General features: G+C 48.5%; 2 protein-coding genes and 1 long non-coding RNA gene across 8 annotated transcripts; 2 read left to right on the forward strand and 1 right to left on the reverse strand.

Moving 5' to 3' along the window:
* The first annotated feature begins 54,097 nt into the window (after positions 1 to 54,097).
* DHX8 (DEAH-box helicase 8) lies at positions 54,098 to 84,520 on the forward strand. Of its 2 annotated transcripts, XM_036071306.2 has the most exons (24): positions 54,191 to 54,320; positions 57,305 to 57,365; positions 58,561 to 58,646; positions 59,377 to 59,449; positions 59,846 to 59,931; positions 60,799 to 60,908; positions 61,298 to 61,669; positions 62,147 to 62,291; positions 62,388 to 62,591; positions 63,234 to 63,321; positions 65,187 to 65,284; positions 66,178 to 66,325; positions 67,340 to 67,521; positions 69,342 to 69,536; positions 69,844 to 70,029; positions 70,148 to 70,358; positions 70,746 to 70,927; positions 73,275 to 73,415; positions 76,406 to 76,561; positions 79,036 to 79,173; positions 79,662 to 79,790; positions 79,972 to 80,168; positions 80,613 to 80,792; positions 81,783 to 84,520. In XM_036071306.2, exons 4-24 carry the CDS (start codon positions 59,416 to 59,418, stop codon positions 82,000 to 82,002), a joined length of 3,402 nt encoding a protein of 1,133 aa, XP_035927199.1. In that variant the 5' UTR covers positions 54,191 to 54,320; positions 57,305 to 57,365; positions 58,561 to 58,646; positions 59,377 to 59,415; the 3' UTR covers positions 82,003 to 84,520. The 2 variants fall into 2 exon arrangements, with proteins under 2 accessions (XP_035927198.1, XP_035927199.1); XM_036071305.2 differs by lacking the exon at positions 57,305 to 57,365 and having other exon boundaries at positions 54,098 to 54,320.
* A 952-nt stretch (positions 84,521 to 85,472) lies between these two features.
* Positions 85,473 to 100,368, reverse strand: ETV4 (ETS variant transcription factor 4). 5 transcript variants are annotated; one of them, XM_036071308.2, is made up of 13 exons: positions 100,171 to 100,368; positions 99,549 to 99,659; positions 99,273 to 99,366; positions 98,999 to 99,046; positions 92,022 to 92,075; positions 90,691 to 90,817; positions 90,087 to 90,248; positions 89,588 to 89,856; positions 87,636 to 87,710; positions 87,413 to 87,481; positions 87,077 to 87,249; positions 86,701 to 86,802; positions 85,475 to 86,345 (listed from the first exon to the last, which is right to left on the reverse strand). In XM_036071308.2, exons 2-13 carry the CDS (start codon positions 99,606 to 99,608, stop codon positions 86,121 to 86,123), a joined length of 1,458 nt encoding a protein of 485 aa, XP_035927201.1. In that variant the 5' UTR covers positions 99,609 to 99,659; positions 100,171 to 100,368; the 3' UTR covers positions 85,475 to 86,120. The 5 variants fall into 5 exon arrangements, with proteins under 5 accessions (XP_077921925.1, XP_035927201.1, XP_035927203.1 ...); XM_036071310.2 differs by lacking the exon at positions 100,171 to 100,368 and adding an exon at positions 99,787 to 99,930 and having other exon boundaries at positions 90,087 to 90,230; XM_036071307.2 differs by lacking the exon at positions 100,171 to 100,368 and adding an exon at positions 99,787 to 99,930.
* On the forward strand, positions 90,797 to 94,189 carry LOC144380864 (uncharacterized). The gene is made up of 2 exons (XR_013445119.1): positions 90,797 to 92,094; positions 92,904 to 94,189. It is a non-coding gene; the product is annotated as an uncharacterized LOC144380864 (long non-coding RNA).
* Positions 100,369 to 130,003: the final 29,635 nt, after the last annotated feature.

Genomic DNA, 130,003 nt, shown 5'->3' on the forward strand with positions numbered 1-130,003 from the left:
GAGACCCTGGACTTCCCCCAGGGTGATCCCCACTCTTCTAGCAAGGTCCCCCCACCAGCTGCTCTCGAGCATGGACTCCTGGAACAGGAAGCAGAAGCCCAAAGTATTAGATACCTCGGCCACTCTGGGCTGTGTGGGGTACCACTTCTCTGTTCATTCTGGGCCCTGGGCTAATCTTGGGTCCGTGCCCCTGCAGAATGGGGTGGGGAAGGCGGGAGGGCTTATCTCTTGAGCACCTCCCACCCCCTCCTATGAAATCTGGTGAGCAGTTTGGTGGAGTTGTGCAGGGATGACAGCTGGGTTTTAAAGATTGCTGAGAGTGAGGTTTTGTGCTTTTGATTGTGTTTGTTTTTGCAAGATTATCCATTGCTTTCCATTCCAGAGGCTGACTCTTATCCTTAGGGAGTGAGACGGCAGAACTGCTTACTCACTCTCTGGAACTCTCCCAGGCCGACGTGGGGAGGGACAGAGCCACCCGTCTGACCAGGCAGCACCTCAGAAAGGACCCCACAGTTGGCCTCAGTTTACACATCTGTAAAGTGAGGGGGTTGAGTAGACAATATTGGATCTTTTCTGGTTCACTTTCTATGGTTCTCAGTACAAGGTGGGCATGGGGAACTCCTTCATGATCTTTCTGCCTTCATTTTATCGCCCTCTGAAATTACCTTGTTTGTTTTGTTTTTAAGTTTGTTTGCTGTCTGCCTTCATCTCTAGGCTACCCATTCTAGGAGGACAGCCCTCATTCATTTTGTTCACCATGTATCCCTAGGACAGTAGTGGGCACACAGTAGGAGCTCATCTCATACCTGTGGAATGTGGGGTGTCCACTCAAGGGTTGGAGGGCTGGGTATCACCTCAGTGAAGAAGTGGTTTCCGTCTGTAAATAGTGACAGCAACCAGGAAAGAAGCTATCAAGCAAGGTTGGAGAGTTTATCTGGGAAGGCCTCTTGGAGGAAGTGAAGCAGATTTGGAACCCAAGTTAAATATTCTGATTAACAAGGGACTTGGAGGATCATGGGCTTCAGAGCATTTTCTTGCCTCTACCTACTGCTCAGGAGAAAAGATCTGAATCTGAGGTTTAATAAACATAGTTTCGTTCCTCCCTTCCCAGTAATTAATTACCTGACCTAGGACGCTCCCTAGAGTCTGTTTACCACTCCCCTACCCCTGCTCCTCCCAAGCTCACCCCAGGATAGTCAAGTTAGATTGCCATTCTTCCACCCCAGAGGAACTGAGTGTAGGCTGGTGTCAGGGAAGGGACCCCCAGGGAACTCTAGACCCGTGCTGTCCAATATGGCAGCCACCAGACACATGTGGCGACCAAGCATAGGAAATGTGGCTGAACTGAACTCAGATATGCCCTGAGTGTGAAATACAACAGATTTCGAAGACTTAGTAAGAGAAAAGAATGTAAAATATCTCATTAATACTTTTTAAAATTATTTTTTAATTTTTAATTTTATTTTTAAAAAGTTTTTATTTATTTGAGAGAGCCAACGAGCACGAACAAGGGGAGGAGCAGAGGGAGAAGAGAAGCAGGCTCCCCGCTGAGCACAGAGACCAAACTACATGGGGCTCAATCCCAGGACCCTGGGATCATGACCTGAGCTGAAGGCAGACACTTAACAGACTGAGCCACCCAGGCGCCCTCACATTCTACTTCTATTGACAAGGCAGGTCCAGATATTTGGGGGAAGGAGCATCATGGGGAAAAGAATGGGAGATCCATAGTTCTTCCTTTCTTCTGAAATCAGAAGAGAAACAGACCAAACTGCAGCAGTCTGGCAGGAGGGTAGATTCTAGGAAGGCCTTCTTGATGGGGAGAACTGAAAAACCTGAAAAGTCTGTGTACTCTCCTTCCTGGAAAGCTTTCAGGATAGGTAAAGACTTTGTGTATCTTGAATTATCTTAAAATATCTTATCAAATTATATGATTCTCAATGATCCCAACCTGGTTGTCTAGCAGGCGATGTTCCTAGCTTCATTCAGGGTATTTTCACTCCTCTATAAGACAGCTCTTTAAATGTCTCTTTCATGTGGAGCCCAGATACCTGGAATCCACACAAAAATCCTAAGGTGATTTTATCCAGTGGTTTCTGATCTTTCACCGGATGGCTGTGAGAGTAACAGCAGCGCTGACTGACTGAGTTTGCATCATCATCTTGCCCTCCCCTGCTGCCTTCCTCTGCCCAACCCTACCAGCTCCCTCAACCTCCCCTCCCCCCAGCACAAAGGTCCTAGAACAGGCAGGTGATGGGAAGATGCCAGCCAGCTGGGGGTCTGGATAATCCACAAACTGGATTATCTGCCCCTGCGTTTGCACACATACATAAGCTGGTGGCCTAGATGCAGACGGGATGTACTGGGATGAGCCAAGGGGATAAGGTTAACACCTTATGTGTGACTGTGTGTGTGTGTGTGTGTGTGTGTGTGTGTAAGTGGGGGAGGGGGCAGTCCTACAATAAAAACCCCACCCACTTATCTCCCATCCTGAGCATTAAGCCAATCAATCACTCCTTTCAATCAACCACATATAATATTTAGCATTATTGTGCATGGCCATATTGTCCTAGGCACTGGAACTAAGAGGTGCGATTTGTACAGAGAGAAGGTGTCCTGGTTTCCTGGATGCAGAGCCTGAGACAGGGATTCAGGGGGTGCATGGTTTATTGAGGGCACATTTTCAGGAGAAAGGGAGGGAGGGAAGTGGGAGGGGGCAGGGCAGGGGCTAAACAAGGACGTGCTCTCACAGTTGGAGTCTAATGTTGGCTTGGTCCTGTGGGGAAGCTCTGGTTAGAGAATTGCACCTCAGAAAAGATCCCCCAGAGGCAGAGAGCCTGGTCTTTTATACCGTTCAGTCAGCGAATTGGCCGCTGTTTGCTCAAGTCTCCAGGGAATGAACAGCCAGGAGCCATTGGAGTCAACATTCACAGTCAGCGGAGGGCATCTGGGTGCCGTGTCAGGGGCATCCCCTCAGGGTGGAGCCCGAGAAGAGAAGAGCAAGCTGCCCTGGGCAGGCCCTGAGTCCTGACAGCTGTCCTTGTTTGGCAATCCAGTCCTCTTTCTACTCTCACTCTCGGCCTCGGCCTCAGCCTTTATCTGCCCTTGTCCCGCCTTGTCCCCAGCTCCCGACACCCGCCCTTGGTTTCTGCCTGGGATGCTGCCCTCTCTCTTCTGGAGATGTATCTGAAACTCAAGATGGAATGCTGAGTTTCTTCAAGAGCCTACAGGAAGCTGGGGCTACTGAGTCATCCCTGTGGACCTCTTCCCTTGCCAATGGGTCAGCGGAGCCCCACTGCTTCCCTGGGCAGAAAGCTTTGGTGTGCCAGGGGATATTGAAACACACCCCTTCTCCTGGGCCCTCCCTTTCCTGGATGTGCCCATCCTCATCTCTCCTACAGAAAGGACAGTTCAGGAGAATTCATTCTCCAGGCTTGACTCCTGCTTAAACATCACAGGATATGTCCTCTGGAAGGGAAGGGTGGGATCTGGGTTGGCTTCCTTAGAAACTTCAGAACAGAAAAGAAGTCTCCTTTCTCTGCCCCCTCCCAAAGTCAAACAGGGGCTGTCAGAGAGGAAGAGATGATTGTGTCTGTCCAAATGCTGGGTGATTGATGGTCTGATCTCTGAAACTTTTTTTTTCTCCGGCACAACCTGGTTTGTAGAGGTACCAGAATTCTGAGGCAAAAAGCAAGAGAGAGAAAAAGAACATTCTTTGAGGGCATTTGGTTGCAATTTTACACACAAAATGACAAAGAGAGGGTCTAGTGTTAGGTCCTCCCATCTTCCTGTGGTATGTCACACCACACACACACACACACACACACACACACACACACCCTCACATTGTTGACACCAGAGTGCTGGCTCCAGGGAGGGGAGTGAGGGAACAGCTGTGGACAGGTGTGGGTGGCCACATACTTCTCTTTTGGGAGGTAACACTTCCAGTACACCTCCACAGGTTTCATCTGAACCTCACCCTAGCCTTGGCTCTGTGTGGTCAGGGTGGGCACGAGGGACAGAGGAAGAGAGCTGGCCAAATACCAACAAGGAGTGCATCCTTAACAGGCTCCTCAAATGCCACCAGATCAGTTCTCCCAAGAACCAAATCTGGAGGAAACTGAGCTTAAAGAACAGCAACAGGAACCGGGCCTAGATCGCTGGGTGAACTTCAGTGGTTCTGGAGAAGTCTGGGGAAGCACCCATCCTCTAGTATTTGTCTGAAGGCAGGGTGTGGGGCCAGGATAAAGTTTGGGGTCTGGACTGGGGCATCTCGGAATCAGGGCAAGGGACTGGACTGCCTGGCTGGACGTGTCACCCCCATTAGGCTGGGGCTGAGGCTGTAATTGCTGTAATTCGTTGATGAATGCAATTTGCAGCTGGCTTCTCTCCCCGTGACAGGCCTCAATTAGAGCTGCCAGAAGGATCTGGGATGGGAGGGGGAGCTGGGTGGTTTCCAATGGCTTCTCCTGGTCCCCTTTCAGCTCTCTGCTTTGCCCTAAAACAAAAGGGGGTCTTTAGGCTGATATATTATCACCGTCCCCTTACTCCTGAATTTGCCCCCAGAGATATAATTTCAGAATAAGTGGCATGGAAGTTGAGAGGGAGAAAGGCGTAAAATGAAGGATGCCTTCCTGCAGGTTGGTCTGGGAAGCTATGGGTTTAAAAACTCAACCATGTTTAATTAAGTTTAGTATTTTCTCATTTATTTTAGAGCTTCTAAAAGTCCTAAAAGAAGGAAGTCTTTTGAGCCATAATACTTATTTCTATCTTGTAGTCCCCCCTCCATCTCACCAGACAAAGGAAAAAACCCAAGTCAGAAGGATAGAAAGGAGAGAGAGTAAAAAAAAAAAAAAAATCAGGTCGACACAAATATATAATTTTAATTTTAAAGGACTACAGGGACATTAGAGATCATTTAGTCCAGTGGTTTTCAGACTTCTTTTTTTTTTTAAGCAATGAGTAAACAAAATCGAACACAGAAGCTCAGTATGTAGGATATGTCACGGCTGATCCAATTAAAGTGTACATGGGGGTTCTGAGCCCCCTGGACTGTCCTTCTCCCCGAGACCTGCCCCCCACTTCCTGCCTCCATGGCCTCCTTGTGATATCTGACTTTAGAAAGTTCTGCGTCCCAAGAAATTACTCAGACGTGGGCAAACTGGGACAGTCGGTTGCCCATATTTGGGCAATGGAGCATAGTCAAAAAACCATTGATATAATCCTTTTGATCTATTGAAGACACAGCCCAGGAGAGGTGATGTGGTTTGAAGTCTGGGTCATGGGTAGATTCCCCATGCCCAAGAGTAGCCTATAACCTTGGGAGGTAAATCCTGCCTCTCTGCCCTGTGCCCCTTGTGAGAGTTAAGATTGCCCACCTTCAAATTTCTCTTCTCTTTCAAGACCCTTTCTTTTTTTTTTATTTAAAGATTTTATTTATTTATTTGAGAGAGAGAGAGAGAGCACATGAGAGGGGGGAGGGTCAAAGGGAGAAGCAGACGCCCTGCTGAGCAGGGAGCACGATGTGGGACTCGATCCCGGGACTCCAGGATCATGACCTGAGCCGAAGGCAGTCGCTCAACCAACTGAGCCACCCAGGCGCCCTCAAGACCCTTTCTTATGAAACCTTCTCTGATTCCCCTGGAAAGAGTTATGTCCACTCTTCTGAGTCTTCTTTTAAAGTACTTACAGGGTAGTCATTTTTACTTTGGGTCTTTCTTCTCATTTGGACTTGAAGATTCTTGATTCCATGTCTTATTTATTTCATATCTCTCAGTGACTAGTAGAGTGTAGTACATAGTAGGCATTCAAAAGACGTTTTTAGATAGATAGATAGATAGATAGATAGATAGATAGATAGATAGATGATAGATAGATGATAGATGTTTTGAGGGATAGATGGATGAATGGATTAATTAGAAGATGGATAGATGGAACGAATGAGTGGATAGAAAGATGGATGGATAGAAGCCTGCGTGTTGCGTTGAAGTCCTAAGGATGGGACAATTAGGCAGTTTCTAGGCAGGTTCCTCTTGCATCAATTCCCCTGAGATGACCATTTTGCTTGAATTTGATTTTTGGAATATCTAACATACCTATATTCAGATGCAAGGACCAAAGTAGTTTCTCAATTAGAAGTCATTTAAATTGATCATTTTTGGATTTCTTGTACCATTGCTTTCCTCTACAGAAAGTTACGGTTTAAGAACACAAATACAATATCTGATGAAAATACCTCAAATAGGCAGCTGATGGCAGTGACGAATACTGTCTGAAAATAAAACAGTTTAAAAATATCAGACAAGGGAGAGTGTAGGAGGCAGGGAGAGAGGGTGAGCAGTTGGTGAATACAGTGAGCAAGACAATCAGGACTCAGGATTGCAAAGGCTGGAAGGTTGATAGGAGGGATTCGAGGTAGGTGTTCAAAGGACTTCCCAATTATCAGGAACAAGAGACAATAGGATAGAAAGTTTTGAAAGAAAGAGGGGAATGTTGCTGATCATGTGTGTGGGAGCAAAACATTAGGCTAAATAATTATCCACGACTTTTCCTGGACCTACTATTCATTCAAGTACAATTTAATTAGCATCCATTCTGACCCACGTGTCAGACATGTTATCTCAGCCCATTGTGGCTGTGGGCAGGAAGATGGCGTCTATACATTCTCAGACATGCGGATTCTCCTTGGGCGATCTCATCCATACCCATGGTTTTAACCACAGCAGCTACACTGACTCCCAAGTGTTCATCGCTAGTCCAGACCCCTTTTTGAGTCCCATACCTTACCTCCACTGTCGAATCTCTCTCCCTGGATGTCTGCAGGTGCCTTCAACTTGAGAGACCCCATGCTGAACTCATCTGCTTCCTCTCTAAACTTGCTCTTCTGCCCAGATTCCCCATCCCCATTCATCTGACCCACTCAACACCCAAGTCAGAACCTGAGCATCATCCTCTTCTCCCTATCCCCCACTCTGCCCCTCCATGCAGGTCACCCTGTTCAGTAACTCTACTCCCCACATACTTCACAGATTTGTGTCTTCCTCTTCTTCCCACGGGAATGGCCCTAAGTTCAAGTCACCATTTGTACCTGGGTTACCACCCTCCCCTCCTCAGTGGTCTCCCACTCCCCCATCTTGTATTCTGGGGATCCATTCCCCACTTGGTTGCCAGACTCATTTTTCCAAAATTCAAATCTGATCAATCACCTCTTCCTAAAGCCTTATGATGAAAGCTCAACTGTCTCTAACTTTTTTTTTTAAGTTTTATTTATTTAAGTAATCTCTACCCCCAACATGGGGCTGGAACTCACGATCCCGAGATGAAGAGTCGCATGCTCTTCCAACTGAGCCACCCGGGCGCCCCTAAAGCCCAACTGTCTTTAAAATAACATCCCAACTCCTTCACATGTGTGACCTCCTGTAGTTTCTCCTCCAAAGCTCTCATCCTCTGACCACTCCTCTTCTACACCCTTAACTAAATCATGGCGCCTATTCTTGCTGCCTCAGAATGCCTCTTCTCCTGTTTTCACTGATCTCATTCCACTTTCTCTTCACACAACTCAGCGTGTTGAATGTCACCTTCTCCAGGCAGACTCTCTGCTGACCCTTCGCTCTGGAATCTGGGTGAAGTGCCCCTCCTCTGACCTCTTCCCTGTGTCCAGGGCTCCTCTCTCCCTTACCCATGCTCGCACTACAGCTGCCCGTTGACACGCCTGTGGCCCTCACTCCAACGTGAGATCTCCCGGGAGCAGGTACGCTGTCTTTCACATCTGCCTTCCTTGTGCTGTGTGTGTTGCTCAGCACGTAGTGTGCCCAGGAAATGTTTGTGGCATGAATGTGTGACCTCCTGTAGTTCTCGGTCATCTCTAGGCTTTTGATCTTGTCCTCCCTCTTGGGGAGGCCAATTCAGTACACTTGGAGATAAGACTTTAAGATAGGACTCAGGATGTGCCGTAGCCATCAGTGCATTTTCTTTCTCTCCCTCCCATCTCTCTCAGATTTTGCTGGTGGCCACACCCTTGGCGCGGACACAAGCAGCTCAGTCTGCCCAACGTCAGCTGGCAGCAAACAGCCCCTCCCTTCCTCCCCGGCTCTGTCTTCGCTCAGCACAACCGTTTTTCCTTTTTGGGTGTTCAGAGCTCTGATAGCAGAGGGCTGGGTGGGAGGGTGGCAGCATCGGCTGTCTGCAGGGAGGCAGAAAAGGGGGTGTGGGAGAGCCAAGACGTGGGTGGAAGCATGCTATTGGGCCCTTTCGAGGGAGAAAGAAAATTTAGCTCTTTGGGGCTGTCCTGGTTGGAGCAGCTTGTCCCCTTTTGCTCCCTGGGAGCTGAAATTGCCCTGTTGATATTTAGCCTTCTAAATATTGGTGGGGGGGCGCCTGGGTGGCTCAGTTGGTTAAGCAACTGCCTTCGGCTCAGGTCATGATCCTGGAGTCCCAGGATCGAGTCCCGCATCGGGCTCCCTGCTCAGCAGGGAGTCTGCTTCTCCCTCTGACCCTCCTCCCTCTCATGCTCTCTATCATTCTCTCTCTCTCTCAATAAATAAATTTAAAAATCCTTTAAAAAATAAATAAATATTGGTGGGCTTTCTTTTTTTTTTTTTAATATTTATTTATTTGACAGAGAGAGACACAGCGAGAGAGGGAACACAAGCAGGGGGAGCGGGAGAGGGAGAAGCAGGCTTCCCAACAAGCAGGGAGCCCGACGCGGGGCTCGATCCCAGGACCCCGGGACCATGACCTGAGCAGAAGGCAGACGCTTAATGGCTGAGCCACCCAGGCGCCCCTAAATATTGGTGGGCTTTCTACGGGAGAGAGGGAGGGGGAGAAAGAGAGAGAGAGAGGGAGGGAAATAGATTATGGATTTCCAGAACTGGCCCCATACATTCCCTTACCACCAAAGCACCGGACAGAATCTTGGGTGTCAGGCTACAGCTGTTTCCTTGTTTTGAAGAACATAGGAAAAGAAGATCTGCCACACACCTCATCCATTTTTTCACTCATTTCCTGGTTGATGCCAGATGCTGGGGCACAGGGGTGAATAAGGCTCAGGGCTCCTGGAGCTCACAGGTGGAGGGGGATGGGCCGGTAAGTAGGATTGTTACAACCCAGCAGCCTGGTGCGGTCGGGGAGGGCTGTGAGAGCAAGGGCTTGGTGGGATTGGAGGACAGGTCACTGTCCACAGAAAGGCATCGGCCGAGAAGGTGACATCAGGAGACATTTTTGTACAGTCTTGTTCTCACAACGCCTCCAACTTCAACTCCTCAGAGGAGACTGTTGAACTCTGGCTGAGGACAGAAGTATCACATACGGTAGAAACAGTGCCAGATTCAGAGAAGACAACACATCCTTCAGGTCCTGGCTTACTGACTCCTTCATTCATTCATTCACTCACTCATTCATTCAGTAAATGCCCTTGATCAGCTGTGAGACCTTGAAAAATTGACAGGCATTCTCTGAGCTTCAGTTTTCTCATAATATAATGGATACTGTGACACCCACCTCGTCATTCTTTCTGGAGGCTTCCGTGTGCTGATGTGACAATGCTTTGTCATCTGTAATGTGCTTTGCAAATGTGATCTGTTATTTATCCTTCCACTTAGGCACTCATTCCATCAGCCGGGAACTATGGAGTGCCCTCTTGTGAGGTCTGACTAGCCCCTGTCTGAGGCAGGAGACTGTTCTGCGCACGCGAGGGTGTGTGTGAGGCTCGGTGAGGGACTACAGCGTGCCTTCATCAAGCAACAACCGTGTGTGTTGTCTGCACGGGAGTCCTAGCCTCCCCACCCCCCAGCCCTCATCCCCCCCCCCACCCCGGGGTGCAGGCGGGCAGGGACACGTTCTCCCGCCTCTCCCTGGGCCATGGATGCTGGTGCCCGGAGGAGGCCAGCCCCGGGCGTGTGACTCACCCGCTTTAGTCACGTTGCCTATGGGACTTCCCTTCCTACAAGATGAGGACCCCAAATACAAGTGGCTGAAGAGTGAGGTAGCATTCCAGGCTGTGTCTCCTGCGGCGCATCTGAGCCTCCAGGAAGGCAGCCGGATTCACCATTTGCTTGTTCCCCAGCTTCCCCACCACTCACAGCAGGGACAACCCCAGGGCTGAAGGGTGGCAGAGGAAGAGGCGCTGGCCTGGGGGTGCCTGGGTGGGAGACTGGAGGTCACTTTCCCACCATCTGTCGTGGTCTCAGCAGATCTTGGCCAGCCACGTCCTCAGCTCCAATGTTTATAAAGCGATTTCACACACTTTCTCTCATCGGAGTCCCGCAAGAGGCTGTTAGCGGAGAGACCAGAATAGCACAGAGGTATAGTGTGTGGCCTCTGGAGCCCAACTGCCTCTCTGAATCCAGTTCTGCTGCTTTTTCAGCTGTGACGCTGAGCAAACCCCTAACCTCTCTATGCCTCAGATTCCTCATTTATTTTTTATTTTTTTTATTTTTTTATTTTTTAAAGATTTTATTTATTTATTTGACAGGAAGAGACACAGCGAGAGAGGGAACACAAGCAGGGGGAGTGGGAGAGGGAGAAGCAGGCTTCCCGCTGAGCAAGGAGCCCGATGTGGGGCTCGATCCCAGGACCCTGAGATCATGACCTGAGCCGAAGGCAGACGGTTAACGACTGAGCCACCCAGGTGCCCCCCTCATTTTTTTTTAAAGATGTATTTATTTATTTTAGAGAGAGAGAGCGTGCGTGAGAGAGCAGCTGCAGGTGCAGAGGGTGAGGGAGAATCCTTAAGCAGGCTCCCCACTGAAGGCAGAGCCCCTCATGGGGCTCAATCCGATGACTGTGAGATCATAACCTGAGCTGAAACCAAGAGTCAGATGCTCAGCTGACTGAGCCACCCAGGCACCCTTCAGATTCCTTATTTTATTTTATTTTAATTAATTAATTAATTAATTTTTAAAAAATTCTTTTTTTTTTTTTTTTAAGATTTTGTTTATTTATTTGACAGAGAGAGACACAGCGAGAGAGGGAACACAAGCAGGGAGAGTGGGAGAGGGAGAAGCAGGCTTCCCGCTGGGCAGGGAGCCTGATGCGGGGCTCGATCCCAGGACCCTGGGATCATGACTTGAGCCAAAGGCAGACGCTTAACCGACTGAGCCACCCAGGCACCCCTATTTTAATGTATTTTTAACTAGGCTCCATGCCCTGTGTGGAGCTCAATGTGGGGCTTGAACTGATGCCCCTGAGATCAAGACCTGAGCGCAGGCTGAGTGGGATGCTCAACTGACTGAGCCACCCAGGCGCCCCCAGATTCCTCATTTTAAAAACGGGGATCACTGGGGCACCTGGCTGGCTCAGTCAGTAAAGCATGGGACTCTTGATCTTGGGGTTGTAAGTTCGAGCCCTATGTTGGGTATAGAGATTACTTAAAAATAAAATTTTTAAAAATTAAAAATAAAAAAATTAAAATGGAGATCATAAGGGGCACCTGGCTGGCTCAGTCAGTGGAGTATGAGACTCTTGCTCTCAGGGTTGTGAGTTCGAACTGTGAGTTGAGTGTAAAGATTACTTTAAAAAAATTAAAAATGAGGATCATGCTAGCACTTACTCTATATGGTTTATTTTATTTTTTTAAAGATTTTATTTATTTATTTGACAGAGAGAGAGACAGTGAGAGCAGGAACACAAGCAGGGGGAGTGGGAGAAGGAGAAGCAGGCTTCCCACTGAGCAGGGAGCCCGAGGCGGGGCTCAATCCCAGGACCCTGGGATCACAACTTGAGCAGAAGGCAGACGCTTAACGGCTAAGCCACCCAGACCCCCCTTACTCTATACGGTTTTTGTAAAGATTAACAATTTACTTGTTTATTGTCCCTGTCTCTCCAAATTAGACCACAAATTTTAAAGATTTTATTTATTTGAGAGAGAGAGAGAGGAAGAGAGAGCACAAGTGGGGAGGAGAGGGAGAAGCAGGCTCCCAGAGAGCAGGGAGCTGGATGCACGGCTCGATCCCAGGACCCCATGATCATGACCTGAGCCAAAGGTAGATGCTTAACTAACTGAGCCACCCAGGTGCCCCTAGACCACAAATTTTAGAAAGAAGCGATCTTTGTTTTGTTTGCTGTCTGGAGTGTTTAGGACAGTGCTGGACACAGAGGTTTTTTGTTTGCTTGTTTCTTTTTTTTTTTTTTAAGATTTTGTTTATTTATTTGAGAGAGAGAGAGCGAGCACAGAGGGAGAGGGAGAAGCAGACTCCCGGCTGAGCAGAGAGCCTGACATGCGGCTCAATCCCAGGACCCTGAGATAATGACTTGAGCCCAAGGCAGTCGCTTAACCGACTGAGCCACCCAGGCGCCCCTGGACACAGAGAGGCTTGCAAGATACTTACAGAATGAATGAACAAGCCAGGTGCATAGTATGTCCTATATGTTAGCTATTGCAGTCAGTTTGGAATGCCGTAACAAAAATACCATAGACTGGGTGGCTTAAACACAGAAATTTATCCTTCACAGTTCTGAAGGCTGGCAAGTCCAAGATCAAGGTGCCGACTGATTCAGTTCCTGGTGAGATCCTTCTTTCTAGTTTGCAGAGGGGTGCCTTCTTGGTGTATGCTCAGGTGGCAAAGAAAGAGCTCTTGTGTTTTCCTTTTCATAAGGTCCTTAATCCCATCATGGGGGGCTCTACCATCATGACCTCATCCAACCCTAATTACCTCCAAATACCCTCCCATTGGGGATTAGGTTTGGACATGTGCATTTGGCCTGGGGGACACGAACATTCAGTCCATAGCAGTTATTATAGGATCTTCCCTATTTGGAGGCTGTAGAAACTGATGTTTAGAGCATGGAGATTTAGACTCACACAATGTTGGAGCTGGAAGGAATCTTAGGGAGAATAGTCTAATCTTTTTATTTTATATGTGAAAAAATAAAAACCTAGGATCATTCCACTTGCCCAAGAATATAATACTTGCTTAAAACAAATTTCCTCGGGGCGCCTGGGTGGCTCAGTCATTAAGCGTCTGCCTTCGGCTCAGGTCATGATCCCAAGGTCCTAGGATAGAGCCCAGCATCGGGCTCCCTGCTCCGCGGGAGGCTTGCTTCTCCCTCTCCTACTCCCCCTGCTTGTGTTCCCTCTCTCGCTGTCTCTCTCTCTGTCAAATAAATAAAATCTTTAAAAAATAAAAAATAAAACAAAACAAATTTCCTCGAGGGGCACCTGCGTGGCTCGGTTGGTTAAGCGGCTGCCTTGGGCTCAGGTCATGATCCCAGGGTCCTGGGATCGAGCCCTGCGTTGGGCTCCCTGCTCAGCGGGGAGTCTGCTTCTCCCTCTCCCTCTGCTGCTCCCCCTGCTTGTGCTCTCTCTCTCTCTCTCTCTGTCTAATAAATAAATAAAATCTTTAAAAGAAATAAAAAACATCTCCCCGAGGGGCACCTGGGTGGCTCAGTCAGTTGAGTGTCGGAGTCTTGATTTCGGCTCAGGTCATGATCTCAGGGTCATGATCTCAGGGTCCTGAGATCCAGCCCCGTGTGGGGCTCCATGCTTAGTGGGGAGTCTGCTTGTCCCTCTCCCTCTGCTCCTTCCCCTCCCCATCCCCCCACCGAATGCTCTCTCTCTCCCTCTATCTCTAAAATAAATAAATAAAATCTTAGGAGAAAAAAATCTCCCCTAGAGGAAATGCGGTGAAGCTTTACAGGGACTCTTTTTACTGTTACAACTTTACAACTCTTTCGTAAACCTAAAATTATTTCAAATAAAAACAACAACAGCAAAAAAAAAAAAAAAAAAAAAAAGCCGTGATCATAAGGCATGGAGGGGATGAGGGTGGGTAGGGATTGTAAGGAGAGGTGGGGAGGTATTTAAGAATATTCTTCTCCAGTTGCCTTATTCCTCCCCCAAAGAGACAGTGATTGTATTTCAGTGCACTTATCCCATCTCTGTTGTAGCCCATCTGTTAAACCCATCTACCGCTTTCTTATTTTCAGTGTCAATTTGATCTTTTTCTTTTCTTTTTTTTTAATATTTTATTTTTAATTATTTGACAGAGAGAGAGAGAGCACAAGCAGGGGGAGCGGCAGGCAGAGGGAGAAGCAGGCTCCCAACTGAGCAAGGAGCCCGATGTGGGGCTCCATCCCAGGACCCTGGGACCTGAGTCGAAGGCAGTTGCTTAACCAACTGAGCCACCCAGGCGCCCCTTGATTTTTTTTTCTTATGAAATAACTGATTTTTTGTTCTTATTCTCTGTTGAAATTCTCCATTTTCATCCAGTTTGTACATCTTTTCCTCTACTTTTTGAATATATATATATGTATCTCCAGGAAAAAAAAATATATAAAATATATATATTTTTTAGAGAGAGAGGCAGGGAGGGGCAGAGGGAGAGAGAGAATCTTAAGCAGGTTCCACGCCCAGTGAGGAGTTCAACTCAGGCTCGATCTCACAACCCTGAGATCATGACCTGAGCCAAATTCAAGTCAGATGTTTAACCGACTAAGCCACCTAGGTGCCCCTATTTTCTGAGCATAGTAATAATAATTAATAATAATTATTTTAAAGTCCTTATCTTAGGGGCACCTGGCTGGCTCAGTCAGAAGAGCATGAGACTCATGATCTTGGGGTCATGAGTTTGAGCCCGTGATGGGTGTAGAGATTACCTAAATAAATAAAACTTAAAAAAACAAAAAGAAAATCTTTAGGAGGATCATTTGCAAGGAAATGCCAGCCTAAATCATTTTTAAGGATGACCAGTGTCTTGCTTTCCATGACATTTCCCCTGAAGCACCAACACGTTTTCTGGTGATACCCAAGAAACATATATCCCAGATTTCTGTAGCAGAAGATGATGATGAAAGTCTTCTTGGACATTTAATGATTTTGGCAAGAAACGTGCTGTTGGGATGCCTGGGTGCCTTCAGCTCAGGTCATGATCCCAGGGTGTTGGGATCGAGTCCCACATCAGGCTCCTTGCTCAGCAGGGAGCCTGCTTTTCCCTCTGCCTCTGCCTGCCACTCCCCCTGCTTGTGCTTTCCTTCTCCCTCTCTCTCTGACAAATAAATGAATAAAATATTTAAAAAAAGAGAAAAAAACATGCTGCTGATCTGGGCCTGAAGGAGGGGTATCAAATGATAGTGAATGAAGATTCAGACTGTCTATCATGTTCATCTTCATGTTCTTGGAGGGTGGCAGATGAATTGGCTTCCTGACTAAGCATGTTTTAGGGATAATTTTTCTCTTCTGTAGACAATGATCAATATTTGAAGTTCCAGGTGTCTGGGTGGCTCAGTCGGTTAAGGGTCTGCCTTTAGCTCTGCCTTGCATTGCGCTCCCTGCTCATCAGGGAGCCTGCTTCTCCCTCTCCCTCTGCTGCTCCCTCTGCTTGTACTCTCTCAGTCTCTCTGTCAAATAAATAAATAAAATCTTAAAAAAATTTTTTTGAGGTTCCAATACGTTAAACATATACTTATTTTTGTCTATGTATGGAGAGATTGAGGAAATAATTTAAAAAACCCATGCATAATAAAAGGCAATGTTGCATGGTTAAAAAAGTAAGTAAATAAATAGATACAATAAGTCCTTGTCTTTTAATTCCAATGTCTATATCATCTGTGGACCTATTTCTAGTGTATATTTTTTTCATTGGATTAATAGTCATACATTCCTGTCTCTCCACATACTTAGTAATTTAAAAAAATTTTTTTTTTTAATTTATTCATTTGAGAGAGAGAGAGCGCAAGAGCATGAGCATGGGGAGGGTCAGAGGGAGAGTGAGAAGCAGATCTCTTGCTGAACAGGGACCCCAACATGGGGCTCAATCCCAGGACCCCGGGATCATGACCTGAGCAGAAGGCAGACACTTAACCGACTGAGCCACCCAGGCGACCCCCTCCCCCCTTTTTTTAAGGTAAGCTCTACGCCCAACATGGGGCTTGAACTCACAACCTTGAGATCAAGAGGTTCATGCTGCACCAACTGAGCCGGCCAGGCGCCCCCATACTTACTAATTTTTTATTGAATGTTAGAAATTATATATAAAAGCACTGTAGAGGCTCCACAAGATGGCTATTTCCTACCAGAGACAGTTCATGCTGCCTTCCCAAAGACAGTGTGGCTGATCCCCTTAATCCAATCAAGATCTCAGCTGGGTCCAGGTTGTATCACAGATTTGGTAAGCCTCAGTACATAAGAAACTTCTCAGATAGAGTCTTTGCTGAAAGACTCATGGACTGAATGGCATTAAATAAGGATTACAGTTCTCTTTTTCTTTTAAAGATTTTATTTTTTAAGTAATCTCTTCCCACAGTCATCTCTACCCTGAAATCAAGAGTTGCATACTCTACCAACTGAGTCAGCCAGGTGCCTTGGGATTACAGTTTTCAGAGTTTATTTTGCTTACAGTTATAGAAGCTAATTCAGCAAACAATTCTACAAAGACTAGATTGAGGATAAAATAACTATCATTTTGCCTTATATTATCATTTAAATTTTCATAAATGTTTCATGACTCAGAAAGGCTATATTCTTTTCTGTCAAGTTTTTTAGCTCAGTGTTACTCAGTGTGGGTCCCTCAGACCAACAGGATCATTATCACCTTGGAGCTTGTAAGAAAGGCCAATTCTTGGGCCAGCCCAGAGACCTTTCAAATAAGAATGTTAAGGGGCGCCTGGGTAGCTCAGTCGTTGAGTGTCTGCTTTCAGCTCAGGTCATGATCCCAGGGTCCTCGGATCAAGTCCCACATCGGACTCCCTGCTTGGCAGGAAGCCTGCTTCTCCCCCTCTCTCTGCCTGCCACTCCCCTTGCTTGTGCTCTCTCTCTGACAAAAAAAAAAAAGAACATTAGAAGATAAGCCTCCTAGAATCTGTATTTTAATTAGCTTTCTAGGTGATTCTGATTGTCCCTAAGTTTAAGAAGCACTGATATAGGGGTGCCTGGCTGGCTCAGATGGTGGAGAATGTGACTCTTGATCTTGGGTTCATGAGTTTGAGCCCCACATTGGTTGTAGAGGTTACTTAAAAATAAAATCTTAAAAAAAAAAGCACTTATCTAGCCAACACACTGTCCTTATATTTACATAATTGTCTATTTATTTCTTTAGACCACCATTTCAAAGTTCTACACTGTTTTTATATAGAGAACTGCCAGTTTTCACATTGTTAAAGCATTTTTATCTTGAGCTCTTCCCCCAAGTGGCCTGAGGTGACCTCTGAAAATGGTTCACTATTCGCTTGACCCAGAAAACCCTACGAAATCATGTAAATCAAGAGGTTCAAATCTCCGTGTTCACTTTAAGAACCCACGTGAAACTGCCAAGGCCATCAAGGGTCTGCAGATCCGAAAAGCCACCAAGTATCTGAAAGACGTCACTTTACAGAAGCAGTGTGTGCCATTCCGTCGCTACAATGGTGGAGTTGGTAGATGTGCCCAGGCCAAACAGTGGGGCTGGACACAGGGTCGGTGGCCCAAGAAGAGTGCTGAATTTTTACTGCACATGCTTAAAAATGCAGAGAGTAATGATGCACTTAAGGGTTTAGATGTTGATTCTCTGGTCATTGAGCACATCCAGGTGAACAAAGCCCCCAAAATATGGCGTAGAATGTACAGGGCTCTTGGTCAGATTAACCCATACATGGGCTCTCCTTGCCACATCGAGATGATCCTTACTGAAAAAGAGCAGATTGTTCCTAAACCAGAAGAGGAGTTTGCACAGAAGAAAAAGATATCCCAGAAGAAACGGAAGAAACAAAAACTTACGGCCCGGGAGTAAATTCTGCACAGAATAAATGCCAAAAAAAAAAAAAAAAAAGCATTTTTACCTTGAGACAGTAATTTCAACACATGGGGCGCCTGGCTGGCTCAGTTAGAAGAGCATACAACTCTTGATTTGAGGTCTTGAGTTTGAGCCTCACGTTGGGTGTAGAAATTACTTAAATAAAATCTTTAGGGGGTGCCTGGGTAGCTCAGTTGGTTAAGCCTCTGACTTCGGCTCACGTCAGTGGTTCGGGGTCCTGGGATGGAGCCCTGTGTGCCTGGCTCCCCACTGAGTAGGGAGTCTGCTTCTCCCTCCTCCTCTGCCCCTCCCCCTGCTCGTGCTCTCTCACTCTCAAATAAATAAAATCTTAAAAAAAATCCTTAGGGGCACCTAGGTAGTTCAGTTGGTTAAGCGACCGACTCTTTTTTTTTTTTTTTAATTTATTAATTTGACAGAGAGATAGCACAAGTAGGCAGAGCAGCAGGCAGAGAGAAAGGGAGAAGCAGGCTCTCTGCTGAACAGGGAGCCCGACGTGGGGCTCGATCCCAGGACCCTGGGATTATGACCTGAGCCGAAGGCAGACGCTTAACCGACTGAGCCACCCAGGTGCCCCAAGCGACCGACTCTTGATCTCAGCTCGGGTCTTGATCTCAGGGTTGTGAGTTCAAGCCCTGCATTGGGCTCCACACTGGGCATGGAGCCTACTTAAAACAAAACAAAACTTAAAAAAAGTAATCTCAACACATAGAGCACACAAGGAGATTTTCACTCCAAGTTACGTTGGGAATGCTTGCCTGCATAGAAATGGAATATTCACATGTATCAGTACATTGGAATGACATGCCCTGCTTGTATTACTGATGTTGTTATACGGGGAGATTTGAAGGCAAAATATGTGGCTACATGATCACCAATCATATACAAGATCAGAAATGCCGTTGAAGGAGACAGAAGCAGGGTGTGCTTCCGTCTTCCAAAGGCCAAGGATGAAGCTGAGGCAGAACAGCACGTTTTGGTCCTATATTGAGATCAAAGCAGAACTTTGAGGCATCCCTGGTAGCTATTATTAACTATCAAGGTGACATTGTGCTATTCAGGGGCCTTGAGGGGTTTCAGTCTTCTCAGCATACCCCACCCCCTACCCCGCCAACCCCAACTCCCAGGGAGCTCAGAGCTTTTCATCTCCAAGAGACATTTCCATCTATTTAGGTGCCCAAGCCAGAAACTTCTAATTTGACACCAAATTCTATGAACTGCATGTCTTAACTTTCTTTCGGCTGCATCCATCTCTGTCCCTGAGCCCAGCCCTGGTTATTTCTTACAGCTTTCATTCTTCCCACCCTATAATCTACTTTTCACACAGCAGCCAAAACCAAAGTCTATATATAAACCAGGTCCTGTTATTGCCCTGCTTAAAACTCTCCATTGGCTTCCCATACTTTGATTATGAACTTCCATCTACGTACTCTAGCTTATCAGGCTCTCCTAGCTCCTGCCTACTATGTCCACCTCCTTTGGGACCACCCTCCCTCTGAATCGCAGGCCAAACAGGACTCTTCTGTTCTGTGAACACTTCCAAGCACTTTCCTGCACTGAGACTATGCTCCCCCTACTTGAAGGCTCCTCGCTGCTACTCTTCTCCTTGCTGACTCCTTGCCGACAGGATGGGCCAACATGACATCCTTTTCATCTTTCAATTCTTTGTTAAACATCACTCCCTTAGAGAGGTCTTTTCCTTTTCCGATCACGCAATGTAATGTAGATCCTTCCTCCTCTCCCCTGTTTGTCCCGTAGGGCCCTTAACAAATGTGTATTTATATATTGATGGGTTCATTTGTTTCACATCTGTCTCCCCACTACGCAATAAGTGCCCTGAAGAAAGAAACCATGTCTGTGTTGTACTTTAGTGTGTCTCCTGTGCCCAGCCCACAGCAGACCTCAATAAATACTTGCTGAATGTTGGAGGAACTCCTGTCTCCAGCTTGGGCCCTGGGGCATTGTGGGTGGTACCAGGCTCTCTGCGGAGACAGCACCCAGCCAGTCTTCTTTGGATTTTGGAGCAACATCCCATGCTGTTTCAGCTCAGATGCCCCTTCCTCTGAGAGGCCTTCCCTGATCTCCCCAGCTACTTATCCCCTTCCCTCAGTATTCTCTGTGATAGTCCCTGTTTCTTGAAAGCCTTTACCATAATCTGAAATTATCCTATTCCTTTATTTATCTATTTGCTGTCTTTCTTCCCTGACTGGAAGGAAAAGTTTGGCTCAACTTTGCACCCCAAGCATCTAAAATATAGTAGGTACACATAAATACCTGGTTGTTTCTACATCATCTGACCTTCCCAGGTTCTTCTAGGTATATGTAGGCTTAGGGGGAATTGCTTTGATTATAATAAAAGTCAACAAAGCTGTTCCACTTGGCAAAAGAAGAAGGATACAAAATTGTACATAATAACACACTGTCAACATGTAACAAACGCACATACACACAAAAAGACAGGAAGGAAATATGCTAAAATGTTAATAGGGGTTTTCTCTTGGGGGGTAGGTTATGGGTGATTGCTGCCTTTTTTTTTTTTTTAATTATTTCCTGTGTTTATCCAAATGGTTAAGGGTTATTTTATTTTATTTTTATTATTTATTTATTTATTTTTTTAAGATTTTATTTATTTATTTGACGGAGAGATAGAGAGAGAGAGAACAAGTAGGCGGAGAGGCAGGCAGAGGGAGAGGGAGAAGCAGGCTCCCCGCCGAGCAGGGAGCCCGATGCGGGGCTCGGTCCCAGGACCCTGGGATCATGACCTGAGCTGAAGGCAGCCGCTTAACAGACTGAGCCACCCAGGCGCCCCAAGGGTTATTTTATAAGAAAAAATCTGAAAAAAAAATTGAAGTGGATAAATAAAATTAAAAAGAAAAGTGGACCCACCAACAAGTGCGGAGACTTCTCCAGAGGACCGGTTACTCCTGCAGGTATCTCTGCCCTGAGAGGCTTGGGTCTTAAGAGTCTATTGCACCAGCATTTCAGTGGTGCTTGGGTTGACTCTAATGCCCCAAGCTGGAGTGTCTCCCGGGAGGATGGGCCAACATGACATTGGGAAGCTTGAAGCCAGATACAGGCTCTATTCGGAATGCCTGGCCAGTTGGGACTGGGAATACTCCAGGCTGGGAATAAAGAAACCGAGGCAAAGCATTTGGTTGGCCCGAGGATAGGTTCAAGCTCTCTATCCAATTCCTCTTTAGAATGTGTAGTGTTTTCAGAGGAGAAGATGGCTTTGCTAATTGGAAATAAGGCAAGAAGGGAGGCAGGGGATGTGCAAAGAGGCAAGGGAGTAAAGTGGAAAGAGGGTTGGGCTTGGCTCAGGTTCCAGCCCTGGCTTTTTTATTTACTTGTTGGGCAAACACAAGTAGGCACTTTGTTCCTTTGAGTTGGTTTTTGTTTGTTTTTTTTTGCTTTTTAAATCTGTAAAATAGGAAATGTAATCCCTCTTGTAGGATTAATTCATCACAAATGGGAAGGGGATTCTCTGCCCTGATTGTATCCCTGACAGAGGTAAGAAGTTTCTTACTGAATCTGTTTAGGATTTCATTTGGTTTATTTCCTCTTCTTTCCCAACCTGTCAAGGTGATTGGGGATATTGCATGTGATGATACCAGGTGTGAAGGTACTTTGTAATTCAAAGGGGACCGGAGAGGGGCCCAACCAGATACCTTCCTATCAGAAGGTATGATCCCAGTGACACACTGTCCCCCGATGCTCGCCCCACGCCGACCTTGCCCCATGGACACATGGTGGTTCCTGAAGAAATGCCCTTTGAGGAGTGTTTTGTGGTCAGAATATATTCTCTACACCCTCTCATTCTTTCATTCATTTGTTTGTTTGCTCACATGGACAACACCTCTTGAGTATAACTCTATGTTAGTCCCTATTCAGGGCACTGGGCCGACAGTAGTGTGAAAAAGGCAGATCCGCTCCTTGCCCTCAGGCAGCAAACAGTCTAAGGGACAGAGAGAGTCCCAGAGGATTCCAATGCTATGTGATTGGTGCCAGGATAGAGGGACACATTGGGGCTCTAGGATCACAGAGTCCTCATCTGCCCAGCATGGCCTCCCCCAGACAACCCAAGATATCCCTTCGCTCTAGGTCATGGGTCCGGGGTGAACAGCAGTTGGGGGAGCTCTAGGAAGGCCCCATAGGAGGAATCGAGGTTGGGCACATGCCTGCTCTAACCCTCCTGCCCAGACGCCTGTGTTTCCCCCAAGATGTCAGAGAGCAGAGCCGGTCACACCTTTTTTGCCTTCTGCAATTAAGCATCACGAAGCCCGGGAGACTTGGAGTGCAGCCTGGCCAAGGGGTTATTTATTCCATCGCTTGAATCACAATACATCTCCAAATTTCCCTTGATTTGGCTAATTCAAGAGATTAAGGCCCAGATGTGATGGGGGCAGGGTTGCCACTAAGTGTCACAAACCCTTCATTTTGTACCAGCTGATGGGAGACCATAATTGCCCAGATGGTGGGAGAGCATGATTTAGTCCTTCTTTTGTGCCAAGCCCCAAGGGAAATGGGAATTAATCGTGGAGCTGGGGTAGAAGAGGCTCTCCTATCTTGCTCTCCCTCTCAAGCTGGCAAGGAGGCCCCTGATGAATATGCAGGAGAGGAAGCTGGTCAAGTCTTCCTGCTTAGCTCCAGTCAGGTCTGGCTATAGCTCAGGATTCTAGCGACTCTGTGCTCAATATAGCTTTTCGCTCCAAGGTTTTTCCCTCTGGCTGCATATTTTCTTTCTTCCATTTGCCTGCACACTTCACTTTTTTTTTTACCTCCCACTCACCCCTTTCAATATGTTTTTATGTTCTTGGCAAGACTCTTAGCAAGGTCAAGAGTGACCTCCTACTCACCAAGACTAACGGCCTCCAGGACTGTCCTCATCTATTTGACCTCCCTACTAATGTTTGAAGCTGTTGGCCACTTCCTCCTTCTGGGAATTCTCGTTTCTTGTCGCCTAGAACTCCCTCCTCCTGCTTTTCTGGTCTTTTCTCCTCCATCTCTACCTCCCTCCCTCCCCCCCCCCACCATCCCCAAAATGTTGACAAGTTCCCAGTTCTGTCTTTGGCCTTTGTCCATTCTCTCGGCTCCTTCAGGGAGTGGAGGGTACTGTTGGAGGCCCATTCCACATTGTCTTTTCTTCTTGTTCAGGGAGGAAGACCCCTCCTCTCTGCCCGGGGATGAATCATGATTGGTCCAAAAAAAATCACAGTAAAAAATGTGTCTTTATACTTGGGGCGCCTGGGTGGCTCAGTGGTTAAGCGTCTGCCTTCGGCTCAGGTCCTGATCCCAGGGTTCTGGGATCGAGCCCCACATCGGGTTCCTTGCTTGGCTCGGCGGGAGGCCTGCTTCTTCCTCTCCCTCTACTGTTCCCCCGCTTATGCTCTCTCTGTCAAATAAATAAATAAAATCTTTTTTTTTAAAAAAAGTGTCTTTGCACGTGATTTAAGGGTGGGCACACGACATAGCCCTGGCCAACGGCCCATGAATAGAAATTAAGGTGGGAGGGATTTCAGGAGACCAATGTGTGAGGAGAAGCAGCCCTTCCTGCCTTTAATCAAGAGATGGGGAAAGGGGCACCTGGTTGGCTCACTTGGTGGAACATGCAGCTCTTGATCTCAGGATTGTGAGTTTGGGCCCCAGGTTGGGTGTACAGATTACTTAAAAAAAAAATCTAAAAAAAAAAAAAAAAAGATACGAGGATATAGTGCCAGAAGCCGTAGCATCCATCTTGTGAGCTTGGGGAGAAGAAGCCACAGGCTCGTTCACAGCCATGCTGCCCTGGAGCTGTGATCTAGTTAAGGCGATGAATGCAGCAGTCCTGTGCTGGCCCTGCAATTCTCATTTTTAAGCTGCCAAAAGCATCCCTGACTGATATACTGAGAGATGCTAACGTCTCCCATGACTTCAACTGCTGGCTTTCCACAGATACCTCCCAGGTTTATATGTTTAATTCAGACCTCTTGCCCACAGCATCACGCACATCTTCGTGTGGATGTCCCTCGAAGCTAATGTCTAAAACGAAACACCATCTATAGATCCTCTTGTGCTCAGACCAAGTCACTTTGCCTTCTGCCATCCTGCAGTACTTTATTCTTACTTCTGCTAGAGCACTTTTCCCATGGGTCTATTTGTTTTAACCGTCTTTCCCTCTAGAATTTAAGCTCCCAGAGGGCTGGAAACTCATCCATCTTTAAATCCTTGGTATCAAGTAGGAGCTCATTAGGTTCTTGTTGAACAAATCAATTTGCAAATGTTTAGAATGTTCAGATGCATTCAGCTGTAAGTGATACATTACCTAAAGAACAGTAACTCCAATTGTAAAGGCATTTCATTATTTCACAAAACATAAGGTCTGGGGTAAGTGGTTCCAGGATTAGTTAAGCCACTCAGCAAGGTCAGGGCACTGAGTCAGAATCTCAGGGGTTCTCTTGACTCAGGATCTCTGAGAATCTGAGATTCTTCATGGTTTTAAGATAGCTGTCACAGTTCCAACACATCCTCCCGCAAGCTGCCTCCAAACAGGACACAACAATGTGGATGGTCAGGTCTTGGTGGCAGGAAAAGGGATTCCGCTTCACATACTTCTCCTTTTGGGCAAGGCAAATCCTTTTATTTTATTTTTTATTTTTTTATTTTTTAAAGATTTTATTTATTTGACAGAGAGACACAGTGAGAGAGGGACCACAAGCAGGGGGAGTGGGAGAGGGAGAAGCAGGCTTCCCGCGGAGCAGGGAGCCCGATGCAGGGCTCAATCCCAGGACCCCGGGATCATGACCTGAGCTGAAGGCAGATGCTTAACGACTGAGCCACCCAGGCGCCCCTAGGCAAATCCTTTTATTGTTGATAGCTCCAACCATTTATATGCTCCCTTGGACCGATTAGCAGGAATGGCTTAGACCAATCCCAAGTCATCCTTGGTGCTGGGCACAAGGATGGGAAAAGCAGGGTTCTGAATCAAGGCAGAAGAGGGAGTATCTGCTGGACGGGTGATCAACGATACTTGCCACTGTTGTGTTCTGTCCCGGTCCAAGTTCTTCCGGAACCCTCACTGCTTTCTTGGGCACTTCCAAGATACTTGTAGCTCTGCGATGAACCTGTCCCTATATGCTCCATGTTTAGTGACCATAGTGGAGGCTGATGATGGGCAGTCCCGCAACTCCCCCAGTATCAGAGCTGCTGCAGATAATTGTGAGGGTTGGTTGTTGCACAGAGGGGTTAGAGTCAAGGGGAGCAAGCCAGGGTTGAAAATCCATGCTCACCGAGCCATGCTCTGTGGCATGGGGTTGTGTCTACTTGGAGGGAGGGGCATCTTGCTCCAATTCTCACAAAGGTACCCTAAGGGCTAGGGCTGCCCTGCCTTCTGGAAAAGCTGTGCTAATTTATACACCCACCAGCAGTATGTGAGAATGTGGGTCTCTCTGCACGCCCTCCACTACTAGATCTTATCATTCTAGAAAATCTTTAATAGGGGCACCTGGGTGGCTCAGTCGTTAAGCGTCTGCCTTCGGCTCAGGTCATGATCCCAGGATCCTGGGATTGAGCCCCACATCGGGCTCCCTGCTCCGCGGGAAGCCTGCTTCTCCCTCTCCCACTCCCCCTGCTTGTGTTCCCTCTCTCGCTGTGTCTCTCTCTGTCAAATAAATAAATAAAATCTTAAAAAAAAAAAAGAAAATCTTTAATAATCTCTTATGTGGTCCTGCGGACTTCTCTATAAATTTGCTATCTACCCTCAGATTTATCTTCCCCCAAATCTTAAATCAGTCACCTCCTTGCTCAAGATCTTCTCGACTATCTCTTAGGTTTAAGCTAAACCCCTTGTTTGGTATTCTGGGCCCCTCGAGATCAGGCCCCACCCGGCGCTCCCGGCCTTATTTCTCATGACGGATCTTTTGCCTAAGCCAAATGTGTCCTTATGGCATTCTCCACCCTCAAATTCCTTTCCTCTTTTCTGCTCCTTCTTGAAGCCATGGCTCAGATCCCATCTCCTGCAGAAACATTCTTGGGCCACTCTGCCCTGTCCTCTTATCACCTCTGAATTCCTTCAGTTCAGTGGTTTTCAACCTTGGCTGCACGTTGGGGTAACCCAGGGAGCTATAGAACGTACTGACGCTTGGATCCACCCACAGACATTCTGATTTAATTGTTCTGGGTGCCAGACTGGACACTGGGATCTTTAGACTCTCCAGGTGATTCTAATGTACAGCCAAGTTCCAGAACCACCTCTCTCTCTCTCTTTTTTTTAAGATTTTATTTATTTGACAGGGAGAGAGAGAGACACAGTGAGAGAGGGAACACAAGCAGGGGGAGTGGGAGAGGGAGAAGCAGGCCTCCCGCGGAGCAGGGAGCCCGATGCGGGGCTCGATCCCAGGACCCTGGGATCATGACCTGAGCCGAAGGCAGACACTTAACCACTGAGCCACCCAGGCGCCCTAGAACCACCTCTTGAAATCACATGGACTTTTGCCTGCATACGGGAGAGCTCTCTGGGGAGCTTTCGAAATCAAATTCCTGGCGGGCACCCCACACAGGTTCTGATATCTCTCATCTGTTTAAAGCTCCCCAGGTGATCCTGATGTGCAGCTTGATTGAGGGCCACTGTGCTGCCATGCTTATAGACATATTTGTTTATACTTCTCAGGTACGGAGCCTGGTACGGAGGAGGTGCTTGATAACATCAAAGTGTTTCTACATCGACTAGGGAGAAATAGAACGACATAAATGTGTAAAGGAGAGTTGACCACTGTAATGGGCTGTGCAGGTATAATAAAAGTTTCTTCTTTTTTCTTTAAAGATTATTTATTTCTTTATTTGATAGAGAGAGACACAGCGAGAGAGGGAACACAAGCAGGGGAAGCGGGAAAGGGAGAAGCAGGCTTCCCGCGGAGCAGGGAGCCCGATGTGGGGCTCGATCCCAGGACCCTGGGATCATGACCTGAGCCGAAGGCAGACGCTTAACTGACTGAGCCACCCAGGCGCCCCCTTATGACGTTATTTTTAAAGAGCTCACTAAGACCCCTTTGTATGTTTACTCCACAGTTTTTATTCTTCTGTCCTTGAACATTTTAAAAATATTACAAATGTCACTGCAAGGAGTATCTGTGCACCTTTGATTTTTTTCCTCCTGCTCGGAATAAATTCCTAGAAGTGTGATTTCAGTGGCATGGGATTTGCCTGATTTTTAGGGCCTGTGACACAAACTGCCCATTTGCCCTCCAGGAAGGAGAGCAGAAGAGCGGGCTGCCCACTTCTTGCGTCCTTGCCAACACTGGGTATTAGAATTCCTTTTCATCTTGGTCAATTTGAGAGATTTTTTTTAAAAGATTTTTTTGACGGCAACTGTAATGCCATTGTGGTTTTTCCCACCTCAAAACCAATGTTTGCAGGTCATGATGTAGAGATACACGGTGGCTTTCCCAGTCCTTTGTCTCCTAGGCTGTTGCTTCTGACACCTTGTAAGCCCCCCAGTGAAGACAGATAAACAAATGACTTGATGTGGGCTGAGATTCCCCAGATACCTGCTCCCAGATAAATATTTGGTGGAGAGTAAGGTCGCTAGAAGTCTGAAGTTAAATATCCTCTCACCCCTCCTCCAATAAAGGGAGGCAATATTTTGGAACTGATGTAAAAACATCTTTGTGATTTTGCCTAAGCAAACAAACCTGACACCCTGTTTTAAGTCCAGGAGCTGGGGATCCACCCCCGGGGTAGATGTCCTGTCCTTTCACACAGCAGGTGGTGCCTTTGTGTGGCTTCAAGGCTCTGCGGGCTCTTCGGGAGTTTGATTTGGGAAAGGGGGGAACAAAAGACGACTTAAATTGCTGCCATCTATCCCCAGGATGAATGGCTACATGATGGTGCTGATGAACAATTTGCATCTAAGAGGTGGTTTGGGAGTTTGGTGAATAGCCTATGATTGCAGACAAACACCACCTGCCACGCTGGCCCCCGCAGCTCCCCTTCTGCTTGGGAGGGAGAGTTTTCTCCTGGGCAGAAAAGCTCTTCTCCTTTTCCTCCACTCCCCAGTGCTTCTATGCTAATGCTTTGGAGCTTGCCGAGAAAACTGGATTTACGGGAAGTCTAGCCGGTTCCTCTGGGGAGAAGGAAGAGCCGTTTCCAGTGGAAATTTGTCTACATTTTGATTCAGTTGCAAAAATGGTGGTTGCGAGGCCTTTTCCCAGTCTGTGGACTGCATGCTTGCAGGAATGCACATTCCATGGCCCTACACCAGACCCTAGATAGGCCGGAATCTACATTTTTAACAAGCACCCCTGGGTGATCTTACGAACTCTAAGACAATGGCTTCTAAACTTAGGTGAGCCTCATAATTCCCTGGAGGGGGTTAAAAACCATAGCTCCTCAGGCCCTAACCTCTGAAGATTCTGATTCCATAGACCAGGAATCTGTGGGTGGAAAGTGGGAAGGTTTCTCCCACGGGATTTTGGGAAGCAGCCAAGTCTGGGAATCACAGTCCTAAGAAATATATCAGAGGTGAAATATTGGGAGCCTCTCCATTCCTTCTATAGTACCTGGAACAGAAAAGCAGGGAAGGAGGCTGAGGTGCTGGGATCCGCTCTGGGGGTAGTCTTTGCGTACCTCTTTAGACCTGAGCCTTACTTGGCGAGATGGGTGATAACTCCAGAGGCTGAGAGGCCCTCTGCACCAACCCCTCATGTAGTCCTGGGTGGGAACTGCATCCTATAACCTGATTTCAGCACTGAGCACATCTGAGCAGGGGGAGGCTATGAAGTGGCCTGGAAAGAGCACTGGACTAAGCAGATAGGAAACTCCTTCTAAGTTTGACCAACTCCATGAACTTGGGCAACTTTACCTCACCTCTCTAGTGGGGTTTTGATGTGTAAAATGAAGATAATAATTACCATTCTAGACACTGTGTACAATTTATTAATATAAGGAGGAATGCAATAATAAACAGCAGCAGGAAAACACATGAAATCACAGAAATGCAAATTTAAGTCAACTTGAAATACCACCATTTCACATACGTGGACAATTATTTTTTTAAATGAAGAGTCCTTGGGGCGACCAGGGGGCTCAGTTGGTTAAGTGTGCAACTCTTGGTTTCAGCTCAGGTCATGATCTCAGGATTGTGAGACTGAGCATCACGTCGGGCTCTGTGGAGCCTGCCTGAGATTCTGAGACTCCACGGAGTCTTCCTGAGATTCTCGCTCTTCCTCTCCCTCTGCCCCTCCTGCTATGGTCTCTCTCTCTCTCTAATAAATAAATAAATCTTGGGGAAAAAAAAGAAGAGGCTTTAATGCTGGTGAAGTTGTAGTGAAATTGGTGCCCTAATAGACTGCCAGGAAACAACGTAAATTGGTGCTTATTTCTTAGAAAGTGATAAGGAACTTTGTTCCAAGAGCCATAAAGATGTCCACACCCATTGCCTCAATAATCCCATTTCTGGAAATTATTTGAATAATTAAAACAGAAGCAGAGTTATGTGCATAAAAATATGTATTGCAGCATTACCGATAAAGCAAAAAACCAACCAATAAACCTGGAAATTAGCTAAACATTTAGCATTTGGAAGTTTGCTTAAAATTAAAGTAGATCCTTTAAAAACGCTTGTAATAAAGATGTTTTTAAGGACCAATAATAATAATAAAAGTAGATCAATGCAATGGAACACTGTGCAGAAGACCATGTAGCAACATGGAAACCATTTATAAATGTTAACCGAAAACAGCAGAAGCCCAGATGGTTGCTCTTTGACTATACCCTGTACACTGAGAGCGAGTGTAGATAGGGAATGGAGGTAACACGCAAAACAGAGTAATTACGCAGGGAGTAGGAGTATAGGTACTTTTCTCTTTCCCAAAATTAAAAAAATGCTGCATTCTTTTCTCATAATAGGAATGACTCATTTCTAAACTGTGAAAACTGTGGTATGTTTGTGAAGGCTTGTTGGAGGTGAATCTACCATGTATGACTCATATTTTAATCCCTATTATTTTAGGTTGATAAGATTGGACACCTCCATTCATTCAGCGCTCAGCCACATCCTGGCGGTGAGGACTGTAGGCACCTTCAGGCTCTAGGTACAATGCGTGCTCTTCACTGTGGAGTGAGTACATGCACAGATCCCTGGGCCGGTTGCTAGGGAAGGAGGAAAAAAAGACACATGGATATTAGGTCTCAAGGAGCTCACAAAATAAAGAGGTAGACACCTTTTGGGGGTGTCTATTTATCCCACTGGTTTTCTCCTGAGGCTGGTACTCTCCCCTGGGAGCATTTTGATCGTCACAATGATTGGAATGATTAGTACTGGCATTTAGTAAATACGGTTGAGATAGCCCTGCACAACAAATTATCTGGCTCTCAACCCCCATAGTGCCCCTGTTGAGAAACATTGATCTAGTCCTTATTCCATAGTCAGGGCTGCTCTATACGGGTGTACAGGTTGCCCACTGCACAATTCTTAAAGGCATCATTCACATGGTGGTTAAATATGTGGATTCCAAAACCATACTGCCTGAGCTCAAGTGCAGGAAGGGTTGGAAGACCTTGGACATGTTGCTTTATCTTCTGTGTATCTAGTTTCCTCATTTATGAAATGGCAATAGTAATAGTAATGTACCTCAAAATAATAATAATGATGATGTAAGGGAGCGCCTGGGTGGCTCAGTCGTTGAGCGTCTGCCTTCGGCTCGGGTCATGATCCCGGGGTCCTGGGATCGAGCCCCGCATCGGGCTCCCTGCTCTGCAGGAAGCCTGCTTCTCCCTCTCCCACTCCCCCTGCTTGTGTTCCCTCTCTTGCTGTGTCTCTCTCTGTCAAATAAATAAAATCTTTAAAAAAAAAAATAATGATGATGTAAGAATAACCTCATTGGATTAACATGCAGGATTTAGAACAGTGCCTGGCACACGGTAAATATCCAATTAATGTTAGGTGATTATTATTCTCTGAGCTCTAACTTCCCCCATCCACTAGGGTGGGACCCCAGTTTCTACTCCCTGATCTTGACCTTATATTCCCGGATTCCTGCTCTACCTTTTCCTAGTCCCACCTGTACTCTTATTGTAAACTCCCTTGTTGCTTAAACCTTGAGTTGGTTTTTGCAATTTGCAACCAAAAGTCTTAATAACTAAGACAGGGAGAGGAGACCGCATCAAACAACAGTGGATAATACAAAAGCGCCTTCAATTAAGTGTGAGATTGCTTCCCCAATAAAGTCCATGAATGCCACAGACAATATCTAATCATAACTGAATGAAATTTCAATTCAAACCACAGTCATTAAGCGACTGGAAGGCTGCTAGCTACGATCTCATTCTCTGTTCTAAGAAAACAGGATCCAAAAGATCAGGAGTAGGACAGTCACATGCCTGAAAAGTCAAGGGAAAGAGACCCTCTCCTCCAAAACCACCCCTACTAGCACCTCAAATTCTATCCTTAGCCATTCATGCCTTTGGTTGGCATCTGGTCTTCTTTGAAAATGTGAATGTCCCTAAGAAGGGTCATGATGAAAGCTTGCTACATCCTGCTGAGAATGTGTTTTTTAAGTGGCTCCTTCCCTCCTCCTCCACGTTCCTCTCCCCAACTACCAATGGGGGCCTGAGCAGGACAGAGGAAGCAAGGCACAGCAGAATGTACTCTCCTTGAACTGTTGATGGTCTCATCAACCACATGTTTGCGGAGAGAGCAGTGGCCATTAAGGAACTGGAAGGAATGTTCTAATTTGTTTCTGTCCAGCTTGGTGAACAGCAGGAATGATTGCATCTGTTCTTTTGGCCAAGGACAAATCCGATCTGATTTCTCTGAAGTCAAGCGGGGGAGGGGGCTGACTTTTGGTTCCCTGGGAATGGTTGTTCATCAACCATTTGCTAAGCCGGTGGTTCTCAAATTTTGTTGCATGGTAGAATCCACCCTGGAAGCCTTCAAAACTCTCAGTACTCAGCTTGCACCCCAAATCAGTTTAATCACAATGTCTGGGGGTGGTTGCCAGATATCAGAAGTTTATAAAGATCTCCAGGTGGTTCCAATGTGTAGCTGTTGGGGAACCACCGTCCTAAGCATTTAGTGTGTGAGACACAAAACAGGTGAGAACCTGGTTCCTGCCCTCCAGAAACAATGCTTACTTTTTTAAATTTAATGAAAAATTTTTTCTGTTGGTGAACAGTTCTAGGACTATTTTTGTCCATATAATTCACATACTGTAAAATTCACCCTTTTGGGGTGGGCAGAGGGAGAGAGAGAGAATCGCAAGCAGGCTCCACACCCAGTGCATGAGCCTGTTGTGGGGCTCGGTCTCATGACCCTGAGATCACGACCTGAGCTGAAATCAAGAGTCAGACACTTAACCAACTGAGCCATCCAGGCGCCCCTCACCCTTTAAAAAAATATATATTATTTTGGGCGCCTGGGTGGCTCAGTCGTTAAGCGTCTGCCTTCGGCTCAGGTCATGATCCCAGGGTCCTGGGATCGAGTCCCACATCGGGCTCCCTGCTCGGCAAGAAGCCTGCTTCTCCCTCTCCCACTCCCCCTGCTTGTGTTCCTGTTCTCGCTGTGTCTCTCTCTGTCAAATAAATAAATAAAATCTTTTAAAAAAAAGGTATTATTTTTAAGTAATCTCTCTATTCAATGTGGGGCTCGAACTCACAACCTTGAGATCAAGAGTCATGTGCTTCAGCGACCGAGCCAGCCAGGAGCCCCAACTCACCTTACTTAAATACATAATTCAGTATGTATTTAAGTACATAATTCGGTGACTTTTGGTATATTCCCAAAGTCGTGCAACCATTGCCACTAATTCCAGAACATTTTCATCATTCCCAAAAGAAACTTTGTACCGTTTAGTAGTTACTCCCCATTTATCCCTCCCCGCAACCCCTGGCAAACATGAGTATACTCTCCCTCTCTGTGGATTTGCCTGTTCTTGACATTTCATATGAATGGGATTGCACAATCTGTGGCCTTTTGTGTTGGGTTTATTTCACTTGGCATGTTTTCAGGATTCATCCATGTTATAGCATATATCAGTACTTCATTCCTTTTTATTGCCAAATAATATTTCATTGTATGGGTGTACCGCATTCTGTGTATCCATTCAACGGTTGGTGGACACTTGGGTTGTTTCCACTTTTTGGCTATTATAAATAATGCTGCTTTGAACATTTGTGTGCAAGTTTTTGTGTGGACATATATTTTCATTCTCTTGGGATAGATATATTGAAGAGTGGAATGACTGGATCCTATGGTAACTCTATGTTTAACTTTTTGAGGGACTGCCAGGTTGTTTTCCAAAGTGGCTGTACCATTTTACATTCCTTCCAGCCATCTGTCAGTGTTCCAATTATTTTACATCCTCCCCAACACTTGTAATTATCTTTCTTTTTGGTTATAGCCATCCTTTTTTATTTTTTTAAAGATTTTATTTATTTATTTATTTGAAAGAGAGAGTGCATGAGGGGGGCGGGTAGAGGGAAAGGAAGAAGCAGACTCCCTAACTGAGTAGGGACCTCAACTAAGGGCTTGATCCCAGGACCCCAGGATCATGACCTGAGCCGAAGGCAGATGCTTAACCGACTGAGCCACCCAGGTACCCCTGGTTATAGCCATCCTAATGGGTAGTTCGTTCTTTTTTTTTGTTTAAGTTTTATTTATGGGTGCTTAGGTGGCTCAGTTGTTAAGCGTCTGCCTTCGGCTCAGGTCATGATCCCAGGGTGCTGGGATCGAGCCCCACATCGGGCTCCCTGCTCGGCAGGAAGCCTGCTTCTCCCTCTCCCACTCCCCCTGCTTGTGTTCCTGCTCTCGCTATCTCTCTCTCTCGCTGTCAAATAAATAAAGAAAGAAATAAAATCTTTAAAAAAAAATAAAAAAAGGTAAAGTTTTATTTATTTAAGTAAGCTCTACACCCAATGTGGGGCTCAAACTCATAACCCCAAGATCAAGAGTTGAATGCTCTTCCAGCCAGGTGCCCCCCCCCCCAGGGGATAGTTCTATAAGTTTTGACACATATATAGGTTTATATAACCACCACCATAATCAGGATACAGGATTGTTCCATCACCCCAAAAAACTCCCTTATGTTATCCCTTTATTGCTGTCCCTTCCCCACCCCTATCCCTTGGCAGCCACCGATCTTTTCTCTATCCCTCTAGTTTTATCATTTGAGAATGGCATGTGAACGGCATCATACAGCATGTAACCTTTTGAAGCTTGATTCTTTCCCTCAGCGTAAATGCCTTTGAGAGTCATCCAAGTTGTGTGTACTAAAAGTTTGTTCCTTTTTATTGCTGAGTAGGATTCCATCGTATGGATGTTCTACGGGGTTTTTTAAATCCATTCAACCATTGAGAGACATTTGGGCTAATACCAGTTTTTGACAATTATACATATAGATGCTATAAATATGCATTTACAGGTTTTTGTGTGGACATAAATATTCATTTCTCCAGGGTCAATGCCCAGGAGTGGGAATATTGGGTCTGAGGGTAAATGTATGTATGTTTAGCTTCATAAGTAACTGCCAAAATATTTTCCATTTTGCATTCTCACCAGCAATGGAGGAAAGTTCCGTATCATTGCCAGAACTTGGTATTATCTGTAGTTTTTATTTTAGTCTTTCTAATAGTTGTATCGTGATACCTCATCATAGTTTTAATTTGCATTTCCCTAATGACTAATGATATTGAACCTATTTTCATGTGCTTATTTGCCATCCTTATAATATCCTCTTTGGTAAAGCATTCATGTCTTTTGCTCATTTTTTTTTTTTAAGATTATTTATTTTAGAGAGAGAGTGTGTGTGACCGGGGGAGGCGGGGAGAAGCAGAGGGAGAGGGAGAGAGAGAAAGAATCTTCAAACAGACTCCCCGCTGAGCATGGAGCCTGATGAGGGCCTCGATCCCACCACCCTGAGATCATGACCTGAACCAAAATCAAGAGCCGGCCGCTTAACCGACTGAGCCACCCACGCGCCCATATCTTCTGCTAATTTTTAAATTGAGTTACCCATTTTCCTATTTGTTCAGTTGTGAGAGTTCATTATATATTTTGGATACAAATCCCATGTTGGGTATGTGCTTTGTAAATATTTTCGCTCAGTCTGTCGCTGAGACACAGTCCTCTTTGTACATGGGTCTGAGGAGAGAAAGGAATGGCACTATTTATTGAGTGCCTACCACGTACTAGACCTCATATTGGGTTGCCGGAAGAATGGGGGCATGAGTAAGGCAGAGTCCTGGGCCCAAGGGAGCTTTCTCCCGCATGGGGGTGGAGAGGGATACTGGGACACCACCTTCCATACCACAAGCAGAAACGTCTGAGCCGCTTGAGGGCAGAAGAAGGAAATGGGAGTGCCCAATGGTTCAAAGCGAGGGCTCTGGAGTCAGCCTGGTCCCAACAGCACACTTGCCCCCTGTGTGACCTTGGGCAGGCTACTCAACTCTCTGTACCTGAGTCTCCTCACTTGCAAAATCGGGGCAGTAATAACGCCCACCTGGAAGGGCTGGGGGGCAATGAAAGGAGATGATACAGGTGGCACGTGGGAAACTCCACCAATGTTAGCTGGTATTTCTTCCTCTTCTTCTTCTTCTTCTTTTTTTTTTTAGAGAGGGAGAGAGCGAGAGAAGGGAGGGAGGAGCAGAGGGAGAGGGAGAGAGAATCCGAAGCAGGCTCCACACCCAGCGCAGAGCCTGACATGGGGCTCGATCTCACGACCCTGAGATCATGACCTGATCCAAAAATCAAGAGTCAGGGGTGCCTGGGTGGCTCAGTCATTAAGCATCTGCCTTTGGCTCAGGTCATGATCCCAGGGTCCTGGGATCAGGTCCCACATCGGGCTCCCTGCTCGGCGGGAAGCCTGCTTCTCCCTCTCCCTCTGCCCCTGCTTGTGTTCCCTCTCTCGCGGTCTCTCTCTGTCAAATAAATAAAATCTTTAAAAAACAAAACAAAACAAAAATCAAGAGTCAGACGCTTAACTGACTGAGCCACCCAGGTGCCCTGCTATTATTTCTTTTTGCAGCAACATCCTTCTGTGGCAATCAGCGAAAGCTTCCTGGAGGAAATCTTCCCTAAACGGAGCCTCAAGGATGGGAAGGACTTCCAGAAACCGAGATGGGGACGGTGAAAGGTAGAAGGTGCACTTTGGAACCATATATTTTGTCCCAAAGCTTGTATTTCTTCTCTCGTCCTTAGTCGAGCCCCTCTCCTCTTTCCTTTCCCTACATTTTCCCCCTTCTGATTCCCCACTGGTGGCCTCCGTGGGCCCTTCTGGTGCCCTTGGCCTTATGAGGTCACCGATCGCTGGACTGCCGCCCTGAGGCTGCAGGGCCACCTTTGTCCCTTGATGGGGACTCTGCACCCCACTCCAAAAGGAAGCCAGATGCTCCGTGGAGGATTCGTCCCCTGCAGCCAGGTGCTGGTGCTCCAGGAGAGATGGATTTAGCGCTGGGTCACTTCCCGTACAAACTGTTGAGCGGTTTTCCATGTGGATGTCAGGCCTATGTTGGAACAACAGCTGCGCCAGCTCAGGCGTGTAATAATTTACTGCTGGGGAAATGGGAGTTAAATGAGCCAGGAGACATATTTTGTGTGAACTTTGAGATACCTCTGACAGCAATTTGTGTAATTTTTCCGGGAGGATACTAAAGCTGTCTGAATCCTAATGTCCAGCCTGCCACACTGACCCTCTGGATCCATTTTATTAACATGGTTGCTTTTGATTTATGTTTATTTTATTGCTTTGGTTTCTCTTCTGAGCTCATGACCAGAGCAGCAGTGAGTATGGAAAGTGACCCTGTGAGGAAAGAGGTTCCCAGGTGTCCGAGGAAACCTAGCAGCTGCCATGGGTTTTGTCTGCTTTGCGGGGCTGGTTGTCTTGCGGCAAAACCGCCCCCTTCTGCCCAGCTGGTCACTGGGTGTGTGCAGGGCCGGCTCCCTGGGGCGGGGTGGGGGGGGCTGTGCAGTGGGGCAGGGCCTTTCATTTGCAAGGACCCCACGCTTGATTTCATGGTCTGCTGCTACTCTTTGAAATTCTTAATAATTTATGAATAAGGAGTCCACCTAATCGTACTGGGCCCTGAGAATTACGTATCTGGTCCTACTTGTGTGCCATGGTTTTTTGTTTTTGTTTTTTTTTTTTTTAAGATTTTTTCGTTTATTCATTTGAGAAAGAGAGAGAGGAGGAGAAGCAGGCTCCCTGCTGAGCAGGGAGCCCGATGTGGGGCTCGATCCCAGGACCCTGGGATCACGACCTGAGCCGAAGGCAGACGCTTAACCGACTGAGCCACCCAGGTGCCCCATTAATAGATATTTGTAGCAATACATTAGCTACAATGAATGTCTTTGTGAACACTTCCTTTTGGCCCACGAGAGGATATATTTGTAGGATAAATTCAATTCTTTTAAAAGTCTGATAGAAAAAAAATAAATAAATAAAAATAAAAGTCTGGTAGATTCTGCCAAATTGCCCTCCACAGGCCTCTGACAGTTCTTGGCTGAGTTGTCTAATTGTATTCCTGCTCATCACCTAAAGCCATTTGACCTTAGGAGAACTTCCCCCCTGAGGTTGCCCTAAATGGAGGTCAGAAAGGAGCTGAAAGTACCAACCTCATTACACCACCCCTTTATGCTTCTTCCATCAATTCATGCCAAGAAACGAGGAATTTTAGATGCAAATGGCGGTAGATAACATCTGGCTCATCAGGGTCCCCGGCTATCTTGTCCCCAGAGACGTTGGAGGAGCCCCTCGAGCCCTGCCAGCTCCTAGTGATGGATGGCTTTCATTGGTTGGGTTGTCCCAGAGGCACTCTTGGGTTCCTAGTCCACCTGCCTCCCAATCTTCCAATCTGTCACCAGCACAGGACGATTTAATCATTGTAACGAGGCTGTCACTGAGCATGCATGGCCACCTCTGGTGAGAAAGTGGGTTCCATATCTTCCGTGGCCAACCTCAGCACATGTGGTCTCTCTGCTTACCATCCACTGAGATCTGGGCGAATCCAAGGTTACATGGAGCAGAGGGGACATGGTGTTAAGATTTTGCAGCTAGGAATCTGGATGCTTGGATCTGGAGCCCTGTTTCACCACTTCCTGTATTAGCTGGGTGACCTTGAGCATCAGTTTCCTCTGCAGGAAAAAAGGGGCTAATAACCCCTACTTATTACCTGGAAGGTTCGTCATGAAATTCAAATCAATAATTTATGGGGAAAGGGGAGTGAAAATTATGATGCATCCTATAAATATAAAATATTTTGAGGTTGGCAGTGTAGATGGCATAGGGTCAGAGTGGTTTTTGAGTTATTATTATTTTTATTATTTTGTTGTTGTTGTTTGTTTCTTTACCAGTGTAGCTTCAAAATTTCTCTCCAAGAGGGCTTAAAGGGCCACCACATGGAAAGTGGGAGTGAGAACTTGCCCTTTAGAAAAGATGGGGAGGGCGCCTAGGTGGCTCAGTCGTTAAGCGTCTGCCTTCAGCTCAGGTCATGATCCCAGGGTCCTGGGATCGAGTCCCACATTGGGCTCCTTGCTCAGCGGGAGGCCTGCTTCTCCCTCTGCAGCTCCCCCTGCTTGTACTCTCACATACTCACTCTCTCTGGCAAATAAATAAATAAAATCTTAAAAAAAAAAAAAAGAGGGGCGCCTGGGTGGCTCAGTCATTAAGCGTCTGCCTTCGGCTCAGGTCATGATCCCGGGGTCCTGGGATCGAGGCCTGCATCTGGCTCCTTGCTCAGCTTCTCCCTCTCCCACTCCCCCTGCTTGTGTTCCCTCTCTCGCTTTGTCTCTCTCTGTCAAATAAATAAATAAAATCTTAAAAAAGAAAAAAGAAAAAGAAAAGACTGGGACAGTCAATATCAATAAGGCCCGGGGGCAAGGCAGGTCACTAACAGAGAATGGGTGAAGCCTCTCTTAGCCACCCCTTGGTGACCCCACTGTCTCCTCCCAGGACTGGGAACTGGGGTGTCTGCTCCTCTGGGTTCCCTGTTTCTCTATGTAGAAGACCCTCTCACGTTTGCTCATCAGGACAGACGATATTGACTCTGCCATATTCTAGAAACTTGCCATTACCAAAGAGGCGACCGTCCAACCTAATTTGAGATTGAACTTCTTCTAAGTTCCCACCTTGGCACCTGGCAGTTCCTGGCGGGAGCTCTTGCAGTGCAAAAAAGAAGCCAATTTGTCAGCACTCTGGGGATCGGAGAGCCTTCCGAGAAGCGGCTGAGGAAGTGCTGAGCCCTGGGGCAAGGGAGGGTACTTCATTCTTACACCACAAGGAGTGAAGTCCTGACCCACCCCTCTCTACCTGCCGGATCTGGGTTTTTGTCTCTGGACTCCTTTTTTCCCTCTGAAGGAAAAGGTGGCAAATCACAGTGTGTGTGTGTGTGTGTGTGTGTGTGTGTGTGTGTGAGAGAGAGAGAGAGAGAGAGAGAGAGAGAGAGAGAGAGAGATGCAAAAGGATGCATTACTGACCTGGCCCCTTACCATGAGGACCAGTGACTTTTGTCATTGTGAAGTACCAGTGACCTGCAAATTCAGAACGATTTCCAACGTCTACTTGCAATGTAAATTACCCCCCAAAGCACCATGTTACACCTTCGAGGCTGCCCTCGTAGAGATGCCTTTCTTTGCCAGTTGTTGGGCCTGACAGCCTTACACCCCGGAGGTGGGAAATCCACAAGAATGAAAGTGGGTTCGTCCCGGCTGCTTGGGGGTGGGGGGGACTTTCCCTGGAGAAAACAGACCTAACCAGAGCCGACCACAGTGCCCCTTATCTCACGTTCAGCACCTGGGGGCAGAAATAGATTCTGAACTCTAACAAAGCAGAGAAGTGAGAGGTGGTTGGCGCTTGCATGCTGGAAAAATCTAGTATAATCTTTACAGGACTTGTCCTGGGTGCCTCCACTCCCTCCAGCAAGGGAGGTATGCATCTGGCAGAGGGAGCCTCCCAAATCTGGAGAGGGTGACTGGCTCCTGCCGGGTGGGTGGTGGCCCAGCAGTGTTTCTTCACCGGAACTCTTACTTCCTTGGGAGTTCAGATTAGAAAGCTGGATGAGTCCCTTTCAGGGTTCTGTTCCAGGCACAGGAAAATGGGCAAGTGGAAGAAGGAAGTGAAAATCTTCCCATTCTCCAACCCCATTCCCAGGACTCCCCTGCCCACCTATAGTTCTGAAGTTTGGAAACATGTGGACTTTTCCAGAAAGTGTCAGTTCCCTCCTGCTCTGCTTCAGCTCCCCTGACCTCCTTTCTGTTCCCGGAAGCCGCCTTCCTGCCTCAGGGCCTTTGCGTCTGCTGTTCTCCTGCAAGGTTCGGGGAGAGACTTCCTCTTCAAATCAAAAGTCTCTTCCTTAGAGAGGCTTCTCCTGACCACTGCTTCTAACATAGGATCCCTCCTTTTATCCCCACACTCTCTATTCTCTAGGAGCTGGAACATAAGGTCCAGTGAGCAGGGATCTCTGTCAGGTTTTGCTCATTGACATATCTCCAGCACCTAGCAGTGCCCGGCCCATCCCAGATGCTCCTACTTCTTGTTCAAATTGAACACTGAATGAATTAATCCCCTTGTTTTATATTTCCCATAGCCCTTATTTCTATCAAACATCATCCTGTTTACTTATTTATCTGTTTGCTTGTTTGTTGCCTATAGGCACTATTATTATCCCACTTCACAGATGACAAAGTTAAGGCTCAAAGAAGTTAGGAGAACACTTGCAGCAGCAAAGGAAGCAGCCAGCCTCTGGGTGGGAATGGGGATGTAGACCTATGCCTTTTCTTGGCTCAAAAGATTTTTCAAAATGTTTCCTACTTAAAATTTTTCTAGAATCTCTGAGGCCAGAAGCATTTTTCCTAGACCTGTAGCCTGCCCAGATTAGAACTGGAAATCGGGACCAGGACTGAGAGCCAGCTTTCCCCTTTCACTCACCCAACAGATTACTAGCCTGCAGTTAGTAAGCTTCTCTCAAATGCAGAACTTGCCACATGTCCCTGGTTTTCCTGAGTTGGCCAGAGTCGGGCATCTCCTATGTGAGGAAGTCATGCCATTGGATGCTAATGGGTGACTGATGAGCACATGGGGAAATAATTACCTGCAGCAGAAGCTGCAGGGGATGTCTCTGCTTCGGCCCCTCTGGAAGGGCCATCGTTTCATTTCAGGCACCTTGGTCCATTATTCATCTGTCACCCTGAAGGGCTCCCAATTAATTTTCATCTCTCCCGGTGCTTTACAAGAGGTTCCCTTCCTGGGGTCCTGCAAAAATCTTTCCTTTTTTAAAAATAATACCCTGTCATAGAGAGAATAGATCTCTTTAGAGCTGAGTGATAGACGAAGAACTTTTTGTTTTGTTCTGAGGAGGGAGTGGGCCTGATTTGCCAAAATTCCAATGGCTGGCGTTGATTCTGCTTTCAGATAGGATGCAATCAAAAGGGGGCATTTGCTTTTGTTCTATTTTCTTGTTACCGTTTAAAAAATAAACCGTGATCTAATGGCTGTGTGAAATGTAATTTAATAATTTGTGGTACAATGCACATAAAATCGACCATCTTAACCATTTTGAAGTGTACGGTTCCGCGGCCGTAAGGATGTTCATCCTTGTGCAACCAGCACCACCATCCACAAAACTCTTTTCATCTTGCAAAATTGAAACTCTCTACCTTTTAAACAATAACTCCCCATCCTGCCCCCACCCTTTCTTTCTTTTAAAGATTTATTTGTTTCAGAGAGAGAGAGAGAGCAGGGGTAAGAGGAGGGGTAGAGGGAGAGAAGCGGACTCCCCGCTAAGCAGGAGACTGACCTGGGGCTTGATCTCACGACCTTGAGATCATGACTCCGAGATCGTGACCTGAGCAGAAATCAATGGTGAGATGCTCCACTGACTGAGCCACCCAGGCTCCCACCCCCACCCTTTCTTTTGACAGTATGTTTTCAGATGGTCAGAAGGAGCATTAATAATGTGGATTTGTCCCCCTTAACTGATTCGGGTCCCTGTTTATCACTGTTTCTGGGAAGAAATGATTGAACAACCACAGGAATCACACACCTATAATGGGGTCAAGTGATTGAGCCTTTTCCCCTTACAGATGTGGGCAGGAAAGGGACCTTGGAGTCACAAATCACAGAAGCCTATCAAGTTCAATGGCAAGCTCACTGGGTAAGTAATGGTCCAGACAATGGTCAGGTGGGACAGATGCTGGGCTGACATCATTCTGAAAAAAAGATCGAGGAATAGAATAAAAAAAAAACAGTTAAAAAAAAGGAAAGATATTGGGATGGGGTAACTGGATGACGGGCATTAAGGAGGGATGTGATGTGATGAGCACTGGGTGTTATATGTTACTGATGAATAACTGAACTCTACCTCTGAAACTAATGATGTACTATATGTTGGCTAATTGAACTTAAATAAAAAAAATTTAAAGATAATGCTCCGTTGTAACTATTTAAACTGTACACAAGGATATAGAGAAAATTAAGTGTCCTTTCTTAGTTCTCTCTTCTGTTTCTTGTGCTTCTTTCCAGATTAGATATGTATAAAAACATATGTTTCTAAGTGTGTTTATATCCATCTGTATCATCTATTCTTTAAGAAAGAAGAAAATAATGATATCATAGCACTGTGCCAGTTCTCGGCTGCTCACCATATGGCTGTCCTGCAATTCATTTAACCATTTCCCTGGTGATGGGCATTAGGGTGATCTTCACTAACATAAGCAGGGGGGCGATGAACATCTTTGTGCTTCTGGACATGTAACCTCGCATGTTTCTGTGCACACGTCTGTAGCATACATTCCTAGAAACAAGATTTAAAAATTAGATGGATATTGGGGCTCCTGGGTGGCTCAGTCGGTTAAGTGTCTGCCTTCGGCTCAGGTCACGATCCTGCCAAATACTGAAACATAAAATTTTTAGGACAGCTGCTGACCTCTTGAGAAGCTTTCCTCAGGGCCTCATGACTCTATAAACCTAAGAGATCCTCACCCAGTAAGTCAGTTAGGACCATCCAACTGATAGAGGGGCCATGTGGTCCAGGCACCTGCGTTATTTCAGACTGGAGTACTCCTAGCACTGGGAAGGTGCGTGTTCATTATAAAGGGTCAACGTGGCCTGATTAAGTCAGTCTCTTGGTGACTTTGGTGAGCATTTTTTTTTTTTTTAAGATTTTATTTATTTATTTGACAGAGAGAGAGAGAGCAGGAGCGGGTAGAGGAGGGACAGAGAGAAGGGGAGAGGCAGACTCCTCCATGAGCAAGGAGCCGATGCGGGACTCAATCCCAGGACTCTGGGATCATGACCTGAGCTGAAGGTAGACACTTAACTGACTGAGCCCCCCAGGCACCGCGCCTGACTTTGGTATTAATAAATTCTCTGGATACTGTTCATCAACGTAGGTGGACCAATGCAGTTTACAATCTCCTTCCTTCACTTGAGGTTTGAGGTGGTCAACCACGGGGTGGCTGCACCGCCAAGCATTTATCCTGCACCACTCAGTCGTTCTGCTGCATTGCTGGCTTGAGTTACCAAGTGCCTGGAGCCACCCTGGGACCTGGGATAAATCTGAGCGCTCATTTTCTCCGGAGCCCAAGGGGATGCCAAGGTGATTGTGGCTCACTGACCCCAAAGAGGCTGCCCTAAGAAACAAATCATCTTCCCCTGGGACTTACTCTATTTATTTCCTCGGGATTGGGTCTAGTTGGAATCTAGCCAGGAACTCGGATTGTCCAAGACAGATCTGAGTTGGAGATTCACACCCAGCTGATTCTGCCTGCCCGGGGAACAGAAGCATCTGTTGGGTGCCGGGGGAGTTAGTGACAGATGGCTCCCAGGGGGTGCAGGAAGAGCTTCTGCAACTTCAGCTGGAGGAGATTCCCCAAGTGACAGCAACGCCTTCATCCCCATTTAAATTTTGATCTAATTTCTGCATGAACTGATATTCTTCTCGTGACAAGGGAATAAAGCAATGACAGGCCTCAATCATCTTCACGTGCTCAGCAGGAGAAATCACGTTTTCTGCCACTGGGACAGCCTGCTATAGAAGGGCAGGGTTTCCAGTTCCCTTTTACAACTTGGGCAATGGAATGTCCTTCTGCCTCCTCGAATTAGCTTCGCATGCCATTGAGAGTAGCAAAAAGGGAATTGGGACTGCATGTCTGATCCATGAATCACTCACTAGCTCCTGTAGAAATCACTCTTTTTTTTTTCTTGAGCATTTTTGTGCTGGAGTCCTAGGTTTCTGAAACAGCTTGCTTGGGAAGCAAGACCTTTCAATGCTAGAAGGTCTAATAATGCCTATGGCCGGTAAACATTTATTTATTTGAAGAACTTTCGGCTGGCTGGCAAGCCTGAGAGGTGGCAAAGGGCACTGCCTCTCTCATGCAGTAGAGAATTAAGGTCTCTGTACTTGCACTACGTGAATTCATGAATGGGTTAGAAATGCTCACAGCATCTTGTAGTCGGGTGCAGAGCGATGCAACCCAATTTTTAGTGCCCCCTCTGCCCTTGATTAGCTGTGTCACATCGGACAAGTCACTTCATGCCTTGGCCCCACATTTTTCATTCATCAAATGGTCGCTGAACATCTGAACATCGGTAGCGCATGAAGTGAAGGGATGAGTTTAATGAGCACCTACTATGCTCCTTGCACTGGGGCACATATCTTTTCACAGTCTTCTCTGTAAAGTATAGGTTAATAACCGCACCTGCTCTCTATCCCTCTTGGGTTGCCATGGGACCCAAAACAAGATGATGCGTGGGAAGGGACTTTGGGAGCAGCAAAGCATATAACCATGGAGAGGCCTGTTATCTTTGCCTTTAGCTCACATTTTCTACTTCTTTTATTTTCCCTTCCCATCCTCCCAAGCCTGTATGAGTTTGTCTGGGTGTGGCTTCATAGGGCTGATTATTCACCATGCCACCCAAGTCCAGTGTAGACACATAGCTAGGAGTGTAACATTTCCTTCCGAGCACATGCCCTAAGGTGCGCATGTCATGTTCCCACAACATCGGTGGGAACATTGGCTTCCCACACACTGTGTGGGAAACTGAAGCTGAATATGTGTGCGAATCACGTGAGGCTGAAGGGCTGGTTTGATGTCTTTGTGCTGTTCATTCTCACATTGTCTGGGACAAGATCTGAGCAATCAGGTGAACTTGATCTACTGTGGCAAAAAGAGCCACAGGCTCAGGGGTCACCTCCTCTAGTCCAGGCCTCTTTACTCCCCAGTTGCCAGGTGCATAAAGACCACTTGACTCAGGTTACACAAAAAGGGGAATTTAGTGGGAGGATCCAAGAGCATCTAGAATTGGGGATAACTGGAGTCAGGGCCTTAAATACCTCCGGGACACTCTCTCCCGTGGATTTTTTTTCCCCCCTCTCTAATGTGTTTGGCTTTATTCTTTCCGTTTGGCTTTCTCTCCAGAGAGGGGATCATGCTTTCTGGTAGCTCTTGTGTCTCATGGATCATAACTTTACCATTAGAGAAGGCCTGGTCTCTTTCCTCTCTTCCAATACCAAATATCCTAGAAAAGAAGTCTGATTGGCCTGGCATGGGTCAGGGGTCGGTCCTAGACCAATCCGATGTGGCAAGGTTAGGGAGGGAGGGTGTCAGGCAGCAGATCCGGGAAATTCACTGTGAGCCTGGCTGATAACCCAATGATACAGTTACTTCCCCTCTGAGACTCAGCTTGATCGTATGTGAAATGAGACTAATCATACCATCCAATGACATAATGACATTTTGACACTTCCATCCTACCCTTAGATCTAGCTAGTACTGGGGGTTGAAAAATAATGAGACAAACCAGGAATCTTTAATGTATTAATACAAAGAAATTTGGTGACATGCAATATTTACTTTCACATACCAAAAGTATGCAAAGCAGTTACTTTTAAATAAATTATTTCCTGGGCAAGACCTAAATTCTGGAATTCAGTGTCTAATTACACAATACCTTTAAAAATGGTGAATGAAACTCTGTGAGTATTAAAAAATGCAAACTGATCTGAAGCGTATTATTACAGAATGGACAAAAAGACAAAAAGCACTGGTGTAGGCCTAAAAGAACATAACTGAATGTGAAATCTTTCTTGTTTTCTGTAAACCAGGTTTAAAATGAATAAAGGGAAAGGTAAAATGTAGAAAATTATAAGGAATAGTTTTTTTATGAATCAGAAATTTAAAATTATAATAAGCAAGTATATTGATAATATGGATTATTATAGATGCAATTTGTAATCTACAAGAGTATGTGCCATTAATCAGTTTTTCTATTATATTCATAGAAATAGCTAGATGATACCCAAAGAGGATCTTCCCTTGTGCTCTGGAGGAAGAAAGATCTCCTTGTGAGCCGGAGTGATAGTAACACTGTCTCCTAAGTGGCCAAGGGGATAGTTTCTTGATCACAAACTCAGCTGGAATTTACACGTAGCTGTGAATGACTAGTCCAGGCCAAGGAAACTGGGGCAAATGGCTTTTAGAAAGAGTTGGAGGATATAGTTCAAGGTTTAAACCAATCATGCTCAAATCTGCTTCTGAAAAGCAGAGAAATTTGGAGACCCCATCATTTGAGGCCTGGCCAAATGGCCCTGCTGCCTATCTCCCCACTTTCCCATATCTTGCAGTCCCTACTTACCTCCTCAGGCTGTGATGATAACCACTAGGGCATTTAGCCACATGCCTAAGTAGATACTTAATGAATATTGATTCTCTTTCTATAGCTCAAAAAAAAAAATTGGGGCGCCTGGGTGGCTCAGTCGTTGGGCGTCGGCCTTCGGCTCAGGTCATGATCCCAGGGTCCTGGGATCAAGCCCCGCATCAGGCTCCCTGCTCGGCTGGAAGCCTGCTTCTCCCTCTCCCACTCCCCCTGCTTGTGTTCCCTCTCTCTTTGTGTCTCTCTCTGTCAAAAAAATAAAAATAAAATCTTAAAAAAAAAAAAAAAAATCATGGACACATAAACAGGATTGGCTACAGACAATTCAATTGGAAAAGCAGGCCATATGGCTCAAATATTGACTATGGTATCCTCTGATTTGCTTAAAATTGGCCCAGAGGATCCCACAGTGATTCTTAATTTCAAAAATATCTCAGTATTCTAAATACTTCCTGGCCCACAATGAATTAGGCAGGCATGAGCATGTTTGGGTGAAGAGTCACATCTCCTCCATGAAAATACATAAAATGCTGATATTGTATCTTGTATTACACAGACACATGGATATAATCATAGTGCATGGTATGCCAAAGGCTCAAAATGGCAGAACACTTATTTAAATTGTAGTTTAGAATTTCTCAAATCACTACCTTTCCTAAGAAGCCCGTGTCCTCATGACATTGTCAGCCCCATAAAAAAAAGCAGGAAATCGTCTATCATCTGAATGTGCAATCTCCATCATCTAGCAAAACATTTCTAACTAGACGTGTGGCTTTGGGCAAAGCTTCTTGAGCCCTTCAACTTGAGGAACATTTTTTGTGCCGACCACGTACAAGGCTTCGGGATGGACTTCTGTGGGATGACTCAGATGTGCCCTTAAGATTTGGAGCCTGAGCAACGTGGAGAATGGGATGTCTTTTAAGCAGCACTAGGAAAAATAGCAGGACGAGTTAGTGGAGGGTTTAGAGATACAAGTTAAAGATCCTAGTTGGATATCCAGCTGCCGCTCCCAGTAGGTAACTGAAATGTGGTGGACTCAGAGCTTGGGAGAGTTGCCGTGGCTGGAGACAGATCTGAGCGTTGCGGGAAGTGATAGTTGAACTTGAATGAATCTGTCAAGGTTGTAGGTTCAGCTGATATAATAGGGATGCCCAAATAATAGTAGCTTAAACCAGACAGAAGTGTATTTCATTTTTTGTTTTTTTGGAAGATTTTATTTTTAAGTAATCTCTATGCCCAATGTGGGGCTCGAACTCACAACCCCAAGATCAAGAGTTGCATGCTCAAGAGTGGCCAGCCAGTCTCCCCAGAAGTATATTTCTTTCTCTGTCACATAACAATTCAGGAGTAAGCAGTCTAGGGCTGGTATGGTGGCTCTGGGAGGTCAGAGACTCAGGGTCCTTTTGTCATTTTGCTTCAACAACCCCGGGGTCATGACCTTGCTCATATGGTCCAAGATGACTCAACACTACCACATCTGCACATCTAGCCAGTGGGAAGTGGGGGAAGTGGGGAAAGTGGGAAAAAGACAGGACCTGAAAGTACTGTAGGATCAGAACCCCAGTTTTTAGCTAGACATGGCTGTCACCATGAAGGTCACATTTCTTGTCTCCCTTGCAGATAATTGGTTAAGGGGAGGTGAGCAAAAGACATGTGAGCAACTTCTAGGTCCACTCTGTAAACATGTTTTGAATATCAATATGTCCTTGCATACTGAGTCAGAGGGCAGTATTGGAGAAAGCCACATTAAGGAGAGTCTTCTTAAGGAGGGTTGTTTTTTTTTTTTAAAGATTTTATTTATTTATTAGAGAGAGAGAGATCACAAGTAGGCAGACAGGCAGGCAAAGGGAGAGGGAGAAGCAGGCTCCCTGCTGAGCACAGATCCCGATGTGGGGCTCGATCCCAGGACCCCGAGATTGTGACCTGAGCAGAAGGCAGACACTTAACCAACTGAGCCACCCAGGTGCCCCTCTGGAGACATTTTTTAACATTTGTGACAACTGGGGGCAGGGGATGCTTTTGGCATCTACTAGGTAGAGAGACCAAGGATGCTGTTAACCACCGTACAATGAGTAGGAAACACCCAACAACAAAGAATGATCCTGGCCCCAAATGTCAGTAGTGCTGAGGTTGAGAAACCTTGCATTAGGGGATTAGGGCAGTGGTTCCCAAACTTTGCTACAAAGTAGACTCATCTGGGAGCTTTTCAAAATCCTGATGCCCAGGTCATACTTAGACCAGTTAACTCAGTATCTCAGAATGAGTTTGATTACATTATTTCTTAAATCTCTTCCAACTCTAAAGGGTCACAGCATGGAGCCCAAAACGGGGCTTGAGCTCACAACCCTGAGACCAAGACCTGAACTGGGATCAAGAGTCAGACGTCCAAGCGACTGAGCCACCCAGGTGCCCCACTCACACCAATATTTGAGTGTAGGCTGTGGAAGTTAGGGCAGATCAGTCTTCCTGGGTCATGTCAAGGCAAATATATGACTAAGAAGAAAAAATATCTTTGTCCCACATATACCCATGTGAGAGAGGTTTATCCTTACTTCCCCCTTCCCCTCTCTCAGCCAGTTTGCAACAAAAGAGGGTAACACAGGGGACCTGGAACAAATGACTTTGAAAGGTGGACCCACAGGCTTGTGTTTACAAGATGAGTAGGGGCACTAGAGAGGGGCAGAGGGGATGCTTGTTAGGACTTGTGATCATTATTGAACCAGGCAGGGGAACCCGGGGCCCCGGAACTCTGCCTCCTTCTGCTGAGGTCTGAAAGCAGGAGCTTGGCTCTCTAATTGCCCCATATGCTGGTTTTATTGGGTGGCTCAGCTGGGTGGAGTGAAGTCCGGGAAGAGATGCATTCATTTTTAGTTACCTCACCAGATTGCTAATTTTCACTCTGGAGGCATAAATCACCATAATTGCTGTAAACCCAAAATGGAGAAGCAGCTCTTCTAGGCATGGGGGGGAGGGGAGGGGGCGGGCAGCAGCTACGCTCCCACCAGAGCTCTGCTCCCTGAGGCTCAGGGCCTGGAGAGCCGGGGAAGGACTCTTGCATGGCTTGCTCTGCGGGACACTCCAGCTTTTGGATGGAGGCCATGCTGGAAACTCATCTTCCTTCACTTGGAAGAAGTGGAGTTTCCAGAGCAGCAGTTTCTTTTGAGTTAGTGGCAAGAACATGCAGATTCACCCAGATCTTTGGTCTGGGACTAAGTGGACAGCTGTTTACATTGTTTGGCTTGCAAACGGAACGTCGGCCCCTCTTTTATTCTGGTCTCTTCCCATCAATACGCTTCTTGGTTGGGCTTGCTTTTTGCATCTTTCCTGAGGAAAGCCTTAGAAGTTCCTAAAGAATTACCTCGAACAGAAACCAGAGGCTACAAAAATCGTTAGAGAAAAAAGAAGCGTAATGTATCTTGTCAATTTGTTGCCCATACTTGCAATATTGACTTTTAAAAATTTCCTTTTAAAAAAAACCAACCTAGGGGTGCCTGGCTGGCTCAGTCTGAAGAGCATGTGTCTCTTAATCTCGGGGTCATGAGTTCAAACCCCATGTTGGGTGTAGAGATTGCTAAAAAATAAATAAATAAACTTAAAAAAAAAGAAAACCAACTTTTTTTTTTTTAAGATTTTATTTCTTTATTTGACAGAGAGAGACACAGCGAGAGAGGGAACACAAGCAGGGGGAGTGGGAGAGGGAGAAGCAGGCTTTCCACGGAGCAGGGAGCCCGATGCGGGGCTCAATCCCAGGATCATGACCTGAGCCGAAGGCAGACGCTTAACGACTGAGACACCCAGCCACCCCAAAAAAGAAAACCAACTTAAATTAAGTTTAAGAAGCAGGGTCACTTAAAGGGTGATTAACTCATAAATAAATATGTGAAAGTTCCTTACCATTCTCACAGAAGATGAGAAAGTGGAGATGGGAGAATAATTCTTTTTTACAAAGTTCACCTCATAAGGCTGTCTGGGTGTCTGATTTTTTTTTTTCTTTTTTCCTGATATTTTTAAGATAGCCCTGGAAGTGAGGAAGGAGGAAACTTGATTGTGACAAAAGAAAGAAAGAAAGAAAGAAAGAAAGAAAGAAAGAAAGAAAGAAAGAAAGAAAGAAAGAAAGACAGACCTGTTGAGGAGGAATATTTTTTGCCTAATGCTATAAAGCTTTGGGAATTTGCAACCAAAATATCCATTATTACTGACGGTAGGTTGATGGCCTAACAAGAGAGGGAATTTTAGGTCAGGGACATTTAGGGCAAAATTGAGGCTGTGCCTGGACATAAAAAGATAAGGCTGACAAATAATGGATTGCAGCAGGAGAAACTGTCCTGTGAGATGACCCTGGCCCTGGTCTGGCCCCTCCCCTCCCCCAACTGCCCCCAGATGACAGGGAGCAGACCTGCTTTGTTTTTTGTCTTCCGATCACCTGCCCTCATGTTTAGGCAGCTCAGAGACCAGAGTTGTAAACACAGCTCTGCCAACCAGCCACGAGTTCAGCATTTAGAGTATTCTAGTTCTTCCTTGATGGCTTCCCACCACCTTCCAGATCTCTAAGGGTCCTTTCCAGAACCTACCAAAGTGCCCGGGTCCAAAGTAGTTTGATGAATTGATTCAAATCTGGAGAAGAATTTGGGGGAAAAGTCAAAGAGGGATTTCACTCCGTCATTTTCTCTGGGGTCCTGTCCCTGTCAGGGAGGATCTCAGATGAAAGGGTTTAGTCCATTTTCATTGATGTCTTTAGGCTGGGTCAGGGCCCCAGTGGAGCAATGAAGGAGGGGCCATTTTGTCTAAAGTCCCCCTGCATTAATAACAATGAATAGCTGAGTGGCAGTTACATGCTTAGAAGCAAATCATTCTGATTTTTGCCTTCCAGAGCGGAGGTGTTTCCCCTAAGATCTGAGTTTTACTCCAGCAGAAAAAGCTAGGGCTGTCTTGGTTGCAGCAATACCATTTTGTTCTGGTGACAGGAAGTCCTGTGATTTTTCTCACCAACTTCCCTGAGGATGCCACCTTTCAGCTACACACACTTAGGTGATTTCTGCCCTCCCCCATCCAATCCAGGATTGTTAAGAGGTTCACTACTTCTCTGCTTCCTACCTTCCCCAACTTCTTACCCAAATGCCAGCAGCTGTGACTAGTCTCTGGGACAGAGCAGAAATAATGCGGGGATTGCGGTTAGGGCCCAACACATATATCAGTCTAGGAATAGGCATCAAAGCAAAGTCCTTGTTACTACAAAGAAGGTGGTGAGAGATCATTCCTTATCCATAATGGGTGGTGGTGTGGGTGGTGATGAAGCACAGGCTATTTGTTTTAACATATTTTTTGGTGAAGGTAAATTATTTACCGGTAACTGTCAATGGCTGTGTTACAAGGGCCACATGGAAGCTGTCCAAGGAAAGCAATATAATAATAATGGGCAATTAAACATATCTGATATAATATTTAGTATAACACTATAAATATTACATATAATATGTAATATAATATATATATATAATAACCAAAGGACAATTAGAATGCATCCACTTTTGGACTACATTTGATTCTGGGTCTCTTAAGGGGAGAGGAAGATCCCATGTGCATCTGTGTTTGGGCTGTGAAGTTATCCAGTATGTTTGCTTTTATTTCTTTTCCTTTGGCTTCAAAAAATTCCTTGGTGTTACAGGAAATATGTGTATTGTGTAACAAACCTGCACTCTTGAAAACATGTATATGTAAATAAAATTTAGTAAGTTTTGCTGTTAATATTTACTATTGAGATGTATGTTCAATAATCCCCAAATATCCTAAGAGTGGTAAAAGTTAAACTTTATTTATTTATTTATTTATTTTTTCGAGAGAGAGCACACGGGGGAGGGGGTGGCAGAGGGAGAGAGAGAATCTTTTTTTTTTTTGAAGATTTTATTTATTTATTTGAGAGAGAGAGAGGGAGCACACACACGCGAGCAGGGGGAGGGGGAGAAACAGACCTCCCACGGAGCAGAGGGCTTGACCCCGGGATCAAGACCCAAGCTGAAGGCAGGCACTTAACTGACTGAGCCACCCAGGCTCCCCAATCCTAAGCGTTCTTACAGTACTTACTGCTGCTACCACCACCCATTGTGGTTCTATAGCCCTTTCCCCCACAGCGCTTTTAAGACAAAACAAACTCCATGTTTTCCCCCTTCCAGTTAAATATTGGAGAAAAGCAGAATATAAAATTTCTGAAAGCAGAGAAGCACAGAGAAAGGAAGTCAAATGGAATAAGTCCCTAATATCCTAATTCCAAGCTGGCAAGTTGAGCACGTTGAATCAAGAGCAGGATTTTCCTTTCCATTCACGAGGAAAAAGAATCAGTGCAGCACTGATTCTTTAGGAACTTGGAAACATGGAGCTCTTGGAGTCAGTGAGAGCTACTGCTCCAGGGGTTTCGCTGTCATTTTTTTAGTCCATGGTGAGATGTTGGAGGGACAGAGTCCAAAGGTGCAGCCGTGTAAATGTAGCCTGAAGCTAAAAGCCAAAGGGTCTGATTCCCTCCCTTTTGCTTGCTTGGAGGGCCACTAACTCCGGGTGCCTTCAATTCCTTATTCATCACACAGAACAGTGCAGTGTGGGAAAATCCTTACCTCACCTTAGAGCTGTTGCAAAGGAAAATGGAGACCAGAAATAGAAGTTGGGAGACCCCAGCTTAGGGCCTTAGGTTCACAGCACAGCTGCTTTTTGGGGGCACAAGTTCTGAGGGTGTTGGCACGGGAAAATCCGGAGTTGAGAAGCGGTTTTCACAAGAGACGAGCCAGCTGGTTCTCTGGGGTCTCAGACTGAGGGGATCTGTACCTGACAGATGAATTTTACCAGTGACCATTATCTCACGCTTAGGATTATAGTAACCGGCATTCCTAGTGTGTTTACGATGCGTCAGGCTCCTTGCACAATTATCTTATTTAGTCATCACCCAAGCCCAAGTTAGAGCATTATCCCAGTTTATAGATAAGAAAACGAAGTCCCCAAAGATTAATTTGCCCAATGTCACTTAGATAGTGGGAGTGTCAGTTTCCTTATCTGTAAAATGAATTAATAACAGAACTAGACTATCGCCTACTGGTTGTTGTTTTTTTTTAAGATTTTATTCATTTATTTGACAGGGAGAGAGAGAGAAAGAGAGAACACAAGCAGGGGGAGCAGCAGAGGAAGAGGGAGAAGCAGGATCCCTGCCTGAGGTTTGGATGAGAACTCAAGAGATTTGGACTGAGATCGTGGACACCGAGCAGGGAGCCCGAGGTGGGGCTCAACCCCAGGACCCCAGGATTATGACCGGAGCCGAAGGCAGACGTTTAGCCGACTGGGCCACCCAGGCGCCCCATGCCTACTGGTTTGTTACAGAATCGCTCCAGATAGTCACGAGCCACGAAGAGGCAAAGCTCCGGGAAGAGAGGGAACCGCCGTAAAGCAAGTTTCGCCTTTTCCAGGCTTGAATTCGGGTTCCTCTTTCAAAGCGCAGGCGCGCAGGAGGCGTGGGGGTCGTGACCTCCTTGGCGCCCCTTGCACAGGCCACGGTCGCCCTCTGCCGACGGCAGGTGGAAGAACGCTGAAAGTGAACGTGTCCGGGCCTGAGAGCCGACTGAGAATCTCGCTGTCCTGTAGAGGGCGCTGCCGGCGTGCAGGGTAACCTACCCGGCCGTCCCTTCCTTAAGCACTTCCTGTCTGATCTCTATGATTCTTCGGTTGCGTCATGGGAAGTTCCTAAAGTTTTCAATTTACTGTAAACAAAAAGGACGTGCGCCGACCCGGAAGTGGAAACTGGCGCAGGCCCGGAGTAGCTCAGAAGGCCGGCCGTAGAGCTGGGTGGCGGGGGCCGTAGGCATGGCGGTGGCTGTGGCCCTGGCGGGAGCCGTCACCACCACAGACCTAGGCCCCGCGGAAGAACTCGCCAAACTCGAGTATCTGTCTTTAGTGTCGAAAGTTTGCACCGAGCTGGACAATCACCTGGGGATCAACGACAAGGATCTGGGTAAGCCCGGGGAGGGCCCTGCGGCCTCTGGGCTTGGGGTCGAGGGAAGCGGAAGGAGAAATGGGGTTGATGGGCTGACTGCGTGTGTCCCTGTGAGTCTCTTTCCCTCTCTGTCGCAGATACCTGGGCCCAGGGAACCCGCGGCCCCCGCCTGAGGACCCTCGGGGCTGAGCTGTTAGAAACCATTGCCTAGAGCTGTCAGTGAAACCCGGAGCGGCTGTCGCTCCTGCTCCTTGCTTCCCCCGCCCTGGTTAATTAAACAGCGTTAAGAACGACAGCAGCCGCAGCCGCAGCCGCATTGTAATGACGATCATGATGGCCGACCTTTATTGACAGGGCAGATACTGTGCACAGTGCCTTACTTACATCATCTTACTTGGTCTTCGCACGACCCTGTGAGATAGTATTACCTGTTTTTCGATTAAGAAAACAAGGCTCTGAGTAATTAAGTAATCCTCCTCAAAATTATATACCAAGTGTGAGCCTAATCTGGAATCCCAAGTCTTTTGAAGTCTGCCTTTAACTATTCTCAACCACTTTTTAGGCGTTTGGGGACAGAATGTACCAAAACGTGGAACTGAAAAAGGCCAGGGGGCTAGAGCTAAGGCCACAGGCAGGTGGAGTCCTTATGAAAGCAAAGAGATGGATGGAATCAAAGAGCATGAGTGGAGGGGTTGACCTTTGATAGGTACAGGGATGCTTGATCCATTTTAATAGGAAGGAGGACAGAGAATGTGGTCGCAGATGCAGATAGGTTTAGGGATTGGTGGTAGGACGATGAGGGAGAGACTTCCATTTAATTGTTCTGTTTTCTAAATGAAGAGGAAGTCATCAACGGGAGAGATGGAAGGGAAAGGGCATGTGACAGAAGGGGTCGGGGAGGTTGGATGTGTGACCTTGAGTAAGATACCTAATGTCCCAGAAGCTGTTTTCCTCATCTGTGAAATGGGGATGGTGTGTTTTTCTCGGGGTGACCATGTTGCACCTAGGAAGAAGCCCTGCTGCCAGTGTGTTTTAGTTCATTTTTTTCTTGCTTCCCAGTCAAGATGTGCTTGTCCTGTATCATTTTTCTTCATTCTCCTTCTCTTTTAGATGGTAATGAGTGACAATCTTGTAGTTTGCTATCTGGGTTGTATGTTCCTTCGTTCAGCAAACGTTTACTGAGCCAGAGTTAAATCGTTACGATGTTAACCTCGTTATATACAAAAATAAAATGAGGTATAAACTCCATAATTTTCTAGCATATATGTAACTGAAGACCCCATTTAATTTGCAAATAAACCACAAATATGTTTTCTTCTGTTTGTAATTTTGACACCATTTATTTATTAAAAATATTTATTTAATTTCTATGGCCAGCGTGGGGCTTGAACTCACGAACCTGAGATCAAGAGTGGCACACTCTTCCGACTAAGCCAGGCGCCCCTGACACCATTTGTGATGTGTGTTTTTGCCAGTATTGGTAAGCAGTTCTGTGACACCAGCTGGTATCCTACATTGAACTGAGTTTTGACACTGTCTTCCTGGAGATAGCATCGGATCCCACAGGTTAAGGACTCAGACCTATAAGACTGCCCCACCCCAAACTTCAGATGCCATTTGCAAGGTCAGGTTGTCAACTTGTGCTGACCCAGTCACTATAGATCAGAGGTTCCAATGACCCTACCCCCCCCTTGGGTTTGATTAATTTGCTAGAGTGGGTCCCAGAACTCAGAGAAACATTTTACTTACTAGATTACAGGTTTATTATAAAAGGATATAACTCAGGGACAGCCAGATGGAAGAGATGCATAGGGCAAGGTATGTGGGAAAGATTGAGGAGCTTCCAGGCTCTCTAAGTGCCCCACTGTCCTCAAATCTCCATGTGTTCACCTCCCCACTAGCTCTCCATACCCAGTCCTTTTGGGTGTTTGTGGAGGCTTCGTTATAATAGGCATAATTGGAAAAAAAAAAAGGCATAATTGATTAAATCGTTGGCCATTGGTAAAAGAACTCAATCTCCAGCCCCTTTTCCCCTCTCCAGAGGTCAGGGGTGGGGTTGAAAGTTCCAGCCTGTAAACACATGGTTGGTTTCCCTGGCAACCAGCCCTCAGCCTCACCCTTATTTAGGAGCTTTCCTCAAGTCATCTCCTTAATGTAACAGAAGACCTTTTTCACTTTCCACACTTTGGAAATTCCAAGGGTTTTTAGGAGTGCCGTGCCTGGAAAGGGGATGAATACCAAACACATATTTCTTCTTATAAATCACAATATCACAGTGTTAAACACAGATTTATAAAACTAGTAACATTAAAGTTACTAAAGTTGGAAAAATGTGATAGATAGTATTGTTCTGTTGAAACTAAATTGCCAGAGAGATTTTAATAACTAAAAAGTGTATATTTGCTACTTTTATGTTTTATTTATTGACTTGATTCTTTTGATTTTGGCCTTAATGTATTATTATTATTATTTTTTTTTTTTGGGAGATGGGTGGGGAGGGACAGAGGGAGAGAATCTTAAGCAGACTCCACACCCAACGCAGAGCCTGACGCAGGGCTCGATCTCACCACCCCGATATCATGACCTGAGCTGAAATCAAGAGTCAAGACAGTTAACCGAATGAGCCACCCAAGCACCCTGATGTATTATCACTTAAATCAGTGTCATTATTTTTCCTGTTTTCAGCACTGAACTTGTTTTTAACTACTAATTCATCTTTGGGGCACCTGGCTAGCTCAGTTGGTAAAGCATGTGACTCTTGATCTCCGGATCGTGAGTTCCAGCCCCACATTGGGTGTAGAGCTCACTTAAAAAAAAAAAAAAATCTTGATAGTTCAGTTAATTTAATGATGCCCCCATATAATTCTGAAAATTAAAAAAAAAAAAAACCTGATTAATGACAGCTGCAGTGTGAATATGCTGCTGATTGCTTTGGAATAGTCTCTAGAGCTTTGCATGCCTAGCACCACGTGACTTACTTTTCCCTCCACATTTCTCTACAGAATGTGGGCTCAGAAGTCAGATTTCCTGGGTTCCAATCCTGGCTCCACCAGTTATTATTGGGTAGGTCAGCATCTCCAACCCTTAGCCTCCTCATCTGCAAAAAAAAAAAAAAGGACAATAATGGTACCTACCAATGAGGGTTGTTGTGAGGATCCTGGGGATAACTCACGTGAAGCACTTAGCATAGTGTTCGCTGGGCATGTGGCAGGTGGTCACAGAGCCTTAACCGTTGGCATTGTTATGCATAAGCTGTGTCCATGTAGCCCCATGGCATTTGGCTTTTACTTAATGTCATCGAAAAGGTAAAGGCAAATGCCAGCTTGGAATCGGTATGGTGGCACTAGTTTATGTTAGTTATCCAGATCCTCCATGCTATTATTATTTGTTGTTTTTTTTTTTTTAAAGATTTTATTTATTTGACAGACATAGCGAGAGAGGGAACACAAGCAGGGGGAGTGGGAGAGGGAGAAGCCAGCTTCCCGTGGAGCAGGGAGCCTGATGTGGGGCTGGATCCCAGGACCCTGGGATCATGACCTGAGCCGAAGGCAGATGCCCAATGACTGAGCCACCCAGGTGCCCCCGTGCTATTATTGTTATGTTTTAGGTTTAAAATCAGGATGAAATCATTACCATTTTCTTTACAGCGTGAGGCTTATTATCTCAGCCCCTCATAAAATGCACTTTTCTTCTGTAAGTCTCTTATTTAATAAATAGCTCTAATATTAGACATTTCAAACACTGGGCATGTTTGTAGAGAAAAATTTGGGGGGGCAAGTGAGTCTTTGATCAACTTGGAGACTGTACCACCCAGCAGCTGCCTGACTCCCGTGGATGGATTGGGTCTGACCTTCCTGAAACTGTAGAAAGCATCCTACTGTGTACGTCCATGAGGGGCGGGGAAAGAGGCCTCTTGCTTTTGGGCATTGTTACCTCTGGAGTCTGTATGGCAATGTGCACAGCTACTAGTCTCGTGAGAAGAGTATGATAATCTGGAGAGGAAGGGAGATATTTCTCCCTTTGATGCCCTGAAGGGCCTGGTGAGCCATTCTCTAGTAATATCTTCTTTGCATTTCTAGAAATTAACTGGAACATACCTGGATAATCTTGGTACTCTAAATTCTCTTTACTCTCACTGGATGGTGCTCTTTTGGTTTTATGACTGTTGGATAGGCTAATTGGTTTTGCTTTTAATGTACTTGAAAGTGATTTTTTTACTAGTCTCCGTTCCAGTTTTAATCCCTTTTCTCCTTTGCAGCTGAATTTGTGATCAGTCTTGCTGAGAAAAATACCACCTTTGATACTTTTAAGGCTTCTCTGGTCAAAAATGGTGCCGAATTCACGGTATGTGTACCTGGAGACCCCTGTTTTGTTTTAATGTCACTACTGAAATTTTGATAGGATTTCACATAGGATTTTGATGGAGAAAGGAGATAATTTGTACATACCAATCAAAGAAACCATTAAGTGTGTAATGTTTTCATGCCACTGAGCAGTGGTGATATAACCGGATTTCCTGCGATACCTTTCTAGGAAAATGGGGCAGGATTTCCATCATTAAGTCTTTATGAGTGTTTATATTCTTGTTCTCTGAATCCGAAGTCAAAAACAAAAGAGTCTAGGTTTTGAAAGTAATTCTAAACAGTGGAAAATAAAAATGGTTGAATGGAACTAAATTACTTTTCCCCCCAAAGAGTCCTAAATATCAGCTTTCTCTGAAGCTATTTTGCTAGGTTCATGCCCATCAAATTCATACTGTGTGCTTCATTTGTTCCAATTAGCTCCATTCAGGTATACAACCACCTTTTCTTAGTTTTTTTCTTTTTTTAAGATGTATTTATTTTAGAGAGAGTGAGAGAGAGAGAAAGCGCATGTGTATGTGGCGGGGAGGCAGAGGGAGAGAATCTTAACCCTAAGCTGAGCATGGAGCCCGACATGGGGCTCAATCTCATGACCTTGAGCCAAAACCAAGAGTCAGATGCTCAACGGACAGTGCCATCTAGGTGCCCCTAAAACCAGTGTTTTTAAGCAATAATTCAGGGGCTGATAATTTTTGTTCTGTTTCTTTTCAAAGGATTCTCTTATTAGTAACTTGCTGCGCCTCATACAAACGATGCGGCCTCCAGCAAAGCCTTCTACTAGCAAAGGTGAGTAGAGTGTCTGTCTGCGCTTAGCCTCCAGAACGGTTTAGAGTGTGAGCATCCTGTAAATTGTGTTCTTTCCCTGTCCTGAGCCAAGTACACAATCTAGTAAAGTTTTACAAATGACTTAAAATTAAACTCATAAGACATAACTAACCAAGTGAATTCTGATGTTTCCCCCCAACACACCCTCCACCACATGACCAGATAGTTTGTCGAGGGTTTTGTCATCGTGTTATTTTTAGGAAATTAAATTATGTTTATAGTAATATGTGAGTAATTTATAGAAAAATGCCATATTCAGTTTTTAGTTTGATGCAAATCTGATATTGAGGTTTTTTTAAAAATCTTAAATATATCGTTTTCTTTTTTTAACCCCTTTATGCTCTTTGATGAAACAAGATCCAGTTGTTAAACCCAAAACTGGAAAAGAAAAGCTGAAGGAACTCTTCCCAGTCCTTTGCCAGCCAGACAACCCTTCTGTCCGGGTACTGATACCATTTTGGGAATGTCTACTATAACTGGGTGTTTCCCCCATCCCTGTCCCTTTTGTCTCATCAGTTCCTAGTTTTAAGTTTGTGTTCATTGTAATATATTTTTTGAATTAAAAGTGTTGGATCACTCTCTGAGTATGCACTATGCATAGAATAGTATTACAGTTCAGAGAATGGTGTTTGAGGGAAATGGGATTGAGAATTGTGGGGAGCAGTGATTAGGGATATGAAATAAGTATGAAATAGCTCTAGAACAGATAGACCTGATACGTGAAATTAGATTTTTTTGCTCTATTACATGTTAGAAGGTCTAATTTTTTAAGTGTTTCTATTTTTATTTATTTATTTTTTAAAAGATTTTATTTATTTGAGATGGAGAGAAAGAGAGGGAGAGAGAGCACGTGCGCCTGAGAGTGCACAAGCAGGGGGAGGGGCAGAGGGAGAGGGAGAAGCAGACTCCCTGCCAAGCAGGGCTTGATTCTGGGCTTGATCCCAGGACCCTGAGATCATGACCTGAGCCGAAGGCAGACGCTTAACCGACTGAGCCACCCAGGCACCCCTTAACATCTATTTTCTATTTATAATCATCACTTGGATGCTTTCACAGGAAGGGTGGTTAGGCTGATTGCCCTCGGTAGGCTTGTATGAAGGACAAAGGGAATTTGCCAAATGTAGTAGTGAGCCTTTGCTCATTCCTTCTGCCTCTCTCTCAAATTGTGCTCGAAATCTCCACCTGCTTCTGCTTCCTTCACATAAAGTGGTCAGTGATCTCGGGGTGGAGTGATGTAGATGGATCTGGAGTGCAGATTCTCACATGATTTCCCCCCCCTCTCCTGACTCTGCCGGCCGCTGCTGTTACAGACCATGCTGGATGAGGATGATGTGAAAGTCGCTGTGGATGTCCTGAAGGAACTGGAGGCCTTGATGCCCAGTGCAGCGGGCCAGGAGAAGCAGAGAGATGCTGAGCACCGGTTTGTTCTTAGCGTCTTAGCCTTTGGAGGTTTAGGGTACTGTGATAGTTGAATTTTGTGGACCCACTAAGCAAAATTTTGGGCAAGTTTACAGAATCTAGACTGGCCATGTACCACATCGTTAGATCTACTTCATTGCTCCCTGCAAAGAGTATTGACGCAGCCAATGCTAAGTTGTCCGTAAGATAGAAGTCTGGATCGAAGGAGCCTGAATATGTTTGTGACCTCATCCTTTATTGGCCTACAGGGGTGCCACAGTTAGAGAAACTCTAATTCACTTTGACGCTTAGTAGGCACCTGACGTGTGTGGAGCTGTGCTGGGTGCTTGGGGATGCAGAGATGAAATTGGGCTGGTTTCTTTTTCAAACAGGTGTTTGTTGCTTTGTTAGGGACAAGACGAAGAAGAAGAAGCGGAGCCGGAGCCGCGACCGGGACCGAGAACGTGACCGAGAGCGGGACCGAGACCGAGACCGAGACCGTGATAGAGACCACAAGAGGAGACACCGGTCCCGCTCCCGGTCACGTTCCAGGACCCGGGAGAGGAATAAAGGGAAGTCTAGGTATCGGTCAAGGAGCAGAAGTCAGAGTCCCCCCAAAGACAGGAAGGACCGGGACAAGTATGGGGAGAGGAATCTGGACAGATGGCGGGATAAGCATGTGGACCGCCCTCCTCCAGAAGAGCCCGCCATCGGAGACATTTACAATGGCAAAGTTACCAGCATCATGCAGTTTGGATGCTTTGTGCAGCTGGAGGGATTAAGGTAATGGCTGGTACTCTTCTTTCACACCTGTGATGGGCAGAATTTCTCTTAACATTGGGGATTTTCACATTCTAAAAAGTTATAATTAATGCCGTTTTAATCAAATCAACCATATCAGGTTGTTAGAGTTTGACTTTTTTTTTTTCTTTAAGATTTTATTTATTTGACAGAATGCGCAGGGGTGGGGGGAGTAGTAGAGGGAGAGGGACAAGCAGACTCCATGCTCAGTGTGGAGCCCAGTGCCGGGCTCGATCTCACAACCCTGAGATCACAACTTGAACCAAAACAGAGTCAGACACTTAACTGACTGTACCACCCAGGCGCCCCACTATTTTATTTTTTGACCACCTTCTTGGTACTTTTCTCTCAAGTTTTTGTATTTAAGACCACTTCCTATTGTTGAGTTCCAGCAAGGGTGGAAATCGGTTGGGGAAAAGTACTTTAGGCATGCTGCAGATGTGTGTGACTTTCCCTTAGGAAGCGGTGGGAAGGCCTGGTGCACATCTCTGAGCTCCGTCGAGAAGGCCGTGTGGCCAATGTGGCTGATGTGGTGAGCAAAGGCCAGAGGGTGAAGGTCAAAGTACTGTCATTCACTGGGACCAAGACCAGTCTGAGCATGAAGGTAGGTGAGATATCCAGTCTGTTTCTGCATCTGATGGCCAAGGAAACATAAGAGGACAGAGAATGAGTTAGTTCCTATATTTTATATGTGCTTTAGGATGTGGATCAAGAGACTGGAGAAGATCTAAACCCCAATCGACGACGAAATCTTGTTGGGGAGACCAATGAGGAGACCTCCATGAGGAATCCGGACAGACCTACTCACCTCTCCCTCGTCAGTGCCCCTGAAGTAGAGGATGATTCACTGGAGCGCAAGCGCCTTACCCGCATCTCTGATCCGGAGAAGTGGGAGATCAAACAGGTTGGGGCCATTTGCCATTGTGGCCACACAGTCATTCTGCATATGTCATACTAGTTAGGAGGGTGAGCCCTGGAGCTCAGTGGCCTGGGGTGATTTCTGGCCGCTTACTAGCTGTGTGATCTTGAGCCAAGCTACTTGACTTCTTTGTGCCTCAGTGCCCTCATCTGTGAAACAGGGCCAGTGGGGGCATTGTGGGGATTAAAGGAAGTGCTTGGGCTCTTGTTTTCACCACTCGTCAGTGCACATCAGAGCCACGGGGCACCAGGCACTGAGTAGATGCTAGGGCTACAGAGGTGAATGTATCGTGGTTCCTTACTCCTGAGGAACTCAAAGTCCAGTGGAGGAGACAATGGAAACATCATTGTCACAGTTGGATGTTGCAAAACCGGGAATGTGCACAGTGCTGGGGAAACCTGGGAAGGAGCAGGTAACACTTCCTGGGGGTGAGACCCTTGAGCCCTACTTTTAGGCACCATGCTGTGCCCCCTAGGGATGGGATAGATGATGTTTGAGGTCCTGCAGTCCCGGGGCAGAAGAGGAAAAAACCCAGGTTTCCTGTGTGGAACCTCTGTATTAACTCCTACAAAGGAAGGGTTTCGATCCTAGCAGGTTACAAAGTGCTGCCTTCTGTCCTTCCACTAGATGATTGCTGCCAATGTCCTTTCCAAAGAAGAGTTTCCAGACTTTGATGAAGAGACTGGCATTCTCCCTAAAGTGGATGATGAAGAAGGTAACTAGCTACTTGGATCAAGCAGGATCATGGATCCTGAGAACCAGGTTCCTCCAGGATGGAGGCAGAAAATGCATTTTTCTGACAGACATTTATATATTGTACTTTTTGGTTATGATACTTTTTTTTTTTTAAGATTGTATTTATTTTAGAGAGAGAGGGAGCGAGAGCGGGTGCGCGCTGAGCAAGTTGGGGGAGGGGCAGAGGGAGCGAGAGTATCTCAGGCAGACTCCCTGCTGAGCACAGAGCCCAACTCAGGGCTCAGTCTCACGACCCTGAGATCATGACTTGGGCCAAAACCAAGAGTTGGACACAACTGACTGACCTACCCAGGCCCCCCTATGTTATGTGTTCAGGGTATAAAGAGTTGTATTTTGGGTAGTAAATTTCATCTGATAATTCTTTTTTTTTTTTATCTGATATTCTTAATAATTGTTCTAAAGACCGTGGGTCCAATTAGATTACCTCTGAGTTGCCATGGAAACAACTTTTAACTCAGCCTATTAACAGTTTTTAAAAATTGTGAAATCCAACAATGGGACATAAAATTTATATAACAGTAATAAGTGAACACTATGTACCTACTATCCAGGTTATGTGGAATTTTATCTGCACCTTTGAAACCCTTACATGTCCCCCTCTGATTAGATGCTCTTCTTTCCTTCTCTGGGTAACCACCATCCTAAATTTTGTGTTAATTATTTCCCTGGTGTTTTTAGCGTTTTCATATCTAAGTATCTGTTCCTAACCACTGCCTTGTTTAGTTGGTTTTTGAACTTAATTCCTTTTTTTATCATTCTTTTGATATTTATCTATGATGATTTTTATAGTTGTATTTCGTTTTCATTTCTGTAGTGTTTAATGTATGTAAATTTTACCATAATTTATCCATTTCACTTTCGATGGGCATATGAGCTGTTTCTGTGTTTTTATTTTTGTTTTTAAGATTTTATATATTTTGAGGGCTCATGGGTGCCTCAGTCGGTTAAGCATTTGCCTTCGGTTCAGGTCATGATCCCAGGATCCTGGGTTTGAGTCCCACATTAGGCTCCCCGCTCAGCAGGGAGTTTGCTTCTCCCTCTGCCGCTACCCCCCACTCCTGCTCACGCTCTCTCTCAAAAATAAAATCTTAAAAAAAATGTACTTGTAGATTTTATTTATTTTGAAAGAGAGAATGTGAGTGTGGGGAGGGGCAGAGGGAGAGGGAGAATCTCAAGCAGACTCCATCCTGAGCATGGAGCCTGACACTGGGCTCAATCTCACGACCCTGAGATCATGACCTGAGCCGAAGGCAGACGCTTAACCAGCTGAGCCACCCAGGCGCCCTTAAGATTTTATTTTTAAGTAATCTTTACATTTAACGTGGGGCTTGAACTCACAACCCCAAGATCAAGAGTCTTATGCTCTACCAACTGAGCCAACCAGGCGCCCCCCCATTTACGCTTCTATCATAAGTGTGAGCTTCTGTTGCTCCACATCCTTGCGGACGTTTGGTATGTCCAGTTGTTCAACCTAATTTTTTTGCCAGTCTGTTGTGGGTTAAGTTACTCCATAATGAAGTTGGATGGCAATACCTTAGGACCATGTAGAATGTTAGACCACATTTTTCCATAGGCTTAACTTCTTTTGAAGGTAGCTCCTCTGATCAGTTCTTCGGTCAGAGCATAAATGCCCAGAAGTACCTGGAGGGCAGGAGAAACAGTCCTCTCTATTAGAGTTTCACTTGAATTGCTGGCTTTTTGATCTTGGGAGCTGTCTTTGATAAAGATCACTGGTGCCCATGGAAATCATTTGTTTTGGTGAAAATGATTAGGTTATTTCTCTCTCAATTTTTTTTCTAATTCTTCTTTTGGGGGGATTTTTAGATGAAGATCTTGAGATCGAACTGGTTGAGGAAGAGCCTCCATTCCTGAGAGGGCACACCAAGCAAAGCATGGACATGAGCCCTATTAAAATTGTTAAGGTGAGCAATGATGGGCCTCTAACCTGGGTGTGCAGAGTGAATTTCTTTTCTTAACTGTTCAGTTAATTTCTCAGAGCAGGCTATTACATTTGTGGAAGCAGAACTCAGGCTGGAAGATAGTATTGACTGTTGGTCAGGGTCTAGAATGTTTTTGTTTTAAAGGGTGATTGACTTGGTTTTGTTACTTTTGCCTTTTTAATTCTTTTGCTCTCATTCTGCTCTATTTTGGGAAGAAAGGAGGAAATAGGAGAGCTTGATCTACTATTACTGCCCTTGCAGATTCCAAGGCAGTTTTGAAGGGCTCACTTGACCAGTTGGGGCTGGCCCTCAGCAGAAAGCTATAGCACTGGGTGCTGTGGATGGCAGGGCTGTGAAGAGAAGAACTCATGGAAAGTTATACCTTTTGAGGTTTGGAAGAGGGTATTTTAAAGGTCTTCCAGTCCAGTCACCCATACAGTGCTTGTAATTCACTCACGTACCCTTCTGCAGCATTCCTCCCCTGTGGTTTTCTGTCTGCTTGACCTTGTTGGTGACAGGGAATTCGCCAGCCCTTAAGGAGACCCATTCCATCTTCAGAGGGATCTGATCATTAGCTCTTCTTTAGGCGGAGCCGAAATCTCTCTTACCGAGACAGCCATGTTGGTCCTAATTTTAGTTCTTGGGACCATACAGAAGTCTTACCCCTTTCTTGTGTGTCCCATCTCTCTTGGGGTTCTCATCTTCAAGCCAGCAGCCCCAGTTCCTTCAATGTAGTTTAGTACATTGAGATGAATGTCCTTCCAGGGGGGTCTCATTTCTTAGATTCAAGGGGCTTAACCTCTACATTTTATTTCCTGGACATTTACTGCATGCTGAGATCTCATTCTAATGCTGTTTGTCCTCTGTTGCACTAGAACCCGGATGGTTCCCTCTCCCAAGCAGCAATGATGCAGAGTGCCTTAGCCAAAGAAAGGCGGGAACTCAAGCAGGCCCAGCGGGAAGCAGAGATGGATTCTATTCCCATGGGGCTCAACAAACACTGGGTTGATCCTCTGCCTGATGGTAAGACCCTGGGAGGGGCATGTGGACTGTTCAAAAACAATCTGAGCCTTCAGTGGGTTAAGCATCTGACTCTTGATCTCAGCTCCATGTTGGGCGTAGAGCTTACTTTAAAAAAAAAAAAAAAAAATTCTTTTTTATTTTTATTTTATTTTATTTTTAAGCAGTCTCCACACCCAGTGTAGGGCTTGAACTCACAACCCTAAGGTCAAGAGTCGCACACTCTACCGACTGAGCCAGTCTGGCGCCCCAAGAATTTTTTATGCTAAAGATAATACAGCTTTGAAGCCTCTTTTTTCACATAATTCTTTGTATAGTCAATGTTAAGTAACTGCCAGATACAGTCACAACAAGTGCTTAGTAATTTGTGTGAGGCAACTGGGGAGCTTGAGGCACACTGTGAAGTAAGTAGACGTGATCCCTTCTCTTACGAGGCTTACAGTTTAGTGGGGAAAATGAAAATTAATGACATAGTTACCAGCTAACTAACCACATCATGACCAGTGCTGTGTGAAGAAATACAGGTAATATGGGTCACTTCCCTGAGAAAGTTGAGACCTGAAGGATAAATAGGACTTTGTCTGTCAGAGGGGATGAGGTGAGCTTGGGGCGTGTGTCCTGGGCTGGGGCTGTGAGGTGGAAAGTAGGCCTGTGTGGCTAGACTGGAGTGGTGAGCTGAGTGGTGGGGATGAGGTGGGGTGGCCAGGACTTAGGAATTGGGGCTCAATTCTAGAGTCCACTGGTAGATGCTGCCAGGGTCTAAACGGGAAGGGCATGATCAGAGTTGCATTTCCAAGGGATTGTTGAGGGTGCCCTGCAGAATGGATCGGATGGGGCAAGCGTAGACACCTGAGCTGACTTAGGAGGCTTTTCTAACAGAGGAGAGAGGATGGTGGCTTGAACACAGAGGTAGCAGACAGGAGGGATCAACTGGGGAAATGGGATTTGTTGAATGTTGGGGGCAGGGGCACCGAGGTAGCTTGAGGATAATACTAAGTCGCCTGTTTTCCTTTGCAGCGGAAGGCAGGCAGATTGCTGCCAATATGAGGGGTATTGGGATGATGCCCAATGACATTCCCGAGTGGAAGAAGCATGCCTTTGGGGGCAACAAAGCTTCTTACGGGAAAAAGACCCAGATGTCAATCATTGAGCAGAGAGAGAGCCTGCCCATCTACAAACTGAAGGAGCAGCTGGTCCAGGTGAGAAGCCCCTTTATGATGTATTGGTGCGGGAGTAGCGATGTTTTCTAAAAGAAGGATGACATGTTTGAATTGAAATTAGCTGGACGGCTATGTGTACACTTGAAGTGGCTTTTCCAGAGAGGATAGGAAAAAAACAGAACATATCCAAGTACTTTAAAATATATATATATATTAGTCTATACATTTTTTTAGGTTTATTTATGTAAATAAATATCCTGGTGTGGGGCTCGAACTCATGATCCTGAGATCAAGAGTTGCATGTTCCGCTGACTGAGCCAGCCAGGGGCCCCTACATTTTTTTTTCTCCAAAGAGGAGATAAACCTGTTTGACCGAGGGGCCCCTGGAGCGGTTCCGAGTGTTGTGTGGCGCAGAGAAGCATCTCTGGCCAGTAAGAGAGATGGGGGTGCTTGGCCAGGGATCCCATATGGGCAAGACTTTGCTGCAGGTACTTTTTTCCATTTTTTGGAGATTGGATTTGAAGACCAGCAAACTTTCCCTAGGCAACCGAGTTTACTAGCTCTTAGTGAAGCCTTTCAGTGTTATGTCAAACATACACAAGCAAGTACAAATACATCTGTACGTGCATGCATAAACGTTACACGTTTTATGTCTACTATGTGTTTCTAGATGGCAGCATATCGTGCATGTGTTCTGCATCTTGCATTTTCCCCTTAGTGATATAGCTCAGAAAATCTTCCTTTTTTTTTGATGCTCTGTTTTGTGGAAGTGCTCTGGCTTGTTTCACTAGTCCTGTATTAATAGACATATAGGTTGATGGCAATCCTTTGCTGTTATAAACGCTGTAGAAATAAGGTGACTTCTGGGGTGAGGTATTGGAGATTTGGCAGTGGCATTGAGCGGGGAGCCCGTTTTGGGGCTCGATCCCGGAACCCTGGGATCATGACCTGAGCCGAAGGCAGATGCTTAACCGACTAAGCCACCCAGGCGCGCCAGGAACACTTTATATGCCTTTTTTATTTACTGTTGAATTTTTTAACAGTGTGCATATAGTACTTAAAAAATATGTATGTAAAATCAGGGATATCTGGTTGGTAGTTTATGCTTTTAGCATCAACCTTAATGTTCTTATGAATTTAAGAAAACCAATAAAATTTTAAAAAATAGTGTTGAGGGCGCCTGGGTGGCTCAGTTGGTTAAGCGACTGCCTTCGGCTCAGGTCATGATCCCGGGGTCCTGGGATCGAGTCCCACATTGGGCTCCCGGCTCAGCGGGGAGCCTGCTTCTCCCTCTGACCCTCTCCCCTCTCATGCTATTTCTCTCTCGCTCGCTCTCTAATAAATGGATAAATAAAATCTTTAAAAAAAAAAAAGAGTCAAAAAAAGAATACTCATAAAGTTTCAAGTTTTTAATTTAAATTATACATGCAGTTCAAATAAGAAAGAGCATCGCCCATAGAAAATCACCATTAATATTTTTTTCTACGCACGATTAAAAATAACTTAGACTCTGGTTGTAATCCTACCATACGTTTATAATTGTATCCCCTTTTTCTTCTTTAATGTTAGAATGTAAACATTAATTATTTTCTTCCAGAGTAATGTGTGGGAATTTTTTTTTTTAAGATTTTATTTATTTATTTGACAGAGAGAGACACAGCGAGAGAGGGAATACAAGCAAGGGGAGTGGGAGAGGGAGAAGCAGGCTTCCCGCTGAGCAGGGAGCCTGATGCGGGGCTCCATCCCAGGACCCTGGGATCATGACCTGAGCTGAAGGCAGACGCTTAACTGACTGAGCCACCCAGGCGCCCCAGTGTGTGGAAAATTTTTAATGACTGTATTTATACTCTTGCTTTCAGGCTGTCCATGACAATCAAATCCTGATTGTTATTGGAGAGACAGGATCTGGGAAGACAACGCAGATCACCCAGTACCTGGCGGAGGCAGGCTACACGTCCCGGGGCAAGATCGGATGTACCCAGCCCAGAAGAGTAGCAGCCATGTCGGTGGCCAAAAGAGTGTCAGAGGAGTTTGGTTGTTGCTTGGGCCAAGAGGTAAGTGGGTAATGAAGCTGTTCTGGAAATGCCGGAAGAGAGCGTACAGGCCCGGATCCCTATCTGTAAAATGGGAATGGTGCTATCTTCCTTTAGGTTTCTCCTGAGGGGGAGAGGGATCTCGTTGTCATCATTGATCTATTTTCAAGTCCAAGGCAGATTTTACTTGAGGCAATCACTGCACATTTTGGTCAAATTCTTACCTGTTAAGATTGCAGATAACGTTCTGACCGGGCTGAAGTCTTGCCTGGTGATTGCAGAAAGGCGAGGTTTGTGTCTGAGGTTTTCAGCTTCGCTTCTGCTTTAGGTGGGCTACACCATTCGATTTGAGGACTGCACCAGCCCAGAGACAGTGATCAAGTACATGACAGACGGGATGCTGCTTCGGGAGTGCCTGATTGACCCTGACCTCACACAGTATGCAATCATCATGTTGGACGAGGCGCACGAGAGAACCATTCACACTGACGTGCTCTTCGGATTGTTGAAGAAGGTAACTAGGTGCTCTTTGGTGACCCTTCCACTGTTGGGGACTGAGTCCTGGGATCGGATCTGAGTCCCTGTGCCTTTTCGCTTTAGTCCTTCTTATCCACGTTGCGTTTCCCTTTTAGACGGTTCAGAAACGGCAGGACATGAAACTGATTGTCACCTCAGCCACACTGGATGCAGTGAAGTTTTCTCAGTACTTCTATGAAGCGCCCATCTTCACCATCCCAGGTCGAACATACCCAGTGGAAATACTGTACACAAAGGAACCTGAGACAGATTATCTGGACGCCAGCTTGATCACCGTCATGCAGATCCACTTAACAGAACCACCAGGTGGGAGGAAAGAGCATTTTCCCCTCTTAGGCCAAAAGTCTTGCCGTGGCTCGATTTTCTCTCATCTTTTAAAAAAATGCCTTTTAAATATTGGTCTCTCTGTAAGCCTAAGTCTTGCATGTTCGAAGCAGTGGCAGGGTTTAAATGCATCTATTTAAACGTAGACACACACACAAATAAACATAGACACAAATTTTTAAAAGTCAAAAAATATTGAAAATAAGAACACGCTAAAAATGAAAAACCAAAATAAAAATGGACAGATGAAAACCACTTGATTTATTAGAGGTCGGAATAGGAGTGTGTCTTTCATCATTTGGCATTCTTTTCATGTCACTGTGGCCTTCTATGGAGCACACACACAGGACGTCAATGTTCTCTTCTTAGGTGATATCCTGGTCTTCCTGACTGGTCAGGAGGAGATCGATACCGCTTGTGAGATCCTCTATGAAAGAATGAAATCCCTGGGACCGGATGTTCCAGAGCTGATCATCCTGCCAGTGTACTCTGCTCTTCCCAGTGAGATGCAGACCCGAATCTTTGACCCGGCTCCACCTGGCAGCAGAAAGGTAACAGCGGGCAGGGATGAAGCTCCCGTGTGCTCTGGAACCACGCGGCGTGTGCACCTGGCCCTAACAGGGATTGCCTAAGGTGCACGCGAGCTTTGTTTTTTTATGTCTTAGAAAACAGTCCAACCAGTTTGTTAAGGAATAAGGATCTTGTATGTGGCCCCAGCTCCTCACCCTCTCCTATATTGGACAGATACTGAGCATCTACCAGGCTTCGGGGTACACACCAGGGCTGTGGAGTGAGGCCAGGCCTCTCTGCTGTGGGGCACCCACCGGTAGACAGGCTTTGAACGTATGGTGTGAAAGAGCTGCTGGGGCTGTGGATACCCCGAGGGGGAGCCCCTTGCCCAGAATTCTTAGAGGAAGTAAGGATCTGAGCTCATCCTGAAGAGCACGTGGCTGTTCTCTAGGCAAGAAGGGCAGGAGGATGAGCATTCTGAGAGGACAGCCTGTGATAGCCTCAGGACAAGAGAGTGTGGCCGTCTCAGGAGGCTGTGTCCTAGCAGCTGGAGCTCACTGCGTGGGTGTGCATATGAGACAGTGGGAGAGGAGACAGTTGGGTTTTTTTAAATAACAGCCTGACTGAGATATAATTTACATACCATACAATTCATCCCTTTAAAACATACAATTGTGTGGCTTTTGGTATATTCACAGAATCGTTTGACCATTAATTGTCATTACTGATGGTAATTAATCATAACCATTAATCACTAGAGTTAATTTTAGAATAATTTCATGACCTCCAAACAAAACCCGGTACCCCTTAACAATCACCCCCATTCACTCCTCTGCTCAGTCCCTGGAAACCACTAATCTACTTTCTATATTTCTGGATTTGCTTATTCTGGATGGAATAAGACTCTATTCATATGACTTCGTTCATATGAATGGAGTAATATAATATGCGGTTCTTGGTGACTTGTTTCTTTCACTTAGCATGTTTCCAAGTTTCATCCACATTGTAGCATGTATCAGTGCTTTTTTTTTTTTTTTTATTGCCGCACAGTATCCTATCATAGAATGATATTCTACATCCAGAATGTGGATGTACCACATTTTTGTTTTTCCATTCACTAGTTGTTGGATATTCGGGTTGTTTCCACATTTTAGCTATTATGTGTAATGCCATTATGAGCATTTGTTTACAAGTTTCTGTGCGGACATATGTTTTCATTTCTCTTGAGTACATACCTAGGAATGGAAGACAGATGAATTTGAATAACACTGAAGCGTTAGAATGGACGAGCCATAACGGGTGCCTGGAGGTGCAGGGGAGAAGGGCAAGGAGAAGTCAGGAATGACTCCCAGTTTTCTGGCTTGGACAGCTGGATGGAAGAGGGTACCGAGGAGGGAAACATGGAGGAGGAAGAGCTTTGGGGAGGGGAAGGATGGCGATTCCTCCTCTGTTCTCTTCCTGATGATTGGACTTCTTTTTTTTAATATTTTTTAAAGATTTTGTTTATTTGAGAGAGAGAGAGCGCACAGAGGGAGAGTGAGAGGGAGAAGCAGACTCCCCACTGAGCAGGGAGCCTGATGCGGGGCTTGATCCCAGGACCCCAGGATCATGACCTGAGCTGAAGGCAGACACTCAACCGACTGAGCCACGCAGGCGCCCCATGGACTTTTTAAGAGGGCTCTGCAGCGCTGTGGCAGGTGGAAGTCTTTCAGGGCCAGTGAGATGCTGGCACAAGGTGGGATGTTCTGGTGCTTCCTCACAATGATTTTTCCAAGCGATTGTGTTTTATTAGCTGAACCTCTGGGTGGAAGAACAGTGGCAGTGCCAAGCCGAGACCAATAATCTTCTAGATCACACGTACTGCTGCATACACACAAACCATGAAATTCCTCTGCCGACTTGTTCATTTTATGATCAGAAAAAAAAAAAACGCATCTCTCTCTTGTTCCACATACACAAAGAGCCCATTTTGTAGTCCAGATGTCCCCATGGGGGAAGAAAAATCTCATTTTGCACTGGTACATGTGATGCCAGGAAATCTCTGCTTTCCCAGGGTGCAAGAAAATTAAAATTGTAGTAATCAACATTGGATCTAGAAAATGAGCTGTGTAGCCATTTGCACCAAATGAAGTTGGCTTTGATTGGCCTTTGCTTTTTCCTGTTCCACTTCTCCTCTCAGGTACCACCCCGTCCCCAACTTGACCTTTAAGATGAAGGTACCGCCCCTTCCACCCATTTGAGGCCCAACAGATTAAGTGCTATCTAATCATGTAGAGAGGCAGAGAATGGCACAGACCTTCAGGAAAATGTCTGAGGTCAGATGTCCTGATTCACACCTCGGGGCTGAGCCTGGGCGGCTCAATCCACCTGTGTCCCTCTTGTCTGCAGGTCGTGATTGCCACCAACATCGCAGAGACCTCACTGACTATTGATGGCATCTACTATGTGGTGGACCCTGGGTTTGTGAAGCAGAAAGTTTACAATTCCAAGACCGGCATCGACCAGCTCGTGGTCACTCCGATTTCTCAGGTATGGCAGCTTTTACCCACAGCTGTCCTGAAAATCCTTGTTAGGGCTTCTAAATTTTTTATGGTTTTGTATTTTGAACTTGATTGTTTTTTTCTTTTTTTCTTTTTTTAGATTTTATTTATTTGAGAGAGAGAATGAGAGAGAGCACATGAGAGGGGGGAGGGTCAAAGGGAGAAGCAGACTCCCTGCCGAGCAGGGAGCCCGATGCGGGACTCCATCCAGGGACTCTAGGATCATGACCCGAGCCAAACGCAGCCGCTTAACCAACTGAGCCACCCAGGCACCCTCTTTTTTTTTTCTTAGAGATATTCCTTTTTTTTTTAAATACTGTACTTAGTCATAGACATCTGAGATAGTAATAATTCATGAGATATTAATGTGTTTCTTTGGTAATTGTGGAATAATTTCTTGCCCAAATTATATTTAAAAATGAATAACCTGATCAGCCTTTTTGAGAGCATTTTGGCTACAAGGTGTCCAACATTTAAAAGTTCATCTTTTGAATGTAATGGTTCCACTTGCAGGAATACATCTGAAAGTTTAGTAAGCATGCGTCTGAAGGTAAGGGAAAAGGGTGTTCACCGAAGCATTATTTTTATGAAAGGAAACTGGGGAAAATTCTAAATGAACTCCAAAAGGGAAGTCATTTCATAAGATATGGTACATCCCCGCCATAGAATGTTGTGTGGCGTTAACATGGTGGTGCGCATGTGTATTTAATGACATAAGCATATAATCATGATGTGTTATTTGAAAAAAGTGATCTGAAACATAGCATGTAGAATCCCAACTTTTGTTTAAAAATGAATGGTGCGCGCTTGTGTGCGTGTACGCGTGCGCGTGTGTGTGCGTGCGTGCGAGTGTGCGTGTGCGCGCCCGAGACAGCATGTAGTCGGCGTGGTAGTTGGGTTATTTGTCGGTGGAACTGCTGTTTACTGTGCTGAGGGGGTGAAGTGCGTTTTTTCTCCTTAGGCTTTTACATATTATTTTAATGTTTTATAGAAGGGATGTGTGACTTTAATAATGCATAAAAATCAGAAGACTGTTGTCATTTTGAACCTTCAGTAATGCTAGCCACCATGTGCAGAGTGCTTACTAAGTGCCAGGCACGAGGTACTTGCACATACATGAACTCCTTGCGTTCTCGCATGCATTCTCGCATCCATCGCCAGTGGTGGATGTTGTTTTTACCCTCATTGCACGGATGAGGAGGCACAGAGGGGTTAAGTGACTTGCCTAAGGTCACACAGCTGGTGGAGCCAGGATTTGAACCAGGGCGGTCTGGCCCCTGCATGTATGCTCCCTACCATTTCTCGGGGTGGTGCATGCAACTCACAGTGATTGAGAAATTAGCTACACTCGTCCTCTCTCATTTGGAGAGAGACTATCTGTTGAATGCTGTGGAGTCTGCCACTGTATGTGATTGCAGCCCGCCTCGGTGTGCTTAGTGACTTTGCATACTCTATCCTTTGGTTTGGGGCTGGAATAGGAATTTGTAAAATCCTGATGCCATTTGTAAGACAGATGGTTTTGTCAGCAAATGGCCCTCTTCAGATTGCCATTCACTGTTTCCTAGCAACCTATGGCTAAACTTACATATATTTTTTAAATTTAAAAATTAGCGCCCCTTAGGGCGCCTGGTTGGCTCCATTGGAACAGCATGGGACTCATGATCTCAGGGTCGTGAGTTCGAGCCCCACATTGGGTGTAGAGATTACTTAATTAAAAAAAAAAAAAACTTTTTAGAAATTAGCGCCCCTCTCCCCTAAGTAGTGCAGAGAAGTATTACATTATTTTGGGGGGAAAGAGGAGAAAAAATTTTAAATTGCTCATAATCCTCCTACCACCCCTGTCATCATTTTGATGCTTTTCCTGCCCATCTTCTTTTGTTTGTTTCTTTCTTGTTTGCAATCTAGTAGTCTACTAAGTGTGTGGTTTTGTGTATTTTTTGTTTAAATATTTAATTTTCTTGATTATTATGGTATAATAATGTTCAACATCAGATCTTTGATAAAAGTCAATGGAACTGATCTGTAAGCCTACCATGAGAGTTAGCCATAGTTTTAGGGCATTTTGTCCTAGTTTTTCTTTCTGGTAGTTTTTTTTTGTTTTGTTTACAAAATTAGTATTGTTCTGTAACTTGCTTTTTCACCTGTGTGCATGAACATTTCCTTCTGTTATTGAAAGTCTCAAGCCTGATTTGGGAGGGGCACTGGGTGGCTCAGATGGTTAAGTGTCCAACTCTTGGTCTCCGGTCAGGTCTTGGTCTCAGGGTCATGAGGTCAGTCCCTGCGTTAGGCTCCATGCTGGGCCATGAAGTCAGTGGAGCTCATAATTCTTTTGTAAATGGAGCCTACTTACACACACATACACACACACACAAGCTGCAGAGTCATCGCTGATATGATTAACATTATCATTTCTTTTTTTAAAGATTTTATTTATTTATTTGACAGAGAGACACAGCGAGAGAGGGAACACAAGCAGGGGGAGTGGGAGAGGGAGAAGCAGGCTTCCCGTGGAGCAGGGAGCCCGAGGCGGGGCTCGATCCCAGAACCCTGGGATCATGACCTGAGCCGAAGGCAGATGCCCAACGACTGAGCCATCCAGGGTCCCCTAACATATCATTTCTTTAGTTCACTTAACGTTTTTGGTCCCAACTGTGAGGATGGTATTTTTCATATTGCGTTATGCTTTTTCTTTTATATTGTGCCACATTATTTTGAATGTGCATTTCTACGATCTTTACAATATTTCTTCCATTCATGGTGCTAATATTTGCCTCACTTGAACAAACTTTCCTGAAATGCCGAGTTTTAGAGAGGGGATGGTAAGAGCATTGATAGTCTTGGAAATGGTCCTAAAGGAAGTGAAATAAACTGCATTTCATGTTTTGAAATGCCCAGTGCCCCCCTGTTAGTCGATTTCCTGGGCAAAGCTGTTGAGCACTGTTTAACAGATCTGTTACTTTTATATGCCCTCCCCTGTAGGCTCAGGCAAAGCAGCGAGCCGGCCGAGCCGGGAGAACAGGCCCAGGGAAGTGTTACAGGCTCTACACCGAACGTGCCTACCGGGATGAAATGCTGACCACCAACGTGCCGGAAATCCAGAGGACCAACCTAGCAAGCACAGTGCTCTCGCTCAAGGTAGAAATCACTGTCTTGTTAGAATGGGCTGGTGGAACAGTCCAATTGGATGTCCATAGTAAATGAACGTCAGTTTTCTGAACCTTGTTAAATACTTCGGTAACCTCGTGGAACCAGTCCCTTTGAATGGAACGCAAATGGCTGTGGTAACGGCCTCCACCGCGGGTCTGGGGCTAAGTTGGCATGTCTGCTGTGAGCACACGTTTGTTTCTTACCCTCATAACCAGCAGGATGGTTGGTTATAAAAGAGTTTAGTTAGGAGCAAAGGATATTAGAAAAATCTAGTGAGTGCCAACCCGTGGACAGGCACACTTCCTTCAACCCCGGTCCAGTTCTCCTCTTTGAGAATGGAAGCGAAACTCCCAGTCCAAAAACTTTGCAAGGAGACTATCAGTACAGGTTTCAGACTGACCCTCTTGGGGCTGGGTTTTCATTCTGAATCATTGCTCTTCCTCTCTCGGTCCCCAGTGAGGACCCTCATTCTCTTCTGGCAGGGGGGCTGCATGAATAATTTCCCAGCTGATGACGTTCCCCCCCCCCCGCCATGCCGGTGCTGCCCGGGGGCACTGGCGCTCTGCTGGTGCGCAGTCTCTGTTGGAATGTATTATTCATCCACTGGGAGAGGGGCTGGAACAGAGCTCAGACCAGAAAACCCTGCTCCGGTCTCTGGTGCGAGAACAGAGAAGCATCTGTGGCTCAGACTTCAGCTCCGAGCTCTGTGTCCTCGGCACATTTATCTGCTCAGCCCTCTGTTCTGTATTCTCCTTTCTAGAAGTGGGCTATTAATAGTATCTGTTGTGAAAATAAATGAGATAATACAGGTAAAGGCCCTTGGCATAGTGCTTGCTGCTTGCTAACATAATTCCTTGTAGTTATTATTCATACAATAAGCATTTATTGGACACCTGCTGTGTTTATGGTCACCGTCACTTTAGGGGAAAGAAACAGAAGGCTTAGGTCCCACCACACCCCGCTTATACACACTTGGATAGTGCATCACTCATCTGTTTGTTTGATTCGTCAAATTAGCTGACAGACACATCGAATGCCTACTCTTCGCCCAGCACGCAGATTGCACTGTGTTACTGCAGTTTCTTGTCCGCGTGTCTCACCATTGTGAACTCTCTGAGGGCCGGGGCCATATCTTCGTCATCTTCACATCCGTGCCACCTGACACAAGGCACTTCCTTGATGCACAGTAGAAATTTTGTATGCAAGAGACAGGACAAGCTGGTGTGTTGTCCTTTTTTAAAAAATTTTGGTAAAATACACAACATACTATCACTTGGAAGCTTTTTAAGATGTACAGTTCAGTGGCATTAAGTACTTTCCCAGGGTATGCAGCCATCACCACCATCCATATCTGGAACTTTGTCATCATTCCAAACAGAAACTGTCCCCATTACACTGAACCATCCCTTCTCCCCTCCTCCAGCCCCTGGTGACCATTAGTCCACTTCCTGGTCTCTGTGAACTGAATTTCCATGTAAATGGAATCATGCAGTATTTGTCCTTTTGTGTCTGGCCTCTTTTGCTCTGCATCGTGTTTTCATGGTTCATTGTGTTGTAGCATGTGTTAGAATTTCATTCCTTTTTAAGGGTGAATAATACTCATGGTGTACGTACACTGTGTTTTGTCTGTCCCTTCATCTGTTGGTGGATATTTGGGTGGTTTCTGCTTTTTTGGCTATTGTGAATAATGCTGCTATGAAAATTAGTGTGCAAGTATCTGTTTGTGTCCCTCCTTTCAGTTCTTTTGGGCATATCTAGAAGTGGAATTGCTGGATCATATGGTGATTGTATGTTTTAACTTACCGAGAAATCACCGGTTTACATTGTGGCCGGCAACGCATCAGGGTCCCTATTTCTCCACATCCTTGCCAACCCTGGTTCTGTTCTTTTCCTTATTATAGCCATCTTAGTGGGTATGAAGTGGCATCTCATTGTGCTTTTGATTTGCATTTCCCTAATTACCAGTTCTGTTGAGCATATTTTCATGTGCTTTTTGGCCATTTTTATAACCTCTTTGGAGAAATGTCTCTTCAAATCCTTTGCCCATTTTTATTTACTCGTATTTATTTTTTTTTAAGATTTATTTATTTCTTTAAGTAATCTCCACACCCAGTGTGGGGCTCGAACTCACAACCCCGGGGTCAAGAGTTGCAAGTTCTTCCGACTGAACCAACCAGGCACCCCCCCGCCCTTGCCCATATTTAAATTGTCATCTTTTTGGTGTTGAGTTGTATTTACATTTACTCTGAAGGAGCAGTTTTTAAAGTTTCCGGAGAAAGTATATGTTTTCTACTAGTCTGAGTGTTTTGTGTGGCCCAACCCTGGAGGTGACTGCTAAGCTTGCTGATGACTTCCTACCTGCAGTAGAAGAAACAGGAAAGAAGTGGACAAGGACTGTCCCTCCCCGTTAATGCTGGCAGGCCTGACCCTCCCGTCACACAGTTTCTTCCCTTGTCTTCTAGGCCATGGGCATCAATGACCTGCTGTCCTTTGACTTCATGGATGCGCCTCCAATGGAAACCTTGATCACAGCCATGGAGCAGCTGTACACCCTGGGGGCCTTGGATGACGAGGGCCTGCTCACTCGCCTGGGCCGCAGGGTAGGAGCCAGACTGGACTTCTGGTGCTCTTGGGGACAGTCCCTGGCCAGCCTTCCGTACTCTTTGTTCTGTGCAAAATCAAACTCTGAGGCCCTCGGTCAACTTTGAGTAGAATTCTAGATGCCTGTTTTTAAACTGGGATTTTCCCCTATCCCTTAAAATTATTTCTTTACAGAAAAAGGAATTCTGTCCATAGTCAGTTTTACTTCAGGATCCATGACTGAGTCTAGCCTTAATTTTGAAAGATGTCTGCAAAATTCCCATCTACCCCAATAGTAGTTATGTTCTTGGTCACATGCATTTCGTTGAGGTTTATTTGGGAAATTAAAAAACAGCCTCGTTCTGATGGAGACCGGCAACTCCCATCATCACGCTGGGGTAAAGGTCCCGTGGGCTGGTGCCCGCACGGACCGAGCAGCGGCTGCCGCTGGTCAGTACAGCTGCGTCTTCCGCAGGGCAGCAGCTGTAGTCCCCGCTTCTCCCTCTAGATGGCAGAATTCCCTCTGGAGCCGATGCTGTGCAAAATGCTGATCATGTCCGTGCATCTGGGCTGCAGCGAGGAGATGCTGACCATCGTGTCCATGCTGTCGGTGCAGAACGTCTTCTACAGGCCCAAGGTGGGGAGATCAGGCTCACGCTCAGGTACGGGGTGCGGTGACGTTGGGTTACATCAGCCTGTTGCCACCGCAGTGCTTTGTATGGACACTCGACAGGGCCCGGTAGGACTCTCTGCAACTGCTAAGTGCTCACTTAGCGGCTGGTGGACAGAAAATGATCCTCCGCCCCACCTCTTGGCAGGATAAACAAGCCCTCGCAGACCAGAAGAAAGCCAAGTTCCACCAGACCGAAGGGGACCACCTCACCCTGCTGGCCGTGTACAACTCCTGGAAGAACAACAAGTTCTCCAACCCGTGGTGCTATGAGAACTTCATCCAGGCTCGCTCTCTGCGCCGGGCCCAGGATATTCGCAAGCAGATGTTGGGCATAATGGACAGGTGACGGCCGGCGACCTGCCCCGTGTCTGAGTGGGGCCTGCTTGACTCTCCTGTCTGTTCGTCTCTCTGTCTCTCTGTGCGCCTGAGAAGTTAAAGGCTCCTCACATACGCCTTTTCCTCCAGCTCTTCCGTCTTTGTTGTATCCATCCCCAGGCTAGGTTACAGCTGAGAATCACTTCAGAAAGTTCCTGAGAAGGTTACTTCGGAGTAATTGAAAAATGCTTTGTTTATAAGCATCTGGAACATTATAGGTTGAATTGAATAAAATCTCTGGCTCTTCCTGCATCCGTCTTGCCCACTGTAGAGCTGCCCCTGTGGTACACGTAGGGCTGGACTCTGGGGACCCAAGGTGGGGGTGTTGGGCACCATCATTCCGGAAGATAGAACTTCTGATTGCGGAGTAGTCTTGCATCTTTATCCTCTCTTGATCTCTTCTCCTGCTAGACACAAGCTGGATGTGGTCTCCTGTGGCAAGTCCACGGTGCGAGTGCAGAAGGCCATCTGCAGTGGATTCTTCCGGAACGCTGCCAAGAAAGACCCGCAGGAGGGCTACCGGACGCTGATCGACCAGCAGGTGGTCTACATCCACCCTTCCAGCGCTCTCTTCAACAGACAGCCCGAATGGTAGGTGGGCAGGACGCGGGGCCGGGGGCCAGGGGCCGGCGTGGGCAGAAAGGACCTGCAGCTGTCCCAGCACTTTGCGTTCAGGTCTTCGCCCAGCCCGGCCTTACCTCCTCTAACATCGCTTCCGTTTCTAGAGCGGCAGAAGCCTGACATAGGTGCGGTGTCAGGCCCATTCGAGAGAGATAAACTCATAGGGCTGAGAGCCTAGGAGGATCTAGAGATCATCTAGTGAGACAGTTTAAACAAGTTTTTTTTTTTTAAGATTTTATTTATTTGTTTGACAGAGAGAGACACAGCGAGAGAGGGAACACAAGCAGGGGGAGTGGGAGAGGGAGAAGCAGGCTTCCCGCGGAGCAGGGAGCCCGATGCGGGGCTCGATCCCAGGACCCTGGGATCATGACCTGAGCAGAAGGCAGACGCTTAACGACTGAGCCACCCAGGCGTCCCTAAACAAGTTTTTTTTAAGTAGCACTTAGACTGTTACGCACCCTAACATCAAACTGCGGTAAAACCATGGGGTTGTCATGCTAGGAGGGGTTGGAGATGAGAACCCTGCTGCTTGGCCTGCCCCAGCCCCTGCGGCAGCCCCCGAGGCACCTCTTCAGGGCCCCAGAATTCTGTGGAGACAGCCTGAAAAACCACCCTCCCATCCCACAGAGCAAGAAATCCAGGTCCAGAGAAGAGGTGTGACTGGCTTCATGTCACTTAACTAGTTAGAGCCAGGACTAGTTAGAGCCAGGACTAGTTAGAGCCAGGACTAGTTAGAGCCAGGACTAGGACACATCCTGACAGCTTTCTTAGAGCTAGAGGTGTGCAGCTCGTCAGTATTGGAGCGTGGCTGTCATAAACAGAGACTGTAGCCTCCTGAGGGGCCCCACCGGGGAGGTGAGGGGGTAAAATGCGAGCTCAGCTGAGGGCCGCCAGGGACCACGGGGACTGTGAGTGGGGCCTGCATGGGAGGCTGCAGCCTTCTCTCTGTCCCCCACTCAGGGTGGTGTACCATGAGCTGGTGCTGACCACGAAAGAGTACATGCGTGAGGTCACCACCATCGACCCCAGGTGGCTTGTGGAGTTTGCTCCAGCCTTCTTCAAGGTCTCCGACCCGACCAAGCTGAGCAAGCAGAAGAAGCAGCAGCGTCTCGAACCCTTGTACAATCGCTACGAGGAGCCCAATGCTTGGAGAATATCCCGGGCCTTCCGCCGGCGCTGAGGGGCGAGACTTCTGTGTCTGTCTCTCCTGCAGCGGTGGCCCAGGGCTTGGACTCACTCTTACGGAGGAAAAGCTGGTCCTGAGGATGCAGCTGTCCAGTGACTATCTTCCCTGGGCCTTTTCTAAACTTGACTCTTACTTCTTCCCTGGTGGTAAAATAGAAACAGAGATTTCTGCCTGGTTCGACCAGAGCCTCCAGCCCCTACCACCTCAAGGCACTGTGGCCAGTTGGGGCTCACGGCCGGCGTGGGAGTACAGGGCATCATCTCCATGAAATGGGCAACTCCTGTCGCCCTAGGAGGGAAGGGGAGTCTCGAGCATCTGACCCCCAGGCTCAGTGAGGGCCTGACGCCCTAGCTGGGACTCCGGAGGAGGGAGCCACGAAGCTCACTGCCAGTGTTGGCCCCACTTCCCGCCCCTGTCCAGCCCCTGTCCTGCTTAACCTCCTAGAAATATTTATTTTCTTAAGGAAACATAAATGGTTTTCTGTGGCTGTCTCTTCTAGCTGGAAGGTTAGGATATTGGCCTGGGCTCAGGGTGGGAGATGGGTGGCTTTGGTGCACGTGATGGAAAGTCCCCTGTAACCAGAGCTCTGGGCCTCTTGGGGCTCAGAGGTGACGCATCACCCAGGCCTGCAGTCCTCTCTCTTGACGCCCGCGCAAGCCCGGCTCTGCCACACGGCCCCGTGATGAACCGCATCCACTGCCCTGGTCTGGGCGCCTCAGTGGTCAGATGCCGCACGCTGAATACAGAAACTCTCCCGGGCTACCTCCTCTGCACGCCACCCAGGGGGCGGCGCGTCCTTTCTCCTTTTGAAACATGCAGGCGACGTCACAGCTTTTATTTTTTCCCCCCCTGGGGTCCTCGATGGGCTTTAACAAAGGGTTTTTCTGGTCAAAGCCTCTCGTCCCCCACCACAAACAAAACCCATAGAACCCCTCTCAGAGCCAGTTTGTACTGCTCTTGCTGAGTGGGTTTCTCGTAGCATTTGGCTGGGGAATGGCCGCCTCCCAGTGCCCCTCTCACGGTGCCTGAGGAAGCTCTCGACTGGGAAAATCAGACAGATGCTGCCAGGCCAGGCAGTGGGGCTTCTGGAAAGCGGGTCTAGGTGTGGAGCTGGTAGAGAAGCCCCTGGGGGACTGGGCACATGGAATATTATGGCCTGCACTGCCTCCCCCATCCCTATTCTAGTAAGTTCTGAAATGATGTAAATACAACAACTACTGAGTTGTACGCCAGATGCTGAGACTCTAGGATGTAAATATAGGCTGTCTTTGGGCAGCAAACTGACCACCCTAAAGACAGTTCAGAGAGGATGCAGCAGAAAAGAGGCCAGGGTGTCTGCTGATGGAAGTCCCTGCCCTGTCCTTGAGCTGATTCTGTTCGAGTGCTGCTCAGAAAGCCCAGGCCAGTAATTATGGGCAGGGGGTCTTTGTGTGTTCACCTTTAAGGCCTTACAGGGAGAGACAGGCAGGGGCTTACAGAGGAAACCGAACGTGAAGCAGGGGCTAGGCACCCAGCTCCTAGTCTCCAGCTCAGGAACAGACTCCAGGCTTGGCAGCCGCCTGCCCCACTGAGTGACCAGGCCTGGGAGGCATGGGCACCTAGGAGATCTTAAGGCCCTGGGGGCGGGGTGGGGAGGTTTGGGATTTCAGCTGAGGCTGGGAAGGACATGTTTAACAGGCCAAAGTGAGAGACAGCAGGGCTAGTCATCTTTTGTGGGTTACGTGAGCGAAAAGGACCCTAGCTCGGTGGGTGTTCCTTGAACATCTACCCCAAGAGCTGGGGTCACTTCTCTGCTCTGTCAGTATGGCTAGGGGTCTGACCTTCAGACTGTCTGTCAGGAAACAGCATGGAGGCAGCATTGTTGAGCCTGCTCAGAGGGAGAAAGGAGCCAGATTGGGAAGGAGCACTTGTCTGCTGCTCCCACACAATGGGGCCCTTGTTTCTCTTCCTTGAAACAATATTTCCCAGAGATTGAGTGACAACCCAGGAGAGGATGTGGGTCTCCTGCAGGGAGCTGGAATCTTCTAGGCCATTCACCCCACCCCTGCAGGAGCCTAGCTCCGGAGTTTCCTGCCCCTGCGCATGTGCTAAGTGTGCTTGTGTATGTGGGGGGATCATCCCCGTGCTGCGTAAACTGCTCCTCGGTCCAGGGCTCACCTTCATCCAGTCCGGAGCTTGACTGCCTCCTCTGAGTACTGGCCCTCCAAGGTTAGGGATTTGAACAAAGAGCTGTGAGGAGTAGTGTGTTAATAAACACTTCAGAGGGTAGAGGTCACAGATCTCAGGCGGTGGATGCCATTTCTCATCCAAATCTCTGTCACTCCTTTACGCATACTCAGGACCTCAGGGTTTCCATGGACTTCTACAGCTTCCCACCGAGACAGTCTGGCTTTAACGTGGAATGAAATTATGTATTTTTAAAAAACATGTATATTTTTTAAAACTTGTATTTTAAAATGTTCTGTTCCTTGCTCTAAATTATGAAAGTTGATGTTTTCAGTTTCTAGGAAAACAGTAACGTTGCTTTTTACTTGTGGGTAGTGGTTGACAGGCATCCGCTCCTTTGAGGGCTCAGGGGCTGGGGACCCAAGCTGCTCAAGCCTTAATGAGGGCTGGGCTGGCACAGCCTTAGCAGGGCTGCAGTTCTGGTTTAACGAGAGCATTTTCAACCAGAGCCTGGGTCTAGAACCTTCCATTCTTCCCCTCATACCTGGACAGTTACCCCTTGTCAGGTCTACTCCCTCCCTTGGTGTTACCACTTTCTCAGCTTTGGCTTTCCCATCCACCCACCCAGGCCCCAGCCTTCTAGTCTCCCCTAAATCTGGGGAAGGAGCCTGTGTTTCTACTCCCCTTTCCCTGAAGACCCAGGGTCGTTCGCCTTCACTGGTCAGAACACAGGGCTCTCCCTGCACCCTCTTGCCTGGGTGCCTTTCTTCTCTCCCCATTCTCCAGGTCCTCTCCGTATAAACTCTTGTCCCCAGCTTCAGCAAAAACAGAAACCTGGAGCCACAGCAGAAGCGGGGGGGACACACAGTTGGGGTATAGACATGGGTAGCGCGATCATGGGAAGAGCATCACGGAAACCATAGGCCAAACTCTGCCTGAGGAAGCCCCAGGAGGGCCTCCAAGCTCAGCCCTGTCTGGCCCCTGCCCAGCTGGTAGACAGCCGGTGGCCTGGGGGCACCAGGCCAGATTATAAAGTACCCGTCAATCATTATTTCAGGATCCTGACACAAAAATCCTGGAGGAGGATAGAACAAGGGGGAAGAACAGGTATCACTGAGCCCATTTTTCAGAGGAAAGTTAGAGGTCAACTGTCTTCACCCAAATCCATCTGGGAAGCTAAGTGTCAAGGCCAGGCCCCAAACCCTGGTCATCTGCCCCAAGGCCAAAGCTCTTTCCAACCCCAGGTCCTTCCTTCTCCCATCGCGGCAAAGAGGACACGGGACAACTAACAGGAGAAGCAGGGGCCTTTATTGGGGTCTGGCAGATGTGGAGGTTGGAGGTTAGAGGTGGACTCCCAGGCCTGGGCCTAGGAAAAGGCAGAGAAGAGGCAAAGGGCCCTAGAAGCAGGAAACCCAGCCCTCCCCGCCTCCACCCTGCAGCCCCTCCCCCACCCCAGGTTCCTTACTCCAGCCTCCCCCTGCCTCTGGGAACACAGAGCACCAAGAATGGACAAGCAGGACCCTCCAGGGCCACAGCTTGGAGCGGAGTGCAGGATCCAGGGTTCTGTCTGCCCACAGTGGGAGATCTGGGGAGCTCAACGTGCCCCTCTCCACCAGGACAAAGTGGGAACGCTCCTTCTCTGTCCCCCAGAACAGAGCAAACTCTTGTTCTCTGTGTGGGGGGAGAGGAGTGCGGCTTGGGCCTCTAAGGGAAGAGGCTGGAGGTGACGCCCCCAGAGGAGCTTCTAGACCCCACCTTTTACACTTGCAGCGTTCTCCATTTTTCCTTCCCATCAACTCTGGTGAGCAACTCAGAGTCTGGGCAGGGGCGACTGATGGGCCAGTGGGGATCTGCTCCAAAGACATCTGTGGGTTTCAGAGTGAGGGTTTCCCCAACACCCAATTCATCTATATGTACACAGGGCGGCAGGGGCGCAGTGGCCAGGGCTAGTAAGTGTAGCCGCCCTTGGGGCCAAAGGCCTGGGTAGGGCCAGCTAGCTCCGGGAGGTAGGCAGGGCTCTCGTCCAAGTGGGACAAAGGGACTGTGTCCTCCTCACTGACCGGCCGGTCACACTCGGCCTTGAGGGCTGGACGCTGATTGTCCGGGAAGGCCAGAGAGAACAGGGCCTCGGGCTCACACACAAACTTGTACACGTAGCGCTCGCCGGCCACCTGTGGGAAGAGAGGGGCTGGGTGGGCCTAGCTCTCCCTCCAGGTCGGCGGGGGACAGGGGGACGCCGGTCCAGCAGACGCGTGGGGCGCGTCTCTCTCCTGCGCTGGTTCCTCCGAGAGGCCCGCTCCCTGCACACTTCCTGTTCTCCAACCGCCCTGTCTCCACACTTCGGGCTTTTCAGTTACCGTGTGGCACTTTCTTGGGAGAGGGAAATCTTGGCCACAGTTTCTCATTCCCTCTGACTGGGGCATTATCTGCTCCCACAGACTTGCTGAGAAACGCCCCCCTGGCCCCGTCATCTTCCCATAGCTGCTGCCCCTCACCCTCCCATCCCTGGGCCCCCGGGCCCCCCACCTTCTGCATGATGCCTTTCTCGTAGTAGTATCGGAGCGAGCGGCTCAGTTTGTCATAGTTCATGGCCGGCCGGTTCTTCTGGAGGCCCCAGAGCCTGGCAACCTGGGGACAGGACAGTTTTGGGATGGTGGTGCTAGCTCAGCAGACAAAAAAATGGGGAGGCGGGGGGACAGGTCAGAAAAAGCACCTGAGATTGTCGGTACAAAATGGGAAGCTGGCCCTGCACGCTACACAGCAGCCCCCAGACCCAGGCCTGACGAGAATTCAGGTCAGGTAAGGCAGCTCTGATGGGGAGGCCTCTGCCACATTCCCAGGTCCTCGTATCTCCAGGCCCCAAAGATAATGGGAGGAGAGGTACGGAATCTGAGAGGCCCACCTCCTCAGGCTCTATTAGTTTGAACTCCATCCCCCGGCCGGTCCAGGCAATGAAGTGGGCATTCGTTGGGTCATCCAGCAGGGCCACCAGGAACTGCCACAGCTGCAAGGCCCCCCGGCGCTGGTAGGGCGGTCCCTCTCTGAATGCACCAACCCCTTCCTGCTTGATGTCTCCTGGGGAACACAGAAAACAGGTGTCAGGTTTGTGCCTTCCGGTGCCCCAAGCAACCCCTTCTCCTCTCCGCAGGGGTAATGGGATTCCTGGGGGGGGGGCAGGTGGGGACACAGAGGGCATGGCTCAGATCCTGACCCTCTCATGAACAGTCACTTCTCTGACCTTCAAATTTCTCAGGAACGACACAGACATCATCTGGGAATGGTCGCAGAGGTTTCTCATAGCCATAACCTTGAGGAGGAAGTTGGGGGTTATTCAGATCTGGGGGGTTCACTGCTATGAGCCCCCAGCGTCCAGAGGGACTCCTGGCCAGGAGACCCTCCCCGACAGCAGGACTCCCCCCTCCAACGTGGAGGGCTTGGCAGAGAGGATGGGGCTGCCTTACCCATGGTCCCGTCACCTGGAGAGTGCCCAGAGAAACCCCCTGTGTGAAGGTACATTGATGCACACCCAGGGACATCTGGGAGGGGAGGAAAGAAGGCTGATGTTACAGGTGACTGCGGGGGGAGGGGGGGTGGCAGTCCTGCCCATATTCAGGCACTTCTTCCTGCCAGCCTGCATTCCGGTTCTTTCCCCAGCTGCCTGCCAACCACCAAAGCCCAAGGCAAGTTCACCCAGAGGGAGTGCAAGGCTTGAACCTCTCAGCTTGGAAGTCTGGGCCAGAGGGCATGGCCGGCAGCAGCTGGGCTGGGCAAAGCTGTTGCACAAGGCCCAGGATTCCAGGCAACAGCTGTTTCCTGTGAGTTCAGGGGGGAGGCGGGAGGGGAGGGATGAACCTCCGGGGAAAGGGTTCAGTGTCCATGCCTAAGACTCCCTTGGAATGGGCTAACCTCCGGCCAGCAGGTCGGGTTCCTAGCCGGTTCCTAGCGGCGTGTGCATGTGTGTGTGTGCGCGCGCACATGCGTGCAGGCAGGGAGGAAACAGAGGAGGATGGGGGTTGGGGGAAGACCCGTAGGGAGGGAGGTGGGAGGGAGAGCGAGAGAGCACACCAGAAGGTATCTGGATCTGGGGAAGAGGCGGTGGGCACTGGGCCGTGTTTTTTCAGGTCTGACAGCAGAGCGCATTCACCCCCTTTTCCTTCCATTCCCTAGGATTGAAATAGCCCTACTCCACCTGGAGGAGGCAGGTTGCGTGAAGCCACCCGTTCAAGTTCCAGCCCCTTCTCGCCCTACCCCCTGCACTCCCACCTATGAATGAGATGGTGAAACCCGACACCTCCGGGAGGAGGCGGGAGGGTGGGCTCATTCATGCCTCCATTTTGTGAATGAAATTCCTGACTCCATTGAGAGGAAGCTCAAGGGGGAGGGGCAGGAGTTCAAGGGCATGTAACAAGATCTCCTCCGGTCTACATCCTTTGAAGGTCAGCAACCAGAGCGTTTCCCTCCTCCTTCCTCCACCTCACAGCCAGGCCCGGCTCAGCGTATGCCCCACGTCGGAGAGGCGCACCCTTGTGGTTTCACTCGGGCAGCCCGGGGGTCTGTGGTTCATCCCCCTCCCCCTAAAACACTGCACTGCAGGAGATGGGAAATTCGAAAGATCTAGCCTGCCCTGAGCCTACTCTAATCTCAGTATTTATTTTTCTCACACGAACTTGCTGATAAACTCAAATTTGGGGATGGTGACAATGTAACAGAAGCCAAGGTTTTCTGGGTCCCTCCTAAATGAGAATGGCCCTCCCTTGGCACCGGAGGCTTTGCATTCTAGCTGGCCAAGAATCTGGCTGAGTGCCCCTCACTCTTGTCAATGGTCAGGTGGAGCTAGAGGTCAAAGCAGCCCTACTTTCGTACCCAGCTCCATCAGCCTGGAGGCTGGAACAGTAACCCTGCGTTCCCGCTGGGAACGAGGAGCCTGGCTCCTTTCAAGTTCATGTTTCTCTTCATTCAAATCCGTTAGTATTTTTAAGCTTCCGTGGGGACGGGGACCAATGACACATCCTATTCATCTTTGTGCCCTCCAACTCCACACAATTCATGCTCCCAGCCCAGCACTTGGGTCTCAGTAGGTAACTGTAACCTCAAACACTTGCCAGAGAGGAAAAGGAAGAGATGCCTCAACTTTCCTGTTAAACCACAAGCTGCCTGAGGGCAAGGAGCTGCACCCTCTTATCTTTTATCTGAGTAGAAGTGTGCCGACTGAAAAATGACAATTCTTTTGAATCTATGACCAAAAGGGAGTGGTTGGGTGGGCTGGGAAGGTAAAAAAAAAAAAAAAAACAAACACAAAAACCTGTAGGGAGACCTTCTGGGTGTCATGGAGCTCTTCCTAGGATCACATGCCACCCTCCTCAGCAATCCCAGCAAAACTCCTCCAACCCCCTTCCCCAGGAGCATTTCTTACCTGAGTCGTAGGCGAAGTCCGTCTGCTCCTGTTTGATCACCACCCCCGCCCCTGGGTACCTGTGCCCATTGACTCCACCCTGGCCCACCGGGGGCTGGCCTGCCTGTTCATACAGGGGGTCCAGGTATTCCTGCTTGAAGCTCTGCGGGGGGTAGGGCGGGCAGGGCTCCGACAGCTGGTGTGGGTAGGGGGCTGGGAGGGCTTCCCGGCCCCCTCCCTGGGAGGAGGTGAAGGAGTGGCAAATATCCAAGGGCTGCTGGAAGACAGAGCTGGATGTGGTTGGGTGGAGAAGGAAGAGAAGATTAACTTAAGCGGTCCCTGTGCCCGCCACTCCCAGAGCTTGCAGACTGGGCTCTGGGGTGGGGGGGTGTCAACGTCCCTTCTTCCCCACCTCCCCCCACGCCAGGTCTCTTAGGGGCAGCTGGAGAACACTCAGGGACTGAGGAAGAACCGGTGAGACCTGGGCCCACAGGTTCTGTGGGCCTCCTTGTCTCCTTACCTCTGCTCCCCGAGGTACCCGTGGCCAGGGTGGGGCTGGGAGGTGCCAGAGGATCTCAGGAAACTCCGTTGTTCTGCCCGGGGGAAGGGCTGCAGGGGCGACTGTCCGGGGGCACCGGGGGCAGGGGACTTGATGGCGATTTGTCTAGGGGGGTCATAGGCACTGGAGTTGAGGGGGAGACAGGGGTGAGGGGGCAGAGAAGCTGGGCGAGCATCTTTGAACCCTTTATCCCCAGAGAAGGAAAAGCAGGGCACGCTGGGAAAGGAATGGCATGAGCGACGGGGGGCCCCAAGTGAACTCTTTCTCTCCCTTCTCGTAAATCCTGAAAATGGGTATAATCCTGAGAATGCCTCTCCCCAGCCCACAGCAACTGGGCTGGGCAGGAAAATGGCTTCCTCCAGTGGAAATGCTCTGCCCGGGCCTTAGCACACACCCCTTGAGCCCCCTGCTGCCGTCTCCTGACCACTGGGAGGAAATCCTGAGCCGCGGGGCTCCCTTACAGGGGCTCAGAAATCCTTTGTGTTGTCTAACTTGCATCCCATTGCTGCCTTTACTCCTCCCTCCTCCTCCCTCCTCCCCTTCCGCGGGCTGGGCTGGGGTTCACCTGGAATAAAGGCACTGCTCGCCATGGTGGTAGGGGAGTGGCAGCTTCCTGCCGCAGGACAGGGCCGGCTCTGCGCGGGGACTCTGGGGCTCCTTCTTGATCCTGGTGGTGGGGCTGTGGAAAGCTACTGCAGGAGGGGGAGGAGGCAGACCAAGGCCAGAGAGGGTCACAGAGGACGCAAGGAGAGCTCCCCACACCTTCTGCTCTTTGAGCACCAGCCGGGAGATTCCCTGGGGCTCAGTTTTCAGAGACTCCTGGTCAGACACTTTTAAGGGCAGTTGGGCTATTTACACTATGTCTAGTTTTATACGTCGGGCTAATGTCCAATATTAACCAAAGAGACTGTCTAAAATTCAACATTTAATGCAACCCCAAACCCCCCAAAACACCTTTGTAGGCGTGAGCACCTCCAACATAGGGCCTGTGGTTTTCCTGAGTGCCCTGGAAAATTCCAAGGGAGAGACATGTTTTCTTCTTTGGGGCTATAAAGGATCTTTCTTTTTCTGGTTCAGGTTGGATATTCGCCCACTTGCATGTCAGCTGACTACCATTAAGCACATGCTCCTAATTATCTGTGAAGAACATTGGTCTTTCCTGTGGCCCCTGCTGGGTCCGCAAACTCCAGCCACCAGACTGAGCCGCAGAGCTGGTTCCAAGCGAGTGTGAGGTTCTGTCTTACGGTGTTGAGCCCAACGCCAGTGGACTGTTCTGTTATCGGCTGTTTTCCTTTATTTGTGCCTTAGTTCATTTCAACGGTGAGTGAAGACAGTTGAGAACGGAGTATCTGACATTAAAGCAGGGTTTCTCAACAGTGCACTGAGGACCTCTGGGCCAGATAATTTTTCTTGTGTGTGTGTGTGGGGGGGGGCTGTCCTGAGCATTATAGGGTGTTTGCAGCATCTCTGGCCTCTACCCACTAAATGCTTGTAGCACCCCACTCTCAGTCGTGACCACCAAAAAATGTCTACAGATGTTGCACATGTCTCCTGGGGGGGCAAAATTGCCCCCCCCAGTTGGATGAAAGTAACTTAGAAGGGTAGAACTGGGCCCCGCTGAACTGGTCCAAGCCCCTCATTTCAGAAATCAGGAAATGGGGGGAGGGGAGCAGAGAGAAGTGTCCACTCGCGGGGCACAAACCCTGATTTGAACCAAGGTCTCCAGCTCCCAGTCACTGCCTTGGTCTTGGCGTCCAAACCCAAGAATGGGGAGCCCCGTTCTTCCCCCTTTTCTTTAGGAGAGAACAAGTTGATCTTTTGTGATTCTCTATCCCTGTGACTCATTTCCTGCCCTCCCCCACTCCCCATTCCCTCAACCCAGGGCCCTCCACTCACAGTTTTCAGAATGGAAATCAGGAACAAACTGCTCATCACTGTCAGGTACCTGGGCTGCAGAGAGAGGTCAGAGGTGAGTCTGGGTGGCGGCCCCTGGATGGCAGCCCCCGGGAGACACCACTAAGGCAGGCCTGCAGATTAGCACTGGCCCGAAGGGGGAAACAGCCTTCCGAGGACTGAAAGTAACCCCACCCCAGGTCCTAGTGCCCTCCATCTCTGGGCTCCACTCAGACCTTGGAGGTAACGCTGCCAGTTCCCAGAACCTGTCTGAGCAGATTCCAGAGTCTTTTCCTAGATGCTTTGTCTTTATTCCCTGCATTTTTCGGAAGTGAAGGCAGCCCTGCCCCTCAGAGTTCACAAAACTCCCTCTCCGGGCTCCCAGCAGAGCCACATCTGGGATGGGCAGGCATTACATTAAGGGACAGGTCCATTATCCTGTGGACCTAGAATAACATGCGGGAGATTCTGAATCGGGGCTGGGCCCAGGAATCTGTGTTTCATACAACCTGCTGGGTGAACCCTGGAAATGGAGAACTTGGGAAAGAAGATGGAGAAAAGGGGGTGGCTCAGGAGAGGTGAATAGGAGGACAGTGGGAGAGGAAGTGGCTGGGGACATGGGCAGGTCACCGTGCCTCGTGTCTTCAGCATGTAGCTAGGAGAGAGGGGAAGGTGTGAGAAGCGCTCCCAGGGTGTCAACGGGGGCGGAGCTGGGTTTGGGAGTGAGGCCTCGATAGCACAGCAGTTCACCCGTGGCCTCCAACCTGGACCTTCGGGCTCTGATTTCTAGTTTCTTACCCTGGCCTCTCCAACTCCTTCAGGTGGGCATATGGCTGAGGACCACCCCTGACCCCAGAATCTGACCACTTTTGCCCCTCTCTCCAGAACAGATCAAAGCAGGAAGGGGAAGGGTAGACACCAAGAACTTCCTGATAGTCCAGAAAGAGTGGCTTGAAGGTGAGGGTTTGGAAGACGAGGAGACTGCTCTTAGAGTGGAAAATGGGGAAACTGACGGATAAAACAACCAGAGTCGAGAAAGGCTGGTAAGGATGAAGGACACGAGGACACAAGGCTGGGGGACAGCTTCACGCCTAACTCTGCCTGAACACACCCCAGCCTCTGCGGCTTCCCCATCAGCAGAGGCTCCACAGTTTCTTCCTGGGATTTCAGCCAGAGCCTCTGTTGGAACTCCCTCCTTCCATGCTCACCTCCTACAACAGGTGGTTCTCCACACAGCCGTCAGAGTGGTCTCTCTGCAAGAGAAGTCCACTTCCTTCTCTCCTTGCTTAAAGCTCCAACCCCAAACTCTTCCTCTTGGCCAGCCCCTGAGGTCCCACAGGGTCTGGCCTGCTTACCTCTCCCACCTGCCTTTCCTCTCCAGAGCTCTTGATTCCTCTTTTCCAGACCTTTGTCTGCCTGTTTTTTTCTGGCCACTGAAGGCTTAGCTCACTTCGTCACTTCCTCAGATGCCTTCTCTGACCACCCACACCAAAGTGGTCCATCCCGGCTCCTATCACAACCCATGTTTATTTTTGTCCTAGCGTGTATGCCTCTTCTTAATTTATTTACATTTATGTGTTTGTTGCCTACCCTCTACCTTCTCTGCTTGAAATTTAAGCTCCCTGAGGGCAGGGGCTTTAACTGTCTTGATGATTCCCCATGGAGGGGAAACAGGGTCTGGCTAAGAAAAGATACTCAAATGCTTTATTTGTTGACTAAGTAATAAACATACAATGACCCCGTCCTCAGGCTGGTGGGTGTCCTCTTGGTGGAACTGGGAGCAAGAATGGAAGGGATCCTAAGCAACCAGCTCTTCCTTCTTCCTGGGGGCTTCCCTGTGCCCCTACACAGGGTAACTATAGAGGCAGGCCCTCCCTCCAGAGAAAGCACACCTCACAAGAAATACTTTGGGCTGTGATTAATTGCTTGGCAGGATTCTTCATCAACTTGCTTTGAATATCAGAGGTGCCAAGTGCTTTAAAATACACATTTATAGGGGCGCCTGGGTGGCTCAGTCATTAAGCCTCTGCCTTCGGCTCAGGTCATGATCCCAGGGTCCTGGGATCGAGCCCCACATCGGGCTCCCTGCTCGGGGGGAAGCCTGCTTCTCCCTCTCCCACTCCCCCTGTTTGTGTTCCCTCTCTCACTGTGTCTCTGTCAAATAAATAAATCTTAAAAAAAAAAATACACATTCATAGATAATTGCCTTCTTGACAGAGGGATGGGACTGAGGGGTTTAAGAATCAGAAGCCACCAGCAGCTAAAGAAGAACTCCATGAAAAGTCAGCAGAAAACTATTCTGAAGTGATCGAATGAGTGAGCAGGACACGAAGTCCCTTGGCAAAGACAGGCAGGCAGCGTGTATGTGTTCAGGAACACAACTAAGGCACAAAAGCAACCATCCCCAAACTGATCTAAATCAAGAATCCCCAGTTTATTGTTAAAAATACGCATTCCTGGGGCGCCTGGCTGGCTCAGATGGTAGGTAGAGCATGTGACTCTTGATCTCGGGGTCATGAGTTTGAGCATAGAATTTACTTAAAAAGAACACACACATCCCCCGTCCCCACCCCCGGAGAGTCTAATTCCATAAGCATTGGGCTGGTGTCCAGGCATCTGTACTTTTAACAAGCACCCTCGGTGGCCCTTAAGAATAGGCAGGTTTGGGAAACACTGGATAAAGGGAAGGAGCAAAACCTTCACAGGGACGCAAGGGCCAAGCTCATCCCTGATGTGCCCTCTGGCCTGGCCACAGGCGATACCCCCAAAGCTGGCAGGATGGGGGTGATGGGAGCAGGATGAGCAACATTTACATCCCTATTACCTTGGCAAGGAGGGTCCCGAGGGCAGAGGAGGTGGAGAATGTGGGGGAGGCTGACGCATTCTGGGCCCCCTTTGGGGCTTCATTAACTGCCAGTTTCCACTGAGGTAATGGGCTGGGGGCATTTCCTGTGGCGTCAAAGGCCAGTTCACATGATGCTACAGAGCCCTAGGGGTCGTCTTGCCTTTCCTCCCACCTCAGGCCTGAAGGTCTGACCAGAACCCCCACACCCCGGCGGTTCCCAGAGGAGGCTACCCCCGGCACATGGACCGTACCCCAGAAGAGGTGCCATCTTCTTCCCAGGGCCAGGAGAAATCAGTCAAGACAAAAACGGGCTGCGGTGTGAATCCCAGTCTCTGCTTGGCCCCTCCCCAGAATACTGGCTTCTCGAACCAAAGGGACAGGATAGGGCCTCGCTCAGAGACTGCCAACGAGAATAGAAATAAGAACAGTGACACCAAGCCCCGAGTTCCTGGAGAGCAGGAGAATTTCTAACTACCATGTTCAGGCTTGAGAATATGCCACTCTACTTATTTGTTGACTTGGCTGAGTTCTGGCTGCCCAGCTAGTGTGCCAGGGGCTGCCCTCAACGCCATCCTGGCCCGAAGGCGGAGTTTACGTGCCTGGGGACATGGCAGATTAAGGAGGGGATGAGAAAAGTGCCCCGTCAGCATCATGCCCAGAGAGGAAAGAATTTAAGGGAACGTCCCTCCAATGCAGGGAGGCGGTGGGGGGGGTCAGTAGAAGAGAAGGGGCTTGGGAGCCTCCCAAGCTGGGCTCTGAGAGAACTGGGAGGTTAAAGCAGCCAAGCAGTTAAGCCCACCCCAGCTTGGCCACCTACCTACATCATCTATGTCCCATCACCTTTTCCCCTTCCTGGGGTCCAATCACTGGGTGAAGGGGTCTCTTTAGGAGTTCCAGCGGAGGTGGGGGAGACATTCTCCGCAGCTTCTTCTCCATTGTGTCACCACTGGCCTTGTCTCTCACCCTTACCCTGCCCCCACCCTGGCAGCCTCTGTACTGGAAGGAACCAGTTCTCTATCTATGGAGGGACATTTGTCCCCAAGAGCCTTCTGGAAGGGGAGGAGACAGAAAGATGTAGAAGGAGGCATTGTAGCTAGGAGAAACTGGGGGAGGGGATTAACCCCATCTCGTCCCACGGACATGCCGAGGCACCAGCGTGCACACACACGGATTCACACACACCCTACTTCCTTTTTACTACACAGCGGCACACGGGTAAAACGTATCCTCCATGCACACCCTTCACACACCGGCTCTCTTTTTGGACTTGCAAATGTGATTGGGGGGGTGGGAACCAAAAGGCAAAGGGACTGAAGACCTTAGAGGAAGCTTTGGGAGATTAAACCTTCTGAAAAGGGGAGCACAGACCCACCCTTTTAAGAATCCCCTAAAGCCTATGGATCTTCTCTTCATAGAAAAATCCATATTCCTTTGTGTATGGTGCACCCCTAACAATTTTGCACACGATATCGGAGGGCGTAAGGACCCCTGCAACCTACCCACAGAGCTTCCGTGAATCCAGACTCTCCGTTATAGATCCCAGCCTCATACAAAGGACATATGTGGCCCAGACGCAATGTTCCTTGCTACCAAATAGACCCAAGTCATTGTCCCTGAGGGTTCCCGAGGGAGGGCTCCCGACAAGCCTGGAAAGAAACCTTCAACCAGAAGCAGTACATTTTGACCCTAACCAGACACAGCTTGAGCTCAGCCTGCCTGAGCCCGGGTCTCCCTACAGCCGACTGATCCTTTCTGTAGCGACTCAACAGATCCCAGGCACCCGAAACAGACACACCCTCTTAGCCTTATCTTAACACCCCCCCCACACACACTATCTAGAAAAACCTCAAACCCAAAGATGTCTAAGCTGTCTCTCCAGAGCCCACTCACACTCACCCCTAAATAAGCCCAGACACCAGACTGAACCCACAACCCCATTCTTGCGGACCCAACCTGGCATCCCCCAAATTCTTCACAGCCCCACCCACACTACAAGGACCCACTGCTTCTCTCCAAATTGGGGCTTTAAAAAAAAATCAAACTTGCAGTGGGGTGGTTGGGTTCCGGCCCCCATTCCTCCTGATGTACCCCACCACTGGCAAGCTTCCAAAGAAGCTAGTCCCCCCCATCACCCCAAAGCTCCCTCTGGGCTCTGGGGGTCACTGACCTGGTGGGAAGAGGCAGGAGAGGAGGCTGGGCTGGTGCTGGGCTGGTGCAGGGGGACAGGGCCCCGGCAGCTGCATCTGTCTCCGCAGAGAGAGTGAGAAGCAGCGAGTGGCCTCAGCATCCCCCTCTCAGGCCTGGCCATCCATCGCCAGCTGGGAACCTGAGCTGCTCCCTCAGAAGGAAGGAGAGGGAACCAAGGAGATCCCCACCCCCACCTCCCCACCCACTGGATTTAAATGTACAGGGACTCCCAGGGCAGCAGCATGAAACACACACACTCGCCCTCACACTGACACATGCGGATAGACACACGTACACTCTCTAGACCCCCACCGCCAAGGGGTGGGGCTTCCAAGGGTGAGAGAGCGTTTTTTTTCCCTCCCCTTCCCATTCCAGACCCAGGCACAAATGGACCAGCTGCTGCCAAAATGCCAACCCCTGAGCCTACCCCTCCATCACAGCCCTGGGAGCTGCCCACTGTGGGGGGCAGAGGGACCCTCCGCTGGCAGACAAGAAGGCTGGCGAGCCAGACAGAAATCAGGCATTGGGAAAGGAAGTCTTTGAGAGACCGTGGAAACTGACACCCCTGCGTTCTTCAGCTCTAGCCCAGCTCCGGAACCTCGGGAGGAGGATGGGCAGACTGGGCACATGCTCTGCCTGTATCTTAGAGCTGGGCGCACGGGGCTTGCAGGGTCAGGAAGGTGTGTATCATTCCCTCCTCAGAACCCCCGGATCCCTCCAGCCCCCATACAAGCCGTTTGGCCACGAATTCCACAAAAAGTCTTGAGCGTTTGCTCTATGCTAAATAGCCGTTTTGTTAATACACATATTTTTTGGGATACCATGGTAGTCAAGACAGATAGTCTCACTCCAGGGTTCTAGTCAGGGGTCCTTCCCTTCTACCTCGGAGCTTTGAAAGATGGTTCCAGAGGAGCGGGGTTTGAGGTTAAGAAAATCACCAAAGATACCCAGGTGGAGGGATGGGGAAATCCTAAAGAAAAGCCCTTAGAAAGGGGTTCCTAGTATAATGGTTTCTTGTTTTTCAGAGTGTTAAAATAAAGGGACCCTAAGATGGGATATTAACCCTTCCCTCTCAGACTGTCTAAACACCATAAGCCTTCTACCTGCCACTCCACCAGTGACACCCTGAGGCCCCACAAAAACGCACCAAGGGATCCAACCAGAAGACCCTGAGAACACAGCTCCCTACCCAGAGGAGGCCCAGCTCCCGACCCCACCCCTGCCAGCTCGAAGTTAACCCCCCAGCAAACACCCTAGCCAAAGTAGGAGGAATTTGCCTGGGGCAGAGGTATTCAGGAGAGAAGGGGGAGGGAGGATCATTTGCCATCAGAATTACAATCAAGGCTATTTGTTGGGGAAGCCCTGGGCCCTCTCTGCCAAAGTGCTGCAAAAAAGAATTATTTAAACTTTTGTTGTGTTTTTGGCTCAGACAGTAAATTGTTTAGCGCTGGGGGTTGGGAAGAAGAGAAACCCAGGGGGCAAAAATCAATGTTTTGGCAAATCCTAAAGATAGGTTACAAATTAATTGCTCTTTCTCCACATCCTCCTGTCCCTTATCCACACACCCCCCCCCCCCCCCCCCCGGCCCCAACACACCAACACACACCTCGGCCTGGCGGCTGCTGCCAAACAAACTTTGCAAATGAAAATTTCAACCAGGAAAACGGGCCTGGGGCCAAGTTCCATTCAAATAAGCAAATACCCCACACAATGGTCTGATTCATCCCCAGGCCTAGTTACACAAGCCTGGCTCAGGGCAGAGAAAATAAATATCAATATAAGTGTCCACAATGGGCGCTGGGGAGAGCGGGGAGTAAGGGGACTGGGGGGGGGGTGTCTTTGGAGAGTTCCTTGAGGCAGGGAGAGAGGAGAAGTGGGTTAGGTTGGAATATCAGGGGTAGAGAGCATCCCCCGCCCCAATAATAGAAAAGGTCACAAAACTACTCACCTTCAGCAAGCCACGTCTCCTGGAAGTGACTGAGATCCTGGAAGAGATCTGAGGGGGTGAATAATGGAATTGGAGGTGAGGTGGAGGAGATGGTAAGAGGGAGGGAGCCCTAGCGAGCTGGGTGGTGACCGCCCCCCCTCTTGGTTGTAGGGGCCCAAGAATGATCAGAGTTCCTTGGAGGGGAGTCTTTTGGAGAACAGGGTGGGGGCTCCAGGATCAGCCCTCGGGGTGTGTGAGGTGAGGAGGGTCACGGTTTGTCTCGCGGGCTCTTTACCTTCGGAGTCGGGGGGCGGCAGGGAGCCCGGGTCCATGAGCTTCCCCTGCGGGACCATCAGCGCTTCGCGCAAGCTCCCATTTCCGGGCGATTTCTGCGGGGAAGGGGAAGAATGCCCCCGGGTCACCCTGAGGCCGCCCGGTCTGGGGGGGCGGGGCTGGGGTCCCCGGGTGACACAGGGGCCGGGCAGCGCTGGACCCCGTGGGGGCCGCGGGGAAGGGGCTGTGGTGCGGGGTGCAGGGCGGGGGCGGGAGTGGAGGCCGGCGCGGCGCTCACGCTGCAGAAGGTGTAGGGCACTTGCTGGTCCAAGTATCCGCCTTTCATCCTCCGCTCCATCCGGCCGCTCCCTCCGGCCGCACAGCCCGGGCCCCGCGCGGGGGCAGAGACCTGCGGGGGGGGGGGGGGCTGCGTTCGCACACCGTCCAGGGAAGGCAGCGGGGTGGGGGTGGGTAAGGGCAGCAGGGAGGGGCAGTCCCGAGGCTCTGGGTCCGACAGCAAAACTTCGCCGACTCACTCAGGCGATGGGGAGGTTTCCGCCTGCCGAGCTGAGCGCCGCCACCACTCCCCTCCCGCCAAAGGAGGTCCCACCTGCTCCTGGGAGCCGGGCTCGCCGTTTCGGCTGCTTTCTGCAGCCCTGCTCTGCCCAGGCTCGGTTACATAAGACGTGTGTGTGTGTGTGTGTGTGTGTGTGTGTGTGTGCGCTCGAGCGCGGAGGAGCGGGCGAGGCGCGCACCATTCGCACGCCCACAACTCCCGCACCCCCTCCAACCCCGAATCCCAGCGCCTCCCACCCCCCCGCCCTAGGATCTGCGGAGGCGGCGGTTAGAGAGTGCAGTGTGTTGGCGGCGAGGCGAGGAGGCACAGACGCTCTCCCTCCCTCCCCCTCCCGCAGCCTCACCTGAGGCCGGGGCGTCTGAGCTGGAGCCGCGGGGGGTCGCGAGCTTGCCCCGGGGCCGCACCGAGGGCCGCGGGGCTAGGCCGGAGCGAGGCAGCCCCGGCCCCAGGTCCCCCGCGCACCGGCTTGTTTTCCGGGCGCCGCCGACAGTTGTGAGCCCCGGGGAGCCGCTGATTGGTGCATTTCCTTCGCCTCGGCCTCGGCTCTCTTACCCCCCCCACCCCGTTCCCTTTGTTTCATTGACTTTTGTGAATGAAACCCCAGGGCCGGGCACGCCCGCCAATCCGGAGACTCGCCCGGCCGAGCCGTGGAGGGCGGAGTTTCCCAGACGCGGGGGCCAATCAGAATGCGGGGGCTGGCTCCCGGCTTCATTCACGGCTCGGGCTCCCATTCATAAAAAAATAAACTCCTCAGCGGCCGGAGTTCATTCATAAAGAGCTGAGAGAAAAGGAGCGAAGCCGAGGACCCGACGGCTTCCTTGCGGGGTTCCGCGGTGTCCCTGGGTGTGAGGCTCGGCGAGCTCCTCGGGCTGGCCCGGCTGGCGTCTGCACACGTCTCTGCATCTGCGTGTACGTGGGAGTGTGAACATGTCTGTGTGTGCGCCCCGCGGGGAGGCGAGCGGACTTGTGCCCAGAGGAACAATAATAACTAGCATTTATGAAGCGCTCCGCTTCCACGTGCTCATTTCATGCCCATAACCTGGCGAAGTGATTCCATTGTTTCCATTTTACAGAGATTGAGAATGAAAACTCAGTGAGGGGTGATGACTTGGCTGCAGTAACTCAGCGCAGCTGGGGTTTACAGCCCCCAATCTCCCACATTATCCTGTACAGCCCTTTGAGGCCACAGTTAAATGAATTAAGGCTTTGTGACAACAACTGATACACAGTAGGCCCTCAATAAATGTAAGTTAGCACGGAATCCAGGCTTTTCCTCGAGGGTCTACTCTGCAGAGCTGTTGTGTGACCCACTTTCTGTTGCTTGCAGCAGAAACCAGAGGCCCCCGAATGGACCTCTGAAAGTGCAGTTCCCTCTCAGCCATCTTTCCTCTTAATCCTGGGAGCAAACATAGGGTCTTAGGGATCTGATGACCTGGGGGTAGGACTGGTTTCAGGGCAGCTGGTCATAGGCTCTGGTCCCTTAATCATTCACCAATTCATTGGATAAACATTAATTGTGCCAGACACAGTGCTGGGTGCCAGGCAGGCAGCTGTGACCGAGACAGACCCCCAATAAGAGCTGGGCTGTTTAGGCTGTAGCCATGGGGGCACACAGTACATGAAGTCCCCCAGGCCCTTTTTCTGAGACAATCTCTGAGTCTACAGTCCATACACTCCTTTGAGGAGAGCCCGATTTTGCCCCCTGCCTACTTGTGATACACACTAGAGACTAGCTGAACCCCAGGCCAGTTGGGGCTGCTTTCAAAATTCATCTAACCTGGGGTGCCCGGCTGCCTCCGCCGGTAGAACATGGGGCTCTTTCTTGATCTCTGGGTTGTGAGTTCAGACCCCACATTGGCCGGAGAGTTTGTGTAATAAACAAACCACAAAAATTGTCTAATCTAATACTTCCACTTTACAGATGAGGCAGTGGCATTTCAGAGAAGGAAATGATACCGGTAAGCTCTTTAAGCTGCTCAAGGTTAGAACTGGGATTCGAACACCAAACCTCTAGGATCTAGGGCTATTTATTTTATTTAGTGTTCATTCCAGGAGATCATCGTGGGCAGATGAAAACAAACTTCTCTCTCTTCTCTGAGGAGCTATTCTTTGAGGCTCATGTCTATTGCCCCTCTCCTCCAAGAAGCCTTTCAGATAACCTGAGTCAGTTCCTAAAGGACCCCCCAACATTCTCGCCTATATCTCTGTTGTAGATGTCTTTCATTCTGCCTCATGGTCATCCCTAAGTATGGAGAGCTCTCCAGGTCCTGAGGAGGAGGTCTCTTTTGTCTCCTAAAATCTTCCCCAGCTGTTTCATGCTTAGGAGAGTCCCTTGAAATACTAGTTCAGTAAATAGGTGCAAAAGACCAAACTAATCGAGCTTAGCAGGAACCCTGCCCAAAGCAGGAGAGACAAGCCCCAGCAAATCCCATCTTTGGGCTGGATGGAACCAGCTTAGGGAGGAGCGTGTGTCTCAAGGCCAAAAGAAGTGGGGGAGGAGGACAGAGGATTCTTCCAGGAAAGCAGCTCTGATGTAGTCTCCATGACAATGAAGAAGTTTCCTGTTGGTCCCAGAGCGGGCACTCCAGGTGGGGGCTCTCTCAGTGGTTCTGAGCTTTTGCATTTCTCTGGAAGGCCCCTGGCTCTCTGGAGAGTAAGTGTTGCCTTTCTATTCCCCATCCGGGGTCCCAGCTGAGAGCCACCCCCCTCCTCCTGATCTTCCTCTGGCTCTGGCTCAGCACGCTGGCTGAGGGAGAGAAAATGCCCCTGCCGTCACCTGGCCTCTGATTCAGCACCCAGGCTCGGAGCAGCGACATCTCTAGAGGGAACATTCGAGCCTCTTCCAGGGCTTGAGATAGTTAGGGAAAGGAAGGAATAAATGGGCCGGAGGTTTCTGTTGGAAATCACGTCATGATAAGCAACATTTCCTGAGCATGTCCAGTGCTTGACTTGCATTAACTCATGCAACTTTCACAGTGGTCCAGTGAGGGGTCTTGTCCACTTTACAAATGGGGAAATTGAGGCCTTGCAAATACACATCTATCCCAAGGGTCCACTCAACAGACTGGGGGCACCCCAAACAGACTTTTTGTCACAGAGACTCTTCATTGAGGGAACACACAACAGGCTGGCTGGAGGACTCTCCTGAGCCAGGACATGGACAGGACATGTGGACTCACCCAGATTAAGGATGTTCACAGTCCCCTCTTGGACACACGGCTTCGCTGCTGAAGCACAACATACTCCCTGGTACCCCGCCCCCCCAACACACCTTGGGGGTGGTGCCTGGGTAAATGTTTCTTCCTAGTATATTGGGGCTGGACTCTGACCTGTTTCCCAGGAGCCTAAGTTATAAAATGTCAATGTGGGTTTTAGATATGCAAATACTCATATAAAAGCAGCCTGGGGCTTGCTCAGAGGGCTGGACTGAGCACTGCAATGGGAAGGGAGAGGCCCCTGGATCGGACAGGGAGGCCCAGGAGCCATCAGAGAAGCTGGCTTTCCCAGGCAGCCTTGCGAGAGCGTAGTGGAGGGGCGCTGGGTGACCTGTCCAGCCTACCTGTGAGTGTGAGGGAGGACAGAAATGTCTCCAAAGGCCTGGCTTCCACAGTGTCTGGAAAAGCTCAGAGTCCCATTGGCATAAAGGGTGGAACTCAGGAGGTAACCCAGGAAGACAGCTCGGTAAGGCCAGATGGATGAGATAAACAGGGTCAAGTGGTGTCCTATGTCCCTTTAGTGGCTCCCAGACTAGATCTGTCACCAGGGGGAATGAACCAGAGAACAGGGTCAGGCAGTAGGGGTGGGGAATCATGGGGTCTTCCCCGTGGACTGGTGGGTCAAGACCACCAAAAACAAAGTGCCACTCATGGGCTTCCTTTTGTCCTTGACTCCCAGTCCCACTTTCACATTGCTCCCTCCAAAGCATAGGGCATCTGAAGCCAGAGTTCACTGATGTGCCACCCACTGAGGCCAGCTGCTGCGTTGGCGTGTGCATGCACATATGTTCTTTGCTGACGAGAGGGGCCATGGCTTTTATCGGGGTCATCACAGAGCAGGTCTGTGACCCCCCCCCACCTCCTCCATCTCCAGGTTAAGAACCACTGTGCTAACAGCTTTCATCATCTCTTGCCAATATATATTACCTTAAAAATGGTTGGAAAGGCACTATTTTGGAGGATGTGCCTTTTTTGGAGGGGGTGGTGTGCAACTGCTTCCATGTTCATCTCTACCTTCCACTTAGCCTGAGACCTTTCTTTTTTTTTAGATTTTTATTTATTTGACAGAGAGACAGTGAGAGAGGGAACACAAGCAGGGGGAGTGGGAGAGGGAGAAGCAGGCTTCCTGCTGAGCAGGGAGCTCAATGTGGGGCTTGGGGCTCGATGCGGGGCTCTGGGATCATGACCGGAGCCGAAGGCAGACGCTTAACGACTGAGCCACCCAGGGGCCCCCTAAAGATGAAGTCTTAGAAGGAGCCTCTGGGTGGTGCAGTCGGTTGACCATCTGGCTCTTGATTTCGGCTCAGGTCATGATCTCAGGGTTGTAAGATCGAGCCCCGCATCCAGGCATCCAGGCATCCAGCTCCTGTGCTCAGTGCTCAGCGTGGAGTCCGCTTGGGATTCTTGCTCCCTCTGCCCCTCGCCCTGCTCGTACTCTCTCTCTAAAATAAATCAATAAATAAAATCTTAAAAAAAAAAAAAAGAATCCTTGAGACTGGGCTTCTCTTTCTCTTGGGTATTGTAGGGTGGTTATACTCAAGACCTTGGGAGAACTAGAAGGTGATCGCACCAGTCTAACTCCCGCAGCATGGGAACCCATGACGGAGCAGATGGCACTGGCAGTCAGGAATCTGAGGGGGGAGGTTCCAGTTCCCGGCAGAGACCTGCTTCTGTGTCCAGCTGTGATATTCTCAGGAGGAGACGGATGGACACAGTGACCTCCGTGGCGCCAAGCCAACCCCTGGGAGCGGCTGATTTTAGGATTCCTCCTGGGGAGCCATCTTTTGGGGAGCTGTATAAGAACTTGCCAGAAATCCAGTGAAGAGCATTTAAATTTTTTTTTTTTTTTTAAGATTTTATTTTTAAGTAATCTCTACACCTAGTGTGGGGCTTGAACTCGAAACCCTGAGATCAAGAGTTGCGTGCTCTACTGACTGAACCAGCCTGGCGCCCCTATATATATTTTTTGTTTTGTTTTTTATATATATTTTTAAGTAAACTCTATGCTCTACACCCAACGTGGGGCTCAACCTCATGACCCTGTGAGCAAGAGTCACATGCTCTACCGACTGAGCCAGCCAGGTGCCCCTAGCATTTCAGTATTTTTAAACAAGGCGGAATACATGTGTCCTCCTTTCATCTGGAATATTGTCCCAAGGAGAAAGGTTGAGCCTAATGCTGGCAAGAGTCTGGAAGTTCAAAGAGAGACCAACCGTGCCCCCAGGAGAGTCATTTTTATTTTTAGAAGGTGTTGGTGACTTCAGCTTTTCATATTTGCTGCCCGCAGCCAATCGGGACTCCCCCAAAATGCAAAAACTTCCTTGTTCTGTTCTGTCTCTTCCCCTATTAATTTAGCTCTCAACCCTCTACTTAGAGACCAAGTGCCCCAGCTCAAGTTCAGGCCCTGTCTGAAAGCTGCAGGATAGAAGATGCTTTTTCCTCTTTTGATTCCCCCCCCTCTCCGCTTTTTGTCAAAGAGGGACAAACAGACAAATGTCAGCAGCCTGAAGGATTAGAATGGAATTGGTACCAATTGGGCAGAGTCCAGAATGCTCCCCTTTTTAATTAAGTGCAGACTTGAGTGATGAGGGGCCGCAGCTCCTGTGGGGCGGGGCTCTACCAAGTAAAGGCAACTTCTCTTTTTAAAGACTAAACACCCTTTATTTCACTTAGTCTCTCCTCAGTTCTCTGAGAGTGTCTATATCTGCTCTTGTCATCACGAATAATGAGCAACTGAGGGGATGCCCCGACTCGCTAAGACTGTGGCAGGGAATGCCACGGCTGGCAGAAGCCTGGGCCCTTGACTCATTCTGGACTGTTTTGGGGGGAAGACTGGTGGCCATGGGGATTCCCAGTTTTATTTCTCAGTGTTTTTGTTTTTCACAACAGAAACTCCTCTGTCACCATCCCCCCCCCAGGCCCTGACCGCTCCTGAGGCATCGTGGGGGCTCCCCTGTGACTCAGGGAGCCCCCGCTGTAGATTTAGTTCTGTTGCTTCTCATCCATCCCGCGGGTGACCCCAGCCCAGAGTTACCTGGTAATTTACAACCACATTTGTTAATTTACGGGCTGGGACGGTGGAGCCCAGAGCCCAGGAAATGACACTTCCCCTCTGGGGAAGCTCTGCTTTCTTCTCTCTCCATGGGGACCAAGTGCCTGGGTGGAGAAAGTGTGTGGCAGGGAGGAAGGACTAGGAGGGGGACGCATGCCGAGAGGACATAGTACCTAATCAGAGGGGACCAGGCATTCTGGATCCCAATTCGAGTTTCCAAAATACAGCATTTGCACACACGCTTTACACTTTATCGCTTTCCTAAGCATTTTCAGATATGTTCTCTTACATTTGCCTAGCACTCCTTGAAATTGGTGTTTTTAGTTCCATTTTATAGTTGAGCGCCCTAAAGTTCAGGGAGCAATTTGCCTTATGTCACCGGGGGGTGGGGACCAAACTCCTAGCTCCTGAGTCCCACCCAAGCTCCACCCAGTTCCAGGGTTAGCTATGGCTTCTGAGGGGAGAGAGGAGACAAAAGCAAGTTGTTTTTAGCAGCTCATTCCTAGTCCTCCATACCCTGACCCCACCTGACCCTCCCTTCCCTGACATTTCCTTTTTATGTTCTTCCCCCCGCCCCACAAGTCCCACTTTCCTGATAAGAAATACCTGTTAGGGTCTTGTTAATTGTGGATCTTCTTAGGGGGTGGTTCGGCATTTTCTTAAATTGTGCATCAGACATGAATGTCTCCCACGAAGGGAAAACTGATGGGGGTGGGGTAGCATTTTGCTTCCTAGAAATTAGAATGTAAAGTATATTTAATTAAAATGATAAATCTGATTTTCAGTTTTGCTTTTACTACTGCTTAAAACTAATCTATTTTATGCACGTTTGCAGAAGGTTGCAGCCATCAAATCAGAGAATATTAGAGCTATGAGGCACCTGGAGATCTTTCTGGGCCAAACCCTTCATTTTATAGACAAAGAAACGAAGTCTCAGATTGGTGAAGGGTCCCCTGAAGTTCCAGTGATGTGTGCGGGGCTGGTTCTCTGTGCCTCCACCTTCTTCCCCTATTTTGACTTCCCGGTGTATCTCAAGGGCTGGAATCACGGGCTGGGCTCCTCTCTCTTTAAATGTCTTCCCCTTCCCCCCACCCAACCTCAATGCAAACTCATGCTGGGAGGGGCTTGGCCTCCGGAGCCCCTTTCTCTGCCTCCCTAGTTGGTACCAGACCTCTTCTCTGCCCAGTTTCCTCCCTCGCGCTGTCCTGACTTCCCAGGCTGGATCCTTATTCTGCATGAATCCCATTTGGTGAGACTTTAAATTGTATTTGGTTCTCTGTATTTGTCTCTCTGCATTGTTATGACGCAGTAACCAGACCTTTGATTTTTGGTCCCAGGTAGGTCGGCAGAATTGAAAACAGAAGTTACCGAATTCACATTTTATGTTGTTTTTGCTTAAACCAAGGTTGTAAACGTTGTAAAGCACTTATTTATTTATTTGAGTAGGTAAGACATCCACATGGTACAAAATTCCAAAGTCATATAATATTCTCTGGTGAGATTTTATAATCTCTCCCCTGGCAACCCATTTGGCCTTCCTAGAGGCAGCCAAGATGTTCAGTTTCTTGTGTGCTCTTGGTGACGTAGATCCTGCATATCTATATACAGCAAATCCAGACCTCACACTCAGACAGTAATCTGTCCTTTGTTTACACACATGGTGTGGAACTGTGAGCACCGAGGCCTGAATCTATCATGAGCCAAAGAAACTTCATCCCGACAGAGCCTGGCACAACCAGAGAACAAGTAGTTCAAGAAGCAATTCATGCAGCTGGAGTTTGTTCTATGTATTGTTAAGATGGTTGTGCCTATTGTCCCACCTGCCATGCAATTAAAATACAAACAATAGAAACCATAGAATAACTTAGAGGAGGTCCAGAAAGGTTTGATTTTTATCCTGACTACCAATACCAAAGTCTGTATGTATGTATGTATTTTTAAGATTTTTATTTATTTATTTGCCAGAGAGAGAGGGAGAAGCAGGCTCCCCACTGAGCCTGGAGCCCAATGCGGGACTCCATCTCAGGACCTTGGGATCCGGACCCCAGCTGAAACCAAAAGTTGGCCGCCCAACCGACTGAGCCATCCAGGTGCCCCTATACCTAAGTATTTAAAAGAAAAAAAATTTGGTGCTTCTGCTTTGCTAGAGTCCTAGGCTCTGGGGTTAGTGGCATGGGTTTTGAGATGGACAGGCCTGGATCCAAATCCTGGTTGTGCCTCTGATTAGCTTTGTGATCTGGGTCAGTCAAGCAATCTCTTTGAACATCAGTTTCTTCATCTGTACCGTAGGGATAATAAGATCTCCCTTGGCTCTTTTTTTTTTTTTTTAAGATTTTATTTATTTATTTGACAGACAGAGACAGCGAGAGAGCGAACACAAGCAGGGGGAGTGGGAGAGGGAGAAGCAGGCTTCCCACAGAGCAGGGAGCCTGATGCGGGGCTCGATCCCAGGACCCCGGGATCATGACCTGAGCCGAAGGCAGACACTTAACAACTGAGCCACCCAGGTACCCGTCCCTTGGCTCTTGATTTCAGTGACCTCATAGGAGTGAGAGGACTAGAGATAATGTGTAGTCAATGCCAAATTAACAGGAACAAGCCATTTTCTGGTCTCTCTCTGTATGTCTGGGCAACATATAGGCATGTGCGAGGTCCCCGTGGCTGTCCCCTTTTCCTGGTACACCCTCACTTCGCTGCCTCCTTCACTTCAGGCTCCCAGTGTACGGGCTGATGTTTGGACAGGCAGCATGGCCTGTGGGCAGTGGTGGGCTAGCTTCAGGGTCAAGGGCACCCACGGTGGGAGGGGCTGGGTCCCAGTCACCTGAGAACTCTTCTCAGAGAGATCAGTCAGCCCTGGTGGCCAGGGTGAGAAGGAGAAAGCAAGAGGTGTAGGGGTGGGGGGAGAGGGCTCTTTTCAGCCCATCCTGACTATTCCTCCCACTTCTCCGCATGCTGCTTGGGCATGCATCAGGAGCTGTTCAGCCGTGGTTCTGGTTTGCCGGCTTTGAGGGAGTGACCTGTCCCATTCCCTGGGTGTTGGTGGCCAGGTTCATTTGGATTCTAGGGGAGTTGGCTTTGAGGCCCCCAGAGCCCAGTCTGCTGTGGCTATTGGGATGTCTAAGGGACTTCACCTTTTTTGGCAGAGAAGTGGGGGGTCCAGTTATGAGGCAGGAGGTGGCTGTCAGAGACAGGAGGATTGTGGGTCCCCGTGTGTGTGTGTGTGTGTGTGTATACGCACACACAGATAATAGTCGCAGCTTCCCTTCTCATTTTCAAGAAGTCAGAAGGCTGCAGTAATTCTTCCAGAATGAGGAGTCTCCTCTGAGACTCTTACGTTGTGCCCAAGACAGCTGGTGCGTTCCCTGGGAAGTGCCTTTCTGGGGCCTGGGGAGCTGGAGGAAATAGAGGGAACAACACAACCTAGTTGGTTCAATTTCCATCAAATCTTTGTCATCCTTGGGGCACCTGGGTGGCTCAGTTGGTTGAGTGTCTGACTCTTGATTTCAGCTCAGGTCATGATCTTGGGGTCCCTGTTCAGCAGGGAGTCTGAGGATTCTCTCTAACTCTCCCCCCCCACTTGTGTGGGTGTGCTCTCTCTCTTTCTCTCTCTCTAAAATAAATAAATAAATCTTAGAAAAAAAATCTGGGGCACCTGGGTGGCACAGTTAGTTAAGCATCAAACTCTTGATTTTAGCTCAGCTCATGATCTCAGGGTTGTGAGATCAAGCCTCTTGTCCAGCTCCACTGAAGTCTGCTTGGGATTCCCTCTCCCTCTCCCTCTGCCCCTCTCCACCTCTCTCTCTCTCGCTCTCTCTCAAATAAATAAAATCTTAAAAAAAACCTTTGTCATCCTCTTTCCCAACCCCAACCTCAATTCAATCTCGACAAACATTTACTAAAATATACTTTGTGCAAAAAACATGTTCTTGGGAGCCAGAGGCTCAGAAATGAGTTAGGTCCCTACCCCTGCCCTGAGGAGCCCACCATCCGGTGACGGCATTATGGGTATGAGGCCAGGGAAATAGCTAACAGGTCACAATGTTTTTGTGCAAAAGCCAGAGAGCACCCTTTGTGTGGAGGAAGGTAGACTAGGGGTGACCAATTCTTTCCTAGAGTTCCTGTTCCCACAAGTTCATCTCCAATGTCATTTCCTCCATGAAGTCTTTCTTGGTACATTTCTTCCCCCGGGAAGCTGGTTACTCTCCTCCAGCTTCGCCAAGCACATCGCCAGAAATTTATTCACTGGACAAGGTAAGGTCTCTCTCATGACGCTGACCTGCCTCCACCTTGTATTAGACTCCTCCTTGGACTTGTCTTGGACACCCCCTTTGGGTTCAAAGCTCCTTGAGGGCAGTCTGGGGGCCCCACTCCTTTTCTGTACCCCCTTGTGGTGCCCAGTCTGGCCCCTGGAAGAGTGAGGGCTTTGCAAACGGCCTGCTGAAGCTGAATTGAAGATGAGTTTGTGGAACTGAATTTGTGGCCAGGGAATGCTCGCAGGGCAGATGCGGAAGGACTGAAGTCTCCGAAGCAAGGCTTAGGAAACTGTGGCCGGTGGGCCAAGTCCGGCCCAGTGCTTATTTTTGTATGGCCTGTAAGCTACAAAGGGTTCTTACCTTTTTCAATGATTGGAGAAAATCAAAAGAAAAACAACATTAAAGACATATGAAAAATATAAGAAATTCAACTTTTAGTGTCTATAATTAGTTTTACTGGGACGCAGTCATGCTTACTGGTTTCCATATTGCCCAGTTGCTTTTGTGTTACAACAGAGGGGTTGTTCAGCTGCAGGAAAGATGGTATGTAAGACTCTCAAAGTCTACATTATTTACTCTGTCCCTTGACAGAAAAAGTTCACCGAGCCTTCCTCTAAAGTGTAGAGGACCTAATTCAGAGAGTAGGAGTTGGGCATTGAAGGTTGGGCAGTCCAAGGGAGGGGCCCAAGTATCTCTGGGCAAGTCAGGGGCAAAGGCAGCCCATTAGCCATCTTCCCAGCAGGAACCTTCCCAGGGGGCCGAGAAGAACCTTTGCAGGTGTATCCTCCCCAGGTCAGGAGAGCTGAGCTGAGCGGGAGTGGGGTGGGGTGGGGTGGAAATTTAGGTGACAAACGGGTGGGGGCTTTGGCTCCAGTTCCAAGCTTCTTCCCAGAGCCCTCCAGAGTATGGAGGAATGGGGAACCCACGTGAGGGGAAGAAAGGGCTCCAAATAACACCATACTCTTACTTTCCTGAAGCCTGACTTACGGATGAGATGGAGAAGCACATTTTAGAATCCTCAGGGAAGAGCCCGGCCCGTCACCACAAGCCCCATCCTGAGGCCACAGGATGAGAAGTGACAGCTTCTCCCAGAGCAGAGCTCAGCCCCCATGTCACTGGAGTCCGCCCCGGCCTGCCCTCCGCCGCCTACAAAGAAGGGGTTCGAGCTGGGTGCTTGGTGCTCCCCACCTCATTCCTGTACTTCTCAGTCAAATAGCAATAGCTCACATTTATTGAGAGCTTACTAGGTGCCAGATATTATTCTAAGCCTGTTGAGAATAATGTAATCCTCTCGAAAACTCTGTCGGGGGAGAGGAGAGCCTATCATTATCCCCTTATTATAGCAGGGAACACACAGGCTCAGAGAGGAGAGGGAATTTGCCCAAGGTCACCCAGCTGGGAAGGGGCAAAGCCAGCCTATTAACCCAGCCTTGTCTGATTTCAGAAGCCAATAAATATTAGCGAAGGAAGGAAGGAAGCAGTGAGTGGGTTCTGGGGAGTGGGGCTTGTCCATGGAGATAGAAAACAGGCCTCTACCTGCCAGGGGCTTCCTGTCTAGTCAGGGAGGTGGGTGGGGAGGGGCAGCGTGATGTTATAATAATAACATTTTTCATAACTCAAGTTTGAGGGACCAAAGGCAACCCAGCCGAGTGGAAGTCAACATGAAGTGGGGGGGAGCCGCTCTCAGAGGGGGCATCCCCAATTCTAGCCCGAAGAGGTTTGGAGCCCCCTGCTCTGCTCACCAGTGGCTTCTCTTGGAGGTCCTTCCACGCTGGGCCCCTCACACCCGTACTTCGGGGTGTCAGGCCCTCATTTGGTCTCTGCTGCTCTAGCCGAGGATGGAGTAAATTTATTTCTTCATTTTTTAAAAGATTTTATTTATTCATTTGAGACAGAGAGATACAGAGAAAGAGAGAGCATGAGCAGGGGAGAGGCAGAGGGAGAGGGAGAAGCAGGCTCCCCGCCGAACAAGGAGCCAGACATGGGGCTCGATCCCAGGACCCTGGGATCATGACCTGAGCTGAAAGCGGACGCTTAACTGACTGAGCCACCCAGGCGCCCCGGTGGAGTAACTTTAGAGCCACATGGATCTGTGTGTCTGTCCTCCCCGGGGAGAAGGAGGGAGCCTTGAGACTTTGGGTCCCCCCTGTTCCTTCTCTAGGAGTTGCAGAGTGTGCTTTCTCTGCTCAGACAGCGCTGGGGAATCAAGCTGTGCCTTTTGTCTTAATCCAATTCTGGCAAACGCACGTGACAGGGAAGCATGGCAGTCTGGAGCCACACTATGGTGCTTGGCCACATAGGTGCCCCCGGTAGGAGGGTGTCTGTCCATGCCCTCCAAGTCCCCTACCTTCCCACGGCCGGGGTAATGGTGATGACTCTGTATCCCACCCCTCTTCTCTGGTCCCCTCCGGATCTCAAACTCTGGAGACCCCAAGACATTTAGCTCTGACCCCACCCTACCCAGTCTCCCAGGGCAGGCAGCTGTCACAGGGAAGGAGCTGCCATCAGAATAATCTCTGTGTGGCTTTATGTGGCTGAAGCTCACCCATCTCTACAGTATCACTGCAACCTGGGCTTTCAGAGAGGGTAAGTGACTTGCCCAAGGTCACACAGCCAGGAATGATAGTTGGAGCCCGAAGCTCTCTGATTCTGTCTAGTGCTCTTTCCCTTGTGTGAATGGACTCAACAGACTGAGAACGGGAGATACACAGCCTGTCCCAGACACCCCCATCCTGAGGAGCAGGGCGAGGAAGCAGAGTCCCTATTGAGGACTCAGTTGGTTTCAGATAATAGAGATCATAACCAGAGCCAGAGAAAGGAAAGTGAACAGGAGAGGGATGGCTGGTGGAAAAGCTCTGGATTCTCCAAATTTGGAGGCAGGGCATCCTGGACAATGGTTCACGCCTGTGACTCCTAGTTCAGGATGCCTTCTGCTGCCTGCTTTATGGAGTGGAGGGGGAGTGGGGACATGGTGTTCATTTGTGTGGAACCCTGGAGGCCCTGCCCTCCAGAGGAAATACCAGGCTGATGGAAACAGCGACAAGATGCTACATTTGGGGTCCCAAACTTGGACGCCCAGCAGCATTTCTGGGGTTGGAAGGGGGGGTAATTAATTAGCTATTTTACCCATTTTATTTATTTATGAAGCAGCTACTAAATGAGAGCTGGTGTGCCAGGGGATGGGAATGCATAGACCCCGACAGCCAAAAATACAGCGAATCTTTCTTTCAGGGCTCGCCTGTGCCAGGCTAAACATTTTATGGGTGCTACTCCCTTGTTCCACACCAGACATGGGGGGCTCAGAGAAGTGAGTTTCCTGAAGTCACAAAGCTAGTAAGTAGCTGGGGAGACAGCTGAGTAAGCTCGTGTCAACACTGCAGCTGACCAGGTTTTCTTCCCGGAGAGGTGTGCTCCAAGTGTCCTGGCAGGTTTCGGGAAGTGGAGAGGCAGCATTTGAACCGGGCCTTGTGAAATTTCATCCGTAGGGGAGGGGAAATGGTTCCAGGTCAAAGAAACAGGATTTACAAAGTTGCAGCAGCCCAAAAGGAAATTTGGGTCCCAGGGTCATGGAGTGGGGGCATTCACGATAGGGCTGGGGAGTGCGAACGTTCTGGAGACCTTGTTAAGGACCTCGTATCCTACAGACAATGTGGAGTCACGGGGCAGTGGGGGTGTGGAGGTGTGGGGGGTGTTAAGGTGATTCTGAGGATCAGAGGGAGGGAGGGAGAGCAGGGCCTCGGAACCTTGAAGAGTAGCTCATCCCTAATCCTGTCCTCTGAGGCCTCTACCTCCCCCATCTTGCTCCATTAGCGGTGATGTCATCATTCAGCTCAGACGGTGGAGGCATGACCACGTGGCAGAGGAAAGCGCAGACTTTGGAGGCTGATTCTTCTTGCTCTGCCACCAGCGAGCTATGAGGACCTGAGCAGATGAATGTCTCTTTGCCTCAGTTTCCTCATCTGTCAAAGAGTGGTTAATAATAGTACTGACTTCAGAGTGTTGGGTGTGAAGACAAAATGCGATGACCTGGGGGAACACAGTGTCAGGCTGTTAGGAAGGGTTCAATAAATGCTAGTTCTTTTTAGCAGATGTCACCTCCCCACCCTGCCCTGGTCCAGTCAGCTCCTCTCCTCAGGGTCCTGACTGTCAGGAATGTGTCGGGTCTGATCTAAATCCCTCCTGTTGGAGATGGATTCCAGCTTCCCTGACAGCCCTTCAGAACCCGGAACATTCTGTGTTCAGCGCTCCCTTACCTCATCCCGCCCCTCTAATCTCAGCTCTTTCCCTCTCCCCTCCCCTGTGATTATCACAAACCCCCTGGAGCTAGCTAGCAGGCAAGCTTGGCTGGGCCCCATGCCCCTTTGAAGTCCCAAGCCAGGTTCCCAGTCCCACACACTGACTTCTGAGAAAGCTGCTTCCCATCAAATCCTGCCGCCAAAAAGACTCCCCTCTTAGGTATTCCTGCCAACTCCGTTTTATAATCTCAGTGCTGGGGAGGGAGGAGAGTACAGGCACTTTGTGCGCAGGAAGGAAGCAATTAAATTATTAGCACTTTGAGAAATTAAACGACATAACTTATGGCGGAATAAGTTTAGCAAAAAAAAAAAAAAAACCCTTGTAATGCGAGAAAACAATTAAAAAGAATTATATAAGGTTGGGCTCTCTCCTTTATTGCAATAGAGTTAGCAGTTCATTGATTCTCGTCTTGTTATAATGCAGGAGGATGGCGCGGGCTGCCACGGAGACAGCGACATTCAGGAAGCAAGGCGCTTAACTGGGTCCTGCAAGAGGACACAGAGGGGCTGAAAGGTTTTCTAGGAGGGAAGGGGGAGGGGAGGATGGGGTCAGGGGAAGACCAGCAGAGCAAGCTCTACCTTCTCCCACCTCCTGCTTTGGTAGAACCTGTCCGTTTCAGTCTGCCCAGGCCCTGTGCCTCAGTAATTCCGCTCCTAGCTATTCATCCCAGTGAAATGTACACACAGCTCCGTAAGGGGAGATGGATGAGCATGGCCGTTGAGGCATCCCATGTGTCCCTTGCTGGCAGAGTGGAAAGGTAAAATGGGGTGGATGTGCCATGGAGCAGCAGTGAGAAGGAACAGACTGGATGTACACAGAGCAACGCGGCTAGATCTGAAAAACTTAGTGCTACACAGCAGTTAAAAAGAGCAATCTACTGCTACCCATACCACATGTAGGAATCTCCCAGACAAGCTGAGCACAAGAAGCAGGACATGAAAGAGGACCCACTGCAGGATTCCATGTAGATGAAGTTCAAGAAGGGAGGCCTGGGTGGCTCAGTCTGTTAAGGGTCTGCCTTTGGCTCAGGTCAGGATCTCAGGGTCCTGGGATCAAGCCCCGCATCGGGCTCCTTGCTCAGCGGGGAGCCTGCTTCTCCCTCTGCCTGCAGCTCTCCCTGCTTGTTCTCTCTCTCTCTCTCTCTGATAAATAAATAAATAAATAAATAAATAAATAAATAAAATCTTTTATTAAAAAAAAGATAAAGTTCAAGAACAAGCTAACTAATGAGTGGGAACAGAAGTTGGAAGAGTGGTTATCTCTGGCAGCAGATGGGGGAAGGGAATAGTTTATGGACTGGGAAGGGGTCCAAGGGAACGTTTTAGGGTGCTGGAAATATGTCTTATTTTGATGTAGATGGTGATGACACAGGTATGTCCATAGATAAAAAATTGAGTTTTATACTTAAGACCAGTGCACATGACACATTTTACTGTATGCGTGTTATACCTCAGTAGGAGAGTAGAGAGAAAAAATGTTGCCAAGGGAAAAAGAGGACACAAGAAAAAAATGACACAATACCATTTAAGTAAATAAAAAAACCACATGCATATAAAATAACACCACCCATTCTGTAAGGTCTCAGCAAACAGAACGATAGACACTATCATATGGACTTGGGCTATGGGGATTAAAGAGAATGAATGAATGAATGAATGGGGCCAAGAGCATGGCCCTGCAAAGACTAATTATGATAACGGGCCATGAACAGAGTATGGTTAACTCAAATCAGAAGGCCTTTGGGCTGGATGTGGTATGTGTAGCATGTTGGGGCATTTTCATCTGAGAGGTGTGTGTGGAAGCAGTCACTGATGACCGCCAGGAGGTTAGGGAGGCACCTATCCCATGTTTCTATCCTTCTCGGCTGTTTGCCAAGCAATGCCATCATGCCCACTGCCTTAGAGGCCCTCACATATGGCAGGCAGCTCCCCAGAGTGGGTGGATTGGAGCCAGGTGCCCACACTTAGCTCAGACCTCCTACTCCCAGCTGGGGGCCCCACCCCCACCCCCTGGTAGTTGCCTTAACCTCTCTGGATCTCAGCTTCCTTTTCTATTATGTGGGGACGATCAAAAAGAGTGCCCAAGGTGAGGGTGGTTTGGAGTAGGGGTCAGCAAACTTTGAGTGTAGAGAGCCAGATAGTAAATATTTTCAGCTCTGTGGGCCATAATGTCTTTGTTACAGCTGCTCCGGAAACAATCATAGACATAAATGAATGTGCAAAGCTGTGTTCCGATAAAACTTTATTTCTGGACACTGAAATTTGAATATCATAGTTTTCATGTGTCACAAAATATCCTTTTGATTTTTTTTCAAACCATTTAAAAATGTGAGAATGGTTCTTAGCTTGCAGGCTGTTTACCAATAGGTGAGGGACCAGATATGGCCCACAGGCCACACTTCGCTGGCCCCTGGTCTAGAAGATTAAGTAGATTGGAGCAGTGCTTGGCACGCAGCAAGAGCTCACGAAAGTGTAATATTATTATTCTCACCCCCTACTGTACAGGTGAGAAGGCAGAGGTGCAGAGAGACAAAAAGACTTACCCAGGGTCACCAGAGTTAGGGGCAGAGCTGGGACTCTGACCCAGATCTCCTGAGTCTGCATTCGGTGTGGTGGTTTCAACCCACTTTGAAAAATGTTGAAGGAGGGATAGGTCCGGTTGTACCTCATGTCCTTTGTTCTAGGGCCCATGCCTTACAGCAAGTCTGACTTTACTCTCGGCAGCTAGTTTCGCCTGATGGATCAGAGAACCCCTTGCATCAGTGGATTGTATTTTTACTCTTCAAAGCCTTTCCTTATTCTTTGTCTAAATGGTTTGACAAATGCTACTCTGTATACGTGTTTCCTAGTCTTCTTTTGTCCTATGGTGTCAGTGTTATGAATTTCTTTTTTTTTTAATTTTTAAATTTTAATTTAAACTTGATTTATTTATTTAAAGTAGGCTCTACGCTCAACATGGGGCTTGAACTCACGACCCTGAGATTAAGAGTCAGACAGTCTACCAACTGAACCAGCCAGGGGCCCCCTGAATCTCTCGAAGTGGATGTCATTATGGGGTGTCAAAGTGAACTGATGCATTTATATAAAGTTCAAAACCAGGGAAAAAAAGTACAAAACCAGGCAAAGCTAATCTAAGCTGTTAGGAGCCAGGAGAGTGGTTACCCCAGGAAGGAGGCATGTGGGGGCCTCTGGGATCAGGAAATGTTCTGCCACTTTTTTTTTTAAGATTTTATTTGGGGCGCCTGGGTGGCTCAGTCTTTAAGCATCTGCCTTCTGCTCAGGTCATGATCTCCAGGGTCCTGGGATCGAGCCCCGCATCAGGCTCCCTGCTCTGTGGGAAGCCTGCTTCTCCCTCTCCCACTCCCCCTGCTTGTGTTCCCTCTCTCGCTGTGTCTCTCTCTCTGTCAAATAAATAAATAAAATCTTTAAAAAAATAAAAAAAAAGAAAAGAAAAAATCTTTAAGATTTTATTTATTTGAGAGAGAGAGAGATCTCGAGAGAACATGGGCAGGGGGGAGGAGCAGAAGGAGAGGGAGAAGCAAACTCCCCGTGAACAGGGAGCCCGACACATGGCCCAACATACGGCTCAGTCCCAGGGCCCTGGGATCATGACCTGAGCCAAAGGTAGACGCTTAACTGACTGAGCCACCCAGGTGCCCCTGTTCTGCCTCTTGATCCAAGAATGGTCTTTGGGAAAAGGTATTGAACCTACACTTATGATCTGGGCACGTTTCTGTGTAACTGTTCTACTCCAATACACTGTACGTAAAATAGCTCCAAAGCCATCTTGGGACAAACAGCGAGCTTTTGGTGAGTCTAGCTGTGGGAACAGGGAGGCAATGCTGACATCACCCAAGCCCTATCGCTCTGCTGGACAGCAAAGGACACGACTGGGGAGACTGGAAGTTCACTATATGTGTGAGCGTGTGAGTGGGTGTGATTGTGCTTGTGAGCGTATGTATGAGGATCTGTGTGGTGTGAGGTGTGTGTGTATGTGCAAGGGGTTGCGTTTGTGAGTGCATGAGTGCGAGGTGTGTGTGAGTGTGAGCACATGTATGGTGTGAGATGTGGGTGTGTACAATGTCCGTGTTTGTGTATGAGCAAGTGTGTATGTGTCGTATGTGTGAGTGTGTGTGCGTGTGCGTGTGTGTACCTGTGCACGGGTGTGATTGTGGGTATGTGTGGATGATAGATGTGTGAGAGGTGTGTGTGTGTGCAAGTGAGTATGATTTCGAGTGTCAGTGTGTAAGATGTCTGTGTGTGAGTGAGTGTGTGAGCACCGCCTTGAAACAGGGCCCGAAAGTCTGTCTTTCTCTTTGGAGTGCGGATGTGGGACTTAGCAGGGGCCCGTGTGCGCACACGCATGTAGCACGTGCCGAAAGCAGAGGTGCCGGGACGCATCTCTCCCGCGCCTGGCAGACACCCACTCCTCCCGCTCTGGGCACAGCCTTTATGTGTGTTTGTAACGTGTGTCCCCTGACTGCTGCAGATTTATGCAGACGAAAATGGGTTCTGGTAACCAGCCGACGCTTTTAGCCGTTGCTCATTTGGGTGGATCTCAGGCTCTCTATTTGTTTCTGCAGGGTTTGCTGGAATTCTTTCTGAGATGTGCCAAGCTTCCTGCCTAGGAGCCGAAATTTATTTAATTTACTAAATTCAGATGATTTAATTCTCATGCACAGAGAGCAAAACCCAGATTCTGCATTACAGGGGTCTGAAGGAGAGAGAGACGGAGAGAGGGGGGTGAAGAAGGTTGAACACGGTAATTCTAGCTGAAGCTGGAGGAGAACTTCTCTCCATTGGAAGGAGTTTCATACATGGACAAAAGGAAAAGGGCCTGTCTTCGGGGTCTTTCTGTGAAAAAGAGCTCATTTTGTTGGCCAGATTTGAGGAAGAATATTCCTGTCCTTCCATCCGATGTCCCCGTCTGGGTCCCCCTGCACCAGTGCCCCCCCCCCTCCCCCCCCCCCCCCCCCCCCCCCCCCCCGTCTCAGCCTTTAGTAGCAGTCCCCGCCCAACGCCATCCACCCCTGCCTACCTCTCTCCCTCCTTTGAGCTTGACTGTTCTAGTTCCAAGAGCACACCATGCCCCTGCATGTTTCTCTCTACCGCCTGGAACATCCTCCTCCCCCTCGGCCCACTCAGAGAACGCTGATTTGTCCTGAGCTCCGCTCCGACGTCGTGTTTGACCAGACGCTTTCCTGTCTCCTCTCCCTTGCAAATATCTTGACTGTGGGACTCCCCACACGCAGCTGTAATTCTTTGCACATGTGTTTTTCTCCCACATTCCACCATGGGTTTCTCCTGGGTAGAGACCATGCCTGTTCATCTCTGAATCACTGGATCCCAGTGCAATGCTTGCCACAGAGAAAATGCTGGACGAATAGAAGCTTCCTGAATGATTGAATGAGTACACAAGTAGGGGAAGGGACAGGAGTAACTCCAGAGGGCTCAGATGCAGACAAACTGTCCTTCACCAACCTGCCCCTCATGTGCGCAGGCCATCACACAAATATTTAACCCACGCCAATACATGCTCTCCCCACCTAACTCGTGGCTGTGGAACTGGGTCTTATCGATTGATTCTTGTTCTGCACATCTTGGCCTTTTGCTTTCAGAAAGGCTTTGGGTAGCAGTGGCTGTCCTTCCAGACAAGGTCTATCTGATTCTAGAACAGGACAAGCTAAGAGTGAAAGACAGCATTGGAGGGGCATTTTAATTGGGACTGAGACCAAGTCAGGGGACTTGGTGCTTTGGGGTCCTGGCCGGAGATGGGCTGCTCCAAATATGGTCACGGGCTGGGGTGGGAAGGCCTACGGAGGGAAAAAGTTTAGGCCAGTGACCCAGAAAGGAGAAGGATCAAAGGCTGCCTGGACAGATGCCATCTCGACATGAATGAGCGTTCCCACAGCCGAGTGGCTATTCCTCTGCATTCAAGTACTTGCTTACCATATAAGCTCTCACGAGAACACATCCTAGGACCTGGCATGGAAAATGAATGAATGAAAGAATGAATGAATGAAAGAATGAATGAATGAAAGTCTTCATTGTATGAATTTGGCATGATCTTATATCCCTGGGACTCATTTTTCTTTACCCGTAAGTTGAGGGGGTTGAACCGGATGCCTACTGGAGCCTTTCCAGTCCTGCTTCTTTCTGCCTCACCCCTTACTTTGTCTATTAGTGACACATGCACTGCACATACATAAATAATCTTATACTTACATTAAATATTAACTTTGCCTTGTACCTCTTGGTATCCCCTGGGGCTCTTAGCACAGGAGGATGGAGACTCTGGAGTCAGACAACTGAAGCCTTAGTTCTGAGTTTGCCACTAGTGAACTGTGTGATTTAGGGCAGGTTTCTTTGGCCTCTGGGGCTTTATCCCTGAAGTAGGGATAATAATCATCCTACTTATGGCTCAGATTTGTGAGCAGGAAGTGAGATAATCAATCCAAAAAAGTTTTGCAACCTGTAAATGTTACAAAGGCTTTATTTATGATGATCCTGCATCGTAGGTGTTCAGTAAATGCTCAGTAAGTAAATGGGCAACTTTCTGGGTTTGCTTCTATCTTTATTCAAGCCCTTGCTAACTAATTCTTGTGTGTGTGTGAATGGTCTTTACCCTCATGCCACAGAGAGCTTGAGACTGTGTGGCCAGAAATACCCCGTCACTGCACAGCCCAGCACCCAAGTGCCCCAACTCTGTCCCTCCCATCAGTCAACAGAACGAGTGGGGGCTGGGAGGGGAAACAAAGGAGCTGTTAGCAGGTAGGAGCAAGTGGGCTCATCTCTGCGCAAGTCACCACCAATAAAACCTAATCAATGCAACCCCTTTTAAGTTGGTTGGATCAGTGACCCAGAAGATAGCTCCCCTGCAGAAAAGGAAGTGATAGTCAATAAAGTGAGCCGTCAATGGGAAAAATCTATTAAAGTGAGTGAGATATCAGGAGACCTCTGGTGTTAACGGAGACCCTTTGGAACGGAGCCATGGAGGAGAGTGGGTTTTTAACCCTCTGGAGGCTGGAGTTGCCTCTGCCCCAAGTCGGGCAGCAGTAGAGCCTGGGGCTTCCGCAGCTTGGGCTGGTCCTGGGTCTCCCCAAACAGTGTCCAGGAACCCATGCTGTGCTGAGTTCTTTGTGCTGCTGGCCCTTTGGGGGCCTGTGTTCCCCGCTAGATGGTCAGCGGGAGGGGCTGGTCCAAGGCTCTGTCTGGCGTGCTGCCCTTAGAGAGGATACCTCTCTGGCCTCCAGGGGAAGGAGCTGGGGGTCTCTGCTCCCTGAATTATAACAGCTGCTCCGACCGGGGCATGGGGACCCAGAGGGCAGCCCTTCACCCCGACACCGTCACCACCCTGCCAGTTAATCAGAGCTTCGGGCCGGCTGATGCCACCCCACCAATTAGCGGGGCTTCGCTCCTCTGCAGTTTACAAGGCAAAGAAAGTTGTCCCCAAGAAAGTGTTCGGTGATAAGGTAAAGCCTTCCCCTGGCTGGTGCACGGCTCTCGGTGGCTCTTCAAGCTTGAAGAGCTTGTGATCTGTGATCAAGGAGGGCAGGGGAGGAGGGACATGGCCGTGGGCTGGCGGGGTTTCGGGGTAAAACTGTGTTGAACCCGGAAAAAGGTGGGAGCCCAGGGCGCCTGGGTGGCTCAGTCGGTTAAGCGACTGCCTTCGGCTCAGGTCATGATCCTGGAGTCCCTGGATCGAGTCCCGCATCGGGCTCCCTGCTCGGCAGGGAGTCTGCTTCTCCCTCTCCCGCTCCCCCCTCTTGTGCTCTCTCTCTCTCTCTCACTCTCTCTCTCAAATAAATAAGTTAAAAAAAAAAAAAAAAAAAAAAAAGGTGGGAGCCCACAGGCAGGAGGGGAAGCTCTCAGAACAGCGTGTGCTTGTTCCGGGGATGCTGCGCAGCCTACCCATGTCCCCGTGTCCCTGACGCGTCCACATCGCTAGCGCCAAGCTGCATACACCGTGTCGTGTGCAGCTGCTGGGCACGTCTCTCGGAGCGTCGTATCACACTCAATAGACAGTGACAATGTCTCAGATAAAGGACATTTGGATGTGCTGATGTATTGTGCATACACGTGAAAGTGAAAGAGTAAGTTTAAAGGGGGGCATGTTTATGCGGACCTGGGGTGAACTAGACAGGGACGGGTTAGAGCCAGAAGGTTGCAGGGAGCGAGACCTTGGCTGTGCTCTTCCTTTGCCTGGTTAGCTCTGCGTCCAGTAACGACACACATCCTTTCTGTTATTATTATTCTTATTGTTATTGTTTCATCTTTGAGTCTTACAGGCTTCTTTCAGAAGGGGTAGAGTCCTGGAGCCATAGTGTTTATGGCCTCCTGGTGTTGGTGGGCTCGAGGGGAGAGATTGGCAGCGTCTTGGTCCATTTGGGACATTTCCAGGGCCTGTGTGTGGGTGCTAAAGCCCAGAAGAATCAGATAAGATTAGGGGATGAGACAGTTACAGACAAATATCTCCAGCGTGGGGGTAAAGGTCATTTACCCCCAGCTCTCCGTCCATCTCTCCTCATGACACTCGCATTGTTTGTGGGGTGTCGGCTGTTACGGCCGTGGGGGTGGGGTGGTTACATTGGTGGCGACTGCGCTAGATGTTCTGATGGGTTTGAGGAGGTAACTGATAAGCAACTGTGAAAATATAAATTTTGGAGTTGGGCTTGTCTTGTTTGCAGGAAATGTGTCGGGAAGAGAATCATTTTTCCTGAGAATATGAGAACCACATGCTCTGTCCTCATTCTCCACCTCAGGTTGGTCACGGCCTCCGGGATGTGGTGGGGAGGCTTCCACCAGCGGCGACAGAACAAATTCACCAACATGCCACAGACACAGGAGCTGAGTTTCTGGTTCCTCTGAGTCATGGGTTCATGCCTTCTCTAGGATGCGGAGGTTTCTTTTTGGCATCGCAGGGAATGTTCTGAAAGCTTCTGATGTGCTCCAAGTCAGCCATTGCTTCCCCATCCTCTCCCTGGCCGAGTTCCCTGAGCCGAGAGCCCTGGGTGAAGTTCCATCAATCCCCATCCCAGGAGCAGGGCAGGGGTGTTCCTTGGAGACCTTGCTCCTTTGTCCCCCTCAACTCCCCAGCTTAAGAGGCCTGTGAAGATGGATTCTGAGAGACCTGAGAGAAAACAGCTAGCATTCCTGCGGAGGCAGCCTAAGCTTTGGAGTCTGGTGATCTTTCTCTCTGAGTTTCAGGGTCATCTCTTTCTAGCTATGCGACTTTGGATAAGTCGCTTTGCCTCTCTGAGCCCTAGTCTCCTCATCTGTACAACGAAGGCCAATCGTATCTTCCTCCCAGCATTGTTTTCAGGATCACACTAGAGAATATGTGTGTAACATATTCACCGTTGTAACTGGCACATAGTAGGAGCTTTTCCTCTTCTAAGACAGGATCATATTTGCAACAATGAGTGTCCTATGTTACAAACTCCAAGAGAGAGATTTTTCAAAACAGAGTTCCTGTTTTGTTTTATTTTTTTAGTGAACTCTGTGCCCAACGTGGGGCTTGAACTCACGACCCTGTGATCAAGAGTCGCGTGCCCTACTCACTGAGCCAGCCAGGTGCCCCCAAAGAGAGCCACTGTTGATAAGAATGAGTCTCTGCTCTGGGATGGGGGTCGCGTGGTGGGGTGCAGGCACCCGGCGGCGGGCCTTGGTGGCTCTGACGAGGGTGAGGAGTTGAGGCCTCAAGAGGGAGTTCTCTGTTCCTGTCACAAGGGGGCAGTGTTGGCAAACACGCCACATCTCCCCGCGCTGCAGAGAGGCCCAAATCAGAATTTTACCTCCAATTTAAATTATTTTTAGAAAAAAAAAAAATTATTAGAATGGGAATGCTCTTAGAGATCACCTAATCCCATGAGTCTACATCTCGGGAAATGGAGGCTCGGAGAGACGAAGATCTTTCCCCAAGACCACAGAGCAAGTCAGTGGCAGAGCTGGGTTCACCACTGACCCAGGGCTTCTGACTTGATTCATTCAGTTAACAGCCATTTGCCATCTGCACTTTCCCATCACATTCCTCATCTCAGGACTGGGGAGCGGGGGAGAATGAGGTGGGCTTGAGAGCCCTTGGTTTCAGTCTTAGCATCCCTGTGTTCAGAGGTACCCAGAGTCCCCAAGATCTTAATTCTATATTCTGCACTTCACTTACTGCCAATTAGTATCCTAGTGAGAAGCAGTGCAATAGTCTGGTATTTTCTCTCTCTTTTTTTTAAGATTTTATTTATTTATTTGACAGAGAGAGACAGCCAGAGAGAGAACACAAGCAGGGGGAGCAGGAGAGCGAGAAGCAGGCTTCCTGCTGAGCAGGAGCCCGATGCGGGCTCGATCCCAGGACCCTGGGATCATGACCTGAGCCGAAGGCAGACGCTTAACGACTGAGCCACCCAGGCGCCCCTAGTCTGGTATTTTCTTAAATCCAGGGTAAATGGGTGGCCTAGCTTTGGTTTACCTGCTCTTTTACGGGATGAGAAGGACGCCGGTCTAGCGGTCTGTGTTAAGGCTTGCCCTGTAGTTCATCGGGCTTTTGCTCCCTTAGGAACTAGGTAAATGCTAATGCCTGACCTTCCTCGGGTGATACTGACAGATGACAAGAACAAGGCAACTCACCGCTGAGGAGGCTGAGGCCCAGAGGCTCAGAGAGGAATAGTAACTCACCCAGGTCACACAGGATTTCCAGATTCTGAGCTTCAGCTCTTTCTGGGTTGGCCCAGGAGGGCGGGCGGGGGAGGACTGAGATGGCCCACCTTCATGATTTGTGTCCCCGGGCCAGGTGCTTGGTCCTGCCCCGGCAAGTCCCTCAGCAGAATGTTCTTTGCGCAGACTCCTTCCCTCCTCCCACATCGCCCCCTCCCCACTGCAGCTTCCCTGAGAGTTCCTTTCCAGAGCAGTCACTTGCTGAATCGGTTGCTAGTGGAAATGTGGTTTTCAAATTTGGGAAATCTCCATTAAGTCCTTTTATTTAAGGAGGATGTCATTATCGCGCCTCCCCAAGGACTATTATGGTTCTATTAGGCAAGGCCGCAGACTTCCTAGGTACTGTCTGGGGTCTGATTCCTGGGCAGGAAAATGTGAGACAGGAAGAAGGGGAAGGGGGAGGAGAGAGAGCACCGGGGATGGAGGAGAAGGAAGAAAGGCGGAGAAAGAGCGGAAGAACAGGAGGGAAAGAGAAGGGAGTGTGGAGTGCAGAGGAGAGGCAGAGAGCACAAACCCTTGGCTCCCAGGTGGCGGAGAGAGGGCAGAGGCCCTGGGCCCTTGGCCACCTGCTAGTCCAGACCGGTTAGGATGAAACTGCCCTTCCTTCTGTCACCCTTCCAAGCAGACCGCGGCCACAGGGGAGTCCAGATGACACAGGCCTTCATGCCCTCCAGCTGCCAGGCCGGCCTCTGGCCTCCAGGTTCAGACTGGGGGGGCTCTCTGAGGGACAACGGAAGAGGATGCCTGGGGCGGGCGAGCAGTTCTGGAAACTGGGTTTGGTTTTCAGGACTCTGGCCTTCCTGACCACTCGTCAGTGAACAGCCTGTTTTCCCATTCTCTGCCGCTCTCTCTAGAAGGTGAGTTGCAGGAAAACAGAGGCCCTTCTTTGCTCTCTGCTGTCTCCTGGGCACCTAAACCCGTGCCAGGCACGTGGTAGATGCTCGCTAAGTGTTTGTGGAATGAATCACAAACAGAAACAGTTCCATTGCTTCCCCATCCTCTCCCTGGCCGAGTTCAAAACAGTCTTCTGGTTCGAATGGACCTTCTCTCTGTCCTCAGCAAGGCCTGGTAACTCTTGATGGTTTCAGATTATACACACACACACACACACACACACAGACACACAGACACACAGACACACACACCCTGGACAGGGTTTAGGGAGCATCAGGAACCGCATGGCAAGCAGCTAACACTGACTTGGCCAAATGAGAAAGAAAAAAAAAATATGCTTCTCCTGGGACCTGCCAGTTCGGGGGTTACCGGCCGCAGGCTGGAGGCGGTTTCCAACCTCCGGGCAGGAAGGCTGATGCTCCTGGGACAAACATCCTGGCTGGGAAATCCCCTGGCCTGGGGCGTCCTTGGGGCCTGGCAGCTTCGATGCGTGCCATCCTGGCCTCTTCAGACCTTCCCCCCCCCCCCCCCGCTCTGGGCTGGAGGCCAGGCCCCCCCCACTCTGCCCTCAGGAGCCCGGGTGAGAGCTCGCCCCTGCCCCGGGGTGCCCCTCCCTCGGGCTCCTGTGCAGCGGTGATTAACGAGGCAGCCGGAGCCCCTCTTCCCCAGCTGTGTCAACAGGCCCCCGCCAGCTGCAGGTACGGGAGACAGCCGGGGCCCAGGGCGGTGGTCTCCTCCGCGCCTGTTGTCCCCCCACCAGGGGCTCCCTTTGCGGCCCCGGGCCTCCTGCTGGGCCAGCAGAGTCTGATGGTGATGATGATGATGATGGTGATGATGAGTTTATGGTGCTGACAGCACTTGATATTTGCAGAGAGCAGGGCCCTCCTGTTTCTCTGCTCCTTCCTGCGGCTGGAGCCAGAGGGTGGGGATGTGGCTATCTTTGGGTCACGGGGAGCAAGTGGGCTGTATAGTTGCTAGAGCTTATACCCCCTCCTCTGTGAAGCCTTCCCTGATCGTCCCAGCAGGCCCATCCCCACACTCCCGTCACTGCCAGGTATTGTCACCGTGTGGGGAGCCCATCTGTTTCCCTCACTGCTTCCTCAAGGGAGGAGACTGTATTTCTCTGGGTCTTACTCATCTTTGTCCCCATGGCCCCCTTCCCCCCACATTCCCCTTCTCCCAGCAGCCTAGTACGGCCCTTGGCGCGTGCTATGATAAATACTTTTTAAGTGAACAAATGACCTGTAGATCTGGAACGATCTGGAATTCCAGGGCTTGGGTCTGTCTGTGGTTCTGAAGACTGATTCCCTTGTGTTCGCGCTGGCTCAGACCTGCCCATGACCACACATCCTGCCTCTGGTCCCAGCTTATCCTTGTGGGGCTCCTCGCGGTTGCCACCCAAGGCTCTCGGTTGGAGCCAATAGTGAATTTGTGCTGCTGGGGGTTGGGGGGCCGAGGGGGCGGGCAGGAAGCCAGAAGCAGCCACATGTTTTTGTTTTTGTTTCTTTTAAACTGAACTGTCTGTTTTGGAATAATTTTAGATTTATAGAAAAGTCGCCATGAGAGGACAGAGTTCCCCTGTTAACATCCTATGGAACCATGATCCTTTCGTCAAAACTGAGACGTTAACCCTGGTGCCCTTACCAGCAGCGAAACTCCAGTGTTTATTTGCATTTCTCTAGTGTTCCCACTCCTGTCCTTTTCCTGGGCCAGGATTGAGTTGTGGATACCACATTATATTTAGCCCACATGATTTCGAAGATGGTGTTTTATTTTTATTTTTATTTTTTTTATTTTTTTTAGAAGTTCTTTTTTTTTTTTTTTTAATATTTTATTTATTTATTCATGAGAGAGAGAGAGAGGCAGAGGGAGAAGCAGGCTCCCAAGGAGCAGGGAGCCCGATGCGGGACTCGATCCCAGGACCCTGGGATCATGACCTGAGCTGAAGGCAGACGCTTAACCATCTGAGCCACCCAGGCACCCGAAGATGGTGTTTTACTTAAACATTCATGCAAATCTTGCTTTCTTCCTCATCATCTATCTGGGTTGATAGGATGTGAGAACAAAGGTTCTCCCTGCCAAGTATTCCTGTAAATGATTGTCGCCACGTTTGGGTCTTGTGGCTTCCCAGGCTATTACACACCCTGCCGTGGGCTTGTGGACAGCCGAGCCCCATGCGGGGAGGACTGGACCCACACCATTCAAATCTGCTGACGGCAAGTCTGCCTGGAGCAAGAAACAGGGATCGCTGGGCCCGTACAGGACTGGGGAGGGCAGAGGGGTGGTGGGGAACGGATGTATGTGGGTTCGGGGAAGGTTTTGTGGGGAGGTGGGCTCTCAGGGAACCAGCGCGGGGTCTCCTGTGAGGCAGAGACGTGGTGCTTGGGCTTCAAGTAGGAGAAATGTCCAGGGTTGCCCTGGTTCTTTAATCCTCAGCCTTTGCCTCTCTCTCTCCTATCTTTTCACGTGTGGCTCTATTTGCTGCCTCACAGTTGGCCTTGGGTTTGCTCGCATTCCTGGCCAACAGGTGGAATAATTAGAATTAAGTTTTCAATTAAAATGTTATCAGATGTTCTGTTAATAGCAGAGGTGAACGTTCTGCCTGCTTGAAGGAAGACAGGATCTTCCTGTGCAGCTAAGGCTTTGGAGGCCCAAAGGGCTGAGGAGAAAGAAGCCGGAATGCAGGTGTGGTGCTGGGTCAGTTAAGGTCCTTGCTCTTTGGCCCCCTGCACGGACCAGTTCCCTTTCTGGTGTGAAGGTCTCTAATCAACATCCGCTGTGTCATTTTCCATGCTTCCTGGTTTCTAACTGTCTTTGCTCCAATCAGGGACAGGCTGGTGGGGCTGTGGGAGGATGGGGAGGTAAAGCATTTGGAGTTTGCTTTGGGGATTCTTCCTATTTTCGGAGGGAGAGCCAGTGACTTCAAGGAGAGCCCTCTGCAGGCTGTGTGTTTATAGGGTGGGAGGTGGGGAGGGAGGAGGAGGCTGAGGGTGGAGAGAAACCTCAGTGACCTTTCCAGCCTGCCGGGGACAGGGCGCTCTGCTGGGTGGGCCGAAGGCCAGAGGTCCAGGACACACCCTCAGGCCTCCACCCCAGGTCTCCCAGGGCCTGACCCTTATTGGAAGGAAGCAGCCTCCAGAAGGGCAGTGCCAAGTCAGCAGGCAGGACAGGGCACAGGGAATCCCCAGAGCCCACAGATACAAGTGCATTAAAGGGACAACTTCTCTCATCTCTGGGTGGAGGGAGCCCTGATGTATGGAGTGGGAGCGAGGGGCACTTTTTGGACAAAGACCTTGTCTTAATCCATTCAGGCGATTAGAACAAAAATACCACAGGCTGGGTGGCTTATAAATAACAAAAATTAATTTCACTGTTCTGGAGGCTGGGAAGTTCAAGATCAAGGAGCCAGCAGTTTTGGTGGATGGTGAGAGCCTACTTCCTGGTTCATAAACATCTGTCTTTTTGCCATGTCCTTACATGGGGTTCTCATTTTATCAGGACACTGATCTCATTCATAAGAGCTCTGCCCTCAGGATCTACTCATCTCCCAGAGGCCCCAGCCCTACACACCATCCAACTGGGAGCTGGGGGTTTAGTTTTTCTGTTTTTTTAAAGATTTTGTTTATTTCTTTGACAGAGAGAGACAGAGGGGGAGAGAGAGAGAGAGAGCATGAGCCAGGGTGAGGGGCAGAGGGAGAGGGAGAAGCAGACTCCTCTCTGAGCGGGGAGCCCGACGCAAGGCTTGCTCCTGGAACCCTGG

Source organism: Halichoerus grypus, chromosome 2 (genome assembly GCF_964656455.1).
Source record: "Halichoerus grypus chromosome 2, mHalGry1.hap1.1, whole genome shotgun sequence".
Taxonomy (NCBI): Eukaryota; Metazoa; Chordata; class Mammalia; order Carnivora; family Phocidae; genus Halichoerus; species Halichoerus grypus.

Bases quoted from the DNA above. Each gene is read 5' to 3' on its own strand.
- DHX8 (XM_036071305.2), top strand. From the start codon at position 54,173: ATGGCGGTGGCTGTGGCCCTGGCGGGAGCCGTCACCACCACAGACCTA. The intron at 61,670-62,146 runs GTAATGGCTGGT...ACTTTCCCTTAG, and splicing joins GTGCAGCTGGAGGGATTAAG to GAAGCGGTGGGAAGGCCTGG. The intron at 62,592-63,233 runs GTTGGGGCCATT...TCCTTCCACTAG, and splicing joins AGAAGTGGGAGATCAAACAG to ATGATTGCTGCCAATGTCCT.
- ETV4 (XM_036071308.2), bottom strand. From the start codon at position 99,608: ATGGAGCGGAGGATGAAAGGCGGATACTTGGACCAGCAAGTGCCCTAC. The intron at 87,482-87,635 runs GTAAGGCAGCCC...TTCCTCCTCAAG, and splicing joins TCCAGGTGACGGGACCATGG to GTTATGGCTATGAGAAACCT. The intron at 86,803-87,076 runs GTGGGCCTCTCA...TCCTGTCCCCAG, and splicing joins AACTAATAGAGCCTGAGGAG to GTTGCCAGGCTCTGGGGCCT.